General features: G+C 42.3%; 1 protein-coding gene and 1 non-coding gene across 2 annotated transcripts; both read left to right on the top strand.

Moving 5' to 3' along the window:
• Positions 1 to 47,571: 47,571 nt before the first annotated feature.
• Positions 47,572 to 47,678, top strand: LOC113899832. The gene has a single exon (XR_003513013.1). It is a non-coding gene; the product is annotated as a U6 spliceosomal RNA (small nuclear RNA).
• Positions 47,679 to 60,914: 13,236 nt separating this feature from the next.
• DRD3 (dopamine receptor D3) lies at positions 60,915 to 120,232 on the top strand. Its single transcript, XM_027524427.1, has 8 exons — positions 60,915 to 61,324; positions 72,643 to 72,946; positions 84,069 to 84,181; positions 97,935 to 98,077; positions 111,156 to 111,352; positions 112,416 to 112,493; positions 117,288 to 117,633; positions 119,311 to 120,232. Exons 1-8 carry the CDS (start codon positions 61,263 to 61,265, stop codon positions 119,505 to 119,507), a joined length of 1,440 nt encoding a protein of 479 aa, XP_027380228.1. The 5' UTR covers positions 60,915 to 61,262; the 3' UTR covers positions 119,508 to 120,232.
• The last annotated feature ends 23,799 nt before the right edge of the window (positions 120,233 to 144,031 follow it).

Genomic DNA, 144,031 nt, shown 5'->3' with positions numbered 1-144,031 from the left:
AGCCTCCTGCTGCTGCTGCTGCTGCTAAGTCGCTTCAGTCGTGTCCGACTCTGCAACCTCGTAGACGGCAGCCCACCAGGTCCCCCATCCCTGGGATTCACCAGGCAAGAACACTGGAGTGGGTCGCCATTTCCTTCTCCAATGCAGGAAAGTGAAAAGTGAAAATAAAGTCGCCCAGTCGTGTCTGACTCTTTAGCGACCCCATGGACTGCAGCCCACCAGGCTCCTCCATCCATGGGATTTTCCAGGCAAGAGTGCTGGAGTGGGTTGCCATTGCCTTCTCCGGATGAAGCCTCCTAGGTCAGTAAATTGAGGAGAATTTTCTTTTAACAGCCCTCTCTCCTGGGCTTGCAGATGGCCACCTTGTGCATACATCTCTTGTCTTTCCTTCTGTGTGTGTCCTAAACTCTTCTTCCTACAAGGACATCAGTCATACTGGATTAGAGCCTGCTCATATAACCTCATTTTACCTTAATCACTTCTTTAAAGACCTTATGTTCAAATACAGTCACATTCTGAGGTACTGGGTGGGAGTAGGATTTCAACATATAAACTTTAAGGGAATACAATTCAGGCTGTTAGGTGAGTTTTTTGCTGATATCACACAGTGCATTCACTGGTATCACACAGTGGGACTTAGTTGTCAGCTGGGATGACCCGGAGGGTCCAAAGTGGCTTCAGTCAGCTGTCCAAGGTCTAGGTGGGGATGGCTGGAAGGCTGAGTTCAGTTTTGCGCCCATTGACTAGAGAGTCTTCACATAGCATCTTCTCCCTGGCCACCTTGGAGTAGTCAGATTTCTTTTTGAATATTTCTTTCTTTATGTATTTGGCTGTGCCAGGTCTTGGTTGCAGCACACAGGATCATCCATCTTTGTGGTAGCATGCAGGATCTTTTTTTGCATAGTTGCAGCACTCAGACACTCAGTTGTGGCACGTGGAATCTAGTTCCCTGACCAGAGATCGAACCCACGTCCCCTGTACTGGGAAAACAGAGTCTTAAACACTGGCCCACCAGGCAAGTCCCAGTCAGATAGTTCACATGGAGGCTGGGTACCTGCCTCTGGAGAACCAGGCATGAGCCTTGTTGACCTAGCCTTGAAAGGCACGAAGCCTCAGCCATGCTCTGTTGTTCAAAACACAAACCCACCCAGAGGAGGGGACGTGGACACTCCCTCTCAATGAAAAAGTCTCAAAGAATCTGGGACCTTTCTTAAAATTTCTCCAAGCTGTTTATGGTTCAACCACATCATCCACATTTTCTACCCCTCAGTCATCCAGACACAGATGAAAAGAGCTTGATAAACCCCCCTAGAGTTACTCTAAACCCTCTGGGTTCCTTTCTGCTTCTTGAGGCCTGGTGGAGATGGCACAATTCTTTAAGAACAAAATGGTCCCTTTTAGTCCGTCTGACCTCATCAATCCTTCAGATCCTTTCCTAAGGGCCCAAACATGCAAACTTGGGCTTCTATGCCTGGTCATAAGGAGAAGGCAATGGCACCCCACTCCAGTACTCTTGCCTGGAAAATCCCATGGATGGAGGAGCCTGGTAGGCTGCAGTCCATGGGGTTGTGAAGAGTCAGACACAACTGAGCGACTTCACTTTCATTTTTCACTTTCATACATTGGAGAAGGAAATGGCAACCCACTCCAGTATTCTTGCCTGGAGAATCTCAGGGACGGCGGAACCTGGTGGGCTGCTGTCTATGGGGTCCCACAGAGTGGGACACGACTGAAGCGACTTAGCAGCCTGGTCATAGGAAATCCAGACTTTTCTCTGTCTTCATTCCCACCCCGTCTCTTTATCATTGTGTTTGGAAGGCATTTTGTGATACCATCTGTTTTCTTTTTTAACAGTTTTCCTGGGATCAGACTCCTTAATCCTCTACTTCAGAGCTACAATTTTATACCTTGCATGCTACTTGCCCTGCTCCAATCTCAGGTCCTTCTTTTTATTATAAAAATTGGAACCTGGATACATCTGACCCAGATGGGACAGGCCTGCCAGGAACCTATTTTCTGGGAGACTGACTGGAAAGCCCAGGAGACAAAAGACAGCACAAGACACTGACGTCTGACTTAGGAACAAAGCCTCAGCTCTCAGAATCGCTATGATTGTCAGATCCTGAATGGCAGGTGTCACTTGGATCCATCCAAGCTCCTGGCCTTTAGACACAGTCTCGATCCTGAATTCTAGTGAGAGATAAGAAATGAAGAGGAAAGAGCTATTCCTGTCCCTACTTTATAACTGAGTTTATCACAAAGGAAGGAGCGGTGTTCTTCCACTTTTCCATGAAGGGGGCTTCCCAGGAGATCCTGTGAGATGCCTGTTTTCACGGGCAAAGAGTCCATGTGACTCCCCTCCCCAGAGTGGGGCCTTCAAGAAATCATTAGGGGAACATGTTCCAGGGCAAGAAGTCTACTTCAACAGGCACAAGGGAGTGGGATTTGAATTATTAAGTTAATCAGCCCCTACTCGTGCCTAAAGAGAGGTCTGGGAAACCCAGGTGAAAAGAGAAAGATGAGGCCTTGCTCCTTCCCTTGCTTTGTTCTCCTCTTCCACACCCAGAGGCCAGGGGCAAGGCACCTCTGCCTCAGCTGTGTATACTTGCATGTTACCAGCAAGCCATTTCCATAAGACATAGTCAAGGAGGTGTAACTTCTTGCACAGACCCTGCCACTCTTACATCTTGTGACCTCATGCACTAGGAATTAGCTGAACAAAGCTTCTTCATCCTTAAATTGTGAGTTATACCATTCATTAACCTCACAGGGCCATTTTAGGAACCAAAATGTTTAAATGAACTTAAAATGAAGAGTAAATCACTACCTAAATATAGGTATTCTGACTATCTTATGTCTTTGAATATTTTCTTTGTGACTTCAAGGAGCATGAAGCGATTTTAACAGCATCTTCTGGACTACACTCCCATCTGTGTTCATCTCTCTTCCTCCACATTGTAGACCTTTTGCATGTAGCGACAGTGACTTGCACATCCTCATATTCTCTAATACACCAACCACAGAGCTTAGCAAACGAATGGGGCTTAACACATCAATAGCCAACTTCATTTTAAAACTTCCCCACCCTATTCTCTCTTACTAGGAGATATCGCTTAGATTCATAACCAACCACCTTACCTCTTTTCAGGATTAAGTCATAGCATTAATGTTTAATTAATGAAATTTTAGGGGCTTCCCAGGTGGCACAGTGGTAAAGATCCACTTGACAACGCAGGAGACCCAAGAGACGAGGGCTTGATCCCCGGGTCAGGAAGCTCCCCTGGAGTAGGAAACGGCAACCCACTGCAATACTCTTGCCTGGAGAATTCCACAGACAGAGGAGCCTGGCGATCTACAGTCCATGAGTAGATGTCCACAGAGTCAGACATGACTGAGCTACTGAACACAATGAAATTTTAGCATCACCTCTGTGTGACTGTGGAGCCTGAGGTTGTGATCTCCTTTCCCAGGGACTGCCTTTACTATCTGGGGTTGTAGGTGTGTCTCATACCTTCCCTGCTCCTGCACACAAAGGAGTTTCTGCCCGGCTTGGTAGCAGAGCTCCTGAGTCCTTCATCTGATGTCTGCTGATCTATGGATCTGGATGCTGCTGGCTGCCATCTGCCAAGGGGCCTGGTGATCCAAGTCAGTTCAAGATTGCCTGGGCCATCAGAAAAAGGCATATGGTCCAGGCTGTTTTTGGCCATCATAGCTCCTTCTGGAGGCAAAAGTTCCCTTCTTCCCTCAGCTCAACTAGTGTCCTTTCCAGCTCTCACATAAGATGTCTACTGTTGCAGCATTGATTCATTCTTTCTCTCTCCCACCAGATACTGAGGGGAATTTGGGGGCAAGTGAGGTTCTCCCATTTCGATGGTCTTAAAAATCCTTACCTCTGTTCACAGGTGTCAACTCAAGACAGGAGCCCCTGAGAGTTTAATTTAATTAAATGTACTACATAGATACTGGCTTCCCAGGTCTAAAAAAGAAAAGAAATCAGGGCTCTTTCTTAGATGTGTAGCACCATGTTAAGAAAATGACTGAAAGGCCCTGGTTGAACAAAATAACTCTGTGCTCCAGGGGAAAATTATGGGTGAGTCATGACCAAATGCCCCAGACTCATTTGCATAGGACTGGAAGCCCCAGGGTGTCAGCGACATGCTAACTGGGGTCTAATCTACTTCTTCCCCCTAGACAGCTCCCTTCAGACCTGGACAGCTGATAATGTGGGGGGAATTCTCTACCTGGGGAATCCACAGGCACCTCAAACTCACCATATTCATAGGAGAAGTTAACACCTCCGCCTCCAAATAAGGCTCTTCACCGAGCTCTCAGTTGATGACATGCCATGTACACAGCACTCAGTTAGAAACCTACAACTCATTATTTGTGTGTTTGGTGGAGAAGGCAATGGCACCCCACTCCAGTACTCTTGCCTGGAAAATCCCATGAGCAGAGGAGCCTGGTAGGCTGCAGTCCATGGGGTCACTAAGAGTTGGACACGACTGAGCAACTTCACTTTCCGTTTTCACTTTCATGCATTGGAGAAGGAAATGGCAACTCACTCCAGTGTTCTTGCCTGGAGAATCCCAGGGATGGGGGAGCCTGGTGGGCTTCCGTCTATGGGGTAGCACAGAGTAGGATACGACTGAAGTGACTTAGCAGCAGTAGCAGCAGCAGCATCATGTGTTTGGAATTGCCCACTTTATTTTTGACTAGAGGATAATTGCTTTATTAGTATAACAATATTGTGTTGGTTTTTGCTATATATCAACATGAATCAGCCACAGGTAAACGTATGCCCCCTCCCTCTGAACCACCTTCCTTCCTCCCACCCCATCCTGTCCCTCTAGGTTAACACAGAGGCTCGGATTTGAGCTCCACTGAAACATATACATTACCATGTGTAAAATTAGATAGCCAGTGGAAATTCACTGTTGACATAGAAGTCATTCTTGACACCTAGGTTTCTCTTTTCACCATTACCCTTAACATCAGTTCCCAAATGATTGAATTTTCAGAATCTTTCTTCACCTCCACATTTCCAATGCCCCCTGCCCAAATGGAAGCCTCCCTCATCTTTCACTTGGAGTTAGCCCTTGGAATGATCCACTTAAAACTCCGTCTACACCTGTTATTTCCTTAAGTCACATCTGTAGTGCCTCTAAATCTACAAGATAAAGTCCAGAGATTTTTGTTAAGATGCTTCATCCAGTGTTCAAGGTCCTCCATGGATGTATGCCCTGCTTACATCTTCAGTTTTCTCTCTCTCCATTCACTCTTGTACTTTATAATTCTGTCACTACATATTGATCATTGTTTTTCCTAGTATATTGGCTGTTTGGCTGGAATGAGCCGGGTATATCAAAAAGACATTCTGCTCTATTAGGCTGCTCTTTTCCTGGTCTTTTGAACAAAGAGAGAATAATCTTGAACCTTTTTTGTCTTTGCTTGTTAGGAGTTCCGGGTGGAAGTTTTCTCCAGCACCCTGCAGTTTGAGATATATTGGAGGAAAGCCCAGGGAACTCACCATTGTGTCTTTCTTCAAGTCCTAAAATTGGAAACAGTATACATTCCCCTTCCATCTTTCAGAGTCTCCCTGTGTATATTGTATTATGTCTGGGATTTTTTTTTTAGTTGTAAGAGGGAAGACTAATGAAAAATGGAGCTATTCCATCTTGGGCAGAATGAGAGTCTGTTAATTAAGCCTTAATGAAAAAGTCGAAGAGGCTATTTAAGCAATATTTAGGGACCAGATCAGTTGAGTGTTTTAAAGAATGTATTCTCCTCTATTATGGAGAATGTTGAAGAGGGTTCCCCAGGGAAGACTTGGTCCAGGGTTCTGGGATGTACTCAGAATGTCAGAACGAAGAAGAGCTATTCTCTACCAACTTCTAGAGAAGAATTTCAATCTGTGGGCACAATAAAAACCCATAAAACTGAGCAGCACTTTTTGATGAGTCTGGAGTAAGAGACTGGGCTGGAATAATTGGGCTTTCTTCTATATGCTTAGTTCCCGAGAGTAGCAATCAGTCCTAATCTACCAAAGATCAAAAAAGTCCTATCACATCCCCAAATGAGCTCCGTTTACCCACCTTATGGAAGGGAAGCCAAAAAATTTTTTCAGAGGGACAGTTGAAATTCTCAAATAGTAACAGCCACATCTTTCCAGCCACTAATTGAAGAGACTTTAATTGGCAACTTCAGGCAACAGTATAGAGCAGCCTTAATTTGGACAAGAAAACAAGAAGAAACTAGGGCATGGCAACCCACTCCGATATTCTTACCAGGAGAATCCCATGGACAGAGGAGTCTGGTGGGCTTTGGTCCATGGGGTTGCAAAGAGTTGGACATGACTGAAGTGACTAAGCACATCAACAACATGAGCAAAGGCTAGCATAGCCCAAGATGGGAAGGCACTATTTAGGGATCCTCTACTAGACTTTAGCATGGATTATATTCAGGTCCCTCCTTCCTCACCTTAGCCCACATCCTGTGGCTGGGAGTGGCTTGTTGGGAAAAATGGGAATGGAAGAAGTTAAAGAGTTCTTAGGGATAGTATGATCATCCATCCAGATGCTTAGAGACTGCCAAGACTGGACCAGACTTTTTGGCAAAGGATTTTGAGAGTTTTGGCATGGGAAACCATGAGATATATTGAATTAAAAGGGAACATGGTGGTCCATCTGGAGTTACAAACATAATTATGGTTCTATTAATTCACGAGTTCTGCTTCTGACATTTTCAATATTCCCTTTCTAGTATGGGTGTGTGTGTGAGTGTGAGTGTGTGTGTGTGTGTGTGTGTGTGTGTGTGTGTGTCAGTTGCTCAATCATGTACGACTCTTTGTGACCCCTTGAGCTGTAACCCACCAGGCTCCTCTGTCCATAGGATTCTCCAGGCAAGAATACTAGAGTAGGTTGCTATTCCCTTCTCCAGAGGATCTTTCCGATCCAGGGATTGAACCCAAGTCTCCCACATTGACCCACGTCCTACAGTCTCACTGAAAACCAACTGAGGTAGCCTGAATGTGGTGAGGGGAAAAATTCACAGATCAGAATAATCTAGTCTAATCCACTCTTTTCTGTGAAGAAACCGACAAATCTGGGTCTCACCACATTGATTTGTCAAACCCTCCTAGACCTAGAAGCAATGAAGCTTTCTCTGTTTCCAATTTCTGAATCTTTTTAGTGGGATGTGATAGAGTGAGACTTTGACATCTTATAACAACCTCTGAAGGATTTGCTGTTTGTGTGGTAATGGGAAATATGCCAATAAACAAATATTTATTTCATTACTTACTTACTTATTTATTTATATGAAAAACTGAGGAGTCAAGCACCCTGTCGGCAAATGACAGACAAGTGGAACAGACAAGAAGCACAAGGGAAACCTCCAGTCAGAAAGAATATCTTCTGAGGAAAACAGAAACTCATCTTTCCCTACAGCAACCACTGTGGGGAAGAACTTCCAAATCTACTGGGCGTCCAAGAGGCAGGTGTGGAGCTCCTGAAGCAGCCCCAGTTGCCCAGAGGCAACTCCCACATGCAGAAAAAGGAAGAGGAGCTGGTCCCACGCTGTGGCAGGAGGAACGCTTTGCTTCTGCCTGAGAAGTGGACCAGCTCCCTTGCGACGAAGAAAGAGAGAAGTTGGCTCCTCAAACAGATAACCAATGGATACACTTTACTGACTTTGACATTTCAGGGTTTTTGTTGATTGTTTGTTAGGCTTTATATTGTTCGAGGGCTTCCCTGCTGGCTTAGGTGGTAAAGAATCCACCTGCAATGCGGGAGACAGGGGTTCACTCCCTGGGTTGGGATCATCTTCTGGAGAAGGGAACGGCTACCCACTCCAGGATTCTGGCCTGGAGAATTCAATGGACAGAGGAGCCTGGTGGGGGCTATAGTTCACAGGGTTGCAAAGAGTCAGACAGGACTGAGCGACTAAACAACAACAATAAAAGAAATTAACTTGGACGGGATACATATTTGCACATGGCCCCCATGCAAGGCAGTGTTTCTTACTCCAGGAGATATAAAGGTGAATTTATAGGAATCCTGCTCCTGTGAGCTGTGGGGAAAGTGAGGCTGTGCACACAATCAGTCTCATCGCCAGGCAGACAAGAAGGGTAATGATGTGAGATTAAGGACAAAGAACTAGGGAAACACAAAGAGAGTCTATTCCTAGCCTGGAGTATCAAGGAGAATCCGCATTTGGGGGTAAAAGGACACTGTCATTGGGCCTGGGACATTTAGAGAGGGAATGAAAACATTCCAGGTTGGGGCAAGGCACAGACAAGGAGGTGCAGGCAGGCGCTTTTGAGTTTAGAAAGGATGAGCACTTCAGGAGGCCTGATTCACAGGAGAAAGAGGTAACTGAGTTAATCACTTTCCAGAACCTGGCCGACCACCAGAAGTGCCTAAGGTGATTTACTTGTTTCTTTGTTTCCTTTTGCTTTAAATACTGTCCTAAGCTTGGACTTCCTTTCTCCATAAACTGGGATCAGGGAAAGAAGCAATCAAAAGACCATCAGCACTTGAAGCTATTTTATCTCACCTCTAAAAATACCACCGAGTGAAATAAGTCAGAAAGGGAAAAACAAATACCGTATATTACACATATATATGTAATTGTTAGGGCTTCCCCAGTGCCTCAACGTTAAAGTATCCACCTCCAATGAAGCAGCCACAGGAGATGTGGGTTCGATCCCCGGCTTGGGAGGATCCCCTGGAGGAGGGCATGGCAACCCACTCCAGTATTCTTGCCTTGAGGATCCCATGCACAGAGGAGCCTGGTGGGCTGCTGTCCACAGGTTCGCAAAGAGTCGGACAAGACTGAAGCTACTTAGAACAGGTGCATGTGGAATCTAGAAAAAAAAAAATGGTACAGATGAGCTTATTTGCAAAGCAGAAGTGGCAACAGAAACATAGAGAACAAACCTATGGATACCAGGGAGGGAAAGGGTGGGTGGGATGAGTTGGGAGATTAGATTTGACATAAACACACTACCATATGTAAAATAGATAGCTAGTGGGAACCTGCTGTATAGCACAGGGAGTTCAGTTTGGTGCTCTGTGATGACCTTCTAGAAGGGTGGGATTGGAGGAGAGGTGGTAGCAGGAAAGTTCAAGAGGGAGGGGATATATGTACATGTATATGTGATAAAACACAGCTGATTCACACTGGTGTACACAGAAACTAACACAACACTGTAAAACAATTACGCTCCAGTTTAAAAAAATAAAAGAGATAACTAATGAGAACCCACTGTATAGCATACGGTGCATGCTTGCAAGCTCAGGCATGTATAGCTCTGTTTGACCCCATGGAGTGCAGCCCACCAGGCTCCTCTGTCCATGGATTTTCCAGGCAAGAACACTGGAGTGAGTTGCCATTTCCTACTCCAGAGGATCTTCCAGACCCAGGGATCAAACCTGAGGCAGGTGGATTCTTTACCTGCACCACCTGAGGAGGCCCATAGCACAGGGAACTCTACTCAGTGTTCCGTAGTGACCTAAATGGAAAGGAAATCCAAAAAAGAGGGGATATATGTATATGTATAGCTAATTCACTTCGCTGTACAGCAGAAACTGACACAACATTGTAAAGCTACTCCAATACTCCAAGAAAAAATAATTTTTAATAGCAAAAAAAATTTCAAGACATTTCCTTTTTATTAGACTTTTTTTTTCTTTCTTCTGAAGGCAGAAAATGTGTCAGAATCAAAATATATCACCCATGTCACTCTCTTCAAAAGTTACTATTTTGACTTTAATTTTCCTGCCTAACAGTCAGGGGACCCTGTTGCTAAGAGCCCAGGGCCCATCCACACTCTTGTTTCTCTTCCACAGTCTCCTTACTGAAGCTTTTCAAGGGCCGGCTTCGCAGACCTGCTCTGCTGGAAGGAGTGGCACTTGGCTGCATTCAGGACACCTGTTGGATGTGACTGCGGGCAGGAGCAGTGGCCCCACAGGCCAAAGGAGAGTATCTCCACAGGTCTGGGTACCACCTAGTCCTCCTCCATTTCCCAGACCTGCCCTTGACCCCTCCACTCCCCTCCTCTCTCCCAGCACCCAGCAAAGGGAGAGGAGGGCTCAGTTCCACAGCTCAGCCCTGGATGTGCTCATACTGTTAAGTTCCTATTCCTCCCCGCCTCTGCGCTTTAAAATGCCAAGTCTGGTAGACATGGCTTCCCTGATAGCTCAGTTGGTAAAGAATCTGCCTGCAATGCAGGAGACACCGGTTCGATTTCTGGCTCAGGAAGATCTGCTGGAGAAAGGTTAGGCTACCACTCCAGTATTCTTGAGCTTCCCCTGTGGCTCAGCTGGTAAAGAATTCACCTGCAACGCGGGAGACCTGAGTTCAATCCCAGAGTTGGGAAGATCCCCTGGAGAAGGGAAAGGCTACCCACTCCAGTATTCTGGCCTGAAGAATGGGGTCTCTAAGAGTCAGACACAACTGAGCGACTTTCACTTTGGTAGACATTTCTGACACAGTGAGAGAGGAGCTCTCTGACTGGGAATGTTTGAAGAGGATAAATTTGCAGAGCCCTAGGCCTATCAGTGCAGATAGACCCATGAAGGACCTAGCACCAGGTGGGAAAGAAGTCCAAGGGCCCGGCTCAGGGACATCCCAGGTGGAAAATACCTGCTGTGGGTCTTCTCAGTGCCAGAACTGGGATCTTTACTGCTAGAGCTGGACTCAGGGACCAGAAGAAGTGATGATGGAAGTTTTCTGTTTCTTCTAACTGGCAACTGAACAGATCTAGAAAATAAAAAGCATACTTTTCTAGAATACAGGGAACACAGAGCTCACCAGTGGAACACTAACCATATTGAAACACCTCTTTAAAGAACTGGATACCATGGAAAAGTAGAGGCAATGGAGCAGCTGCCATTCAAGAAGCTAATTCCTGTCTTACCCTGGAGCGTGTAGGCAGAAATATCCTCTCCTCTCTTTGGGCTTCTGGAAAAAGATATCCACAAGGTTTGTGGAAATCCAGCCTGAATTACACTGCGGATATCCTATAAAAGGTATTGCTTAAAACTGAATAGCCTAACCTTCAGAAAAGTTAAAAATAAAAGGGGTTATATATGAATATCAGTATTATATAAAGTTAATGAATACATACATGCTTTTATATATATACATAAATACAAATGTAGCAAAAGGATAAAAAAAACTCAAGAAATGACAACAAATGATAAATATCAAATTCACCTTTAGCAAACAACCTAGTTACTTCTAGAGGTAGTGTGAGGTTAATTGAATCAATCTGTAGGATTTTCTTTATTAAGCTGTGTGGTAAGTAAATGAGTGGTCAATATATTATTATCTCTATGCCTGAAATGAAATATTCTTTGAACACTTGAATATGGTTCTCATGTAAAAACAAAAATCTTATTGAGAACTATGGTTCACATAACATAGTTCAGTTCAGTTCAGTTGCTCAGTCGTGTCCAACTCTTTGCGACCCCATGAATCACAGCACGCCAGGCCTCCCTGTCCATCACCAACTCCCGGAGTTCATTCAGACTCATGTCCATCGAGTCAGTGATGCCATCCAGCCATCTCATCCTCTGTCGTCCCCTTCTCCTCCTGCCCCCAATCCCTCCCAGCATCAGAGTCTTTTCCAATGAGTCAACTCTTCGCATGAGGTGGCCAAAGTACTAGAGTTTCAGCTTTAGCATCATTCCCTCCAAAGAACACCCAGAGCTGATCTACTTTAGAATGGACAGTTTTCATTCCAATCCCAAAGAAAGGCAATGCCAAAGAATGCTCAAACTACCACACAATTGCACTCATCTTACATGCTAGTAAAGTAATGCTCAAAATTCACATACATAAAATTTACCCAAAGTACACAATTCAATGGATTTTAGTATATTCACAGAGTTATCCAACTATCACAATATAATTTTAGAAGATATTTCTCACCCTTCCCCCAGAAAACCCCATACCCCTTCACAGTCAATCCTTATCCCTTCCTCCCACCCTCACTCTAGTTTTTGTTTCTATAAATGTACTTATTCTAGACAACTCATATAGATGGAATCATATAGTATGTGTTCTTCTGTGGGTTAATTCTTTCACATAGCATAATGGTTTTAAAATTTAGTGATATTGTAGCATCTACCAGTGACTCTTTGTGACTGAGTCATATTCCACCATACACATAAAGCACCGTTTGCTTATCCACTCATCAGTTGATTGACATTTGGATTGTTTCCACTTTTTTGCTGTTATGTATCATGCTTCTATTAACATTTACATACAGATTTTTATATAAACATATTTTTTTCATTTCTCTTAGGTATATACCTAGGAGTAAAATTTTGGGGTCCTGTGGTAGCTTTCTTTTTGTGGAACTACAGGCTGCTTCCCGAAATGGCTGCACCATTTTACATTCCCACCAGTGACGTATAAGGTTTCCAATTTCTGCTTATTTCATCAAAACTCATTCCTGTGTTCTCAATTTTAGTCATCCTGGTAGGTGTGAAGTGGTTTTCTCATTGTGGGTTTGATTTTCACTTCCGTGATGCCTAAAGATGCTAGTGCATCTTCTCATGTACTATTTGCTATTTGCTTATCCTTTATGGAGAAAGAGCTCTTCTAATCCTTTGCTCATTTTAATTAAGCTTCTGTCTCTTGATTAATTTAGTTGTAAGAGTTATTTATATATTTTGGATACAAACCCCTCATCAAAAAAGCAATTAGCAAATGTTTTCTCCTAGTCTGTGGGCTGTCTTTTTACTTTATCAGTGGTGTCCTTTGAAGCAGAAAGGTTTTTAATTTTGATGAAGACAAACTCAATTGTCCTTTTGTTACTCATGTTTGCTGTACCATGTCTAAGAAACCATTACCTAACCCAAGATCACAGAAATTCACGACCCAGAGGGATGGTATGGGGAGGGAGGAGGGAGGAGGGTTCAGGATGGGGAAAAAAAAAAGATAAGATGAACAATGAAGAAAAGAAAATTCATGTAAGGAAAAAAATGTCCAATAAACATAAAAATTAAAAAAAAAAAAAAAGAAATTCACTCCTATGTTTTCTTCTAGGAGTTTTATAGTTTTAGTTCTTAAAATTGACCATAATGGGTTCATGTCAACAACCATCAAATGTCTTTCCACTGCATGTCAAAACCGTCAAATTTGCATCTCCTTCTCTAGTTCCAAGAAGAACCAGCTCCAGCATGAGCAGGGGAGGGCAGTGGGTCAAGGTGAAACTGCTCAAACTGCTGTCACCATCCTCCACATGACAGATAGTCTCCCCTCCTCACCAGTGCTAGAAGGGCTTGGCACTGATGGGATCTTAGGTTTTTTGAAGATTCTGCAACATAATTTGGTCCCCCACCACAGTAGCAGACTAGCTGCTAAATAATGTTCCGTTCCTGAGAGAAGTCCTCTATCCATCCCCTTTCCTGGACTCTCTCCAGGTGCCTGCTACGGTGAACCTTCTGATACATGTCTCCTGGGCCCTGTGTGGGAAAGCTTTTCTTTGAAAAGGCCTTTAGGAGGTGAGGCCAAAACTTTTCAATGTGGTTTTACTCATGACAGAACCATCAGCAACGTAGAAGAGGTCCTGAGTGTTCAGCCTTTTCCAACTACGTAGTTGATTTGAACTGAATTTAACACCCATCCCCTGAATATGGTTTGATGTGTGTCAGCAGATAAACTAAAGCAGTAAGTAGGGTTCTTTCTTTCCCTACACCCGGCTGGACCAAAGTCTTTGCATCCGTGTTTGCAGTTTCTCCCTGCCACAACTGGCAGGGATGAACTTCCAACCATACTCGTGAACTTCCTTCCAGAGTAACTGAAAATTCATCGCCCAGAGGAGCCTCTGGGACTCAGAGCCCCACGCCCTACCCTGCTGAGCACATGGCTCCCTGGTATCTGTAGCTGGAGGTGTGCTGTGCACAGAGAGAAGCCCTACATGGGAGAAAGCCCTACAAGGGACAAGCCCTACACGGGAGAGGCCCTACAAGTACTGCAACTGTGGAAAGACCTTCACCTACTACTTGGTTTTTTCCCACATGGCATGACCCAAATTACACCGTGAGGGTAGAGACTGTGGAAACGGTTTTGACTACAGCTGTTCCCTCACCCACACTATGGGAGTCACAGCGGAGAGAAGCCCTACAAGCACAGGGAATGGGGAAAGGCCTTTGCCCAACACTCTGCTTTTGTCAGGTGTAATAAAAAGACCCACACTAGAGAAGAAGACCTCTGAGTGCAAGTAATGTGGGAAACCTTTTGTGACAGCTTTTCTCTCCCTTGACATTTGCATGAGTACTCAGTCACTCAGTCATGTGTAACTCGTAGCCCACCAGGCTCCTCTGTCCGTGGGATTCTCGGGCAAGGATACTGGAGTGGGTTGCCGTGCCCTTCTCCAAGGGGATCTTCCCAACCCAGGGATTGAACCAGCGTCTCTTAAGTTTCCAGCATTGGCAGGTGGGTTCTTTACCACTAATGCCACCTGGGAAGCCCAGCTAAGTCTTGAGCTACTGTTATATCCTGTCAACTAGGAACCAAGAGTTTTGGTTCCAGGAGCTGAAATACATATATGTATATATATATATGTATTCATATCTATCTAGTGACCGGAGAGTTGGGCAGTTGAAGGCAGCTGTATAAAGATGTGTTGAAAGCACTTTTTGTCCTAAAACAGTATCTCTAGTCTTAAGGAGCACAAGTCTTTGTGAGAAATAGAGCTTAAGTCTCGACATACTTGAAACTTTGAAGTATAGAATTCCCATGTTTATTAGTAAGAAATTAGAATGTTAAAATACTGCCACATTTAATTATTTTATGTTTAAGAAGATAAGTATCCACGTATGAATGGGCACATTTTACTGCATCATTCAAGACTAGTGACATCCTTAAAGGACTTTTTAAAATTTCTTTCTTCTTGCGGTTTTGAACACTCAGCACTTTCATTTTTCTTTTGACTTCCGTACACTTGATGTGCTTTCTCAGGGATGTGGGGCTGCTCATGGAGCTGTGTGTCTTTCCCAGGCGAGCCCTAAATCTTTACTCTATAGTTTCCCAGCTTCTTTAGTCCTCTGTAAAGGGGCTTCTCCAAACCATGTCAGCAGTTGTCTAGAGGTTAACCTAAAGCCACAACAAACTTAATAAAATCCAGCTAACTTTTAAGTAACAGGAAACTCAGAAAAAAAATTTTTAATTAAAAAAAATGCATACAATGCATTAAGATGTAAAACATGTAGACCCTTTGACATTTAATTCAATTTCTAAAAATCTAGCCTAGAGAACTATTCTCACAAATGTGCAGATATGTGTGCAAAAAAATAATTACTGTGATTCTGATTTTATATATGAAACACATTTTATACGGTTTTATTTTGAATATATTGAAAATGTCTTATATTGAGAAAAATATAAATGTCCATCAATAGGGTAATTATGGTACATCTGGTCTATGAAATAGTAAAGTGTCTCTGTATGTAGCGATGTTTAAACATCTCCCAGATCCAGAGTGAGAAGAGCAAGTTGCAGGAAAGTTAGATCTGGAAAGATGAGCATAACATGGTTAACAGTGACTGTCTGTTGGGAATGAGATGAACCAGGCTTCTAGGGAGCTTTCAGTTTTTACTTTATATACTTCAGTATTGTTTTAATCTTTAAAAATAAAGAACAAATATTTTTCAATAAATATTTTAAGTATTTTAATAAAAATGACACCTTAGAATAAAAGTGACTCCTATTATTTCTTATAAAACATAAATTTTATTACAGAAATTTTTTAAGTCCGTGTTATTTCCTTAAAAGAATAAAAACAACTTAGATCAAGGATTCAGAGCAGCTTGGCCACACTTAATAAATAAAGTAGTCTAAAAATAGAGTCAACATACAATAATACATGTAAAAAATGAGGGTTCAGCTTAGGAACTCTTCAAGGAACATTCATTTCCTTTAAAATCTTGGAGGTTATAAATGCCTTTTAGCAAGTAGTTAGGTTTAAGGTATTAGGTTTTTATCTCCTTGGAACTGATCATAAGGAAAGTACTTTGCTTGGGGTTACTGTATGTTGTGTACACACACATACACGAACAGGATTGCTGGTATTGATTGATTTCTAAATGTTTCTTGCTGAATGAATGTGGTTTGGTGATACTGGGTTTACTTTCAGACTTTGGATGTATGTTAGTGTTCTGAATGAAAAGAAGCCTAGCTGCTTTTTTCCAACATAATGCAAAGTGATCAGATATATTTTGAATGTACATCTCTTATTTTCATTGATGCTGTTGAGAAGTCAGCTATCAGCTTATCATCATTCCTTTATAGGTTATTTTTCTTTTTCCTGTAGCTGGTTCCAAGGTCCGTTTATCTTTGATATTCTATAATAGGATTAAATAAGATTAAAGTATCTAGGTGTGGGTTTCTAATTTATCAGGCTTGGTATTCATAAGGATTTCTGAATCTGAAGATTCCCATATTTCATCAGTTCTGGAAACTTTTCCTTCATTATAACCTGGGATATGCCTTTCTGACATTATATCTATTATTATTACCATAATTCCAATTAGACACATAGTCTACCTTCTCACATATCTTCTCTTTCTCTTTAACTTACCTCCCGTATTTTCAGTCTCTTTGTTCCTCCCTGGTTTCAAAGTAATCTGAAAATATCTATCCTCACATTCATTATCTCTCTTTTCACATGTGTAAAAGAAACTTCTAAATGCCAGTGGTTGTATTTTTCATTGATCAAATTCTAATTGATTCTTTTCAATAAATATTCTTGATAATTTCTTGTCTTTTCGAGACTTCTATTTACACATTATATTTATTGCTAATACCTGAAGTTTTCAAAGCTCTGATTCTGCTTCTTGATGTTTCTTTCGGTTTCTTCTCCTGACATCTTATTTCCTCATTTATTTAGTGATTTGCAAATTTTGAGCCAACCTTAATCAGAATCATAACTTTCAGGCCTGAAATCAAACTGCATGCCTTCAGAGAACATTTGTGTTTGCTCCCATCTGGCACCTACAGGCACTACCCAACTCAGATTATTTTGAATTCTCAGTTTGGGAGTCTTCAGCTCATATTAATGATAAGATTTTTAAACTTAAATCCAATGAGAGTGACTCATGGTTATGAAGTTCTCAGAAGAAATTTACCCTTTCTCAAATCCCAGGGGTGAGTCAGGCAGTTGTATTTACTGGGCCTCATTGAGGGGGGACTTCTTTTTTCCTAGTTTGTCTTTCCACCAAGGATGTCATCTTTGGGGAACACTAGCTTTAGGCAACAGTATTTGATCCTATTTTCCACCTCACTAACACCTTGAGATTTATTTCTTCTCTCCCAAATGTAGTTTTCTCCAATTTCTGCTTTCTTGTCATTTTTGGCCTCTAGGAATTTTCCTTTCTTGCCAATACAACTATGCATTTTTTAAAATATATAATTTTTCCAATTTTACATTCTTTTTTAGGTACTCTGCACCAGAAGGATTTTTTTAATATCTAGTATTCCATATTGCCAGAAACAGAACTTCTATTTTTCATTTAGTTAGCTATATCAGGTTTCCTCAGCCTTTTGAATTTACCAAACTAAATTTTAACAAAAAAAGAATTGACAGGCATAGACTGGCCAACTTTTTATTTTGTAAAGTAACATTTTAAAACAAACAAACAAACAAAAACCTAACTACCTCCTACTAACACGATCATTTCATAGTGGAAATTTGGGCAGACAGATTATGAAAGAGACAGCATTTAACTTAACTTTATTTTGCATTTTGCTGAGATTGGTGACAACTCTGCCATACACCATCACTGGCCCATGGACTAGCATTTGGGAACTACTAAGCTATGTCACATTCCTTAAAGATGAGTATCTGAAAGTATAAAATTTATTAGCCAGAAGTTCCAACCACCAGCATCAAGTCAATGGCCAACCGAACTAATGCCACTAAATGTATTTGCATTTGAGCAAATAACTCCCAATTTATAAAAGAAGGAAATAAAGCAAGGGATGTGAAGTTTAAATCTTGAGTCCCACCTAAACTGGAAAATCAGTTAACCTCTTAGCCTCAGGTTCTTCGTCTGTGACAATAATTCATTATGTATTTGGATATTCTGACGACTAATAGGAGAAGGGGTTATTGACTTTTCTGTTATTCCTCTCTCTTACAAAATACAAAATGAATTCCCCCAAGAGGAGGAACTCCAAATTCCACTCAACACAACTCTCTTTTCAGTATGGATCTAGAATAGGCAATGTTTTCCATGGGTTCCTTTCATTCCTATCATGGAGGAAGAAGTCTGGGCCAGCTAAGACTCTCAGGAGAATAAAATATGTTAATAAGAGAGAACGCAAGCAAAATGTAAGCCCCACAGAAGCTGGGCCTTTGTTTATGGCTATTTTTCCAGTACCTATAACAATGCCTGGCATGTTGCAATTGTTCACTAAATGAATGGGGAATAAGAAAACAAACCAGAGCCCTATTAAAAAAAAAAAAATGAGCCATAATAAAACTACTGCTAAGATGGGCCAACAGAAACAGAAGACCTATGTTCCACTTCGTAGTCTTGCCTTCCATCAACTCTCTTGCCCCTTCTCTTCCCTATCCGTCCCACCAGGCAGTGCTTCTCCAAAGAGTTCTGCACAGGATCAGAGGCAGAACCTGACTTGAGAGAAAACAGGCAGAATTAGATTCAATATGTTGAACCACCTTTTCAGAGTCCTTGCAATCTGTGCATAAGTCTGTCATACAATAACTGTTGGTACTATGCTCAGCGCTGGCTCTGAAGGCCTGCAAGAGCATCCATCAACTGCATTATGGATGGTCAGCTAAAAGCTATGAATAATAATACTAGTTAACATTCATTCAGCAATTTCATTATGCCAGGCTCCATACTAATAGCCTTGTATGAATTATCTCATTTAATTCTCAGAGCAACCCATCAAGTTAGGCACTATTTTTCCCCTGTTTTATAGATGATGAATCTAAAGCTTAGAAAGGTGCAATAGCTCACCTGGGGTCACATAGCTAATACTCTGTCTGTGAAACCCATGCTCTTCACTATGGGCCTAAAAAAATACAGATTTTTATACCACTTCTGAGTCTTGGTTATGGGTCCTATGTAAGCATATCCATATTGTGATGTAAGTTATTAAATAAATCTATTTCATTTGATTTTTCTTACACTAGGATATAAGATAAAATAAATATGAAAACAAAACCAAGTCAAAAGTGAAAACAGAGTTTGAAGTGACTAGAGTAGAAAGAACAAAACTGCTCTTCTTTCTTATACTTTCATCTTCCTCCTCTAAATAGCTCTTTCTCATCTCTTTCTCTTCTCTTCTTTGTCACTATTACCCTCTGCTGCTGCTGCTGCTAAGTCGCTTTAGTCGTGTCCGACTCTGTGCGACCCCATAGACGGCAGCCCACCAGGCTCCCCCATCCCTGGGATTCTCCAGGCAAGAACACTGGAGTGGGTTGCCATTTCCTTCTCCAATGCATGAAAGTGAAAAGTGAAAGTGAAGTCGCTCAGTTGCGTCTGACTCCTAGCGAACCCATGGACTGCAGCCCACCAGGCCCCTCCATCCATGGGATTTTCCAGGCAAGAGTACTGGAGTGGGTTGCCATTGCCTTCTCTGTTACCCTCTGATTTATTACCCTCTGATTTATTATCAATCTTTTAAAACCTTGACTGGATAACTTCTTAGCCCTGCAAGTTTTATTTATTTATTTGGCAGTGTCAAGTCCTAGTTGAAGAACGCAGGATCTTTCATTGTGTCTCGTGGGCCCTCTAGTTGTGGCAGTGCAGGCTTATTTGCCCCAGGGGAAGTGGCATCTTAGTTCTAAGGCCAGAGAGCAGACTTGCGTTCCCTGCATTGCAAGGCAGATTCTTAATCACTGAACCACCACGGAAGTCCCTATTATTATTTTTAAACTTCATTATCACTGCAAAGTCTTCCTACCTGCTTTTGCCCCTTCCCATTCTATCGAGAAAGAAAGAATACATGAGATTGTTAAAAAACAAAAACAAAAACATAATCTGATCGTGTCCATCCTCCCACCTTAAACCCTTTTCAGTGGCTTCCTTTTACCCTTAGGAGAAGGCAAAACTCCCTAATGGGGCCTGGAAGACCCCACCATCCCTCATGCTACCTCTCATTATTCCCACTTCCATCACATCTCCACCTAGGGGCATCTGACTCACCTTCCAGGCTTCTTGCCAGTATATCACCATGCAGAGCACACACATGCCTACTGCATGACAGAGTCTGAACAGGTGTGGTTACATGAGAGAATAAAGGAATGGATCTAGGATGGTTCACACGCCAGGTCTGTTGGCACCAAGTTTTCATTTTGAATCCTCCTGAATGATGAGTCTGGAGGTCTTAACCTCCTGTCTCTACCATGATTGTCTTAGGATCCAGGTCAGACTGAGCCTCCAGGTGAGGGCTCATAACCCAGTCTCACCAGGGGAGATAAAGGTAAGGACTGGTCAGTGAGGTAATCAAAGTGAGTGATATGTCTCTCGGGAAATCTTGAGGCTAAAATCAATGAACGAGCAGTCAGGAAGCTGGGAAGACACTGGATGGCATGTGCTGAGTTCAGCAATGGCTCAACATCACGACTTCTAGCAGATTAATGAAAATAACCAGTTGGCCATTCCTGGCTTCCTGCTCTTGAAATCTCAACAGCTTTGTCTTCTGCTGTGACTCTGCTCCCTCTCTGAATTCTGTACACTTGTTACCCATTTCACATCTCCCTAATACTCTGTTGGCTGTACCTGGCCCTTCCCAGCACATCCTCATCAACTCCAGCTCCTTAAGCCTCCCCCACATCCTTGACCCTTCAGGGCCAGAAGGATCCAATGTCCCATCCCCACATCCCTCATCTTATTAATTAACACAGTGAGAGTTGGGTATGTTCTTTGGGCTTTCCGTCTCCTCATAGCACCTGGTTAGCCCTAGGAGAGATATTTTCCTGCAGCAGATACTAGAATTAGCTTGCTCCAGATTTATTCTAAGCTCTTCTGAGTATGTCTTCCTGTGCTGAAGAGTCCAGAAAGCCAAAAACTACATTTCCAGATTCTCTTGCAGCTAGGATTCTGGGGAGACTCAAGTCTCACTGAAGAAACTTGAAAGGAGGGAGACAGAGCATCCATCCATTTGCTGGCATGGATTAAGAAAGGGGTAGCATATTCTGGCGGAGAAGGCAATGGCAACCCACTCCAGTACTCTTGCCTGGAAAATCCCATGGACAGAGGAGCCTGGTAGGCTGCAGTCCATGGGGTCGCTAGGAGTCGGACACGACTGAGCGACTTCACTTTCACTTTCCACTTCCATGCATTGGAGAAGGAAATGGCAACCCACTCCAGTGTTCATGCCTGGAGAATCCCAGGGACGGGGGATCCTGGTGGGCTGCCGTCTATGGGGTCGCACAGAGTTGGACACGACTGAAGCGACTTAGCAGCAGCAGCAGCAGCAGCAGCAGCAGCAGCTGGGGAACTAGGATCCCACATTCACAAGGAGGCTGGGCCCATGTGCCACAACTACTGAATCTGCACACACAGACTAGAGAGTAGCCCTCAGGCAACTAGAGAAAGCCCGCATACAGTAACAAAGACTCAGCACAGACAAAAATATATATTTTTAATAAAAAGGAAACAAACAAAAAAAAAGAGAACAAATTGTAAGCCTCTGGGGAACTAGGCAGAGACATGTTCTATCAATCTGGAGGCTTTGTTCCAGGCTCAGGCCATTTCACATCTGCGACCATTAGTCCCTGGCAGCATCCTTGAGACACCACATAACACATCACCCTGTGCCCAGGTTTTAGAAACTGAAGGATCATTCCCAGGAATGCTCACCCACAGGCAGTTCTTACACTGTTGCTTCTAACTGCCTTTTTGCTACCCTTGACAACCAGCTTTGCACTTCCTCTCTTGTCTGCCCTATGAGTCAGCTCAAGGACTCTCCCAAAGAATTCCTCATTTCCCCTACTTCTGAGCCATGAAATAGTCTTAGCCACTTTTACCCATCACTTCGAATGTGAACAGAGACTCCTCTTCTGTGCCCCATAGCACTCTGCACGCACTGTACACACTTTGCCACATTGGCTTATATTGCCTGTTGACTTTTCTATAACTCCCACTACACTGTATCTGCATGAGACTGAGGTCAGGGCCTGTTTTGCACAGTGTTGACTCCCAGTACTGACACTTGCTTTCCATCTAGTAGGTGCTCAACAAGGGCTTCCCAGGTGGCTCAGTGGTAAAGAACCCACCTGCCAACACATGAGATGCGGGTTCGATCCCTGGGTTGGGAAGATCCCCTGGAGAAGGAAATGGCAATCCGTTTTAGTATTCTTGTCTGGAGAATCCCATGGACAGAGGTGCCTGGCAGGCTATAGTCCATGGGGTGGCAAAAGAGTTGGACATGACTTAGCAGCTAAACAACAACAACAAAATCAGAGGTGCTCAACAAACAGTTCTATAATTTGTTAACAAATACATAAATGTCTGGTTAAATGTGATTGTTCCTTGCTAAATCCCAGGGTCTTTTCCTAACTCCTCTGACTAAATCCTCAGCCAGACAACAAAGCACTGCTACAGGGAGAGAAAAAACTGCCAAAAGTTCACTGCTTAGGCAAACAGACTATTCTGAAATTGATCAATCATATAAAAATTGCATAATTTCCCTTTTCCTCTGGGGAATGTCAAAATTCTATAAAGGTAAGTTATTTGTAATGCTTGTAAAGCCTTTTTCCCAAGTTATGATTTTCTTGGGCTTGGAATTGAATATATCTCAATATTGTCTATTCAGGTATAATTATAGTGAGATTTCTGAAATGCAAAATAAAATTCTTTGACCACATCAAAATCTTCCCTGGCAGCTCCTTGTCTTAAAGATTGGCATTCACAGATCTCCAGTTGCGCCCATGTTCCTGCTCATAGCAAGAAACACACAAATGAATAGCAAATGGTGTCAGAAAAACAATCCTGAACACCTGTGTGTGTTTGTTTGCTTTTGGCATTTCATTCAACTGCTAGCTATAAATTAATTATCCCAGTCAAAATTAATTTCTCCCTCTTCTGTTGTCCAATAGTACTTTCTTTATGCTGCAATTATAGCACCTAGCAAATTTCTCCATGTCTTACAGAATTGAGTTCCTCAGTATACCTATTAGGGAACTACTACACCATTTACTCAAAGACTGGAAGAGGAAAACAAACATCTGGAAGAGAACAACAAACCATCATTGAGACGAGGGTCTTAGATGGTTAGTTAGTTTCACTCACTAGTTAATGATTAGTTCTCACATACCAGGCTCAAAACACTTGAATTCAAATTTATACTACAGCAGTATTATAAATGATATTTATTATCCCGATGGCTCAGCAGGTAAAGAATCTACCTGCAATGCAGGAGATAGAAGAGACATGGGTTTGATCCCTGCATCAGGAAGATCCCTGGAGAAAGAAAATGGCAACTCACTCTGGTTTTCTTACCTGAAAAATCCCATAGACAGAGGAGCCTGTAGGGCTACAGTCCAAAGGGTCACAAAGAGTCGAACATGACTGAGCAATTAAGCACAGCACAGCACATTCATATAAGCTGTAACTTTACCACACTGTTACCCAAAGAGTGTGTCTCTAGCCACTTGAGTCAGAATCAAGTGGGGTTAAAATTAATTAACATATGCAGATTCCCAGGCTCCATGGTCAAGGTACCTAATCAGAAGTCCCATCTGGGAGAGAGGACAGGATATCCTAAGACACATGCTGGGTCCCATCTACCTGACAGGCCACTATTTTTTCAGTCCTAGGCCTGTACATCATAGTTGTTCAGTAGATTGTTTCTAATGCTCCTTCTTTTAAATCCTTTTGCCCACTGATGTTTGAGGACTGCTGATTAACTATATAACACACCACAATAAGATAAGTAAGTGTAGGTAATAAAATCATATAACAAATAAGTAAACAAAATATTAATAAAGCTAAAAAAGAAAATAAGAGAGACAAGTATGAACACAGTGTTAGGGAACACCAAAGTGGAGACAATCAATTTTGCAATCGAAGGTTCTAGAAAGACATCATAAAACAGATTATAGTTGAATTGGTTGCACCAGAAGTAGTCAATCAGAGAAGCAACACAAAAACACTGTGGGTGGAAGCGCATGAGCTGGCTTTGAGAGGGAAATGTGTCTTGGGTGTCAGAGAGCAGCTGGTCTCATGATAGTCTGGAAGGCAGGGGGCGGAGTGCTAGGGAGGGAAACTGGTAGGAGGTGAGGCTGTCATGACTGGGTCCACACCGCGAGGCGTCTGGGCCATGTGCGCCTTCCTCTGTGTTCTCAGAGCTGTAAGGGATCTCAAGAGGCAAACTGGCACAGCTACAGTCTAAGCCAGTGAGAGGCAGAGCTGCCCTCAGACCCAGAGCTGCCACATGCTAGGTTGTTCCTCGATGTGTAGTTGTCCCTGGACAGCACCCAGGTGACCGTTTTCAGTAATTTGGAGGCCTTTTGTTACATTATCCAGTCAAAGCATGGACTTGTCTGGCTTATGACTTATCTGAAAAGGAATCCCAAAAGGGGCCATGAATTGCTTTCAGTGTCCACAGCTTTAGAACCCAACGGGAAATTCTGAGAAGCCAATTTCCACCATGGGCAGAATTCAGCTCCTGGTATCTGATCATTTGTTCAAGCTTCAGAATGAAGAAAGTTGAGGGAAGACTGGCCACATTTGCTAAACAGATGGCAGATCTTAGGGAAAGGGTAGACTCTTCTTTGTCCCTCTCTCCCGGTGGAGTAGGGTAAGGGCCCCTCCTCTTCAGAAACATTCAGACTTCATTTGCAAAAAATCAGGCAGGAGTGAAGCCTGCAGGAGGAAGGAAAAACCTTGCTGGACCACAAGAAAGGTGGGAAAGAACCCAGAGGAAAGGGTTCCTCTGGACCTTTTCCCTGTGGCTTTACTGAGTGAGGAAAGCACGATGATCATTCATCATCATCAGTGCATCATCAGTGCATCATCAGTGCATCAGTGCATCATTCAGCACCAGTACATTCATCTTCTCATCAGAAAGTTTCTGCCTCCAGCTGGGTCCTATCCTTCCAATATCAAATAAAACAGCAAAGCATAGCCCTTTGCTCAACATCAGCCCTGAGCTTGATCTTTCCTGTAGAGAGGTCCCCACTCAAACCGTCCAAACCAACACTTGCCCAATCCTGACCACACTCCTTACACAAAGGGTCTCACTTAGTCCTCCCAACAGTCTCATAGGGTTCACACTCTTGTTATCTTCACATTACAAATGAGGAAGCTATGTCCCAGAGAGGTGATGTCATCCACCATGGTTATCACACATGGCAGAGCAGCAGAGCTGGGGTGTGAACCCAGGTAATCTGACTCCAGACTTATATGCGTAGCTTCTACAACACGCAGGTAGAAATGAAGCTTGATCATAAAAGCAACACAGGGTCACTACAGGAAATTTGGAAAAACAGAAAAATCACAAAAAGGAAAGAAAAATCACCCACTATCCTAAAATGTCTGCCTTTGAGGAAAAGGGATAAAGTAAAAACCAAAAATTTCCTTCTTATTTCTGACTTCAGCTCTGAAAGCTATCCACTGTCCTTCCAGACTTTTTTCTTTAACATTTACAGAAATATGTGTAGCCATAAACATCCACGTACAGTGGTTTTTTAAATAATAAGACTGTGTTTGCATGTGGCACATAATTATTTTGCATATTGCTTTTTTTACTAAATATAAAATCTATTCAAACCTTTTAAAATAATTACATGATTATCTACTGTCTGCTGAACCATAATTTATTCAACCAGCGCTGTAATAAATATCTCTGTCCATATAGCTTTATGGGTCAGGGCTAGTATTCCATAAGACACATTGCAACAAGTGGCTCAGAGAGTGTGTGTATTTTTCAACACTAATTGTCAAATAACCCAGTGGATCTTTAGGATGACAAAAAAAAAGGGGTTGTTGATAATAAATCTACATTATGTAATGAAAAGTGCATGTGGCTTATTTAAGCATAATTGTGTACAACACTGAGTAAATGACTTAAAGGGGTTTATACATTTCAAAGTCTTCCCCACTAAGAAACTGAAGAAATACCTTTGCTTGTTGTGGGTAAGAAAATGTGTCCCTTTTTGGGTTCTCTGGAATTCTCCTCTCAGTTGAGCATTGCTTTTGTCCCACTATCTTTCTTGTGTATATGTCTTGTTCACTGTTTCCCAAAAATGTACATTCTTGATACCCTCATGTGTTCAACGTGTACTCCAAACACCAAGTCTTTACCGACAACTCTCCTCAAACAGCTGTTCCCTCCAACACCCTTGCAAGATGCCGGTTGCTGGTTTTCCTGTTTGCCTGGCCTGCCCCTCTGCTCCAGAGTTGGCCAGGCTGATGGCTTCATGCATTCTGGTCAGCACAAGGGAGTGGGTTGCCATGCCCTCCTCCAAGGGATCTTCCTGACCCAAGGATCAAACCTGTGTCTCCTTCCTCTCCTGCATTGACAGGTGGATTCTTTACCACTGAGCCACGGGGGAAGCCCCCAAATGAGAGCAACATCATATAAAATGTTAGATTTCAAACCTGGGGATTTTACCGAGCGCCTTTCATATATCAAGGGCTCCAGCCTTGGAGTCCGTCCTCCCTCTGCTGGTGGCAGGTGACCAAGTGGGACACTTAAGCATGGCTGGAGGTAATGTGACTAACACAGCTGTTCAGAGTCACATCCCCAGGGAGGAGACAGTCAGCATTTGCATTCTTTAAATACTTGTTCAACCAAGAGAACTCATGCTGCCAGCTACTGCTGTTTGAGAACCAGGAACAGGAAGGGGCCCCATTGAGGTCAGGTGGCTGGTGTGCAGGTTGATTTGAAGGGAGGACATTCTAGGCATGTTGCTGCTCATACTGGGGAGCCAAGACTGGGGAGGTTAAGATGTGTGGGGGTTTTTTCAGTCACTCTAGCACCTGTGACGTGAGAGGCTCTCCTGACAGTAGTGGGTGGATCCACAGGCACCATATACCCTGCATTGCTTGAGTTGTGCCACCCAGAGAAGACTACCCTTCCCAAAATGCCAATAACACTTCTTTTGAGAACCATCTGTAGGCTTTAGACATCAAAAAGCCTTTACTATTGTTTCCCAACCTGGTAAAGTAGGCTTTGTCCCTTTGGCCTGGAGGCTGGATTGCAATGATAGGCGTTGCTCTCTGGGCCCTCCTTGCCTGGGCACGACATCACTCTTACTTGGCTGCCAGTGTAGAGGGGGCAAAAGACAAGTGCATACTCTCTGATCTATAAAGCACTGACCTCAAACCCCTATGTGGAACCCTTGCTGTTAACTGGCATTTGGCATCTTGCCTACAAGTGGATGCCGAAGAAAAGCCCACTCAAGTAAAAACTCCTTGGGCTTCCCAAGGGAAATACAACCCACTAGCTTCGAGGCCCAATAATGCCATTGTCCCTCTCCCAACTGTTTCCACATCCCCAGCGCTTGGAGAATGCCAAGTGTGGAAGGCCCCTAAGTCTTGTCAGAAAAAACCCAAGAAAATAAAATTAATGAGTCAACACTTTCTGTGTTCTTGCTATGTGCTAGGCTCTGTGCTAAGCATTGGACATACCTTATCTCACTTCGTGCCAAGTGATGTAAAATAAAGGTCACCTTAGAAAAAGGCAAAGCAGTCATGCTAATCACACCCCTCAGTCTTTGTGGGTGAGTCTCTGTTAGACTGAAGCTCCCAGAATCCCTCAGGTCTCAGCGGCTGGGGAGGCAACGTGGCTAAATTCACATTTAGTCCAGGGCCCACAGAGGGATGACTTCTCTCTCACGTGTCTTCTGCCATTAACAGAGATAAATCCAGGGATTGTCATTACAGTAATGGCCTCTGTGTCTAAGAGGAGTTAAATAGAAAGTCAGCGAATGTCAAATATCTTGAAAAATCTATTCACCATGAAGTCACCTTCTAATGTGTTCCGAGGAAACAATAACATCCATTTTCACTCCAGACACTACTCTCCATGGTAAATAATATCACGAGGTGACTCTATCCTATAAGTCCTCAGAAATTGTTTCTAATTATTGTCAGAGGCACATCAATTACCAGTAGAGCCTCCAGGCAGCCCTCGTCATGGCTCTGATTAGAAACATGCTTTACTTCCATTTTTCCTGTCAAGCCTCTCAGCCCTCTACATATTTAATTGCTCCATCTTGGCAGTGGGCCTGCTTTCTTCACTCTCCCGTCTGAAGCTCTCATGGAGAAGTCGGCGTCTCGTCCAGTCCCAGCCTGCACCTCGCCCTGCTTGAGAAGTGCCTCGGCACCTGCCAAGAGCTCGTTCAGTCCTTTTAAAAACACTGGGCTCTGGTGACCCAGATAACTGATAAAACTGCTTCAATCATTAAAAACATACCACTCTGGGCCATGTACTGTATCTTAAACACATTTCATACATATTATCTCACTGAATCTTCAGAATGACCCTGTGAAAGAGATACGACGACTTGCTCCATTTTCCATTTGGGAAAACTGAGGCACAAAGAAGTTAAATAATTCTCCCAGAGTCACTTAACACACAAATAATGGAGGACCTGCAGCCACCATGATGGAGTCCGTCTGTCTGTCTTTGCTTCTGTTCTTCCAGAGGCCCTGTGTTGGGGGTGAGTTGGGCCTCCTCCTTATGTCCCCTCCTGATTGCTAACCTCTGCATCCCTCCCACTCACTCCTTGAAGATTTTAATTAGTCGGACTCTTTCCAAAGCTACTTCTTCATAATTCTTGGTGCCTTCCGCAACCAACTAGACTTCAGGGAGTTGGGCTCCAGAAGGCGCCACCTATGTAAACCACAACAGGAAGCAGAAGTACCCAAGGGGTAGCTGTCTGGTAGGGAGATGCTCCTCCCAAGGGCTGCCCCCAACCACGTTATTTCGGCTCCTCTCCTCCAGTGACTTTGCTGCTACCATCTTGGCCAGCCAGCCCATGTTCAGGCCCCTACCTGGACATCACCAGCTACAATGCAATGTACTCTCTATTCCAGCATCTCCCTCTGAGACCATTGCCTCCTCTCTTTCCAGCTTATCTTTTCTAGACTCCCAGCTCCAACAGTTCTTATACCACACCAGGACCAACAAACCATTGTTCCTGGCCTCTTATTATTTCCCCTCACCCTTTCCCTACCTCCTGCCCTCTTACCCAACTTAGATTCCATCACTGTGTTACTCCCTGTGTAGCTCAACAGCCTCACAACCTGCTCCTTCTTTGTTGCACCAGTTTAAGCCAACTGTCCCTTTACTCCATAGCTGCATCTGAGCAGTTGAGCATGACTGAAGGAAACAGCCTTGCTGACTGGTCTCGCTTTGGTCTTATCACAAGCCTCAAGTGGGCCCCAGTGCTGCCTGGCAGCCTGCTGTATTTCCCTCATCCACTCACTTTCCCAGAATCATTTCACCAGTTTGTCTTTCTCTTCAAACCTCCAGCACCCTCTCTTCCTCCTCCAGAATGCTCGGCTGATAACTTCACTTCCCATTTCACTCAGAGAAGATTTGAGCAACCAGAAGAATCTACACAAGCTTCTACTGTCACATCTACATCTTTCCACACTCATGTCCATGTTTTACCCTTAACCTTCCCATCTGCTGCTATGAACTGTCCATCTTCTTCCTAAAGCCAGGCTCTCCTCTTTGCACTATATCCCCTCTCCTCATGCCTGATCAATGACATTGCTTTTGTACCAATTTTTCTTCTCCACTGAATCCATATACAAACATGATGCTATTTCTCCAACCAGGAAACACAAACAACTCCCTTTGATCCCACATCTAAATCAAACTATGGCTCTATTTCTGTTCCCCTTCACAACAAAACTCCTTAAAGTCTCTTTACTCACTCTCTCCCATTCTTCTTTTCTGTCTTTTCTTGAACACATCACAAGTAGAGTTTTGTTCCCTCCATGCAACTAAAACAGCTCTCACTAAGGTCACCAATGACCACTCAGTCTTAAATGCAGTGGCAGATTCTAACTAGACCTTCCAGCATCAAATGACTCAGATGCTCACCCCTTCCTTCTTAAATGCTTGGTCCCCTTCCCTTCCAGAGCACCACCCTCTCACCACCTGGTCATCTCAGTCTCCTTGACTAGTACCTCCTCATCTCCCTCATCATTTAGATGTTGGACTCTCTTAGGGTTTTAGTCTTCAGGTCTTTTCCCTTCTCTGGCTACAACCACACCTCGGGTGACAGCTCCAGCCTATACCTCCCCTTTGACATCCAGACTCTTGTAGTCAACCAGCTTCCTCTCCGTTCCTGGAACATGCTGAGCATACCTGCCCCCTGGGTCCATGCCTGCTGCCCTCTCTGAGATTCTCTCCCCTAGATGATTTGTTCCTTTTGTCTCTACTAAAGACTCACTTCAGAAGTAAGCCCCTCACACCTAGCTGAGCTAACATGAAACTACCATCACCCTCCCCACCCATCCTCCCTGCCCACCACTCAAATGTATTTTTCTCCATAGCATCAATCTCTACCTGGAATATTACAGGCTCAGTTGTTTATTTACATGTGTCTCCCTTCCTTGGAAACTAAATTCCATGAGAACTCTTTCCTATAGTGTTATATTCATACCAGGCACTCCTTTAAAATGCACTTCTAAAAATAATTATTTATTTGACTGCTCCAGGTCTTAGTTGTGGCATGCAGGGTCTTACTCAGTTATGCCATGTAGGATCTAGTTCCCTGACCAGGGATCAAACCTGGGCCCCTTGCACTGGGAGTGTAGAGTCTTAGCCACTAGACCACCAATGTTAGTCTCAGCCATATCCGACTCTTTGCTACTCCATGTAGCCCACTAGGCTCCTCTGTCCATGGAATTCTCCAGGCAAATATACTGGAGTAGGTAGCCATTCCCTTCTCCAGGGGATCTTCCTAACCCAAGGATCAAACCTGGGTTTCCCGCATTGCAGACAGATACTTTACTGACTGAGCCACCAGGGAAGCCCCTTAAATGTACTTTGACTGAATGAATGAATTTGGCATTTGAACCCATATTGTCTGAATGTGGTGGCATTAGTCAGAACAGCAGAAGAGGGACATCCTTGTCATGGAGGACTCCAAAAACTATTTGAGAATTTGAAAGCTTGGAAGTCTCATCTAGTAAGGACAGAGCCAGAAAAGCAAAAGCTGTTTATTATAACTTTATTTTTGCTGCCTCTCCGGTGGCCTGAGAAGGCCGAGTTACACATCTGTGTCACTACAAGAGATGCAAAACACCCCTGAATCCTGAGAACGTGTGATATCATGTGACAACTGCACCCAGAGATCATATGGGCTTCTTATGAATCTTTTTTTTGTAAACTCACCAATTTCAACTGACATATGCTCACCCTACCTCCTACTCCTGCCCTGAAGTATTTTCCCCATCTGAACACACCTGTGCCCATCCATGAGCAAATCTGGGCCCATGCAGACAGCACCATCTTGCCCTGCTTTCCTGGGAAATGTGTCCGTAACACTATAATCACAACTGCCATCTGAGCAGAGCTAGATAGAATCAGAGCACTCATTGGTCTGTTACAGTAAGGATGGGTTTTTCAGCCCTGCTGCTCTCAAAAAAAAAAAAAAATAGAGCTAATCCTCTTTTTTTTTTTCCACTTTGCTTTGCATTCACCTAGATATTCGTGCCAGGACTTGCATGAGAAAAACACTTCTTTCTGACCCCTGTAGTGATCAACTGATGCCTTGAAGCAGGAAATTTGATTGCCCCCATCTCAGGCTGAGTCTCTGTTTTACCAATCACAGAATGACTCAACCCCTTTTTAAAAGCCAGCTGTGACCATTGACTCAGTGACCTCCTGTGGTGGTAAATTCCGTTTAAAAAATAATAATGAAGAAATCAGCAAGGTTATCGAAGCCATTAGGCTTCAATTCTCAACCCTTTGGGGGCTGGAGGAAATAAAGCAAGTTGGCCAGACCTGAGGAGTTGATGACAAACATCTCCCTCCTCCAGAAGCATCTTGTAACTCGTCCTACCCCCAGCAGTGACTTCCCAGGGCGGCTCTTCTCCCCGCTGCTCCCATCAGCAAGAACGTGCTGACACAGGCTGATGAGCGGCACCACAGCTCAGCCAGTGTGCCCTTCCAGCCTCGAACCCCACAGCTTGTCATCTCCTGTGGTCACGTGTCTCCTGCACATTCACTCACTGCTCACACGAATCGAAAAGATAATCAAAAGAAAACTCCTCTGACTCACCCCTGCCTAGACCAGCACGGGGAGTGGTCAAGTGTGCGTGTGAAATATTAGCAGATTCTAATCTATTCTTTGAACCTAGCTTGCGGGCTCGTGCACTCACCCTCTCTCTCTTTTCCTCTCTTTCATTTTTCAAAATAAATAAATAGATAAATGAATTTGGGGTTGGCTGAAGATTTCAGCTCAGTGACTGCTGTGCAGATGGATCCTGCTGAAGCTGGTGCTGGCTCTCTGGGGAGTAGCATGAAATGCTGGTTTTCAAAACCTGAGCAGCGTGTAAATGGCAGCTAAAAAGGAAATGCAGATTGGTGCTGAGTGTTAATTGTCTCTTCCTCTCTTCTTCACACACTTCAGAGGCTGTGTGCTGGCAGAAGACAGGAAAGCAGGCCTGCCCCCTCGTGGGGTGGGGTTTTTTTTTCTTTCAAGCTGGACTGAGAGAATAACACCTAGAATCCAAGTCAAAACATGGAACGGGTTTTTTTGTTTTGTTTTTTCTATTTTTTTTCAAGTTCTAATCTGATGAAAGTCAGAGAGGTGGCACCAAGCTCGTCATGAAAGTAAGATTCTGCTGAGAAGGAACCGATGAGATGTGACACAGAACGGGGAAGCAGGATGTCTTTGTTTTGAAATGACAGGCGATAAGCTACGGGGGTGCCTGGTGAGATTTTAGTCCATAACTAGGTAGCAACCTGTCAAATGCAGGCCCCTTAAAGGCATCACAAGAATTCTCACTTGAGATGATTTCAATTCCAGCTCTGCGTGTGTGAGTGTGTGAGCGCATGCACACACGCACAGCAAACATAATTGAATGCCCAAGCCCCAGATACGTCCTGTTAAGGGCACAGCAGTAACCACATTGGGGCCAGAGCTCTCATTCCCTCCTTCACCTTGCTCGCTTAGGCATTGACAGGTCAGCTTCAGGACCACAGCCCAGGTTCAGCACCACTTATTTTTATCCCTGAAGATTTCTGTAAGCTTTCTCCCAAGACTTTTACCAGGCAGAACCTTGATTATCTGTCTTTTCTAGATGAAGTGGGGTTATTTGAATCTATGCAGCTCCAAATAAAATGAGGGCAAGGGCTTCCCTGTGGCACAGCTGGTAAAGAATCCACCTGCAATGAGGGAGACCTGGGTTCAATCCCTGGGTTGAGAAGGGAACGGCTACTCACGCCAGTATTCTGGCCTGGAGAATTTCATGGTCTCTATAGTCCATGGAGTCACAAAGAGTTGGACACGACTGAGTGACTTTCACTTTCACTGCACTTTTCAACAGAGAAGCAATGGGGAAAATCAGTTAGCAAAGAGAAAAGAAGAATCTGGAACCTTTTCTTAAAAATCATAAAATCCCCAGGCCCCACCTGAGCCATGGTCCCTGTGTCTCCATGCATTAATGAAAAGGCTGTTTCTATGTGCAGCTGTTGCCAGAGTGCTAACCCCACTCTCGCTTGCCAGTTGGAGGCAAAGATAAGCAATCATGAGTGAAAACAAGTTATTATCTGTATCCATTGTCCCCTGCGTGACCAGGGATGTGCAGGTGAACTGCTCCCCACCCCTGCTCTTCACTGGCAGGACCAAGAAGAGCATGTAACAGGCAGTTTCCAAAGACAAAGGTCACTCCCGCTGCTGCCTTCAGCTTGGCTGGGCGGTGTGCTCCACACTCCAGCCTCTCCTAGCATCTTTCCTAACCAGGCAGAGAATGGTCTCCGCCGAGAATGGGAAAACCAAGAGACGGATCTCGCTCCAAGTACAAAGTGACCTCACTCAAGCTTCGTGTGTGAAGGAAGCAGATAAAGAATGTACTTTCAAGGAATTGGCAAGGACAATTCTTATACTGCTGCTGCTGCTGCTAAGTTGCTTCAGTCGTGTCTGACTCTGTGTGACCCCATAGACGGCCTCCCACCAGGCTCCCCCGTCCCTGGGATTCTCCAGGCAAGAACACTGGAGTGGGTTGCCATTTCCTTCTCCAAGTTCTTATACTAGCACCCCAGAAAGAGCTTCCCAGGCTAGAAATGGAGCTCAGGTATGGAACATAGGACTGGACCACCAGGCCTCTCTCCTTAGAAACACCTCTTAAGTCTGAGTCCAGTCAGTTACCTGCCATCTTCTGGGTAAAGTCCAATTTCCCAAACCTATTTCCCTCTCCAAAAGGGAATGGCCACCATATACAGGTCACCTGGACAGAATGACCACAGTCACCACTAATAAATGGGAGTAGTGATGGCTCGGAGAAGGCAATGGCACCCCACTCCAGTACCCTTGCCTGGAAAATCCTACGGATGGAGGAGCCTGGTAGGCTGCAGTCCATGGGGTCCCTAAGAGTCGGACACAACTGAGGTGACTTAGCAGCAGCAGCAGCAGCAGCAGCAGTGATGGCTGCCACTGTAGACCATGAAGGCTTTAGGCATGACTCAGTCTCCCCTGGGGGAAACTCTGTCCCTTGAAGGGGAGCCCCAGCATAGATGTCTATGAGCTTATACACTATCCCCAGAGTCGGGGCATAGAATGGGGTTGATGTTTCATTTTGTCCCAACGTTTTCTTGATTCCAGTGGTTTGTCATGTGCCAGCCAACAAGAGCCTCAGGCAAGGTCGGGAAGCTGCTTGAATGCCCCTTACTGCCTAGTGAATGCAGAACTGAGCTGTTGTCACAGAGACACTGCCTCTGATTAGTGACACATGCTGGCAGCTCCATGCATGTAGCCTGGTGCCAGGATGACCACGACAACCAAAAGAAGTGACATGGTCCCTGCTGCCAGTCCAGCTCCTCCCATAGGTGATCAAAACAGAACCATCTTAAAACAGTTTTCTGAAGCTATGGGACAAAAACCAAAACTGAGTATTTTTGGCAGGAAGACCTGCCTTTGGGGGGTGGGGGTTGATTGAAATGGGACATGAGTGATGGAGATGCTCTCCATCTTGATCCTATGTGGGTTACATGACTGTCTGTCTTTGTCAAAAGTGATCAAACTGGGACTTCCCTGGTGGCCCAGTGGTTAAGACTTTGCCTTCCAGTGCAGGGGATGCAGGTTTGATCCCTGATCGGGTAACTAAGATCCCACATGCCTCAAGGCCAAAAGCCCAAAACATAAAGCAGAAGCAATACTGTAATAGATTCAATAAAGTCTTTAAAAATGGTCCACGTCAAAAAAACAAAAAAATCTTTAAGGTGATCAAACTGTATATTCTGTTTGTTTCACTGTAAAGTGAAGTGCAGCGTTAGTTGCAAAGTCATGTCCAACTCTTTGTGACTCCATGGACTGTAGCCCACCGAGCTCCCCTGTCTATGGAAATCTCCAGGCAAGAATACTGGAGTAGGTTGCCATTCCCTTCCCCAGGGGATCTGCTCAACCTAAGGATCAAACCCAGGTCTCCTGCATTGCAGGCAGATTCTTTACAGTCTGAGCCTCTGAATATAAATTATAATTTTATTATAAAAAAGCTATTCTACTCCTAGAGGAGGCCACAAGTGGGGTAATTTTGATAGTCCCCAGCTTCAACCTACCTTTCTGGAACCAACTGGAAAAGGGCAGCCCAGAAGTTCCATTCCCGGCTCCCTGTGCCCTGCTCTGTGCAGTAGGTCACATCTAGGACTTGGAATCCAAAGCCCTCACCATGCCTGTGACTTCTGGATTGTCCCTCCATCTCTCTGAGGCTACATCTCTTCATCTTTATAATGGAAGGGAATGATTCCTGCCTATAATATTATTGAAGGAAACAAAAAATAGTGTTTCATAAACTGCGAAGAGCTATAGGAATACAGATTGTACTCCACCTCAAAAAGATCATCACTATTTAGACACGTGCCTAAAATGGACAAGCTCCTTGGTATAGTGTTAAAAACTCCAATTGGACAGTCTGCCGTGAAAACCTCTATAAACAAGATAACTAAATAATCAGAAGCAGTGTGGGAATATAAATGGTATTTCTGCCTTGGAAAAAAGTTTGTTCCTCAAAAAGTTAAACAGAATTATCATATGACCCAGCAATGCTACTACCGGGCATACACCAAAATAATTGAAATGAGAACTAAGACAAATACCAGTATGCGAATGTTCATAACAGCATTGTTCGCAATAGGCAGAAACAACCTAAGCATCCATCAACAGATGAATGGGTAAGCCAATTGTGATATACAGCATACATACAATGGAATATTACTCAGCCACAGAAAGGAATGAAGTTCTGAAACATACTACAATGTGGATGAACCTTGAACTTTAAGTAAAATGAGCTAGACATAAATAAAAAAATATTGTATAATGTCACTTACATGAACTATCTAGAATAGGTAAATTCATGGAGACAGAAAGTCATCAGAGGTTACCAGTGACTAGGGGAAGGGAGGAAGGACCAGTTGTTTAATGGATACAGAGTTTCTGAGATGATGAAAGGGTTTTAGAAATACATAGAAGAGCTGATTGAATAACACTGCAAATGTAAATAATGTCATTAAATCACACATTTTTAAATTATTAAAATGGAAAAGTTTATGTTATGCATATTTTACCATGACTTTTAAAATAATGAGTGTCTTATAGTATGGTAGGTACTCAACAAATTGTAATAGTAAATAACCATCAGTAGAGACTCATGTAGAAAACAACTTAAATGCCTTGGCCTATAGCCCTTTGGATCTGGGATGTAAAAAAGGTTATGGAGAGGGTGAGGCAGGTCAAATTTGCTTTTATCTACAGCTGCTTTCAAGACTGCCATTTCTGAGGCACTACATTATCCAAAAACTCATAGCGCTACAATCAGAGAAAGAATGTGGGAAGACATTAATCTATTCCCTATGATAGTTTGGGGGACATAAGCTCACGGTCTCAGGTAAAACTTACACAAAAGTACAATTTGCCTTTATTAGATCATCTTCTTTCATTTTAGTTCCCTTCAGGATGTGAAGTGTTCCCAAATCCCTCAGCTGTCTTTTGATAATGGCTACTTTCCCAAGACAATCTAGACCAGTGGTTAAGGGCTCAGGGCTTGAATCCAAGCACTCTGGAATTTGAATCCCAGCCCTGTCATTCCTTCAGTAAGTGTTCATGAGCTGGTTACTCAATCTCTCTAATGCTTCGACTTCTTCCTCTGTAAAGAGAGGAGAACAACGCCCAGCTCATGAGGTAGGGTAAGCTATAAATCCAAGAATGCACATAAAGGATTTAGGAAGGAGCCTGGCAAATATAAAAGAGTGCAATAAATGGAAGCTAATGCTATTCTAGAGCACTATTGCTCTCCTACCAAAGCTTATAAACACCTGTCTGTGTAACTTTAAATGAGGGAAGAATTATTTAACTTTAGTTTCCAGGTATCTGATGAATAAAATAGACCATTTATTTCTCCATTCAAACATTTAATGGACACTTGCTATGTGAATGCTGTTCTATTGTATGACTCTACAATCTTGCTTCATTCAGCTGTTGAAGTAGGGTAGAGAAAGGAGGTGTGAACTGGATAATAGTCAGGACTACAGTCACTGTAAGAATTAGATGAAGTTCCTCAAGCAATTAAAATCTTCCTGGTAGCTTCTAGTATCCAGGTCACCTTATGTCACAAACATTTTTGAAAAGTCAATATGACTGTGCCAAAATCTTTAAATAGAGCATAATTAAATGCTTCCTGGGTATGAGTAATTATGAAGACAAGTCTGTTCTAACCCTCTTGGTAGGAAATAAGACTTATTTTGGTACTGTTCATGATGATTATTCAACAGCTGGACCAGAAGGCAAAGGAACCATTGCGTGAGTGTTCAAATTGTGTAAAAGTCCAACCGACAGCTTTTCCTTCACGAATAGAAAGAAATAGCAAGAGAAAGCAACTACAGATCTTTCTCAGTTTGTGATGGGGTTACATCCCAATAAACTCATCATAAGTTGGAAAGTATCCCAAGTCAAAAATTCCTTTGACTACACCTAACCTACCAATCAGAGCTTCACAGGTGGCTCAGTGGTAAAAAATCTCCCTGCCAATGCAGGAGATGTAGGTTCGATCCCTGGGTCAGGAAGATCCCCTTAGAGAAGGAAATGGAAATCCATTCCAGTATTCTTGCCTGGGAAATCCCATGGACAGAGGAGCCTGGCAGGCTACAGTCCATGGGGTCTCAAAAGAGTTGGACGTGACTTAGTAACTAAACAGCAACAACAGCCTACCAAACATCACAGCTGAGCCTGCTGCTGCTGCTGCTGCTGCTAAGTCGCTTCAGTCGTGTCCGACTCTGTGCGACCCCATAGACGGCAACCCACCAGGCTCCCCCGTCCCTGAGATTCTCCAGGCAAGAACACTGGAGTGGGTTGCCATTTCCTTCTCCAATGCGTGAAAGTGAAAAGTGAAAGTGTAGTAGTTCAGTCTTGTCCGACTCTTAGCGACCCCATGGACTGTGGCCCACCAGGCTCCTCTGTCCACGGCCTGCCTTAAACCCACTCAAAACACGTTAGCCTACAGTTGGGCAAAATCATCTAATCCATAGCCTACTTTATAATAAAATGTTTAATATCTCATATAATTTTATTGCATGCTATACTGAAAGCTCCCCCTTGCCCAAGTTCAGGGGCGCAGCCGAGAGGAGCAACCCTACGTCCAAGGAGCAGCACCTGTGCAGGTGCAGGAGGGCTGAGAGGAGCTACTCCACGTGCAAGGTCAGGAGGGGCGGCCGTGAGGAGATACCCCTCGTCCAAGGTAAAAGAAACTCAAGTAAAATGGTAGGTGTTGTGAGAGGGCATCAGAGGACAGACACACTGAAACCATAATCACAGAAAACTAGTCAAACTGATCACACTAGGACTGCAGCCTTGTCTAACTCAATGAAACTAAGACATGCCATGTGGGGCCACCCAAGACAGATGGGTCATGGTGGAAAGGTCTGACAGAATGTGGCCCACTGGAGAAGGGAACGGAAAACCACTTCAGTAGTCTTGCCTTGAGAACCCCATGAACCATATGAAAAGGCAAAATGATAGGATACTGAAAGAGGAACTCCCCAGCTCAGTAGGTGCCCAATATGCTACTGGAGATCAGTGGAGAAATAACTCCAGAAAGAATGAAGGGATGGAGCCAAAGCAAAAACAATACCCAGTTGTGGATGTGACTGGTGATAGAAGCAAGGTCCGATGCTATAAAGAGCAATATTGCATAGGAACCTGGAATGTTAGGTCCATGAATCAAGGCAAATTGGAAGTGGTCAAACAGGAGATGGCAAGAGTGAACATCGACATTCTAGGAATCAGTGAACTAAAATGGACTGGAATGGGTGAATTTAACTCAGATGACCATTATATCTACTACTGTGGGCAGGAATCCCTTAGAAAAAATGGAGTAGCCATCATGGTCAACATAAGAGTCCAAAATGCAGTGAAACTGAAAGTGAAGTCGCTTAGTCGTGTCAGACTTTTTGCGATCCCATGGACAATAGCCTACCAGGCTCCGCTGTCCATGAGATTTTCCATGCAAGAATACTGGAGAGGGCTGCCATTTCCTTCTCCAGGGTTTCTTCCCAACCCAGGGATCAAACCCGGGTCTCCTGCATAGCAGACAGACGCTTTACCATCTGAGCCACCAGGGAAGACACGCAATACTTGGATGCAATCTCAAAAATGACAGAATGATCTCTGTTCGTTTCCAAGGCAAACCATTCAATATCACGGTAATTCAAGTCTATGTCCCAACCAGTAACGATGAAGAAGCTGAAGTTGAATGGTTCTATGAAGACCCACAAGACCTTTTAGAACTAACACCCAAAAAAGATGTTCTTTTCATTATAGGGGACTGGAAAGCAAAAGTAGGAAGTCAAGAAACACCTGGAGTAACAGGCAAATTTGGCCTTGGAGTATAGAATGAAGCAGGGCAAAGGCTAATAGAGTTTTGCCAGGAGAACACACTGGTCATAGCAACCACCCTCTTCCAACAACACAAGAGAAGACTCTACACATGGACATCGCCAGATGGTCAACACCAAAATCAGATTGATTATCTTCTTTGCAGCCAAAGATGGAGAAGCTCTATACAGTCAGCAAAAAAAAGACTGGCACTGACTGTTGCTTAGATCATGAACCCCTTATTGCCAAATTCAGACTTAAATTGAAGAAAGTAGGGAAAACCACTAAACCATTCCGGTACGACCTAAATCAAATCCCTTATGATTATACAGTGGAAGTGAGAAATAGATTTAAGGGACTAGATCTGACAGATAGAGTGCCTGATGAACTATGGATGGAGGTTCATGACATTGTACATGAGACAGGGATCAAGACCATCCCCATGGAAAAGAAATGCAAAAAAAGCAAAATGGCTGTCTGAGGAGGCCTTATAAATAGCTGTGAAAAGAAGAGAAGCAAAAAGCAAAGGAGAAAAGGAAAGATATACCCATTTGAATGCAGAATTCCAAAGAATAGCAAGGAGAGATAAGAAAGCCTTCCTCAGTGATCAATGCAAAGAAATAGAGGAAAACAACAGAATGGGAAAGACTAGAGATCTCTTCAAGAAAATTAGAGATACCAAGGGAACATTTCATGCAAAGATGGGCTCGATAAAGGACAGAAATGGTATAGACCTAACAGAAGCAGAAGATATTAAGAAGAGGTGGCAAGAATACACAGACGAGCTGTACAAAAAAGACCTTCACGACCCAGATAATCTCAATGGTGTGATCACTCACCTAGAGCCAGACATTCTGGAATGTGAAGTCAAGTGGGCCTTAGAAAGTATCACTACAAACAAAGCTAGTGGAGGTGGTGGAATTCCAGTTGAACTATTTTAAATCCTGAAAGATGATGCTGTGAAAGTGCTGCACTCAATATGCCAGCAAATTTGGAAAACTCAGCAGGGGCCACGGGACTGGAAAAGGTCAGTTTTCATTCCAATCCTGAAGAAAGGCAATGCCAAAGAATGTTCAAACTACCGCACAATTGCACTCATCTCATACGCTAGTAAAGTAATGCTCAAAATTCTCCAAGCCAGGCTTCAGCAGTATGTGAACCGTGAACTTCCAGATGTTCAAGCTGGTTTTAGAAAAGGCAGAGGAGCCAGAGATCAAATTGCCAACATCTGCTGGATCATGGAAAAAGCAAGACAGTTCCAGAAAAGCATCTATTTCTGCTTTATTGACTATGCCAAAGCCTTTGACTCTGTGGATCACAATAAACTGTGGAAAATTCTGAAAGAGATGGGAATACCAGACCACCTGACCTGCCCCTTGAGAAATTTGTATGCAGGTCAGGAAGCAACGGTTAGAACTGGACATGGAACAACAGACTGGTCCCAAATAGGAAAAGGAGTACCTCAAGGCTGTATTATTGGCACCCTGCTTATTTATCTTATACACAGAGCATATCATGAGAAACGCTGGACTGGAAGAAACACAAGCTGGAATCAAGATTGCCAGGAGAAACATCAATAACCTCAGATATGCAGATGACACCACCCTTATGGCAGAAAGTGAAGAGGAACTAAAGAGCCTCTTAATGCAAGTGAAAGAGGAGAGTGAAAAAGTTGGCTTAAAGCTCAACATTCAGAAAACTAAGATCGTGGCATCTGGTCCCATCACTTCACGGGAAATAGATGGGGAAACAGTGGAAGCAGTGTCAGACTTTATTTTTGGGGGCTCCAAAAATCACTGCAGATGGTGATTGCAGCCATGAAATTAAAAGACGCTTACTCCTTGGAAGGAAAGTTATGACCAACCTAGATAGCGTATTCAAAAGCAGAGACATTACTTTGCCAACATTATTTTGCCAACAAAGGTCTGTCTAGTTAAAGCTATGGTTTTTCCAGTGGTCATGTATGGATGTGAGAGTTGGAATGTGAAGAAAGCTGAGCGCCAAAGAATTGTTGCTTTTGAACTGTGGTGTTGGAAAAGACTCTTGCGAGTCTTGGACGGCAAGGAGATCCAACCAGTCCATTCTAAAGGAGATCAGTCCTGGGTGTTCTTTGGAAGGATTGATGCTAAAGCTGAAACTCCAATACTTTGGCCACCTGATGCGAAGAGTTGACTCATTGGAAAAGACTCTGATGCTGGGAGGGATTGGGGGCAGGAGGAGAAGGGGACGACAGAGGATGAGATGGCTGGATGGCATCACCGACTCCATAGACACGAGTTTGAGTGAACTCCGGGAGTTGGTGATGGACAGGGAGGCCTGGTGTGCTGTGATTCATGGGGTCACAAAGAGTCGGACACGACTGAGCGACTGAACTGAAGTGAACTGAACTAAAAGTAGAAAACAGAATGGTTATGTGGGTACATGTGGTTGCAAGTATACTGGTTGTTTACTCCCCTGATCACATGGGTGACTGAGAACAATGGCTCACTGCCACTGCCTCAGCATCACTAGAGAGAATCTTACCACATGTCACTACCCCAGGGAAAGATCAAAATGCAAAACTCCAAGTGTGGTTTTCACTAGATACTCTCACACCATTACAAAGTCAAAAAATATTAAGTCAAACCATTATAAGTCAAAGACTATTTGTAGAAAGAAACCTTATAAACTTCAGAAAATTATTTCTTCAAAACAAGAATTATTCCATCCAGAACAATTTTTTGAGGTATAAGAAAAACAAAGCAAAAACATTAAGAGGATTAGGTAATTGTGAGAGAGTTTTTAAAATGTTTCTCATTGGACATAACTGTTTTTAGAACTAATACTTCATCAACTGTCTCTTAAGCATCTAAAGATACCACTAAGGTTAAACAACAAGAACAAAACTATTTTTTAATTTAAAAGAAAGAACAAAGTTTGAAACTTTGGAGGAAATTAATAGGGACGGGATGCTCTGAAAGGAAGAAAAATTAGTTTCAAGAGAGGAAAACTAAATCCATCCCAGAAACAAAATTAAATCTAATAATTAGGAAAGCTCAAAGAAACAACACATGAATGCAAAACATTTTCACTTCATTTTCCTGAACTGTCTAATATTTTGCCTCATTATTTCAGAAAATGCTGCCTTTTCATTTCCATCTATTGTTCTAATCATGCAATGTCATTTACTTCATGTTTATAACATGACTTTATGATATGCACTTAGTTTTCTCTGAATTTCTAATTGCATTTCTCTGTAGTTGCTGCTCTTACTATTTTTCATTCATAGAGATTTTTCTCCTTCATCTTATCAATAGCATACTTTCCACTTTAAGGTTCTTAACAATCAATTCATAATATATAGGACTCGCTTTATAGACATTTTTCATGGATCTTCTGATATTATAATTTAGACTGTTTAATTTTAAGACTGCTAGTCAGATGTTAAATCAGGAGTTTTTAAAATCTTATTCAGGAGTTATTTCCAATAGCTATTAACGTTTCATAATGACAGGGAAAAAAATCAAACTGACCTAGACTAATACAGATATTAAATTTGGCAGAGGAGGGCATTAAAACCATTATTACAACTGTATTCTTTATATTCAAGAAATTAAGTATAGATATGCAAAAGAAAAGCAGGTAAATTGAATTTCTAGTAATGAAAACTACAATATGGGAGATGAAAACTTTATTGAATGAGATTAATGGCAGGTTAGACATCACAGAAGAAAATATTAGTGAACTTGAAATAAAAACAAACTATCAAAAATGAAACACAAGAAGAATTTTTAAATATACGTGTATTTACAGAAAGACAGACAGAGAGCCAGAAGGAGAGACACAGAGACAGGCAAAGGGGAAGAGCGAAATAAAAGTTAGCCAGATGGGAAAGAAATAAAACTGTCATTATTTTCAAATGACATAATTATCTCTGTATAAAATCCAAAAGAATCTACCAAAAAAAATACCCCAAAACAAAGAAAAAATACTAGAACAAATAAGTGCAAGGTTGAAGGATACAAGACCAACATGTAAAAAAAAAAAAAATTGTATTTCTATATGTTGCCAATAAATTATTGGAAATTGATATTATAAAACAATATCATTTACAAAAGAATTAAGAATATTAACTCTTTAGAAATACCTCTGGCAAAAGGAATGAAAGATCTATACACTAAATAAAATATTTTTGAGAAAAACTAAGTAAGACCTCAGAAATAAATGACAAAATACATCTTTGTTCATATGTGGAAAGATTCAACATTGATTTATATGGAAGACCCTAAATTCAACTATGAAATAAATGTAATCCCAATCTAAATCCCTACATACTTTTGAAGTAGAAAGTAACAAGATGATTTTAAAGTTTGTGTGGCAACGCAGAGTACCTAAAATGGCCAAACAACTTTGAGAAAGAAGAACAAAGTCAGATTGGTCTGACACCACCAGATTTCAAGATTTCAGTTCAGTTCAGTTCAGTCACTCAGTCATGTCCAACTCTTTGAGACCCCATGGACTGCAGCATGCCAGGCCTCCCTGCCCATCACCAACTTCCGGAGTTTACCCAAACTCACGTCCATTGAGTTGGTGATGCCATCCAGCCATCTCATCCTCTGTTGTCCCCTTCTCCTCCTGCTTTCAATCTTCCCCAGCATCAGGGTCTTTTCAAATGAGTCTGCTCTTCGTATCAGGTAGCCAAAGTATTGGAGTTTCAGCTTCAAGATCAGTCCTTCCAATGAACACTCAGGACTGATCTCCTTTAGGATGGACTGGTTTCAAGATTTAGCTAGAGTAATCAAGAGTGTGTAGTATTGGTAGAGAGAAGTAAGTCAGAAAGAGAAACACCAATACAGTATATTAATACATATATATGAAATTTAGAAAGATGGTAACAATGATCCTATATGCAAGGCAGCAAAAGAGACACAGATGTAAAGAACAGAATTTTGGACTATGTGGGAGAAGGTGAGGGTGGGATGATTTGAGAGAATAGCATTGAAACATGTATATTACCATATGCGAAATAGATGACCAGTGCAAATTCGTGCATTGAACTTGGGGAGGGAAGAAGGAGGTGTTCATTATGGGGGGACATGTATGCACCAACGGTTGATTCATGTCTATGTATGGCAAAAACCACCACAATATTGTAAAGTAATTATCCTCCAATTAAAATAAATTTTAGAAAAAGACTGTGTGGTATTGGTATCATGAAAGCTTTAATTGATAAACAGATCAATGGAAAGATAGAGGGAAGCCAGAAATATACCTATGCATACATGAACACTCATTTTTGACAAAGGAGTAAAGGCAATTCAGTGTTGAAAGAATACTCAACAGACAAAGCTATGAAAAAAGTAGACATTGTGTGTTCAGTTGCTCAGTCATGTTGGACTCTTCAACCTCATGGACTGTAGCCCACCAGGCTCCTCTGTCTATGGAATTTTTCAGGCAAGAATATTGGAGTGTGTTGCCATTTCCTACTCCAGGGAATCTTCCCAACCCAGGGACTGAATCCACGTCTCTTGGGTATCCTGCATCGACAGATTCTCTACCACTGAGCCATGTAGGAAGCCCTGCCTTATGTAAAAGTATGAACTTCAATCCATGCCTTGTGCTATAGACAAAAACTAACCCAAAATATAATGTAAAACCTAACACTATAAAACCTCTAGGGGAAAAAAAAGAATATCTCTGTGACCTTGGGTTAGGCAAAACCTCTTATGTAAGAAACCAAAACACACTCCATTTAAGAAGTGTTGATAAATTGGACTTCATCAGAATATTAAACTTTTAAATATTAAAACTAACCCTTCAAAAGACACTATTAAAAGAATGAAAAGACAGACATAGACTGGAAAGAATATATTTGCAAAGTTTATATCAGATAAAGAGCTTGTATCCAGAATGTATTATGAACTCTCAAAACTAAATAATAAGAAAATAAATGTCCAATACAAAATGGAAAAAAAGATTCGAATAGGCACTTCACCAACACAAAAATAGAGAGGTGGTAAATAAGCACATTAAAAAATATGCTCAACACCATTATTCACTAGGGAAACACAGCTTAAAACCACAAGAGCTATTACCTTGTATCTATGAGTATGACTAAAAAATTTTAAAGGCTGCACATACATTGTCAGTAAGGATGAGCAAGAACTGGAACTTTTACACAGCGTTGTGGGAACGTAAATAACAGCCACTTAGGTGGTACCGCTTTACACTTATCACATGATCCAACCAGTCCATTCCTAGGGATGTATCCAAAAGGAAAGCACACATCCATACAAAGACATGTACACATGTGTGCATAGCTGCCTTATTTCTAATACCCAAAAACTGGATATGGATAAACAGCAGAATAAGACTCAGCATTGAAAAGCAGTCAATTATTGCTACAAACAACACCATGAATGGATAGAAAATAACTATGCCAAGTGAAAGGCAAAAAAGAATGCGTACCGTATGATGCTATTTAAATAAAAATCCTTCACAATGTAAGCTAGTTTATATAGACTGAAAGAAGAGCAGCGGTCACCTAGGGAAGGAGGTTGGAAACAAGATAGCTGGGCAGAATTATAGACAGGCACAAGGAGACTTTGGGGGGTGATGAACACATTGACTATCTTGATCACAGTAAAGCGTGTAAAATTCACATTAAAATTTATCACATTGCATACCAATTTAAAAAACAAAACTCTAGGGGTGATCACGAAGCATAGTTAGCCTGAGAGAGAGAGTTAGCATTGGTTCACAGACACAACATGGCCATCCTGCTCAAATTATGCTCCTGTTCCACAGCAACACGGCAAAGGTTACAGGGACTGTCTGGGGGACAAAGGGAATATTCCCTCCATGGTTTTGTAGACTTTTGTTTATACTGCCTAAGCTTGCACAGTTTTGAAGTTTTGTGAATATTTCCTTTACTTTAATCAGACTGCTAAATCTTTTTAAACTTATAATCCAAACAATCATTTCCCCCAAAGACCATGAAGAAGTGTGAAGGTAGTGTTAGTCACTCAGTCATGTCCAACTCTCTGCGACCATAAGTTTTGTCAAGTCAGATCTCCCCATCCTTTGCTTTTAGATCAATTGATATATTACATGTGATGAGCAAGTTTTATAACTTTAAACTGTTTTATAGTGTTATAAATAGAAAAGCTTTCTATTTCAGCCTTCTGAATCCTAGTTGAACTATCCAACACTGCAATATACTAGCTATCCCTCCTCACCTTGAATTAACTTCAAACTTTCTAGATTTTCCAACCACAAGGTCAATAACTGTTAAAAGTCACTTGATGTCTTAAATCGTACCAATGCTTTCTTAAGTCAGTCTACCAAGGCAATAGAAACAAAAGCAAAAATAAACAAATGGAATCTAATCAAGCTTATAAACTTTTGCACAGCAAAGGGAACCATAAATAAAACGAAAAGACAACCTACAGACTAGAAAGGAAATATTTGCAAATGATGTAAACAACAAGGGCTTAATTTCAAAAATATGCAAACAGCTCATAGAAGTTAATAACAAAAAAAAACCCAACCCAGTGCTTGCTTCAGTGGCACATATACTAAAATTGGAATGATACGGGGAAGATTAGCAGGGCCCCTGCACAAGGATGACATGCAAATTTGTGAAGCATTCCGTATTTTTATTCATGTTGAGGTTTGACAGAAAACAACAAAATTCTGTAAAGCAATTATCCATCAATAAAAAAATAAATTAAAAAAAAGCAATCAAAAAAAGGGCAGAAGGCCTAAATAGATATTTCTCCAAAGAAGACATACAGATGGCTAATAGGCACATGAAAAGATGTTTAATATCACTAATTATTCAGTTCAGTTCAGTTCAGTTGCTCAGTCGTGTCCTACTCTTTGCAATACCATGAATCGCAGCACACCAGGTCTCCCTGTCCCTCTAATTATTAGAGAAAAACAAATCAAAATCAAAATGAGGCACCACCTCACACTTTTCAGAATGGCCATCAATTAAAGTCTACAAATAATGTATGCTGGAGAGGGTGTGGACAAGAGGGAGCCCTTCTACATTGGTGGGAGTATAAACTGATACAGCCGCTATGGAGAACAGTATGGAGTTTCTTTAAAAAACTAAAAATAGAGTTTCCATACAATCAGCAAACCCACTCCTAGGCATATATCTGGAAAAAAAAAAACTGTAACTCAAAAATATACATACATCACAATGTTCACAGAAGCACTATTTACAATAGCCAAGACATGGAAGCATCCTAAATGTCCACTGACAGAAGAATGGATAAAGAAGATGCAAATACCTATACACAACGGACTATTACTCAGCCAGAAAAAAGAATGAAATGAAGTCATTTGCAGCTATATGTATGGACCTAAATGTCATCATACTACGTGCAGTAAATCAGAAAGCAAAAGATAAATACCATGTCACTTATAGCGAAATCTAAAATATGACACAAATGAATTTATCTATGAGACAGAAACAGACTCACAGGTATAGAAAATAGACTTGTGGTTGCCAAGGGATGCAGGGGGTGGGGGAAATGACGGGATGGCAGGGGAGAGATGGATTGGGAGTTTGGGACTAGCAGATGCAAGTACTGTATATAGAATGGATAAACCATAAGGTTCTACTGTATGGCACAGGGAACAATATTCAATATCCTGTAATAGGCCATAATGGAAAAGAAAGTAAAGTCACTTGACGTCTTACTGTCTCTTACTGCCAGTGTTGGTTATTACACAAGTAATGAAGACTGCTATGGAGCTCACTTTGCTTAGTGAACTTAAAATTGAGGTATTTTCATAATGCTACACATTTTATTGACTATGTGATCACAGATATTTAAGCTCACCTCATTTCAGTGTTCACACTTTTGCTAGGGTTTGTCACCATCCTTGGATGTGTCTGGTGACCCAGCACAATGTCACCTGACACCCTTTAACTAGACTAGGACATACTGCTAACTAGGCCAGGACATACGGGCCTTTAATTCACAGAGGATTCTGAAAGTATCTCCCAGTTACTGCAAATAATGACAAAAGCAGCACAAAAGGACTATGCACAATAACATTCTCCCCCTAGTATTCAGGGAGTCATCCTCCAGAAGAGGGTTCCTGTTATTTAGGAGCAGATGCATCAGCTCCTTTATTGCCCCCCTTCCTCACCCACACTTCTTCCCTTCCTCCCTGCCCCCATAAGGACTAAGGCACTTGACAAGCCTCTGGCTCAGCCTCAAGTGGTTTCTTTTGAAAGAAAATCACTGATGAGTAGACTACAGCTGATTGGAGATACCTGCCTGAGGGAATTTCTTAAGAACTGAGCGCAGACAAGCCTCCCCCAAGTCTTAGGAAAGTTGTTACTTCTTCATTGTGGATGACTACATGAAGCAGATTTTGCTCTGAACATTAGTGATAAATGACTTGAAAGCAAGAGGAGACTTTCTTTTACTCGAGTGATTTCAAAAGGAAAAAAAAAATTCTTTACAATACACTCCAAGACTAAGTCTGTCTTTCCAGTGGAAGGAGGAAACATAGGAAGTGACTTTTCTGAAATAAGACAGCATGCCTCCCTTCAAAGGAACAGAGAAAACCAGGTAGTAAGTCCACATTCACAGAAAACTGATGACACGGTTTTATAAGATCAGAAATTTTGGCATTCTCAACAGGTCTGTAGAGATGTGAAGGGCAGAAAGAATAATGAATTCAGGATTCAGAGGGGACCTGGCAGGGAGTGTTTTCTGTAACACAGCTAGGTGTAAAACTACCAGTTAGATGGAAACAAAAAGAGGAAACTGAGTCTAACACACTGACTTGGAGATGGATAAAAGTCACATTGGCTGTGTCATTTGGGGATATCATTTAGGATATACTATCTCAGTCACTTGGATGAACAGGGACAGAAGCTTCTTGTTCCTCCTCACCCCCTCCACATTGCACCAAGCCATATAGGTTCTTACATGCAGTAGGGATGCTCTGTGTCAGCAGGGCTGGAGAGAGAGAGAAGTCCAGTGTAGGCCCAGTTAACTTGGGAACACCCCTCTGAGAGGTAGGAGCCTTCCAGGTGGAGAAGCAGCTCTTCTTCAGTGAGGTCTGCCACTGCCTCTGACCGCACATGTAAGCATTAACTGTCTGCTACCCTCTTCATTTCCCTTCTCATTCCAAGTATTCTAGAGCTGGCTGCTGCAAGAACTCCAGCACAGTGCTTCTCCAACTCTATGTTAAGAAAGTTCAGGGTTTTTCAGGGTTTCTTTTAAATTTCCAACCCATACCTTGAACTGGTGAAATGAAGAAAAAAAAAAAAAGGCTAAAATTAAAGTGTTAAGTTTAACAAATATAAAATTATTTTGTCAAATTGTTACAAAGGTTTCTGAATGCTTACTCTCAATTTCTGTATCTATCTCGTCTCAGACCAGTAAAGTTCACCAAGTGGCCCCACTTGGTAAACCACGCTTTGAGCCCTAGAGCATGTTCTTTTGACAATTAGAATAGACAGACATTAAAATGTCATTAGACAACCCTAGGTTAGAACTGGAACATCAGCTTATATCTGTCATAAAATAGTCACCCAAGAGAGGTGAGAGCCATATGAGACACTGAAGGAAAGCTTAATCTCTAGTAGAAAACTGATGTTGAAACAGAGAAATGATGAACAGGTGAAATAGATATGCAGGAGCATGGACAAAGAAATATACAGACATTGATGACCTGCTTCAAAAATAAAAATAAGTTTAATCAAGATACTGAAAGACTGAATATACAATCAGACTGTGGCCAGACCGTATATAAAAATAGAACTTTTTTTATATATGGAACTTGCCCACAAGTTCCATATATAAAAAACAGGCAGCAACCTGCCCACAAAATCAACAAGTTATTTACAATAAATAACCCCAGAAGACAGTTGGCTCTAAGTTAGACTTGTAGGAAGCCAGACTGCCATCTCTGGAGATAATCGAAGCTAAACAATAACTTAAATAACATTCAGTCAGGAACAGACAGGACTTGATTAATAACTGACAGATTCCCTAATTTTTGTCCCTTCTCCATCTCAGAATCAACCAGAAGGAGTCAGACATGCATCTCTAACTAATCACACAGGATGCCCTCTTCCCGGTAGCCCACTTATTGCTTCCCCAGGACAACAGCCACCAATCAGGGCATTCCAGGAGCCTTCCCTTTCTTCACTACAAAGCTGCCTGCTGGGTCTCAGCCTAACTTAGAGTCTCTACCAAAATGCAAATGTCAGTGGCTGACTCCCTTGCCATAGCATGCTCTGAACAGTCTTTGGTTTTCTCATTTAGTTGGTCTTCATTTATTTCCACAAAATGTTTATTTTTGTTTGGAGACCTCAGGCCTGTTCATAATGGATGACAGAGTTTCCATAAGCATTTTATAGAAATCTGCACATTCTTAATAATGAAGTCTAATTCTATTACTATCTTGGCAACTCCATTTCCCTCACACCCATATCCAATCTATAAGAAAGTCCTGTCAAGCCTGTTTCTAAAATGTAACCCAAATGGATTCACTACTCCCCTATCCCCAGTCCGACCACCGGAGTCCAAGAGACCAGCCATGTGCTTTGGATCGCCACAGTGGCCTCTTCCCTGCTCACCGCTTCCTCTCTTGCTCATAAAGCAGCCAGAGAGATCTGCAAATCCAGTATATCATTTCTCCTCTGCTTAAGCCTTCAAATGGCTTCTATCCCACTCAGAATAAAATTCAAACTCCTCTAACATATGGCATACTCCCTCTCCGGCCTCACCTTGTTCCACCCCTCCTGTCATCCGCTGCACTCCAGTTACACTGGCCTCCTCAAATGTGCCAAACGTGTACTCATCTCAGGGCTTCTGCGCCAGCTGTTCCCTCTGCAAGGAATACTCTTCCCCTTGACCTCAGCATGGCTGGCTGCTTTCTGTTTAGATCGGAGCTTAGCAGTCACCTTTTCAGAGAAGCAAAGAAAACACCGGCTCTACCATAGTCACCCAGCCACTGTCACATCACCTGATTCTACCTCTTTGTATAATGCTCACCACTACCTGAGACTTTGCTTTCTTAGCCTGTTTGATTCTCTGTTTCCCTCTACCAGAGCAGGAATCTACCTGTTATGATTATCCACTGTATCCCCAAGCCTAAAACAGGCCTAGAAGCAAACTGATGCTCAATAAGTATTTGTTGAACAAATAAATGAAGAAATTAAAAATTGAACTGCCTGAGACTTTGGACTCTGGAAGGTGAAACAAATTCTCCTTCATCACATCCCAGCTCAAATCTAACTCCCATTAACTGAAGCACCCAAATCAATTTCCAGCTTCTCTGGAAAGTCTTCCAATTCCACTCAAAGGCTGCGCTTTCTCTCTTCCTCACACATAGCTCTGTCTGAAAGGTTCGTTTGAATTTAATCACATCCACCTTGAAGCCTGCTGCCTAGTCCTGTTAAACTCTTCACTTGCTTCTTTTTTCAAAATTACTTGTTTATTTATTCATTATTTTGGCTGCCCTGGGTCTTTGTTGCTGGGTGCTGCTTTCTCTGCTTTCAGAGAGTGGGGCTTACTGCCTAGTTCTAACGTGCAGGCTTCTCTTGTTGTGGAGCATGGGCTTTAGGTCCATGGACTTCAGTAGCTGTGGCACACAGGCTTAGTTGCCCTGTGGCATGTGGGATCTTCCTGAACCAGGGATCGAACCCTGTTCATTGGTAGGTGGATTCTTAACCACTGGGCCACCAGGGAAGTCCCTTCCCTGCTTCTTACTGTAGCACATGAGCAAATCCTACTCACCAAACACACACTGCACTCCATAAAACAGTGCAGTGAACATAGTGAAAACTCAGTAACTAGCTGTTGAATAAATTTTCTCCGATGCATATCAGGTGAAATTAGGATAACATAAGGCTAAGTTGTAAAGGACAGAACCAATGATGAATGAGGTCAAAGCAGAGATCTCAGAACACTTTCTCAAATCCACATGGATTCCTTCTTGGGGGATAGCCTGTGTTACCCATTGCCTGTTCACTGGTTTGTTCTGTGCAAAGTTATCTCATCTCTTTTCCTAAGATGCATTCTGTGCTCCAAAGGCAATACCATGCATGGCTTGCTACTACTGCTAAGTCGCTTCAGTCGTGTCCAACTCTGTGCAACCCCAGATATGGCAGCCCACCAGGCTCCCCCATCCTTGGGATTCTCCAGGCAAGAACACTGGAGTGGGTTGCCACTTCCTTCTCCAACACAGGAAAGTGAAAAGTGAAAGTGAAGTCGCTCAGTCGTGTGCGACTCCTAGTGACCCCATGGACTGCAACCTACCAGGCTCCTCCATCCATGGGATTTTCCAGGCAAGAGTACTGGAGTGGGGCGCCATTGCCTTCTCCAATGCATGGCTTAGGATAACATTATTAAAGACAGGCTTATATGCCCAGTGGGCAGCCAGCCAGAAATTGCAGCTTGAATGACATTTTTTTTTTTTTTTGCTTGGCAAAGAAAGCATTGCTTCACCACCCTGGAGCTCAAACACCAGTTCACCCAGTTGGTGAAGGCTTCTTGCTATTTTATTGAAATTATATTCCTAAAAACTCATATAGTGGTTGCTCCCTTAGAGTCTGGTTTGTAATACCACTCTTTCTGAAGTATGTAAAAGAGCTAAAATAATGTTTTTAGGAGTGAATTTTCAAAAAAGATCAGCAATTCCACAGGTTACTCCGGCTTTTTTTCCCATCTGCTGTGACAGCAGGTGTGATTTCACAAGCCCACTCCCATCAATCATCCTCCCCAACCTGTCTCTGGTGCCTGACAAGGTGTTTATGTGCATAACATGGAAACCATCACTAGATCCTGCGAACGAGTAAGGCTGCCTTTCACAATCCTCTAAAGGGAGACTTCCATGGAAACCCCGGTGCTGGGTTCAGGTGGGTGATTTACTGAATCTCTACAGTGTCACCTCCTTCCAGGAGTTGCAAACTCAAAACCCTTCAGGGGCAAGTGGGTACTATGAAATTCGGAACCATCCGAGTATAAGACAACAGAGTTGAGAAAAAAGTGGCCAAAATGCATAGTGCGTGCTCCATCTTAAAAAAAAAAAAATCTCATTCACTTTACAGAAAGATGTGCTGGCTAAACCCAATTTTAATGTGGCCAGGCATGATGTGGCCACCAGTTTTCAATCTCTATGCTTCTATTAAGTCAGTATCCTAGCCTGAGGCCCAAGCACAGATGCTTTCCACAGAATTTGAGAATTCATAAAATTATGGACAATGGAAACTGAAAATTATCTTAGAATCTATTTATTTCAACTTCATCTTTTCAAGTAAGGGAACTGAAACCCAAAGGTTGATAAACCAATCAAAGTGTACATAGCAAGTATGTAGCAGTGTCAAGATAAAACTCTAGTCTCCAACTCCAAGTCTGATGATTTTTCAGCTACTTGCCATCACTTTTCCTATGTGTTAGTAACAACCTTAGGCTTCATGTTGGTATGCTTAAAATGAATATTACTTTAAAGCTATTATAACATTAATAACAGTAAAAGATTTCACTTTGAAGCTATAACAACAGTAATATTAATAACAGTGATAGTAACATCTGAATAGTAAAAGTTAGATGACAGAGGCTGGATTAAAATGTTATCACATCCCTAGTGGCTCAGATGGTAAAAAATCTGCCTGCAATGTGGGACACCTGGGTTCAGTCCCTGGGTCGGGAAGATCCTCTGGAGAAGGGAATGGCAACCCACTCCAGTATTCTTGCCTGGAGAATCCCATGGACAGAGAAGCCTGGTGGGATACAGTCCATGGGGATCACAAAGTGTCGGATACAACTGAGCAACGAACACTTTGGCTAATTTTGTCATTTAAGATAACAATAATGTTTAAGATGTGTTTCACAGTTATTTCACATGATAAACAATGACTACAAAATTAAAATTTCAACTGTGCAAAAGTATGTGTGCATGTGGACAAAGACAAGAATGAAATTTGCAAAATGGAATTAGAGTAGCATGATGATACCGTCATTCTTTTAAAAAACATTTTAATGTGTAGTGATATTCCTCATGGTGGTTTAGATTATTCTGTTTAATGTAAGAATTCACTTTAATCTCAAGGGTAGTCATTTACCACTTCCTATCTTCTTCCTTATTAGCAAAACCTCATATTTTGTTCAGCTATCTAGGCTTTTCCCTTGTGCCTAGGGAGAATGTCCTAATAAATCTGTCAATAGCAATGTTTCCATTCCCTTTGCTACTGATTGGCTGAAGCATGGACATATGATATAAATCTGGAAAGTGACACACAAAAAGAATTTGGTGTAGAACTACTTGGAATGGGTTTCCTCATCTTAGTAACAGGTCTCTTTCTCCACTTCTGGATGTTGTTTGAGAATATGAACACCTCTAGCTGCTGCAGCCATTTTGTGACCATGAGGCAAGCCAGACTAAGATCAAGACCTACATACTGGGGCTGGCAGAGCAGAAAGATAGAAATGACCCCTAAAGAGTTAGTATAAAGTCACCTACCTCTGTACATATTTTCTTGTAGTAATCAACTCCTTATCATTTAATTCAGTGGAAAAGGAAGTTTCCTGTTGTCTTCCAAAGCCCCAGCCAAAATAATAAGTTTAATTCTCTCCTTTGTATTTTGGGGAGTGTAGTGGGATGCCTTTGTGGAGAGTGGAGCATAGCTTATGTTTTCTTCTCCTTTCCTCTTGCTAAGGCATAGGCAGCATGACTACATTCAAATTCTCTGGTGCCTCATTTCAGGGGTGTGATCAAGAAGGACAGAAGCACAATTCTTGTGCCTGAGCTGTCAGTTATGGTTCTACTAAGCATCCCAATATGACCAGAACCTGATGACCATCAGCACTTTAATATGACATCTTTAAACCATAAGAGAGTTGAAACTAATGTGAAAGAGAAATCCTCTCTTAAGAGAAAATAAGATAGAAAAGAGGAGGAAATGAGCATTTCTAGGATAGGCATGCCACCCAATAAATCTGAAATTTTAAAAACTCCCCCAAGAGTTCTAGTGACACCAAATATCCTTGTTGGGATGCTTGTGTTCGTCCTATTTCAAACCAGCTAGTTTGCAATAATCTGTCATTTTTCTTTACTCTGAGAGTGACTGTATTTCAATCACAGAACTGCAGTAGGATATCTGGACATCAATGACAAGTTTGCAAAGGGGCTGTGGAGGGGACAAAAGCTACCACTGAATGCAAGATTATTGTTATTAACATACAAAGTTCTACAAGTCCTGTCTGCTGGGGAGAACTGAACTTTGGAGGATTAGAAAATGTAACCCACAGAGAACGAACTGCAGATACACTTTATACATGCTGAGAATCTTGAAAAATCAGATATGAAGATAAAGGAGCTCCTTTGTGCTCTAGGGCAGGGATCAAACTATTATAAAGGCACTTACCCAAGAAAGGCATGGTGTGTGAACACTCAAACCTCAATTTATGACAATAATAATAGTTTATTTCTAATGTGAGAGAACGTTTCCTCCTGGGAAATCCTAAAGGGTTTAAAACAATTTTTACAAAATAAACATATATTTTTCATAGGCATTTGCAAAAAAAAAAAAAAAGCACAACCTATCCTATAATAGAATATTATCAACTATGAAAAAGTTAAGGAACATCTATTAATCCTCCATCTTATTCCCCACAATGCCCTCCACCTCTTAATGTAAAACAGTTGAAACATGCCACACCCAGTGTAGAGCTTCTCGGCCCCTTCTGCTTTCTTAGGTATCTCTCCTTCTGTCATAACATTTCTCCTCCATCTCCCGCATCTCTACCCCCTACATACAGCCTCCTAATTTCCAGGAGAGTGGTAAAAACAAATGGAAAATAAATAATAAACTCTTCCTGTTGTATCTGTAACTTTTAGCAGGCTTGTTCTTTACATTAGTGCTTCTCAAACTTTAATGAATAACCTAAGAATCTTGTTAAGACAGTGATTCTAGATTCAGCAAGTCTGGGGTGGTACCCAAGATTCTCCATTTCTAACAACTTCCAAAGTAAAGTTACCATTGCTTCTCCTGGTCCATGGCCCATACGTTGAGTAACACAGTTTTATAAAATCAGTTACAAAAACAGCAGCTGAGACTCAAAAAAACCCACTCTAAATAATTAAATGGCAATTGCTTCAGAATGTGATGGGATTTGATAGAATTTGAAATGCGCTGTTCTGAACACTAAATATGACAAGTGCTATAAAGACTGAACTCAATGTATTACCTATTGCCATATAATAAAATTATTGGCTTAAAACAGTATCAGACATTTATAGTGCTCATGAGTCTGAAATTTGGGCAGAGCTTTGCAGAGATAGCTTGTCTCTGTTGTACATGGCATTTACTGGACCGCTCAACTGGAGATCAGAATAACCACTTAGAAAATGACTTACTCTTAGGGTTGACGAGTTGATGCTAGATTCCAGCTGGAAGCTCAGCCAGGGTTGTGGGGCAACTGTCTTTGGGTTGCCATTTCCTTCTCCAGATCTTCCTGACCCAGGGATCAAACTCACATCTCCTGCATTGGCAAGTGGACCCTTTACCACTGAGCCACCAGGGAAGCCCTCTTTGGAAGATACAATCTGCCATACTCATCAACCCAAATTCCTTTTAAAATAAATGATAAGTTAAGATAAGATAAATTTTTCTAATTCTATTCCATCCCCATTCCCATTTATATGTAATTTGGGGAAGAAGAAAAGAAATCAAATATTGGAGAATATGAGAAAAAGGTTAAAGAATGAAAGATTATCTGATGGAGATACGAAAAAAAAACAGGAAGAAAATATATAGAAAAGTGAAGACAGAAATACAAAAAGTAAGTAAGATGCAAGCAGACAAACCTATGCTTGCATGCAAAAACAAAGGAAAATATCACTTATTTACTTCCTACTTTTACTCTACTACCTGTAAAACAGTGGAATGGGTACTAATCTGATTAGCTGGGAAGCTTATATTGTAATTTGCTGCCATTCTCTGATAGGAAGGAAGAAAGACTGGAGCGCAGTACTAAACAATAATAAATTATTGAACTATTTTTCTCTTTTTCACACTTATGACAGTAGCAGAGTGAATTCAAACATAAAATCCAGGGCTTTCTCATTAATGGCAAGACCACTACATCATTGGTGAGGCATGGGAGCAGGGATTGGGACAATGCGACCATACTATCTGCACCACTTACTACGTTTGCCAGAGTACCTTTGCACTCTGCAACTGGAAGTCTGATTCCAGTTAAAAACATGCCAAAGGGCTATCCTTTGATGGTATTTATGCAATTTAAGATCATCATGACAATCAAATCTACCAGTTCACAGTGAAAAATCCTAGTAGTTACCTTGACCTTGACACAGAGAAACAAAATGTTCCTCTGTTTACACAGAGCCCTGAAAATTGACTCCCCACATTGCCTCATTTGGTCTCCACAGTGTCATGCTGAGTGTGAGCTCTGTGGCAGCTTAAAGTGATGTCAGAAAGTCATGTTGCACTCAGTGGTTGGTGCTGAAGGCAAGATTCCTGTAGAGAAACCGAAGAGTTGCCACCCTGGAGCCAAATTTCAAAGACTTGAAAGGAGTATTTCTACCACAAAATTCACACCAATTCCCTTTCAAACAAAACTCCTGAACATGTCCATGTATCAGAAACCTACCACCTTTTAACTCTTGCTCTAAATCTCCCAGTTCAGGTTCAAAAGATGAAGACTTCCTTGATGAAGCACTGTTGACTGGTACATGAGCTGTTCCAGTTATGCTATTGAGATGGGTTCCTGGAAGGAAAATGAGAATGATCTATATTTTTCTTGATTTCTGCCCAAGCATGTCTGTTCTGTAGGCGTCCTGGAGTCCTTCCCAGAAGGCAAATCTCAAAATCTTCAATGCCAATCATGAATAAGAGTTTCACTTACTTAAAAGAATGAAACTTGTTCAGTGTTGTATGAATGGAAAGTACCAGATAAAAGGAGCAATTGCTGACTGTCACCTACACTGAAGTTCTGACAAAAAGGACCCCTTCATTCATCCTCCCCTGCCCATTCCCTAAGGCAGTCATGGAATCTACTAGAGAGAAAGTTGAGTCAAGACTGAGTTGACTGCTTAGATGTGTGACTTTGGGCATGTCAGTTAATTTCTCTATCCGCTGCATTATCAGGCAGATTCTTTACCATGGAGCTACCTAGGAAGTCCTTGGATGGCTTCAACAGCATAAATTAATTTTCCCATAATTCTGGAGGCTAGAAATCCAAGATCAACTTGTTGGCAGGTCTGGCTTCTCCTAAAGGCTCTTCTTGGCTTGTAGCGGCTACCTTCTAGCTGTGTCTTCATGTGGCCTTTTCTCTGGGTCTCACTAGTGTCTCTCCCTCTTCTTATAAGAATACCCATCAGATTGGATTAGACACCCTATAATGGCCTCATTTTTACCTAATCACCTCCTTAAAGATCTTATTTTCAAATAGAGTCACATTACGAGATTATGAACTTGAAAAGGATACAATTCAATCCATAACAGTCTCTGTAAAAATGGGCATCATGAGGATTTATGTAAGATACAGATGGGAACATGAATTAGAGAATGCATTATAAATGATGTCACCATAATATTATATCATTGAATATCATCATTTTTGTCATCATAATTATCATTCTGTATGACATATTGGGGAAAGATCCCCTGGAAGAGGGCATGGCACCCTACTCCATTCTCACCTGGAGAATCCCATGGATAGAGGAGCCTGGTGGGCTACAGTACATAGCATCACAGAGTTGAACACGACTGAAGTGAATTAGTATGCATGCACACATGACATGTGTCAGTCTCCTGAGAAATCTAAATTTTCCACCTTTGAGACAACTGTAGCATAGCAGTTAAGAGAATATGCTCCAGAAATAGTTGATGGCAAGATCCAGATCCCAGCTCTACTACATGCTAGCTGTGTGATCTTCAGAAATTCTCTAAGTCTCAATTTCCCTATTTATAAATTAGGGATGTAAAAACATTACCTACCTTTTAGAGTTGTTGAAGGGATTAAAAGAGAGATAGCATTAAAATGACTGGCTACTAGTATGTGCTCAATAAATGATGGCTGCTGTTAATAGCCATACTTAGACCTTGCTGCTGCTGCCTTTCTTAGCCAGCAGAGATCTCTATCATATTCAAACTAGGACTAGCTTCCCCATGACAGTCCACACTGCAGCTGACAAACATATCCACTGCCAGCGGAGAAGGTAGTGAAACAGTTCCCACCCTTTCTGAAGGAAGGAAAAGAAATCAAAAACAAGAAAGTAGGGAATAGTTAGGATTCCATGGTTAAACATTATATGAACAGGTGACCATGAATTAAGATTGTCTAAATTTTAGGGCTGCTTCAGAAACTGACTTTCACTGACTGTCCTTCATTGCATCTCCCTTTAATCAGTTCTAAATTTTTTTTTTAATTACTCACATATACCTCAAAGGAGCCATAAGAATGAATTGGCAAATGTTATTGTAAAGTTCTCTGAAAACAAGTAGTGTCGCTAAATAAACATTTAAAATTTCTCATAGTATTAAGCTTATTTCATCTTTATCACCAGTTACATGCTTCGGTTTTGCTTCCTCTATAATATATTTCCTTTAACCTTCTTTTCCAAGACAGGCTTACACCTCCAAGTTCAATTATTCTGTCAGTTGTGTTTTAAATTGTACTGATTTCTATTAACCACTTGTGGTATCAATTTGTTGATCTGCTCATTCTTCTGAACCAATCATCTTTACACCCACCAAAAGCTGGAATGACAATTAAACTGAGAAAGGTGAGAATTATTCAAGATAAATTAAAGCCATAGAAGTAAAGACAGTGGGAAACTGAGATTCAAAAGAGCATTGAGGGGAAAATACACATGTACTAAAAAGCATAGCACAAAGCACATAGAGGCACAGAGGGAAAAGAGAAAAGCAAGGTAGAAAACGGGTTCTGCTTCTGCTTGCTACACTTCTCTTTCAGCACCAAGGACAGAGCTTCTGAAGGGCTGACCCAAGCGACACTCAGTTCAGGGTCCCTCCCAAATCCTCTAGAGAAAACGATGCATTCAAAAGCAGTCATGAAACATGCAGTAAGGTCTAATAGGGACGCTGGAAGAGCAGCACATAAATGATTTCACCTTAGAGGCAAAAATGGGTGATTTTATTTCTGTTCATTTCCACAGTTTCTGTGTCCTGAGAATGGCAAAGTTTGCTTTGCTTGGGCATGTCTGCTGTTCGTAAATGGTTATAGGAGCTGAAGTGCTAAACCCCACAGCCTCCAGAAATCAGAAGAAATTTTCAGGGTAAGTAATTTTATTTCATTTCTAATTTAATACACAGTGTTTTCCTAAGAGGTTATTTAAGCAGCTTGGGGTTCTGTGGTTCTCTGAGACTATACATTACAACTCTGTACCCTCTCTTAAAAACCTGAACCCCTGAGGAAACTGTTTTCATTTTCTCCTCATTTTTTGGACAGTAGAAATGTATTTTCTTTCTCGTTTTTCCCCTAAAATTAGATCTTCATGGGCTCTAGAAACTATATCAAGGCAGAATTTTAAAATGAAAAATAAAAAGCTGTTACTATTCCTGAGATTTGTATGGAAGTTGATTATTTTCTTCTTAAGGGTTTTACTTAATTGAAAGGGTCTGTTATTTTAAACTCCCCAATTCAGCACCCTGGTAATCCAGAGCTGAGGGTTTGGAGAGGCACTGTTTTCAATGGTCTATTTTAAGTTAGGCTGCTTCCAAGTCAGAATCCAATTATTCCCAACAGAGATATGCAGTACTTGAGATGATGATTGTGTATATTTTCTTTAATGATGGCAGATGATTTTGAGGATATTGTTGTTTAATTGTGGGACTTTCATTACTTACAGTAGCTTATTGGGTCAATGGAAGTTGTTGCAATTAGGCATTTGTTCCAGTCCATGCCTTCAGTTTAATCAAATACTATCAAAATGAATGCACAAATAATAATGCAGCAATAGCAAAGTGAAACTGAATCTAGACACGTTCTACATCCTGCTTGAACTTTATAGGTGAAGCCGTTTGCTTACTGACACGAAAAGGTCAGTATAATGCCTGTCCTTAGGTAAGAGTGAAGAATTGCTGCTTGATACTGCATTGGATTTCTTGTAACCAAAGAGAAGCAGATACAGTATGAGAAAGATTCTTACTCAGACACTGTTTATTTATAGTTGAACATTTTCAAGGGTCTGCTTGGCCAGCAGTGTGCAGAGGTGTTGAGCAGAGTAAATACTGACAGCATCAAAATGCATACCTGATATTAATGAATCTATACAGAAGGCTGCTTATTATGGAATGTGAATTAAAACAAATACCAAGTAGATTTTACCCAATACTAAATTCAATTTCTAATACGTTGAAGTTGTCATCAATCAATATTTGCTTGTTAATTGACTAATCCATTGAGTTCCCCATTTTACCTCTGACTAGAATGGTAGGATATTCAGATACCAGAATTTGTGATGGAAAGTGGGGATGCTCTGCTTTAATGGGCAAGTTTAATGAAGAAAAAACTATATTACCTTAGCTACTGGATCTCAGTAACCAGGTATGATTTTCCTCTGTATATTTGCCAACAACGTAAATGTGCCCAAATATATAAGTAAGCTATGAATTTCAATTCACTTAAGAATCTTCAGTAGGAAAATAAATTAGACACAATTTTCAAGAATAAAGTGCCATAGAAATGCTAAAGACTATCTCTAATAATAATGACAATGTAACTCCCACTGTTTCTATGTGCGGTGTGCACCTGCATTGACTTCTCTGAGCTTGGTCAGGTCATGTGCACAAGATACTCTGAAAAAGCGAGGTTTTAAAATTAGCCCCCATTTCTGGCTTGTCTCTCTCACCTGAATAATGGGGAAGTTAAGAACATGGGGCTCTGGAAACAGACAGCTCTTGGGTTGAATCAGCTCCATAATTACTGGTGTATGACCTCAGTGACATCCTTAACCTTTCTGTTACTTTCTTTCTTCATCTGCAAAAATGGGGATAATAATAGCACCTATTTCTTTCATCAAGTTGTTATGAGGTTTAAATAAAATAATGCTTGTAAATGAATAAATTAGTTATAATTATTAATTTTTTCAGGCAATACAGCAAGTCTGAATTGAATTCCCAAGCCAGAAAAGCCTTGGAGACTAGAGATCAGGATGTAACTGAGTGAAAGTTCAGAGCTGGCAAAAGACAGGGATCTGTGACACAAGGGATTGGTCTTGCAACCCTGTTGTCACCTGGAAATGATTGTCCGTAGTGACTTCCACCCCCAGCATGAAAGAAAGTGAAGTGAAGTCGCTCAGTCGTGTCCGGCTCTTTGCGACCCCATGGATGGTAGCCTACCAGGCTCCTCCATCCATGGGATTTTCTAGGCAAGAATACTGGAGTGGGTTGCCATTGCCTTCTCCAGGAGATCTTCCCAACCCAGGGATTGAACCCGGGTCTCCTGCATTATAGGGAGACGCTTTCCTGTCTGAGCCACCAGGGGAGTCATCATAGATACATTAAATAAGTCACAAATTTTGGATTTAGGAAGACACAAGATTAAAGTTGGGCTCAACTCAGACCCCTATATTGTGCAATCCTGGGGAAGTTACTGAAATTCTGTCTCAGTTTCTTAATCTATAAAAAGAAGATATCAATATCCACCTTCAGGGTTACTATAAATATTAAAATGAGGTGATATCTGTAAAGTACTAGTGCCTAGTACAGAGGAGCAGCCAGAAGTGGTAGTGATTCTTATCTTCAGAAGGAGGTTGAGAACTCAAGGTGTTTTTGTTTTTGTTGTGTTTTGCCTAACTCCATGTCCTCAAAGAAAGAAAACGAATAATTAAAACCTTATAAATCTTAATGAGTAACTTCCCAACAAACTCAAATGGGAGTCTTGTATGGAACCAGGAGCCCAAACAAGGCAATGTACAGATATTCCAGGCAGACTGTGGTTCCACACTGAGGGACAGAATATCATCAAAGCAGAATGCATGTCATAGCTCATGGGGGCCTGTCCACACTATGTCCCTCTGCTTTTTAAAGCAGATTAGACACTCACTCAAAGAGATGCTGTATAATCATAAGGGATTTGATTTTGGTCATACCTGAATGATCTAGTGGTTTTCCCTACTTTCTTCAAATTAAGTCTGAATTTGGCAATAAGGAGTTCATGATCTGAGCCACAGTCAGCTCCCAGTCTTGTTTTTGCTACTGTATAGAGCTTCTCCATCTTTGGCTACAAAGAATATAATCAATATGATTTTGGTGTTGACCATCTGGTGATGTCCATGTGTAGAGTCTTCTCTTGTGTTGTTGGAAGAGGGTATTTGCTATGACCAGTGTGTTCTCTTGGCAAAACTCTATTAGCTTTTGTCCTGCTTCATTCCGTACTCCAAGGCCAAATTTGCCTGTTACTCCAGGTGTTCCTTGACTTCCTACTTTTGCATTCCAGTCCCCTATAATGAAAAGGACATCTTTTTTGGGTGTCAGTTCTAAAAGGTCTTGTAGGTCTTCATAGAACCGTTCAACTTCAGCTTCTTCAGCATTACTGGTTGGGGCATAGACTTGGATTACTGTGATATTGAATAGTTTGCCTTGGAAATGAACAGAGATCATTCTGTCATTTTTGAGATTGCAACCAAGTCCTGCATTTTGGACTCTTTTGTTGACCATGATGGCTACTCCATTTCTTCTAAGGGATTCCTGCCTGCAGCAGTAGATATAATGGTCATCTGAGTTAAATTCACACATTACAGCCCATTTTAGTTTGCTGATTCCTAGAATGTCGATGTTCACTCTTGCCATCTCCTGTTTGACCACTTCCAATTTGCCTTGATTCATGGACCTAACATTCCAGGTTCCTATGCAATATTGCTCTTTACAGCATCAGACCATTGGTCATTCAGGTATGACCTAAATCAAATCCCTTATGACTATACAGTGGAAGTGAGAAATAGATTTAAAGGACTAGATCTGATAGAGTGCCTGATGAACTATGGACAGAGGTTTGCGACACTGTACAGGAGACAGGGATCAAGACCATCCCCATGGAAAAGAAATGAAAAAAGCAAAATGGTTGTCTGTGAAGGCCTTACAAATATCTGTGAAAGAAGAGAAGCGAAAAGCAAAGGAGAAAAGGAAAGATATACCCATTTGAATGCAGAGTTCCAAAGAGTAGCAAGGAGAAATAAGAAAGCCTTCCTCAGCGATCAATGCAAAGAAATAGAGGAAAACAACAGAATGGGAAAGACTAGAGATCTCTTCAAGAAAATTAGAGATACCATGGGAACATTTCATGCAAAGATGGGCTTGATAAAGGACAGAAATGGTATGGACCCAACAGAAGCAGAAGATATGAAGAGGTGGCAAGAATACACAGAAGAACTATACAAAAAAGATCTTCACAACCAAGATAATCACGATGGTGTGATCACTCACCTAGAGCCAGACATCCTGGAATGTGAAGTCAAGTGGGCCTTAGAAAGCATCACTACGAACAAAGCTAGTGGAGGTGATGGAATTCCAGTTGAGCTATTCCAAATCCTGAAAGATGATGCTGTGAAAGTGCTACACTCAATATGCCAGCAAATTTGGAAAACTCAGCAGTGGCCACAGGACTGGAAAAGGTCACTTTTCATTCCAGTCCCAAAGAAAGGCAATGACAAAGAATGTTCAAACTACCACACAGTTGTACTCATCTCACACGCTAGTAAAGTAATGCTCAAAATTCTCCAAGCCAGGCTTCAGCAATACATGAACCGTGAACTTCCAGATGTTCAAGCTGGTTTTAGAAAAGGCAGAGAAGCAGAGATCAAATTGCCAACATCTGCTGGATCATGGAAAAACCAAGAGAGTTCCAGAAAAAAATCTATTTCTGCTTTATTGACTATGCCAAAGCCTTTGACTGTGTAGATCACAATAAACTATGGAAAATTCTGAAAGATATGGGCATACCAGACCACATGACCTGCCTCTTGAGAAACCTAAATGCAGGTCAGGAAGCAACAGTTAGAACTGGACATGGAACAACAGACTGGTTCCAAATAGGGAAAGGAGTACGTCAAGGCTGTATACTGTAACCCTGCTTATTTAACTTATATGCAGAGTACATCATGAGAAACGCTGGGCTGGAAGAAGCACAAGCTGGAATCAAGATTGCCAGGAGAAATATCAATAACCTCAGATATGCAGATGACACCACCCTTATGGCAGAAAGTGAAGAGGAACTCAAAAGCCTCTTGATGAAAGTGAAAGAGGAGAGTGAAAAGGCTGGCTTAAAGCTCAACATTCAGAAAATGAAGATCGTGGCATCTGGTCCCATCACTTCATGGGAAATAGATGGGGAAACAGTGGAAACAGTGTGACTTTATTTTTTGGGCTCCAAAATCACTGCAGATGGTGACTGCAGCCATGAAATTAAAAGACGCTTACTCCTTGGAAGGAAAGTTATGATCAACCTAGATAGCGTATTCAAAAGCAGAGACATTACTTTGCCAACAAAGGTCCATCTAGTCAAGGCTATGGTTTTTCCTGTGGTCATGTATGGATGCAAGAGTTGGACTGTGAAGAAAGCTGAGCGCCAAAGAATTGCTGCTTTTGAACTGTGGTGTTGGAGAAGACTTTTGAGAGTCCCTTGGACTGCAAGGAGATCCAACCAGTCCATTCTAAAGGAGATCAGTCCTGGGTATTCTTTAGAAGGAATGATGCTAAAGCTGAAACTCCAGTACTTTGGCCACCTCATGTGAAGAGTTGACTCATTGGAAAAGACTCTGATGCTGGGAGGGATTGGGGGCAGGAGGAGAAGGGGACGACAGAGGATGAGATGGCTGGATGGCATCACCGACTCGATGGATGTGAGTTTGTGTGAACTCTGGGTGTTGGTGATGGACAGGGAGGCCTGGCGTGCTGCAATTCATGGGTTCGCAAAGAGCTGGACACGACTGAGTGACTGAACTGAACTGAACAAAGAGATGCTACAATAAACTCTAAATACTGTGTAAGAAATTAAAAAGCTCTTTAAAATTTGTAAGTAGTGTGATATGTAAAGATTCTTGAAAGAGTAAGACCAGCAATAATCTTCTAGTCCTTGCCTTTCCACTTTCTCACCTCCATCCACTTTTAACTAACACCCTTCACTGAGGTCAGCAGTAATCTCCTAATTTCCACGTCCATTAGACACTCTGCAATTGTAGTTTATTTGACTCCTTCACCTATTCCCACTTGCCCTTAAACAATAAAAGCTACAATATTTTAAGTGAAATGTGCCAGACATGATGTTAGAGCCATGATTCTCAATGGGGAGAGCAATTTTGCCCCACAAGGGACAGTGACAATGTCAGAGAGTTGTTTCACTGTAACATCTGGAGGGAGGGCCATGTTACTGGCATCTAGTGGGTAGATGTCAGGGATGTTGCTAAAAATCTTACAATATAGAAAACAGTACCCCCTCACCCCAACAAAGAATTTTCCAGCCCCAGTTGTCAACAGTGCCAAGACTTTGCATATTTAATTTTATTTGATCATTACAATAACCCTATAGAGTGGGTATGATTGTCCTTATTTTGCTGATGAGGAAATCAGACTATTGTTATGAATTACTTAGAGAGTCAAAGAATTGATGCTTTTGAACTGTGGTGTTGGAGAAGACTCTTGAGAATCCCTTGGACTGCAAGGAGATCCAACCAGTCCATCCTAAAGGAAATCAGTCTTGAATATTCATTGGAAAGACTGATGCTGAAACTGAAACTTTGACCACCTGATGCGAAGAATTCATTCATTTGAAAAGACCCTGATGCTGGGAAAGATTGAAGGCAGGAGGAGAAGAGGACAACAGAGGATGAGATGGTTGGATGGCCTCACCGACTCAATGAACATGAGTTTGAGTAAACTCCGGGAGTTGGCCATGGACAGGGAGGCCTGGCGTGCTGCAGTCCATGGGGTTGCAAAGAGTCAGACACAACTGAGTGACTGAACTGACTGACTTAGAGAGTGACTTTTTTTCCCAGCTGGGCTGGGTCTTCACTGCTGTGTGTGGGTTTTCTCTAGTTGCAGCAAGAGGGAGCTACTATTGCAGTGACTTCTCCTGTTGCAGAGCATGGGCTCTAGTGTGTGCAGCCTTCAGTATTGCAGCATACAGCTTCTAGAGTATGGGCTCAGTAGTTGTGGCACTCAGGCCTAGTTGCCCCATAGTATGTGGAATCTTCCCTGATCAGGGATTGAATACTTGTTCCCTACCTTGACAAGCAAATTCCTAACCAGTGGACCACCAGAGAAGTCCACTTAGAGAGTGAATATTAAGTTCACAAATTCTCTAGACTCTTTACTTCTCCTACCGGAGATCAGTAGTGTTATCTATCAAAAGAAGAAAGAAAAGAGAAAACCCAGCCCTGTTCTGTGTTATATAAGCAGTGCTGGTTAAAAAAAAAAAAAAATTCCTAAATAAAATCTAAGGAGGGAGGAAGTTGAAACAATTAGCTGAGAAATAGGGAGTAACCTAGCATCTCAGTCATTTTCTGCTTTCATCTCCCACATCCACAACCCATCAGGAACTGCCTAGGCAACCAAGGCTTACCCCACAGCTATGCTAAAGGATCTAAGACTAGAGATAGTGTAATGCAAAAAGTAATTAAGTCAGAAATTGCAATGGTGATTCCAACATCAGGCTCAGAATTGATTTTCAGAGTCAAGGGTTTCCCTTCATAGAATTAGTCACTGACACTCAGCTGTGCTATTTTTAAGTAGCTGCCAAACCTCAGCAAAAATGTCCAGCACAATGGTAACAAGTATCCCAAGGCTTTATGCTTCCGTCCTATCCAAAAGATGAGATAAGGCCAAGACATCACTACCCAACTGCAGACCCCAGGAAAATGTGATTCCTGGCCACTGATTTCCAACACGGCCCAGCTGCAGAAGCAAAAATGTTCCAGGCCTGAGCCTGTCTCAAAGGTGAAAATATCCTTGAACAATCAGAAAGCTTTGTATTTTTCCAAAAGCTCTTGGCAGTAACAGTGCTATCTCCGGGGTAGCGGCTGCCCTTCTCCGAATAATGAGAAAATTATAATTATTATCAAAAATTATTATTATGCTTTAAAATATATTTAGTGCAAACAGTGTGCCAAGATAAAGAACGTGTTGTTTTTTTTTTTAACAATCCTCTGAGTTCATTCCAAACCGCTCGCCCCTTACAATTAATTATTTGTTCACTTTAACACTTTCACATTCCAGGCTGAAACATTCAAAATGAGATACAAAATGACAGCCAGGAATAAGCCAATCTCCAAATCAAAGGAGAGCTGCAGTTAGCAGAATTGAGAACAAATGCTGGCCACAAAGGCAGGGCCTGGAGCAAGAATTCTCATGGGGGCCCATATACTCCATGTCTACATAGTTTAGTTATAACTAACAAACAGTATTGAAGGAAATGTTTACTCCTCCTGCCTTAATAAAGGTACCTTTTCAAAAATCTGGAAGGCCAGGTTTGAATTTAGGATTCCCAGGCCTTAAGAGTGCCATGCAAAATGTGAGAAGGCAGGAGAAACTACCCCACTCCCCATCCTGTCCCAGGAGCTCTGTCTTCTCTCCCCATCTCAGGCTACCTCCAAGCTATTCATCCAAACTCCCCCAAACAGATACCCCGGGAGCCCATGGGTCCCAAACATATGCCACAGTCTTCCTTCAGGGTGACAAATCCAAAATGAGGCCTGTGCTGCCCTAGAAATAGGGTCCAAGCAGTCTGGGCAGAGAATCCTGTGATCTTGATACCAAGAGTAGGGTCTAGAGGGCCTCCCTGGTGGTCCAATGGTAAAGCATCCTCCTGCCAATGCAGGAGGCACGGGTTCAGTCTCTGGTCTGGGAAGATCCCACATGCCCCGAGGCAATAAAGCCGGAGCACCAAAACTATCAGGCCTGTGCTCTAGAGCTCGGGAGAGGCAACTACTGAAGCCCACGTGCCCTACAGCCCATTCTCTACAAGAGAAGCCACTGCGACAAGAAGCCCGCAGACCACAACCACAGAGTAGTCCGTGCTTGCCACAACTAGAAAAAAGCTTGCACAGCAATGAAAACCCAGCACAGCCATAAATTAATAAATTCATTGAATTACATATTACACATACATATATATACACATATACACACAGATAGATAAAGAGTGTAGTCTAGAAAGGGAGTGTGGACTCTGGGTGGTTCTGCTCCTTGGTGCCATGGGAAGGCACAACTTCATCCTCTGGGGAGGTTATGACCAGATGGGGTCCAGAGTGAAGGCCTCAGAAGTACAGAGCCCCTGGGAAGCACTCTGCCTAGGTCTCAGGATCATGCTAAAGGCTACAAGCTTTGTGCTTCCCCAGCATGTGGCATGTGGGATCTTCCCGGACCAAAGGCACTGCTACCCTTGGCACAAAGGCATTTCCCTCTCGTCCCCATGGACACACACACAGCTGGCTTTGAGGGCCCAGAGTCCCTTCTGGCCCCAACAGGTTGGTGTCGTTGGCCAACTGATGGCCTCTGTTGCCTTTCCCACTCTACATCAAACATCCCCACAGTTGGAAGGTTGGCTTTTCCTAGTGGGTAGTAATATGACAGCTACTATGGCTTTCAGATGCCAAAGAAGAGCACTGGAAGGCCTGCATGCTGGTTCCCTAAGAAGCTGTATGACTTAAGATATGTTACTAATCTCTCTACGTCTCAATTTCCCTGTTTGAAAAGTGAGAGCATTGAACTAGGTCAGAGATCAAAAACTGGTGACATATGGTTCATTGACCCATGGATGTGGGAATTTTTTGGGGGGGATGGGAGACTTCATAAGGCTTAAATATTTTTTAAATTAGTAATAAGTCTTTAAAAATTAGGAAGTTTCAGGAATTCCCTGGTCATCTAGTGGTTAGGGGGCTTCCCCAGTTGCTCAACGGTAAAGAACCGGCCTGCAATGCTAGAGCTGCAGGAGACACAGTTTCAATCCCTGCATTGGGAAGATCCCCTGGAGGAGGGCATGGCAACCCACTTCAGTATTCTTGCCTGGAGAATCCCATGGACAGAGGAGCCTGGTGGGCTGCAGTCCATATGGTCACAATGAGTTTGACAGAAAGCAACTTGCAGGCACGTACCAGTGGTTAGGACCCGGCATTTTCACTGCCGTGGTGTGGGTTCACTTCCTGGTCTGGGAACTAAGATCCCAGAAGCGGCACAGGCAAAAATATAAAATGAAATCATTAGGAGGTTTCAAATAAAATTCCACACATGGATTTTTCCTAAATATAAAAACCACTATACTGCCTCTAAACCCCATTACTCTTCAGACTTTCTCCCATAATCCAGTCTCCAAAACCACCATGTCCTACTACCTAAGACCCAAGAGAAAGAATGGTAGACTGAAGGAAGTGAAGAGAAACAGAGGGAGGCAGGGGAGCTGGCAAATGCAGGCAATGGGAGGAGGGTAGAGTGGGAGGCGAATAAGGAAAGGGCAGTGGGAAGCTAAGAGAAAAGGACCAATCAGAGAAAAAAAGCTGACACATCACTTTCTAGGTGCTGGGCATGGCTATCAATGTCTTACATATATTATAACTCATTTAATCTTCACAAAATCCCTATTTGGACAAGTTCCATTATTTCCCCATTTCACAGAGGAGGGAAATGAAGCTCAGCAAGCCCAAGTCCCCAGAGTTAGGAAGTGGTAGACTTGGGGTTGTAATCCTGCAGTGGCTACCCAGCTCACTCAGAGCCCAAGTGAGGTTCTTTCAAGGGCCCTGCATGACCTCTCAACCACACCCTTCCACTCTGCCCCTGCCTCACCTGGCTCCAGGCACACTGGTCTCCCTGCAGCCCCTTCCATCCACCAGCCGCTGCCTTCTGTACCTGCTGTTCCTCCTGCTTGGCTCTGTGCAGTCGGCTTCCTCAGGTCCTCCAAGTCATGACTCAGTGGTCACCATCTCCCTGAGGGCTTCCTGATCACTCAAGTCAAAAACTGCATTCCGACCGCCTATTGGGTGTCTAGTGTGGGAAAGTCACAACATCCATCTAGATGTTGGTATAGGAGATGGACACTGTGACTTCCCCACACTAGCAGAGAATTGCACACACACACAATCCTCACCCTGTCCTCACCTCCTTCCCTAATTTATTGTTCTTCAAAATACATATCATCATTGAACACATTGTTGTCATTTTTTTTAGTCTCTAAGTTGTGTCTGACTCTTTTGTGACCCCATGAACTGTAGCCTATCAGGCTCCTCTGTCTGTGGAATTCTGCAGGCAAGAATACTGGAGTGGGCTGCCAGTTCCTTCTCCAGGGGAACTCCCCCGCTCAGAGACGGAACCTGCATCCCCTGCATTGGCAAGAGCCACCCCTGAGCCACCTGTGAAGACCTTCATCAAACATACCACATGTTTTATTTATCTTACTACTGTCTTCTCCTCTGGAATGGAGGCTTCACAAAGGCAGGAGGTTTTATCCCTTCTCTCGGTGCTGTATATCCAGGGCTTGGAATAGTGTCTGGCATATAGAAAGTGCTCAGTAAAATATCTGTTGAAGAAATAAATTGAAAAATGTACCCAAGCAAGTCAAACTCCAAAGAGTCTAACTTGACTGACATTGTTTTCTATCTCCTCCCAGGAAACTCGTGGGGGTTACCCGCTCCCTCGGGGCGATGGCACCTCTCAACCATCTGGGGGGCCACATCAACGCGACCTGTGCAGCAGAGAACTCCACAGGGGCCGGCCGGGCCCGCCCACACGCCTACTACGCCCTCTCCTACTGCGCACTCATCCTGGCCATCGTCTTCGGCAATGTTCTGGTGTGTGTGGCTGTGCTGAAGGAACGGGCCCTGCAGACCACCACCAACTACCTGGTGGTGAGCCTGGCCGTGGCGGACCTGCTGGTGGCCACCCTGGTGATGCCCTGGGTGGTGTACCTGGAGGTGAGTGGGTCGCGCGTGCAAGCTGCCCATGTGACCGTGCTTGTCTTTGTCGTCCCTGAGCATCTGGCGCCTGGGCTCTGAATGCTCCCAGCCGTGATCCAGGGTCTGGGAAGGAAGGAGAGTTCCTGTTACTCTCCCGTTCACGAGGGAACTGAAGGTCCTGAGAGCAGCATTTATTGCAGCATTACTTGCCCACATCAGAAACAGGGAGCTGGGAATGATTCTTCCCCGGGCCTCCAGCATCCAGGTGACTGGACTTGAGAAACGGGATTCATCCTAAAAACCGCACCAGGTTTGCTCCCCGTGTCAGTCACGCTGCAAAGACGTGGAGGGCTGGGGGAGGCAGTCCAGCGGCCTCCTCATAAGTGTTCAATATACTAATACGTAGGGGTGAGGGTGTGCGGCGAGGGCAGAGGAATTCTTTTTTAACGAAATCTTTTTTACTGAATGAGAGGAAACAGGAAAGCGGGGTGGGAAGGTAAGAGAAACAGAGCAGAGAAAATGAGAAAAAAAGAGAGAAAGAACAGTCTGCGAACGGATCAGACTTCTGATGGCTCAGTTGCCCTTAGACTCAGCACTTTCCTCCTGGGTACCAGTTCTCCACACTCTGCTTCCACAGGAAAAGACCAAATTTTTATTTTCGATGCCTCCATTAATAGTACAGAGCCCTCACCCATTAGATAATGCAGCAGACCCTGGAGAATTCTTCAAGAGAGAAACATTTCTTAAATTTGAAAGTATTTTCATTGGGAAGTGCAAAACAGAGTCAGGAGGTGATCAAGACAAAACATCCATTTGCTAACAAGGAAATCGGGGTGCCCACACCTGTTCAAGAAACAGACATTCCTACCAGGAAAACATGCAATTACTAAGGAGTTTTTAAAAAATACCTTAATACACTATTAATATTTCTCCTCTGCACTGCATATCATTCTAAAGAGGTATCCAATGAAGGCTCAAAATGATGCCATGATTAAGAGAAATTAAAATTCATCAAATTAATATCTCAGTTAATATTAATAGTGAAGATGACAGTTAATTAAGTATGACATATCACAGGAGAGCAAAAACCTCGAACACAGACTGCTTACCCGAGTAACCATACTAAAGAATGACTGGGAACTAAAATTAGACTTATGATCTCAACGGGGAGAGATAAAGGAACAAAATCAAGAAGACAGAAAAGGAAATTCAAGAATAAAAGCAACTAGGCTGACTGGGATAGATTTCAAGGCTAAGGGAATACTCAGAGTAAAAACTATGCATTTATTTTTCCATTAGGATGTTCCTGATGGTAAAGGATCTTGTGATTATCTTGACTTTTCCATCAACTCAATTGCTGTGCTTAGTCACTCAGTCGTGTCCAACTCTTTGTGACCCCATGGTCTGTAAGCCACCAGGCTCCTTTGTCCATGGGGATTCTCCAGGCAGGAATACTGGAGTGGGTTGCCATGCCCTCCTAACCCAATTAGAAACATTCTTGAAATTATAAACCATGCCTTTGTCTTTTTTCCCCATAGTCCAGATATACTACTTGGCACATAATATGTGCTAAATAAATACTTGATGTATGAATGGTTAAATGAATCTGCTCTTCACAGTATGCGTTAGATAGACCATTTCTGCTTACACCATCTGCAGCTACATCTATTGTTACAATGAACTATTTACTTTTACTTTTTAATAATGATACTGAAAAGGAGTTAGAAGCGTAAATTTCTATTCAAGAGAGAGGAAGACTTTAGTAGCCATAACCCAGTGTGGATGGATTAGTCAACACTTCAGAACATCCCCACACGCCACTGAAAAGTGTTTCTGTCTATCCCTATACACTATAAGGATTTCTCCAGTCTTTCAGAAGGACGAATGTCAGAAAAAATGCAGGAAGAGAACCTTCCCTCTGATAAGCATCTTAATTGCATCTGAAATAAAACCAGGCTTTTGGTGTCTGTGCACTTAGGCCTTCTTTAGCTGTCCATCTGTGATTGTTTCCAGGACTCTGGATGGATCATGGTTGGAGAATCTCTGTAGATACTGGTATAGGAGATGGACAGTTTGACTTTCCCACACTAGACACTCACTGTATCCCCTTCTGGCCCCAACCGCCAATATGGATGGTGCCCCCACTCTACTGCTGAGCATAGAGGAGCACCTGAGTCTGCAGAAGGCCAGCATGAATTCTCTCCAAAGGCCTTAGTGGACTCCCTGCAGGTTATATCTCTGGCTTTCTCCACTGGAGAAGCTCTTGTTTCTCCTCATCAAAACCAATACACCCTCTGTCCAACAGATTATTTACAACAAGCAGGCATTCAGTGGTCAAGAGGATGGTCACAAAAGTCTGAAATCAAACCAAAAAGATTTGGAGGAGCAAAGACATCTCTCCACTGGGAAATAGGCTTTGTGGCCTCTTTTTGGTCCTACCCATTTTCTTCAAGGCTGTAGTAAATGCAACTCAATAACTCTGCATCACTTTTTCCAACAGTCAACTAAGGGCCTGTCTCAACAAAAGACAAAATATGGCATTAAGTAACTATCATTAACAGACAACCAATTAAGATAACAGAAGATTCTATTCCAGAGGATCAGGTCTCCCTACCCTACCCCAGTCTGTATATTTTCCTTAGTCTTAAATGTCAGCTTCTTGTGGACTTCTGAAGCAGACTGGGTGGTTAAAGAGAAATAAGAGCACTTTGAGCTCTTAAAGGAATCATGAATATATAAATCCATGTGTCTCAGGGAAGAACAAACTGTTACTCCCACTAACTTGTCTTAATGACAATACAGTTTGAGTAGCTGGTCTAGTAATTACAAGATCATACCAAAGAGGAAAGAGGAGTAAAGGATGTGGTGTTGACCATAGAGACTACTGTGGGCCTGAGGGTCCCCAGGGGGACAGGATGAATATGAGAAGACACCATGAGAGTGCAAAATTAACTGTCAAATTCCCAGCTTCCTGTACTTTGATTTGAATGCACCATACTGTTTGAAGGGAATATTGGCTCACATTGGCCAGACCTCCTCCTTCAAAGGAAAATTGGCTCATCATGCCAGACACCAGTTTGTTTGAGTTATGAATGTTTTGGCTGTAAATATTGGAAAATTTGACTCACTGTGGCTTAAACAAATAGGAGTTACTTTTCTTAAATAATCCGAATTCTGGAGGAAGGGGTTGTGTGGGTATTGAGTCAGCTGCCTCAGGTGTCATCAAGGACCAGACTCTCCCATTCTTTCTGTTCACCATCCTTGGTAAACCGACTCACTTCCTCATGCTGCTCATAAGAGGGCTACTATTGCCCTCAGCATCATGGCCATATTCAAAAATAGGATGGGTGGGGACAGCAGGGAAAGAAAAAAAAAAAAATCCTTTCCTGGAGTAGCTTAAACATCTCTCTAAGGGACTTCATTTCAGTCTAATTGGCCAGAACCAGAATATAAGGCCAACTTTAGTTACAAGGAGGATAGAAAAGAAAAAGTGAAAATGTGGGTTTTATTAAAACAAGATGTGGGGGAGAGATAGGCAATAAAATGTCAGATAACTTTGTGCTTCCGCTGGAATTCACTGGGATGAATGTTATTTTGATACAGTCATGCTATGAGAATGACTCAGAATTGGGAGTCAGAAGGCATGGAGATACATGAATAAAATGAAAATGACAGCTACGCTTTCCCTAACTCAAAGGGTTGATTTAGGCTCAACTGTCATCAACTGAAAAAGTGCTCCGATAACTAAAGTGCGATCTATAAGTATCTTAGTTAATACACTTCAATTTGTAAGTAAAAGGAACCTTAACTCCAGTTGACTTAAACAATGAACATTGTTTGTCTTTCGATGCACTGGCTCTCCTGTCCTGTGGTAGGGTGGACTGCAGGCACAGTTTGAACAGGGTGCCAGTTCTATCTCTCTACAATTCTTTCAGCTTTGTCTTCTTCCATATACTGGCCTTATCCTTTGGCAAAGGGTAAGCTATAGACCTCACATTGCACACCATGCCATTCACAGCAAGAGAGAATATCTATATCCCAGAATTTCTATTAGAAGTATCCAGATGTACTTGGATTGGATTGGTTTATGGCACACGATTTTCTCTGAATTAATCACTGAAGAGAATAACCAGTTTGGCACAGGTTATGTGTACCTTCCATAGAACACATCAACTGCTCAGGAATCACAGGGATTCCCAGTAGACTCCAAGGGCAATTGGAAAGAAGAAGGAACACTGTCAGCAAGAATGCACCACAGTGGCTTTCATGGGTACCATTTTCATCATGAAGGCACACAAGAAGGCTGGGCTGGGACAATATATTAAAAGGGACTAGAGGCAGGAGGAGAAGGGGACGACAGAGGATGAGACGGCTGAATGGCATCAGCAACTCGATGCACATGAGTTTGAGTGAACTCCGGGAGTTGGTGATGGACAGGGAGGCCTGGCGTGCTGCGGTTCATGGGGTCGCAAAGAGTCAGACACGACCAAGCAACTGAACTGAACTGAACTGAGAGGGGGCCAGTCACTACCCTTCTTCAGATTTCTCTGTCCTCAGGCCTGGCAGAGAAGTTGAGGACAAAAATCACTCAGGTGACCTCAGAGTACATTATATTCCAGAGGGCCCTGGCCATCTCTTTAATTCAGTTTGCAGCATTTTTATGAAAACTCTTTTCAAATAGTTCTATCTCAGATTCCCTCTCAGGTTTTTAATTTCCTGCTTTAGAAGCCGCAGTCTGTTTAGAGCTCCTTCTCCAAGCACAAACATCCCATCTTGTTCCACTCGGTTAAGCACCTTTTGTGACGTTTAATGCACTTGTATCAGGGCAGAAAGGCAGCGTAAGCAGCCAGGGGAACATTGAGAATACTAACCAAAGAGTATTTGGGTCCCAGTGTGGACTGAAGGAAAGATTCGAGGATTAGGTAATATAAACAAGCAAAAAAGTACCGAGTGGGTTCAGGCAGGAGCACTCATCACAGAGAGAATGGTCCAGGCCAGAAGATGGTGACAGAAAAGAACAGCGCTATTCTGGGAGAGAGGTGCCGTTGGACCTTGTAATGATCCTGATTATTAAAAATAAAGACTTTTTAAAGGAAAATTTCACCATTGTCCAAAAACCCCAAATGACAGCTATTTAAGCTCTGGAAACAAAAACACCAGGAGTCTCTTCACCAAACTGTGGATTTTGATGGAAGTCATAGACTACAAAGCTGGAGGGACTTGGAGAGTGTTTCTACTGTCGTTTCTTTTTTTCTTTTAATATATATTTATTTATTTGGCTGTGCTAGGTCTTAGCTGTGGCATGTAGGATCTAGTTCCACCACCAGGGATCAAACTCAGGCCCCCTGCATTGGGAATGAGCAGTCTTAGCCACTGGATCACCAGGGAAGTCCCTCTGCTGTCATTTCTAAAGTGTCATCCAACCTCAAGAAATCTCTGGCAATATCCTAGTGACCAGGATTCTCTGTGGGAATGGGCCTCAGGGTTGAGCTAAACCTTCATGACAGGGAGCTGCTTGTTCAAAATACAGACTGATGGGTCTACCCTAAATGTACCAAACTGGACTGCGGCAAACAAAAATCGAGTGAAGAGGCTAATCAGAGAAGTAATTCCATATCTACCCCTTGGATATCTCCCCAAAACTAAAATTCCACCCTTAGAGCAGAAATTCTTAATCTGGGGAGTCCCTCAACTTGGATATAAACAAAATTACTTCTTTATTTTCACTAAACCAAAATTAAGCATTTCCTTCAATTATGAATGTCAGCATCAACCCACAGCAGAAGAAATCCTTTGTGTCACCAGGAGAAGTTACAGATATTTATATTTTCAAATCACATGACAGTTTTTACAGACACCAAAATAGCATTTACACTCATCAGTACTCTGAAACTATAGGAATTTGAGGCCTGTACCTAGGTCTTGTCATTTAATGCATTATTAAAGAATCACATATATTTTTAAAAAATTTGTAACTACAGTTTGATATAATTGATATCCTTTGTGATTCATTGTATTTTATTTTATGCATTTAAAACACTCTTCTGAGAAAGAACTATAAGGTCAAAGGCACCCAAGGGATAAAGGATGCTTCAGGAGCCCTAGGACAACCATTTCTTTTTCTTTTAATATTTTTTGTTTTATTAAAATACTGTTGATTTACAATGTTGTGTTAATTTTTGCCATATAGCAAATTGACTTCATTATACACACAAATATATTCATATATACACATATATTCTTTAGGGATGACCATTTCGGAAGATAAAGTCATGCCCCGCCCTCCCACAACATCCTGTGGACCAGTATTTCCCAAACCTCCAGACAGCATGAATCACTGGAGGTATTTATTATCCTGAATGCGGCCTAAAAATCATTTTAACAAGAGCCTCAGGTGATTTGGAAAATGCTGCCTTATCAGTGAATTTGGGAAATGCTGCCGTAGGCTGTGCCTGTTGAAAATCAATAGCCAACTTCTGTACCTGAAGACACTCTCCTGCTCCCCCTCCTTCTGTATTGCCAAAGGGAGTCAGTTATATTCATTAGCAAGTGAGAGTAACACCACCTGGCTGCTGTTTAATTCTGAAGTGAGTTATTCATTAAAATTTAGGGGAAAGGTAGAATCACATCTCTTAAAAAGCCTTAAATCAATCAGATTTCTTTTTTCTGCTTTTCTCCTGCTTTAATTTCAAAAATCACTTTACCTTCCATTTTCTCCCAACACTGTACTCATCTCACTGTCAGCACTTATCATAGATATTTTCTTAGTGTGCCTCTCCCGGGCCTTCAGTTCACCCCTTCCCAATCACACATGACTTCCCGCTCCCCCACCACCCCCTGCCATCCCCCACCTCCACACGCACTATATTCTGGCCTCACAATACAGTTTAATTCATCTCACAAGTTTAATTCATTTCAGTACACCCACCCCAGCAAAGCGTCAGCCCCATAATGGGCCCTCAATAAACACCGGACACGTGGGTGGATGGATGGACCAAGGCCAAGTCTTCCCCCTCCTGTGATATGCGAATGGAGTTACATTGTACATGTCTCAGAAGCAGCGTGGCAAGGTGCTGACCTCTGAGCGGCAAAAGAGAGTCATGGTTAACATTAAGGTTTGAAATTCCAGCTACTTTTACTAGCTATGCGTCCTTAGGCAAATTATTCAACCCCTCTCAGACTCCTATTTCTTTATCTATAAATTGGAAAGAATATTTACCTCATTGGGTTGCTGTGAGAGTTACTTAGCATGTTTTTGGCTGCTACTGATTGTTCACTATTATTTACTTGGTGTGGAGGACTCATTTTAAGAAAATAAAGGTATTTTCATTATACATACCACCAATTACAGACACATCTTGACGAGCAAGCGCCAGAGAAGGCCAGGTGATGGCACCTTAGCGGGAATTACTTAAATAGCTAATCAGGTTGTTTTCTTCTTGACACTGAGCTGAGATCAAGGGGAGAGTGAGTATTTTGCTGGCAGAGTTGGAGACGGGAGGAGAGGAGAGCCAGAATGGGGTAGCCCAGTGGAGGCCTGGAAGCCAGAGGACAGCTTGAGCGCTTTGGCCCTGAGGAGCTCAAGAAACCAGGGACCTGCCCGGTATATACTTCACTAGCTCCAAAGTCTGCGGGCCCCCACTGTTTTGCACTGTTTTTCTGCAACCCTGGGATGCAAGCAATCAGAAGGTCTCCCATTCCCTGGAAGCGGGGTGATGTGGTCTGTCCCACAAAATTCCCTGATGAGCACATGGTTTTCTCTTCCTCCTTGTGTCCACCCACTTCCATCCCTTTCCACAGGTGCCCCCTCCTCACCCGACACCCCCATACAGCGACGCGTAACCATCTACATTCCAGTGCCCAGTCTGTCTCTAGAGCCATGCCTTCCTGGGCCAAGGCGCTGCACCTCGTCAAATGTTAGTCTCTTTCTCAGCAATGAAGATAACAACAGTCCTCTCTCGCAGGACAATAACCAGCCACAGAGGCCATGTATGTAATTGTTAGTATTAACACAGATTATGTCAGAGACCCTTCATCCTGTCAGAGTGTATTTGCAGGCTGGGATTCCTCTCGGAGAGGGATGCAGCAGCAAACAAGAAAAACTCCTTGCTCCTATCAGATTGATTAAGTAGCAGTCATTTAATCTCCTATCAAATAAGTATATAATTTGTCCTCAAAAAGCTTTGAGAGCACATACAGTTAAAAAAAAACAACTCAGGGATCAAATTCCAAAGTTACAGAAATTTCTGCAATGGGTCATGTGGATTGGTGACCCACATAGACTGAGTTCTCAATAAATGTTAGCTTTTATTAATAATATTAGGATCTCATGATGATCTCTATTTTATTTAGAATGCCTTGCTTCTTCAGTACTCTACAAGGATGGGGCCTGAAGAACTCTTTTTAAAAAACACATAATATACCCTCCTCTAATGAACCAATAGGAGTTTTGCAGGTACTTGTGTTATGGATAAATGAATGAATAAACAGGACATCCAGCAAGCCTGGGGTTTGCTACTCTTCTAACGATCCTCTCTCACTTACACAGTCCCCCAACACACATAAACAGGCACTCACAATTTCACCCCCCAAAAAAATGGTTTCCCCCAATTTAAGTTACATAAAGAGATTAGCATACAAAGAGATGTTAAAAGAGATTTAGCATACAAATTTCCCTGGTGGCTCAGACAGTAAAGAATCTGCCTGCAATGCAGATTCTGCCTTCAGGTTTGATCCTGAAATTGGGAAGATCCCCTGGAAGAGGGAATGGCAATCCACTCCGGAATTCTTGCCTGGAGAATGCCATGGACAGATGAGCCTGGCGGGCTACAAACCACACAGTCACAGAGAGTCAGACACAACCGAGTGACTAACACACTGCCACATACAAATTTCACCTTTTGCAAGAAGCTTTTATAGCATAGAACTGTCCTATGGACTGAGCAAAACCCTCTTCTATTCTCCTGGCTGCCTTAAAAGGATGTCCCTTTAAAAAATGTTTCATTTTCAGAATTCGTATATATTCATTATTAGGCTTTTATTTACAAACACCTTTCGATATTGGTTTCTAACATAATTCCACAGTGATAAGAGAACAGATTCTGCGTGATTTCAATACCTTTAGACAATGAAGTTTTTGCAGCTCGTTTTATACTATGTCCCTGGATCTGTTCCAGTGTCTCCTGGTTCATAGTCTATGGGAACTTGAATGGAATTTGTATCCTGTTGTGTGAAAATTTTATAAATCTTAATTATGCTGAATTGGTTCATAGTGCTTTTCAGGTCTACTGTATCCTTCCACTTTTCTCTCTATCCATTCTATTAATTTTTGAGAGTTTGATATTGAAACTCCAACTAAAAATCTTAGTTTATCCACTTAAAAAACAATTGTAATATATAATGGAACTATATGTAAGTTTGTTCTGTATTTTCCAAGTCTCCTGTAAATGTATTATCATACTTTCATACTTTTAAAAAGAATAAAGAAAAAAGCATAAAAAAAAAAAAAGAAAGGCGCTAGAATATAACTTAAATCATCTAAATTCCTGACTTATTTATATACGTTACTCGGAAGAGTTATGGAGCTCGGAACACATGTGTACATGCGTGAGGTCAGAACCATCTTCTCTGATTCTGTGAGTAGTAAAGAGGATCTGGGCCCCTTTCCAATGCCCTGGACGCACCTTTCCCCTCCACGTCTTGGTGAGCAGGACAATGGTGATGAAGGCAGGAGCACTGGCACAGACTGATTTTACATAGTCTCTTACAGATGCTGTTAAATCTTCCAAGCTTTAAAACCAGAAGCCAGATAGACTTTTATTGTGGAGGGAGGTTTATGAAAAATGTGTTCTCGGTTTATTTCCTGAACAGGGTGAGCTCTCCACTGGGTGGAGGGCTTCGAAGAGGTAGTCTTGGCACAGCGCACACATCTGGCAGTCACCCAAGCTCTTTTACCATGAGCTGTGCGTCTATGGGCACATCACTTAACCACAATGAGCTCAACCTCAATTGTTTCTGACTCTTTGTGACCCCATGAATCACAGCACGCCAGGCCTCCCTGTCCATCACCAACTCCCGGAGTTTACTCAGACTCATGTCCATCGACTCATCGATGCCATCCAACCATCTCAACATCTGTTGTCTCCTTCTCCTCCTGCCTTCAATCTTTCCCAGAATCAGGGTCTTTTCCAATGAGTCAGTTCTTCACATCAGGTGGCCAAAGTATTGGAGTTTCAGCTTCAGCCTCAGTCCTCCCAATGTATATTCAGGACTGATTTCCTTTAGGATGGACTGGTTGGATCTCCTTGCAGTCCAAGGGACTCTCAAGAGTCTTCTCCAACACCACAGTTCAAAAGTATCAATTCTTTGGCACTCAGCTTTCTTCATAGTCCAACTCTCACATCCATACATGACACTGGAAAAACCATAGCCTTGACTAGATGGACCTTTGTTGGCAAAGTAATGTCTCTGCTTTTTAATATGCTATTCAGTTGGTCATAGCTTTTCTTCCAAGGAACAAGAGTCTTTTGATTTCATGGCTGCAGTCACCATCTACAGTGATTTTGGAGCCCTAAAAAATAAAGTCTGACACTGTTTCCACTGTTTCCCCATCTATTTCCCATGAAGTGATGGGACTAGTTGCCATGATCTTCATTTTTTCAATGTTGAGTTTTAAGCCAACTTTTTCACTCTCCTCTTTCACTTTCATCAAGAGACTCTAGTTGAAACAGATCAGTGATTCACAAACCTTGGTGTGATGGGTGGGGAGTGTTCATTTTAAAAAGATGATTCATGGGCCCTAGATCCAGACACTGTGACTCAGTTGGTCCAGGAAAGGGTTCAGAAATCTACGTCTTTAATGAGCACCCCACTGAGGACTGCACTTTGAGAAATGCTGGAATATTTGATTCAGAAGATCCATTTCAGTACTGACATTCCGCCAATTTGACCTTTCTCAGGCAAGCAATCTTAGGCACCCTGACATTCACTCAAGGTCTGCCTACCCTTGGTGATGAGGTGGTACCCACAGAGATGACATGTCTCCGTCTGTTCAGGACAGCCCAGGGAAGGCAGTAGAGTCGATTGGGTTGCTGTCCCTTTGTTGGGAGGAAACACTAACATCCTTGTCTCTGATGCCCAGGTGACAGGTGGGGTCTGGAATTTCAGCCGAGTTTGCTGCGATGTTTTCGTCACCCTGGATGTCATGATGTGCACAGCCAGCATCCTGAACCTCTGTGCCATCAGCATCGACAGGTAAGGCTGGGCTTTCCTTCCAGGCTTAGGAGAGAGGTGACTAGGTCAGGTGGTGAGGGACCCCACCTAGGGAAGCTGCCCTTGCTGTGTTGAAGGCACAGGCTCGGCATCTAGGGCACGGGGGTCATTGTGAGTGCAGCTTAACACTGGGACATTTTCTTTTCTCTCTTTTTCTTTCAAACGATGGTTTGTAGGTGAGATGAAACTCCTGTGATAGAAGAGAAATAACTATTCTGGAAGTTTTCCTTTACCGCAGATCCCCAAGGAGGATTCTGGTTTTACTTTTCCACCATCCTTGAGGCTTTCATGAATCTTAACTTTGTAGGGAGAAAGCAGAGAGATAGGGAGGTGAGATTAGGAGAAAATGTTCCTGCTGCTATTTTGTTTGTTTTTGGTAAAGGGAGGGAGACAACAGGGCCAGGGACAAAAGACAGAGAGGAGAGAGAAAAGTTTGGGAGTATCTGTGAGGACAGAGAGAGGAGTGGATGAAGGAGAAAGGTAACTGCAGAAACTGTGGCCATGACCTGTTTGTTAAATATTTATTTCCCTCATAGAGTTTAAGAAAAACAAGAATGATGTGTTTTAGAATTGTCTTTTGGTCGCTGGAGTGGACTTCTGTGATTTTGACTCGAGCCTGTGTGTATTCCATCAGAATGGCATCACTTTCTAGCCCTAAGCGTGTCCTGCCCCAGCTCTGGGGTGCTCTGCGCCTCTCTTCCCTTCTTTTCATGTTTCCTCTCCTCTGTCCCTTCCTCCATCCTGAGTCAGATTTGTCATGGCTCCCATGGACATCTCCAGAGCTGCGGAGCGCCCTGGGAAAAGGAGGTCGCTTTCCAGCCTGTGGCCTCTGTGGCCGGTCAAGCGCCTCCATCTCCCCTTTTCCTACTTCCCGTCTACCTCTTTTCTTCCTACACTCTTTCTCCCGGAATTTTATCCATCCACTCCATAACTTCAACACTTGACCCCAAATAAAATCTGCCTTCTACTGAGAATTTACCACATTGTGCTAAGGCATGTCAAAACCTTAACCCATTTTGTTTTCACAACAACCCTTCAGCCAGTCAGTTCAGCTGCTCAGTTGTGTCCGACTCTTTGCAACCCCGTAGACTGCAGCATGCCAGGCTTCCCTGTCCATCACCAACTCCCGGAGTTAACTCAAACTCATGTCCATTGAGGTGGTGATACAATAACCCTTAGGTAATATTATTAGCTTCATTTCCAGCTTCTTGGAATAATGAAGAAGTTTTCCCAAGTCACACAGCTAGTATGAAGCAGTGCCAGGATTTGAATTCATGTCTATCTGATTCCCAAGTTAATAATCACAGGCTTTGTGCTAAGCCTCCTCAAATCTCCAACCTCACCTCTAATCTGATATCCAGACCACATTGCTACCTGGATATACCACTGGCTCCTATGAGGCGAAATGTTAAAAACCAAACCATCAAAGCACCAAACCATCTTGACTTGATGATCTCTCATTGGCAACATCATTCTTCTGGAATCTTGGATTTTGTTCAGCTCCTTTCTCTTCCTCATCTCCTTGTTTACATACACCAATGTAGCTAAACAATCAGTGCTTATAGACTCTGTCTCTGAAATGTTTTCTAAATATGCCCCATCTTTCCTTTCTTACCTCACCTGCTTCTTTTAGGCTCCCATGACCTCCCACAGCTTCCTAATTGGCCCTTCAACCATGCTCAGAATTATTCCCCAAGAATTGGAGCCCAAATGTCCACTGCCCTACTCAAAACCCTTCAGTCACCTTGGCCTGAGGAATAAAAATGGAAGTTACCTTCACAGTCTAAGATTCAAAGGTTTCCACAACATGGCCTCACTCTACCTTTGCAATCTCATCTCTTTCTGGGTTGCCCTCTGGCCCTCTTATGCTCCAAGGCTGATCACACCAGTCCCCTTTTCTGCGAAGCCCTTCCAAGTTGTCTACAGCTTAATTCAGTCATCCCTGACCTCCCATGGTGCTTCCTCTGTAAACATGTTGTGGCCTCGCCAGGCTCCTTTTGCAGGAATCCTGATGCAGGCCCTCCTCACGGCCCAGGTGTGACATTCGCATGACCCACAGTTCTGCTGTAAAGTTCCCTGCATGTGTGTAACCAGTGAAAACCCAACCCTCTGAGGATACTGCAAACCAACCAGCCAGCTCAATGGTCTTGACTCTTATCATTTGATTGGCTATCACTTGACTTTTATTACTTGACTAGCTATGCTGAGAAGGAAAATCAAAGAATGTGTCTATAATGCTAAAACTAATACCATTAAAGAATGTGTTAAAAATAAAGGGGAACAGTTGTATAACTCTGTAAACATACCAAAAAAACCCAAATTAATTTTATACTTAGATGAATTGGGTGGTATGTGAATTATATCTTGATAAAAGCTGTTAAAAAGTAAAAGGATTGTTAGGGATTTTATAATATTTTTAGCTCTCTGAGAACAGAATTCCTCCCATAGCATCTATGCCTTTTGTGTGATTGCTGGACATTTAGTACATGTTTGCAGAAATGTATGATTTACAGAAATAATGGACTGTGTTTGGTTTGCTACATCACTACCTCCACCACCCAACGATTATACCATCCTAGCTCCTCATCACCCATGAATGTCAGTGCTGTACTTATTTCAGAGCCTTGAACAAGGAATATTAAACTGGATCCAGGGATCCCTGCCTGAGGATAGCCAATGCGTACACCACAAATATGCACCTTCAGAGTGGACATGAGAATGGAATCAGATCAGCCTTGGAGGAGTGAGGGAAGAGCTGCATAAAGAGAGCTTCTAGGACAGGCTCTGGGCCTCTAGCCTTCTAGTTCCAACCCTACCCTATCCCTCCCAGCCTTCTAGTTCCAACCCTACCCTCTCCGATCTTTGAGGGTGTGCCTATACACTCCTGGAATGTGAAGTCAAGTGGGCCTTAGGAAGCATCGCTATGAACAAAGCTAGGGAGGTGATGGAATTCCAGTTGAGCTAGTTCAAATCCTAAAAGATGATGTTGTGAAAGTGTTGCACTCAGTATGCTGGCAAATTTGGAAAACTCAGCAGTGACTGACTGGAAAAAGTCAGTTTTCATTCCAATCCCAAAGAAAGGCAATGCCAAAGAATGCTCAAACTACTGCACAATTGCACTCGTCTCACATGTTAGCAAAGTAATGCTCAAAATTCTCCAAGCCAGGCTTCAACAGTACATGAACTGTGAACTTCCAGATGTTCAAGCTGGATTTAGAAAAGTCAGAGGAACCAGAGATCAAATTGCCAACATCTGCTGGATCACTGAAAAAGCAAGAGAGTTCTAGAAAAACATCTACTTCTGCTTTTATTGACTACACCAAAGCCTTTGACTGTGTGGATCACAACAAACTATGGAAAATTCTGAAAGAGATGGGTATACCAGACCACCTGACCTACCTCCTGAGAAATCTGTATGCAGATCAAGAAGCAACAGATAGAACTGGACATGGAACAACAGACTGGTTCCAAATAGGAAAAGGAGTACATCAAGGCTGTATCTTGTCACCATGCTTATTTAACTTCTATGCAGAGTACATCATGAGAAGTGCTAGATTAGATGAAGCACAAGCTGGAATCAAGATTGCAGGGAGAAGTATCAATAACTTCAGATATGCAGATGACACTACTCTTATGGCAGAAAGTGAACAACTAAAGAGCCTCTTGATGAAAGATAAAGAGGAGAGTGAAAAAGTTAGCTTAAAACTCAACATTCAGAAAACTAAGATCATGACATCCAGTCCCATCACTTCATGGCAAATAGATGGGGAAACAATGGAAACAGTGCGAGACTTTATTTTCTTGGGCTCCAAAATCACTGCAGATGGTGACTGCAGCCATGAAATCAAAAGACTCTTGCTCCTTGGAAGAAAAGCTATGACCAACGTGAACAGCATATTTAAAAGCAGAGACGTTACTTTGCTAACAAAAGTCCATCTAGTCAAGGCTATGGTTTTTCCAGTAGTCATGTATGAATGTGAAATTTGGACTATAAAAAAAGCTGAGCACCAAAGAATTGATACTTTTGAACTGTGATGTTGGAGAAGACTCTTGAAAGTCCCTTGGATTGCAAGGAGATCCAACCAGTCCATCCTAAAGGAAATCAGTCCTGAATATTCACTGGAAGGACTGAGGCTGAAGCTGAAACCCCAATACTTTGGCCACCTGATATGGAGAACTGACTCATTTGAAAAGACCCTGATGCTGAGAAAGATTGAAGGCGGGAGCAGAAGGGGACAACAGAGGATGAGATGGTTGGATGGCACCACTGACTCGATGGACATGAGTTTGAGTAAGCTCTGGGAGTTGGTGATGGACAGGGAAGCCTGGCATGCTGCAGTCCGTGGAGTCACAAAGAGTCAGACACAACTGAGCAACTGAACTGAACTGAACTACACACTCCACCCACACACTCTTTCACACATGGGGCTGGCAGGTGAGGTTGTGCTGGTTGTGGCTGGAGTGTGGGAACTGAATTCAGCCAGGGCTTCATGCCCAAGCCTGGAGAAGACCAGAGAGGGTACTTTTTTACAACTCACCAGCCAGGAGAGAGTATCTTTTTGTAACTTGTACAAAAGCACCATTTTGCTGGCAGCAGCCATGCTTAACGCACACTTCTACTTGCACCACTTAAGACACAACCATCAAGAGCAAACTTTGAATTGGCTTCTGTCTCATACAGGAAGAATTCCCAGAATGCACAGCACTCACCTACCTGCAACCTGAGGGACAAGTTCCCATCTTAGACCCCAATGGACAAGGATGCTCCCCTCTTGGCTTGTAGGTCTAAAGGAACCAACCCTCACCAACCTTAAAATGTAGCCTCCTCCCTCTTCTAGGACTGAAAATAGGCCTTGGAAAAGCTGTCTCTATTATCCTTCACAGCAGTTTGCAGTACACAGCATTAAATTCTGTTCATGGGATGCCAAATAGCCGGTCAATTCATTAAAAATGCAATCATTCATGCAGACCTTTGGTCTTCACACAATGCTAGTCACCCATCTGACAAACTTGACCAAATGGATTCAGCATTTTTTGGTCATGAAGCCCTGATCTGTAATAACAGGGTAGTAGGAGATAGAGAAGAAAAGGAAATGATAAAAGGGTTTTTGAAAGCAAGTAATACCATTGTCATTAGATTCTCAGGCATCGCTCTGGATGCTGGCATTAATGCTGCCTTTTCTTTTCTAAAAAGCAGAGTGGGTGAACACCACCCCCAGAGCCCCCCTCCCTTGGCTCCTTGCCTCCCAGTGGGCCAACCCCTCCCGCCGCACCCTGGGTCAGAGCTAACTCGGGGAGAGGGCTGAGAAAGTGTCAAAGGAGGAGGACAAGATCCGAGCGAGCGGTGAGAATGCGGGTCCTCCGCAAGGATCCCGGGAATAATGCAACCAAATTCATTCACCAGGGAGTTCTTTAAGTGGCTCTCAAATGGCACCCATCACACAGGCAAGCCTCCGCGTCTTTGCAGCAAGCACAATAGGTACCGGATGAGTCACAGGCACCTTGGATTTTTTAGTTTGCATCTAAATAAGCACTTTATGTTTGCAACGGGCTTTCCAGTCATTTGCAAAAAGCTTTCTCCTTCAACAATTCCACGAGGGGAGTCCACAGAACTAAAGATTTATTGAGCCCCCTGTCTGACCAAATAAAAGGTGGTGAAAAGCAGCGCTCACAGAGCTCGGGGGCTCATTAAACCCAGGCGGGGAGTCAGACTCCGGCCCTCCCTCCCGGCCCAGCCTCCTGCCGTCCCCGCTGCAGCGTTCTCAGGACGCACCCTCCTCGGTTCCCACACACACACCTCCCACTGGTCAATAGGGCTCCAGGCCGAGGTCGAATTCTGTGAGGACCTGAGACCTTCAGTAAAGTGGCAACCCCACGAACCACAGTCACAGAATTGAAAGTCAGAGGGGCAGTAAGAGCTTAAATTGTTGGTGCAAGAATGAGCTAAACTCAACGCTCACCAGGGTCCCACAGCCTCTTAGTTCTGAGCCTAGAACCTGAACCTTCTGACTCACACATCACCCCTCTGTCTGTGCCAACGAGTGGCCCCTTCATTGTTGGAGGCGAGGACCGGGATCGGAGGGCAGGGGCCTCTGGCCAGGCCGGCACCCAGCTTTCTAGGTGCCATTTCCTGGGAGTAAATCAGGCACATCTCCTTTGTCTTCAGTGACCTGGCTACCGCTCTGCTGATCCTAACATGAGTGGATCTAAAACCAATAGCAATAGAAATACTGCATTGGCCAAAAAGTGCGTTCAGATTTTTCCATACCATCTTAAGGAAAAAATCACATGAACTTTTTGGCCAACCCAATAGCTACCGTTTCTTTAGCATGTACTATAGGCCAGGCACCAAGAGCTTGTCATTATGCTGACCCTCACAACACTCCAGCAAGGCAGGTGTATTACCTGCATTCTGCAAGTAAAGAGTCAAGGCTAGACTGTGCAGGTAAGCTTGCCCAGATCTCACAGCTGGTAGGTAAAGGAGGAAAGACCCAGGCAGCCTCTTTCTCCTCCAGCTCACTGCCTTTCTCAGAGGCTTAGCCACACTCTGGGCCCCCCAGCTCTGAGTCATGCTGCCTGGCTGGAAATCCTGGCTCTACCACTTCATAGGCTTCCCTGACGTGCAGGAGACCAGGGTTTGATCCCTTAGTTGGGAAGATCCTCTGGAGGAGGGCATGGCAACCCAACCCAGTTCTTGCCAGGAGAATCCAATGGACAGAGGAGCCTGGAGGGCTATGGTCACAAAGAGTCCAACATGACTAAGCAACTAACACTTTTACTTTTTTTACCAGTTCATAGCAATGTGACCTTGAATAAGTCAGTTAACCTCTCTGAGCCTCAGTGCCCTTCCATTTAGTGGGGATCATAGCAGAAGGGTTGTTATGAAGAACAAATGAGTTAATATTTGTAGAGCACTTCAAATCGTTGTTTGACTCGGAGAAAGTGCTGTATACTTGTTTGTTTGAGAAATAAATAAACTTAATGTTCCTTGATAATCAGGAATAAGGTGCAGACACCCACCTCCCAGAAAACTGATTGATATGAACAGTTACAGATCCCCTGGGCTAGCACAATAATAATGACAACAATAATAATACTGTTTTTCAAATGCTTAATAGGTACTGGGCATTGTGCTAAAAAACTTCACAGAGATCATCTCATTCAATACCCAAAACAGCCTTATCGGGCGGAAACATTATCCCCACTGTGCACATGAGGAAATTGGTCTCAACGAAGTCGTATCTCTGGTCCGTGGCCCCACAGTTCAGCCGCAGGCCAAGTGGGATTCAGTCGCTAATCAGCCTGTTTTCCAATGCCCATTGACTTACCACTGAGCACGCCGCCAGTGTTCCCGCCACGCCAGCAAGGACCCAGAAAGCTCAAGAGGTCAAAGGGAGGGGGCCTGGCCAGGCGCGCTGCAATCGAGACAGCGCACACTGCGCACTGGAACGCGCACACTTCCCCCTGGAAGCGCCGGGGGAGGGCAACGGGCCCACGCCCAGCCCTGCCTTGGCCTAAGGTCGGTCATGGGCCATCGATTCGGGGGCAGACCAGAGGCTAAGCAGTCTGCTTGAATGGGAATTCGGGGTCCCTGCAGGGCTGCAGGAACCAGGGGGGTCTCCCGAGCTTTCCCTCCCCACCTCCCCACGGTGCCTGGAGAGCCCCCAGGTGAGCCGTGAACTTCTCACCCCGCCGCGCTGGCGGAGCTCTTGCTGCATTCCGGCGCCCTCCGGTGGCCAATTCCGGAACAGCCTCTGGGTCTCAGCCCATTGTGGCAAGCTTCCTGGAGGAAAAGCCCTGGAAGCAAATTGGGGTGAGGGGTGGGGCGCCGCGGGGCGGAGGGGTGTCACTTATTCTAAAAGTTTAATCATGTTTTAAAATTAAGAAAAAATATTAATGTAACAGTGGCAAGACGTAGTCTCATCTCTCACTTCTAACCCAAGTTCACAGGAGTTTTTGACACAGAAATGTTCCCCAATGCAGACTTTCTCCAGCTTGTCTAATCAAAAGATACACTTGCTTGTTAAAAATATGCACTTCTGGAGTGAAACAAATATCCAAGGGTGTGGCCTTGAAATATGCATTTTAACAGGACCCGCAGGAAATTAATAGAATCAAGCTACTTGGGGAAACTCAGTTCCAGGCAGCTGGTTGCTCTCAAAGTACAAAGCACCCTTCAATACCATGTTTCCTGAAGAAGCCCTTGTCCCCACAAGGCCTCGTGCGTGCGTGCTCAGTCACTAAGACGTGTCCAACTTTTTGAAACCCCGTGGACTGAGGCTGCTAACTAGGCTCCACTGTCCATGGGATTTCCAGGCAAGTATACTGGAAGTATACTTCTCCAGGGGATCTTTCTGACACAGGGATTGAACCCGCATCTCCTGCTTGGCAGGCAGATTCTTTACCACTGCACCACCTGTGAGTCCCCACAAGGCCTCAGAGACTTGCAATGCCCTGAAGAAGCAGCGAGGCAGCCAGAAGAGACCTGGCCTCTGCCACCACTAGCTTTGGGAAGTTGTTTTCATCATGTAATCATTCAGTGATAGTGCTCCCTACGCTTACTGACTCATTGAATATATTGGGACCTCCAAGAAGTTGCTGAACATTAAAGCCTATTTAGGAAAATGAGCAACTATCAGTGGTGGGCTTGGAATCAGCTCATAATGGCCAGTGAGAGCTGATGGCAAAACTTTAGGAGCTTTTTGAGGCAGTTACTAAACCATTGGTGTAACTTGAAATGGACAATGGTGGGAGTACTTGTACCACATAAATTGACAAATGGTATAAATTAAGGCTCTTTTTCACCTGCAGAGCCAGTTATTAAGCATTTAGCAGCATATCACTGAATGAATGGGATGGTCAGTTCTTCTACATCAAAGGTAATTATGTAAATAAACGCCTGGGTCCAGCTGCAGGTCTGAAGGGCAGGAAGTACATCTTACCTTTCCTTCCTGACCCTCAGCAGGTGTTCAGCCAGGACAGCTACAGGACTCAAGGCTCAGGCTCTCCTCTGAGGTGCCTCAAGGGATCACTGCTAAGGGCCAGGCCCCGGTAGATGTATTTGACTTGAAGCCCCAGCAGAGTCTGAAGTCCTGAGCAGAGTGAGAGCCCGGAGGAGTGCCAGGCACTATTTGCCCACCCCTTCATCTCCAAGTTAGGGACTCAAGGTTAGTGTATGTGCATCAGGAGAAGGAAACTGAGCCATCATGGGCCGTCCTTGGAGTTAGTGGTAGGATCTAAATTTGACCTCACTGAATAAGGGCTCTGTTTCTCTTTCTTGAGAAAGAATCACCTCTGTCACATGCCAGGGTGCCAAGGCCGAGTTCTATCGAGTCTGCATCCATCTTCGCCCTTGGAGCTGACTTGCAAGGCTCTTTGGGGACACAAATGTTAACACGTGAACTCTAAGGCCAGATACACAAGAGGCAGATGAGTCAGGCAGCTGGAGCACTGAGGAGCACTGCACCCGCCCCCCCAGCTCAGGGTCTGTCCTTCCTCAGCCCCAAGCCTTGAGGTGCACAAGGGGGTTCCTGCTCTGCATCTGGCCTCCAGGTTCCCTGGATACTGAGAGGACAATGAAAATTTGAGCATATGTGCTATTTACAATAGCCTAGATAAGTGTCCATCAACAGATGAATGGATAAAGACGCTGTGGTACATACACATAGTGGAATGCTACCCAGTCATAAAAATGAATGAAACAATGCTATTTACAGCGACATAGATGGACCTAGAAATTATCATACTAAGTCAGACAGAGAAAGACAAATATCATATGATATCGCTTGTATGTGGAATCTAAAAAATGATACAAATGGACTTATTTACAAAACAGAAACAGACTCACAGACATAGAACACAAACAAGATTGCCAGAGGGGAAAGGTGGGCGGGAAAGATAAATTAGGAATTTGGGAGTAGCAAATACACACTGCTGCTGCTGCTAAGTCGCTTCAGTCGTGTCCGACTCTGTGCGACCCCATAGACGGCAGCCCACCAGGCTCCCCCGTCCCTGGGATTCTCCAGGCAAGAACACTGGAGTGGGTTGCCATTTCCTTCTCCAATGCATGAAAGTGAAAAGTGAAAGTGCAGTCGCTCAGTCATGTCTGACTGACTCTTCGTGACCCCATGGACTGCAGCCCACCAGGCCCCTCCGTCCATGGGATTTTCTAGGCAAGAGTACTGGAGTGGGGTGCCATTGCCTTCTCCAAATACACACTACTATATATAAAATAGATAAACCACAAGGACCTACTATGTAGCACAGGAACCTGTGCTCAACGTTTTATAATAACCTAATGGGAAAAGAATCTGAAAAAGTGTGTGTGTGTGTGTGCGCGCGTGCATGCTAAGTCACTTCAGTGGTGTCCAACAACTCTTTGCAACCCTATGGACTGTAGCCAGCCAGGCTCCTCTGTCCATGGAATTCTCCAGGCAAGTATACTGGAGTGGGTTGCCATGCCCTCCTCCAGAAGATCTTCCCAACCCAGGGATCAAATATGCATCTCTTAAGTCTCCTTCATTGGCAGGTGGGTTCTTTACCACTAGCGCCTCCTGGGAAGCCCATACACACACACACACACACACACACACACACACAGTCACACACACACAAATATATATATATATTTGTAAAAATCACTTTACTATACACCTGAAATTAACACATCATTGTAAATCAACCATACTTCAATAGTAAATAAATGTTCAGCATTTGTAGACTCAGCTATATATATTAGATCCCTTGAGCTGGGATAGAATTAGAATTGTCCTCTTTTGGGGTAGGACACCCACAGGATCCATGAGGCAATCAGCCTAACAGCTTCTTACTACTTGCCTTGTGCAAGGACCTATATGGAATACGATGAGCTGAGCCATTAAGTAGCTTAAATCATACGGAGTCTCTCTCTCCAGCCATGAGGTAAGTTCACTACTGAGGCAAGACACTGCCTGCAGAAGAGCAGTGTGACTGGCAGAAGAGTACTATGCATTTAGAGTTAGAGGTCTTCATAAAATGGAAGGACTGGGACGGTTACTGAGAGCTGATCTGAGATTAAAGGAGAGAAAATATGAGCTACCTGGGGAAGGAAAAGGGATAATGGAGTGAACAAAGACTATTGAAGATTACCCATCAGTAATACGGGTTACATGGCTAACGTGGCTGGAGTTATAAGTAAGTGTCAGGGACCAATGGGAAGTCAAATTGGCAAGACAAGTTGGGGTCATGCTGGGGAAGGCTTAGTATTGACACTGTATTTGTTTTCTGTTGCCATGTAACAAATTATCACAAATGTAGTGACTTTAACTATATCCATTTTTTATCTCACAGGTCAAAAGTCTGCACAGTGTAGGTAGGTTCTCTGCTCAGGGTCTCACGAGGCTGAAAATGGGTATAGGCTGACTTGTGTTTTCATCTTTCAAATGTATTCAGGTAGTCAGTAGAACTCAGTTGCTTGCAGTTATAAGATGGAGGTTCCCACTTTCTTAGTGGTTGTCAGCCAGGGGCTGTTCTCAGCTCCTGAAGACCTCATGCTGTTCCCCGCCAAATGATCTTTTCCCAAACGTGGCAAGTTGCCTCTTCAAGGCCAGGAGGATAATTTCTCATGCTTTGACTCTCTCTTATTCAGGAAGTCCTGAGTTCCTTTTAAGGGCTCACCTGATTAGGCCCAGCCACCCAGAATCATCTCCCTTTTGGTTGACGCAATCTGTTGATTTGTAGTCTAATCACAGGAGTTCTGCTCGTTCTACAGTGCGTGAACCTTGGGTGCCATCTTGGAATTCTGCCTATCTTAGACAGTTGTCAGCTGAGGGACCATGGGGTGGGGAAGACATAACGAAATCTATTTTGGAACCTGGCACAGGAAACCAGCCAGGAGGCTGTGGCCATCACAGAGAGAAGGTGGCAGAAGTGCATGGATAAATAGGGAAGTTACTACGGTGCATAAATTCACAGGACCTGCTGTCCTTCTGCCTAAAATGCTCTTCTCCTACCTTCCCTCAAGGCTGGCTCCCTCTCACCCCACTCATTTCCTCCCATCTTGTGTCAGCTTGCCCCTTCTTTACATCCTCCTCTACCCTTAAACCGGAGAAGGCAATGGCACCCCACTTCAGTACTCTTGCCTGGAAAATTCCATGGATGGAGGAGCCTGGTGGGCTGCAGTCCATGGGGTTGCAAAGAGTCGGACACGACTGAGCAACTTCACTTTCACTTTTCACTTTCATGCATTGGAGAAGGAAATGGCAACCCACTCTGGTGTGCTTGCCTGGAGAATCCCAGGGACGGGGGAGCCTGGTGGACTGTCGTCTATGGGGTCATACAGAGTTGGACACAACTGAAGTGACTTAGCAGCAGCAGCTACCCTTAAACATGTCACCCAGCTTAATTCTTTCATAATAGTTTTCATTTTATATTAACATTTTTTTCATCCATCCACTTCACTTACCTCCAAGCTCAATAAGGAAAGAGACCATTGTCCCATTTGCAATTCTTGGTATTTCCAGAATAAGGCCTGGATAATAGTAAAGAACCCAATAAATGCTGGATGAATGAAATGTTAAATGAATGGGTGAGCAAATGGTATGGAAAGGCCAAAGAAATGTCAAAAAGCCTGAATGTTGGGTGTGGATGTCTTGAAGAAAGGCAGGAAGTGGAGCCAGATTAAGAGATGTAGGAAAATAGAAAGATCTACTTCAGATAGCTTGAGTTTGGGACAACCATGGAACAATGGTGTAGGTAAGTCCAATAAGCAGCTGGAAATGTACGCGTGGATATACCACAGAAAAGACAATATCCAACAAGAATAAAAAATAGCTTTGACCATGTAAAAGTGTGTGCTGTAGACTGAATGTTTACATCCCCCACCCCCAAATTCATATATTAAAATCCTAACCTCCACTGTGATGGTACTAGGAAGTGGAACCTTTGAGTAGGAATCCACCCTCATTAATGGGATTTTCCCTTATAAAAGAGACTCCAGAGAGCTTGCTTCACCCCTCCCACAATGAGAGAACACAGCAAGAAGATGGCTGTCCACCAACCAAGTAGTGGGTTTAATACCAGATACCAAATCTACCAGCACATTAATCCTGGACTTCCCAATCTCCTGGACTGTGAAAAATAAATATTTATTGTTTAAGTCACCCAATGGTATTTTGGATAGAGCAGCCCAAAAAGACTAAGGCAGCATGAAAAGTTGATTTAAAATAAGCCTTCATTAGATATTACTCATCTCTATTTACAAAATCTCTGCTACTTGGAATAGTTGTCACTGCAAGGGTTAGAATTAATGTTAGGATACAAGCGGGGATAAACATCCTCTTTGGGCACAGTTCCATCATTATCTGAAAACTGTGGAAGAAAATAAAGGCCCACAAACCAGCACCTAGAGTCTTCAGGTTTAAGAGTGTCAGGGTATGTGAATACAAGGCTGGGCCAGCAGCCATTCCTGATACCCTCTTGGATATACCAGAAGCTCGCTGACAACCCAGGGTCACTATGCTATGCTTTTCACTCTTTCTCCCCGTCTCTGCTCACCTCCCTCAATGAGTTCTTCATCTGTCTTATCTCAATCTTTCTGCTGTGTTCACTCAAAGACCCTTTTCTCCCTTAAGTTTCTCCAACCAAAGTATTTTTCTCCTTCCGCGTGTATCAACCTGATTATTCATCTAGTAACCTTTTGCAACCTGTCTTTTGACACTTCTCATCCTACCTATTCTCTATCCCCTTCCCTTCACAGGTACACTGCTGTGGTCATGCCTGTTCACTACCAGCAAGGCACGGGACAGAGCTCCTGTCGACGCGTGGCCCTCATGATCACAGCTGTCTGGCTGCTGTCCTTTGCTGTGTCCTGCCCCCTCCTCTTTGGCTTCAACACCACAGGTAACAATGACAGTGTCACTTGCAACACCCAAGTGATTCATAGCACATCTGAATGGCTGTGAGTGCTGTTCATCCCTGAAATGTCTGACCTCAAAGGCAGTGTACTTTGGAATCAAATGAGGATCCTATAGCTTGCAAAGCAGTGGCCTCTATTGATTATAAATAAAACAGAAAGCAAAATCTCTTCACTTAATGGTGCAGGAGCCACACGCTGCCCCAATTAATGAAGTCTGGCTTACTCCTATTTTGAAAGAAATACCATTGTATTCATTTGAAGAAATATGCCAGTTAAAAAAACTATGCTATATGAATAATTCAGGTGAGATTTGTTAATGAAAAGATGATAATTTGTAATGAATTTACAACGCAAAGTAGCATATCATAAAAGCCCTTGAGCAGGGTATACATTTCTAGCTTTTTACTCAATAAGAATAATTTCTAGCATACATTGGGAACTAGGATACATTTGTGAATTATTGGAGGATGTATTTTATATTTTTAATACACAGAAATTTTTGGCCATGGTGCTCGGCACATGGTACATCTTCTATCAGATGGATGGATGGTTGGCAGGATGGATGGATGGATGGACAAATGGATAAAAAATGTGTTTATCTGACATGTCCAGGACTTTAAATACAATACTGATCCAAATCTATACCTCACGTGCTTCAGTACCTTCCATGTCTATTCTATGACCATCTTTCAGCCTCAGGAATTTCATGTCTTGAAAGAAAATTGTTAGCACATATAGTAAGGTTATAGGCACTGACAGTAAAGACTGAGTATTCACTAAGAGGTAACTACTTAACTCCTGTTCTAGTGTTCATCTGGATTTCTTACTTCATCCATTTGAATTGGTTCATTCAATTCCGACTATGTTCCACTTTTATGAATTTCTGGTATACATGTACAAGTCACATAGCTATGTACTTATGTGTACAGATATATGTAACATATTACATATAAATTCAGGTAAATCTTAACTTATAAATAGTCTTCAAAGAGTCATTTGCTGGTCAATTATTTAGAAGTCAGAATACATTTAGGAAGGCAGAGGCCCTGGAGTCAGAAAAACCTAGATGCAAACTTCAATTCTACTACTTAACAGCTGTGTCTGTTTGAACAAGTTACTTAACTTTTCTAAGTTAAGCTTCCCCATCGACAAATTTGGAGTAATAATATAGTAGAGCATAAACGAACAAAATCAAATATTTGGACTAGGTCTGTGTATTTAGTTAGGAAGTTTTCAGCATTTCTTTTTATATATGTCCTCCTGCAAATAAGTGCAGCAACTTTATCTCTAAAATTACATGTTATGTTGAACTCTTTATCAAAGATGACATATTCCTGCATGTGTCATATGTCTTTACTTATTACTGTTCAGGGTTGTAATCAAACCATGTATATTTTTATACGTGATTCAGGGTGAATTTTGACTCTATAATTTTCATTGACTCTAGAATCTAAGCCTACATATGCCATAACTTCACTCCACCTCCTTCACGGAGCTTTTTTTACAATTAAGTGAAGATTAAATTGGGATAACATACATAGACATGCCAAGCACATATCCCCTACTCAAGGTGAGGCTTGTTTCTCTGCCATATTAGAGGTTAAATTGAGAAGTTATCCAATGAACATGTGCCTGGTCAATTCAGGGTGCTCCTAAAATATGATGTTGTTATCATCTTTGCATTACTTTTTACTGTTTCCCATCACCACTTACCAGTGACACATTATATACACAAACGCGCGTGTGCACACACATACACCAAGGCAGCACTCTCTAACATAAAATAGAGGCTGACTCTGGCACCCAAATACCATTTCAATGAGTCTAAATGTGCTCTGGGTGTTAGTCTGATAACTAAGCCACCCTTTATATCCATGTTTCTATAAGAAAATGCATTCTGGACTTCCCTGGTGGTCCAATCGCTAAGACTGTGCTCTAATGCAGGAGCCTGGGTTCTATCCCTGGTCAGGGAACTAGATCCTACATGCCATAATTAAGAATTCTCATGCCACAACTAAGACCCAACACAGCCAAATAAATAAATAAACACTTTTTCAAAAGAGAAAATGCCTTCTAAGTTGGAATCTGCAAAATGAACCAGCAGCAAACCTCCAGCAACGTTTGCTGGGCAGAGTTATTCCTCTTACTCATTCTTGGAGGCTGGCAGGGGCAGTCTTACTCATGCTCACACACACACACACACACACACACACAGGTAACAGTCTCAAAATCTGACATTAGACAGGGTTCCCAGTTAATGTCAACATGTAAAGTGAAGAAGAATGACGAGCTAATTGCAGTCTTGTTGCCACCAGTGAGATCATAATTGTTCCAGAAATAAAACTTTCCAAAAGAATTTTCAAATATAGAATTGAGAAGGCAAAAAAGACTTGTGACTTAGCACGTATAGGCTCGCTTCTCTCTCATCTCTTTCTCTTTTACTTTTAAATGTATTCATTAGACTACAGTAAGTGAAAGTGAAAGTCACTCAGTCGTGTCTGACTCTTCGCAACCCCATGGACTACACAGTCCATGGAATTCTCCCGGCCAGAATACTGGAGTGAGTAGCTGTTCCCTTCTCCAGGGGATCTTCCCAACCCAGGGATGGAACCCAGGTCTCCCACATTGCAGGCAGATTCTTTACCAGCTGAGCCACCAGGGAAGTCCAGACTATAATAAGCTCTCCACTTATTCACATATTGTGTTAAAGTCTCTGGGCCATTATAAAAGCCCAATAGATATTAGCCAGTGTTATTGTTATTATTATGTATTAGAAAAAGTTCCTCTGCTTCAAAATATAACTATGCCCTGGCTCCAAGGGAAATCTAAACAGTGGTAGTCCTGCTGATGGTCAGAGAGGAGCCTAGTCGTCCCATTCTAGAACATCGGTTAGAGAATTTGTGAGCAGGACTCAAGGCAGAGAAGCCCAGCCGTCGTCTGCCTCGTCTAGCCTTCACAGCATAACTTCGCTATTGATATAGTGCTATATTGCGTCTATAAGGAAGTTCCCAAGTTATATTGAAACCCCAGTAGAAATGACTTCTCCGCCGTTTTTTCTTACTCCTCCTGCTGTGAGAAGCAGAGGAGAAAGGGGCAGTATACTGGCAGATAGTGGAAGTCACTGGACTTCTACTAAATGCAGCACAAAACACAACCCTCTGGCAGAGCTCTTCTTTTTTTTCAATTTCTTTTTTTCTTTTCCTAAATTAATTAATTTACATATTTGGCTGCATCGGGTCTTAGCTGCAGCACGAGGGATCTTTGCTACCTCCTGCGGGGTCTTTCATTGCAATGCCCAGACTCTCCAGATGTGGCTCAGGGGCTCCAGAGCCCATGGGCCTGCTTAGTTGCTCTGAAGTGTGTGGGGGATCTTAGTTCCCTGACCAAGGGTCAAACCCGCATCCCCTGAATTGCGAGGTGGATGCTTAACCCCTGGGCCACCAAGGAAGTCCCCAGAGCTCTTGTTTTAATGAAATGGGCTGCCATATAGGATTGTGAATGGTCAGAGAACATCTTCAGTTCAGTTCAGTTCAGTCACTCAGTCATGTCCGACTCTTTGCGACCCTAGGGACTGAGGTAGAACAAAGTTGAACTGCAGTTTCTTCCTTCCTGGAATCGCTCTTATTGCCTGGGAAGGGTGACATGCATTTCTGGATGCACACATAAGGCAGGACCGTGGGTTGCAGAGAGTTCCAAGGCTGTGGGGCCTGGTCGACCTGTGTTGCCTCGGGTCCCAGCAGAGATTTAGCAGTCAGGAGTCAAATATCACAGCATCCAGCCCCTACGGCAATGGAGGGTGGAGAGCTAGTGCTAGAGAAAACCCTAAAGATCCCCGATCCTTCCATTGCACAGGTCAGAAAAATAACTAGGATCTAAATTTTTGCTAAATCAGACAGCTATTGAGTTATTTAAAATTCCAGAATGGATAAACAATAGCCGGTGACCAGAATTTAAGAAACTTTCAAGTGCAAACAACTTTAAGAAAGTCCTACCAACTTACTTAATTTTCTTTTGAAACAAGGAAATAGAGGAGGGCTGTTTATAGTTTAGCAATAGAATCCACACTTTCACTACTAGAGGGTGGGTTCGCTGCCTGGTCAGGGAAGTGGGATCCCACGTGCCACACGTTATATGTGTGTGTTAGCCACTCAGTTGTGCATGACTTTGTGTGACCCATGGACTGTAGCCAACCAGCTTCTCTGTCCATGGAATTCTCCAGGCAAGAATACAGGAGTGATTGCCATTCCCTCCTCCAGGAGATCTTTCCAACCCAGGGATTGAACCCAGGTCTCCTGCATTGCAGGTGGACTCTTCTGAGCCACCAGGGAAACCCTCACAGTGTGGCTTTAAAAAAACACAACTCTAGATTTTAGCAATAGAATGCCTCACCTGGCTTTCAGAACACTGGATATGGGGCAGAGGGTGGTTGATTGAGAAGCACAAAGTTAAGAGAATACTAGGCTCATCTTCAATCAAATTCATCAGGATCTCCTGTCTTTGTAAACAAATTGAGGACAAATCCTCCAGTGAGTTGGAAATTCATGAATCTCTCAACTCAACTTGCTTTTGACTTTGCCATTCACATCACCATGGAACTTAAGTTCACAGCCTAGCCCACAAAAGATGTTGTTTACCACTGAGTGCAATGCCTTGAATACAGTGTGTCTGACTCTTTGCAACCCCATGGACTATACAGCCCCTGGAATTCTCCAGGCCAGAGTACTAGAATGGTACTCCATTCCAGAAGCCTTTCCCTTCTCCAGGGGATCTTCCCAACCCAGGGATCAAACTCAGGTCTCCCACATTGCAGGCAGATTCTCTACCAGCTGAGCCACCAGGGAAGCCCTTGAATACAGCAGGGGCTCCATAAACTTGTGTTGAATGAATCAGTGGGTGAGTCCTCACCATCATTCTTTGCCCCTTAGCTGTTGAAATCAGTTGGCTTAGTAACTTCCCAGCCTTCCCTATTAGGCTTTGGCTCATGACTGCTGATGTTCTTAGTGAAAATGCTCCTCTGTACATGTTGCTCATTGATTCATCATTCAATAACTCGTGCTGACAGCACAGTACTGTTTCAGTTAAATAATCAAGACAAGGCCCCGCGTCTCCTGGGGAAGCCTAGCTCTTGGGGGGCTCCCTGCTCTCACCACCTCCTTAGGACTCAGCAGAGAGAAGCTTGCAGAACTGCACCCCACTGTGCGAGGCGCTTCACTCCGCCCTGCCCACAGGACGCACTCCAAGGCCTGGCCTGGAGGAGGCTGAGGCAGGGCCCAGCTCACTGCCCATCCTTCTCCAATGTCACTCTGCCTGCTGACAGGCCTCACCAGCCACATAGTGTGGTGAAATTGTGGGACGAGCTTCAAAACTCTGTCTAAGCTCAGGCAGCAGGTTCTTAGGGAAGGAAGGACAGGATAACAAGGCAGGCTTAGGGGGTGTCTTCATTGCTCAGTGATCCCAAAATAACTATGTGCTTTCTCTGCTCTCTCTTCACTCTCTGTTTCTCATACATATGCTCTCAATATTTTGAACGGAAAACGCTTGCACATGGCAAAACATAAATGTAGTGATATATGTATATACACACACACGTATACTTACATGTAAAAGCATGTATGTCTCCCTTCTACCCTTGACTGTCAGCCCCCATCCCCTAGAAGCAAACACCAATCTTCTTAAACGATAAGACTTGAAACAAGTGCATACACACACACACCCATGCATGCATACATGAATGTATGTGTGTCCATTTTTACACAAACGGAAGCATGCTGTACCCACTTTTGCTCCTGGGTTTTTAAACGTTGTAGTTAATGTATAAAGTAGAGGTCAGCCTCCCAGAACCCAGGGGAAGGTAAAGAAGGGGAGAAGGTCTAGCTGGGGAGACCCATGGAGACCCAGCACACCAAGGATGGCAACCAGATGAAAAGGAGGAAAGTGACTCTGCCACCCTCTGACCCCCTCTCACTACAGACATGCCGAGGTGCCTCCTCATTAGAGGAGACATGTCAGTCACTGACACCAAGGGTGCTGATGGCAGGGGTGGGCAGGTCACTGCCAGCATGGCTCCTTATAGACTCAGAAAGACCACCAGGTGCCACCCTCTCCCTGCCCCCAACCCCATTTCCCCAGATTACCAGAAATGCCAATATGGTGATCACTGTTCAGAGTCTTATGATCCATTCCCTAAAGGATGAAGATACAGGCTTTGGTGAGAAGACATTAATTTTCCTTGAATTTTGCCCCCTCCTCAGAGAATCATAGAATTTGGAGTGGCTCATAAAGGGTCTGGTGGCAGTGTTGTCATTAAAATGCCTCACTGAGCACTAAACACGTTCAGTTTGGTTTGTCTTAATTCTTACCTGTTGCTCCCTTCTCTCCTCTACAAATTCTGTTCCATACAAGCCTCTCTTCAAATTTTCATTCCAAGTGATACCTTCCCTTTCAAGTTCAAAAAGCTCAGAAGAGGTATATAATAAATAATAGTAAATGATATTAATAATAATAATAGCTGCCATTTAGTCTCACAACCTCTACATGAGACAGGATTTTTGTCTTTCTTTCACAGATAATGAAACTGAGGGTTTGGCATGAAAGTGAAAGTGAACCCATAGACTATACAGTCCATGGAATTCTCCAGGCCAGAATACTGGACTGGGTAGCCCTTCCCTTCTCCAGGGGATCTTCCCAACCCAGGGATCAAACCCAGGTCTCCCGCATTGCAGGCGGATTCTTTATAAGCTGAGTCACAAGGGAAGCCCGAGGTTTGGCATCAGATCAGATCAGATCAGATCAGATCAGTCGCTCAGTCGTGTCCGACTGTTTGCAACCCCATGAATCGCAGCACGCCAGGCCTCCCTGTCCATCACCAACTCCCGGAGTTCACTGAGACTCACATCCATCGAGTCAGTGATGCCATCCAGCCATCTCATCCTCTGTCGTCCCCTTCTCCTCCTGTCCCCAATCCCTCCCAGCATCAGAGTCTCTTCCAATGAGTCAACTCCTCGCATGAGGTGGCCAAAGTACTGGAGTTTCAGCTTTAGCATCATTCCTTCCAAAGAAATCCCAGGGCTAATCTCCTTCAGAATGGACTGGTTGGATCTCCTTGCAGTCCAAGGGACTCTCAAGAGTCTTCTCCAACACCACAGTTCAGAAGCATCAATTCTTCAGCACTCAGCCTTCTTCACAGTCCGACTCTCATATCCATACATGACCACTGGAAAAACCATAGCCTTGACTAGACGAACCTTTGTTGGCAAAGTAATGTCTCTGCTTTTGAATATGCTATCTAGGTTGGTCATAACTTTCCTTCCAAGGAGTAAGCGCCTTTTAATTTCATGGCTGCAGTCACCATCTGCAGTGATTTTGGAGCCCAGAAAAATAAAGTCTGACACTGTTTCCACTGTTTCCCCATTTATTTCCCATGAAGTGATGGACCAGATGCCATGATCTTCGTTTTCTGAATGTTGAGCTTTAAGCCAACTTTTTCACTCTCCACTTTCACTTTCATCAAGAGGCTTTTTAGTTCCTCTTCACTTTCTGCCATAAGGGTGGTGTCATCTGCATATCTGAGGTTATTGATATTTCTCCCAGCAATCTTGATTCCAGCTTGTGTTTCTTCCAGTCCAGCATTTCTCATGATGTACTCTGCATATAAGTTAAATAAACAGGGTGACAATATACAGCCTTGACGTACTCCTTTTCCTCTTTGGAACCAGTCTATTGTTCCATGTCCAGTTCTAACTGTTGCTTCCTGACCTGCATACAAATTTCTCAAGAGGCAGATCAGGTGGTCTGGTATTCCCATCTCTTGAAGAAATTTCCACAGTTTCTTGTGATCCACACAGTCAAAGGCTTTGGCATAGTCAATAAAGCAGAAATAGATGCTTTTCTGGAACTCTCTTGCTTTTTCCATGATCCAGCAGATGTTGGCAATTTGATCTCTGGTTCCTCTGCCTTTTCTAAAACCAGCTTGAACATCAGGAAGTTCACGGTTCACATTAAGTAATAAACCCAAGGTCAGATAGTAAGTGGAGACCTGGGTCTCCCACCTCAAGCTGCCTGGGCTCTGCCTACATCCAAAGACCAGGAAGCAGAATGGGGTCCAAGGCCCTCTCTCATCAGTTCACACCCGAGGCTACATTTTCTGAGGCCAGATTGTGGACTGGAGAATCCTCACCCCTTCATTAAGATTGACTGGATGTGCCAACACCTGTTGATGATGGGACAAAGTGCAAGTTTGTTGTGTGCCAGTGGTAGAGGGAAGTGGAGAGTTAAAATCCTAGAAAGAACATTGGCTTTGGGATCAGAATGACTGGAGGAATCTGGGCTCCACCCCTTTCAGACTATGTGATGTTGGGCCACTTACTGAATCTCTCTGAGCCTTCGTCAGCTCATCTGAGAATAGAGATAGCAATGACACCTGCTTACATCATTTTGTCACAATGATTAGGTAAGACAATGTGTATAAAGCCCTCGGAATCACCCAGAAGATATTAGTTTTCTTTCCTTTTCTTTTCCAAGGTGACGCAAGTATCAGGTCTCACTCTGGCTATTGGAGGAATCTCAACATCTCTAATGAAGACAAAGTTGCAGGGCCCTCCTAGAGAGGAGGCCCAGGAGCATTTCAGGACGTAAAGCGAGGATAAGGACATGCCTCAGTTCACATTGTCCATGATGGCAATATGTTTACTGGCTCTTTTGCCATTGTACCTTTGAGCAGAACAGGGATTCCCTGAAAAATAAACTTGCCTGTATTCAGCCACCACCTGCCCCACACTTGATTCAAACATGGAGACCTGGCGTTCTCAGCATGGAGGCCTTCCTCCTTTCTCTCATTGCATTCAGTGCTCCTTTGATGGCCTCCACACCAGCAGGCCTTTTTGCAGGGGCTGCATCCCTCCTGGGAGCCTCTGTTCTGTTACTCTGTGACACTCCACCCAGCCTCCCAGGCCACGTCCCTCTGTGACACTTAGCACAGCATACAGAAAGGATTTTCTGTCTGTCTAGACTGTGAGCTCCTTCAAGGGTAGACACTGAGTCTTACTCATCTTTGTAGCCCCAGTGTAGAGTGGTGTCTGGCATGTAATCATCAGTAAATTTTCTTTTTAAGTGAACTGTGAGCAACACAAAGATGAATTAGATTTGCATTTCTCCAATATTTAGTGATGTTGAACATCTTTTCATGTGTTTATTGGCCATCTGTGTAAATTGATACAGCCACTATGGAGAACAGTATGGAGATTCCTTAAAAAACTAGGAATAAAACTACCATAAAAATGAAACATTAGTCACTCGTTTGTGTCCGATTCTTTGTGATCCCACGGACTGTAGCCTGGCAGGCGCCTCTGTTCATGGAATTATTCAGGGAAGAATACTGGAGTGGGTAGCTGTTCCCTTCTCCAGGAGATCTTCCCACCCAGGGATTAAACTTGAGTCTCCTGAACTGCAGGCAGATTCTTTACCACCCAAGCTACCTGGGAAGTGAACTACCCCAACAATCCCACTACTGGGCATATACCCTGAGAAAATCATAATTGAAAAAGACACATGTACCCCAATGTTCATAGCACCAATATTTACAATAGCTAGCACATGGAAGCAACCTAGATGTCCATCAGCAGACGAACAGATAAAGATGTAGTACATCTACACAATGGAATATTACTCAGCCACGAAAAAGAACAAATTTGAGTCAGTTCTATGAGGTGGATGAACCTAGAAACTGTTATACAGAGTGAACTCTATCAGAAAGAGAGGAACATATATTGTATATTAACACATTCAATATCACAGTAATCCAAGTCTATGCCCCAACCAGTAACGCTGAAGAAGCTGAAGTTGAACAGTTCTATGAAGACCTACAAGACCTTTTAGAACTGACACCCAAAAAAGATGTCCTTTTCATTATAGGGGACTGGAATGCAAAAGTAGGAAGTCAAGAAACACCTGGAGTAACAGGCAAATTTGGCCTTGGAGTATAGAATGAAGCAGGGCAAAGGCTAATAGAGTTCTGCCAAGAGAATGCACTGGTCATAACAAACACCCTCTTTCAACAACACAAGAGAAGACTCTACACATGGACATTACCAGATGGTCAACACCAAAATCAGATTGATTATATTCTTTGCAGCCAAAGATGGAGAAGCTCTATACAGTCAGCAAAAACAAGACCAGGAGCTGTCTGTGGCTCAGATCATGAACTCCTTATTGCCAAATTCAGACTGAAATTGAAGAAAGTAGGGAAAACCACTAGATCATTCAGGTATGACCTAAATCAAATCCCTTATGACTATACAGTGGAAGTGAGAAATAGATTTAAGGGACTAGATCTGACAGACAGAATGCTTGATGAACTATGGACGGAGGTTCATAACATTGTACAGGAGACAGGAATCAAGACCATCCCCAAGAAAAAGAAATGCAAAAAAGCAAAATGGCTGTCTGAGGAGGCCTTACAAATACCTGTGAAAAGAAGGGAACCAAAAAGCAAAGGAGAAAAGGAAAGATATACCCATTTGAATGCAGAGTTCCAAAGAATAGCAAGGAGAGATAAGAAAGACTTCCTCAGTGATCAATGCAAAGAAATAGGGGGAAACAATAGAATGGAAAAGACTAGAGATCTCTTCAAGATAATTAGAGATACAAAGGGAACATTTCATGCAAAGATGGGCTCAATAAAGGACAGAAATGGTAGGGACCTAACAGAAGCAAAAGATATTAAGAAGAGGTGGCAAGAATACACAGAAGAACTATACAGAAAAGATCTTCACAACCCAGATAAACTTGATGAGTGTGATCACTCACCTAGAGCCAGACATCCTGGAATCTGAAGTCAAGTGGGCCTTAGGAAGCATCACTACGAACAAAGCTAGTGGAAGTGATGGAATTCCAGTTGAGCTATTTCAAATCCTAAAAGATGATGCTGTGAAAGTGCTGCACTCAATATGCCAGCAAATTTGGAAAACTCAGCAGTGGCCACAGGACGGGAAAAGGTTACTTTTCATTTCGATCACAAAGAAAGACAATGCCAAAGAATGTTCAAACTACCACACAATTGCACTCATTTCACACGCTAGTAAAGTAATGCTCAAAATTCTCCAAGCCAGGCTTCAGCAATATGTGAACCGTGAACTTCCAGATGTTCAAGCTGGTTTTAGAAAAGGCAGAGGAACCAGAGATCAAATTGCCAACATCCATTGGACCATTGTAAAAGCAAGAGAGTTCCAGAAAAACATCTATTTCTGCTTTATTGACTATGCCAAAGCCTTTGACTGTGTGGATCACAATAAACTGTGGAAAATTCTGAAAGAGATGGGAATACCAGACCACCTGACCAGCCTCTTGAGAAACCTGTATGCAGGTCAGGAAGCAACAGTTAGAATTGGACATGGAACAACAGACTGCTTCCAAATAGGAAAAGGAGTACGTCAAGGCTGTATATTGTCACCCTGCTTATTTAACTTATATGCAGAGTACATCATGAGAAATGCTGGGCTGGATGAAACACAAGCTGGAATCCAGATTGCCGGGAGAAATATCAATAACCTCAGATATGCAGATGACACCACCCTTATGGCAGAAAGTGAAGAGGAACTAAAAAGCCTCTTGATGAAAGTGAAATAGGAGAGTGAAAAAGTTAGCTTAAAGCTCAACATTCAGAAACCTAAGATCATGGCATCTGGTCCCATCACTTTATGGCAAATAGATGGGGAAATAGTGGAAACAGTGGCAGACTTTATTTTTCTGGGCTCCAAAATCACTGCAGATGGTGATTGCAGCCATGAAATTAAAAGACGCTTACTCCTTGGAAGGAAAGTTATGACCAACGTAGAAAGCATATTAAAAAGCGGAGACGTTACTTTGTCAACAAAGGTCTGTCTAGTCAAGGCTATGATTTTTCCAGTGGTCATGTATGGATGTGAGAGTTGGACTATAAAGAAAGCTGAGTGCTGAAGAATTGATGGTTTTGAACTGTGGTGTTGGAAAAGACTCTTGAGAGTCCCTTGAACTGCAAGGAGATCCAACCAGTCCATCCTAAGGGAGATCATTCCTGGGTGTTCATTGGTAGGACTGATGCTAAAGCTGAAACTCCAATACTTTGGCCACCTGATGCGAAGAGCTGACTCATTGGAAAAGACCCTGATGCTTGGAAAGATTGAGGGCAGGAGGAGAAGGGGATGATGGAGGATGAGATGGTTGAATGGCATCACCGAATCGATGTACATTGGTTTGGGTGGACTCCGGGAGTTGGTGATGGACAGGAAGGCCTGGTGTGCTGCAGTTCACAGGGTCGAAGAGTCGGACACGACTAAACGACTGAACTGAACTGAACTTAACACATGTCTATGGAATCTAGAAAAATGGTATCGATGGGCCTATTTGCAGGGAAGGAATGGAGACAGATATGTAGAAGAGACTTGTGGACACAGTTGGGGAAGGAAAGAGTAGGATGAACAGAGAAAGTAGTATCGACATATATACACTACCAAGTGTAAAACAGATAGCTGGTGAGAAGCTGGTATATAACACAGGGAGCAGAGGGGTGTAATGGGGGCATGGGAGGTAGGCTTAAGAGGAAGGGGATACTTGTATTAATATAATCACGGCTGATTTGCGTTGCTGTACAGCAGAAACCAACACAGCATTGTCAAGCAATTTCCCTCCAATTAAAAAATAAATATATGAAAAAAAGATGAATTAGACCTCCTATGGAGGACAAGTGGACAATGTGGGTGTCTGGGATGGCACAGCCTCCCCCACAGCTTAACAATCAGGCCATGAGTGCTAATTACACAAGAGTGATGACAATAAAAGACTGGGGCGCAAAGGAAGGAAGGGTTGCTTCTGACTGAGAAACCCGAGGCAGGCGGCCTTCTCAGAGGAGGCAGCATGTAAACTGGGACATGCGGAGGAGGAGACAGGACCAGCTCCCGGCACTTCTCAGACGTCCATTGTGGACGTGATGGTGGAGACACCACACGTGATGTGGGGCCTATTCTGTGCTCGCCACTGAATCCCATACTTGGCCAACGACTTTGCTTTCTCCACTTCTCTCACTCACAGGAGACCCCAGCATCTGCTCCATCTCCAACCCTGACTTTGTCCTCTACTCTTCAGTGGTGTCCTTCTACCTGCCCTTTGGAGTGACTGTCCTCGTCTATGCCAGGATCTACGTGGTGTTGAGACAGAGGAGACGGAAGCGGATCCTCACTCGACAGAACAGTCAGTGCCTCAGTGTCAGACCCAGCTTCCCCCAACAGGTGAGCATCCTGAAGCGGCAGAAGGAAGACACGGCCTCCTACCCTTGTGTCCAGCAGTGCATGCTTTTGCCTGTTCGCCCATCAAGGACACACATCTGCCACCTTTTAACCTGCAGATATTGGCTAGGTCTTGGAGGAAATCCAATCTCAACAGTGCATTGATAGTCTTCCCTAGAGCACCCTTTCTGGGCTTGTTCTGTTTCCTTTCAAAGTCTCTCATTGCCCTCATTGAGAGGGCTGTTCAGATATCACACAGGTGTGAAGTTTCAGTGTAGCAGCTTTACCATTCACTGCTGCTGGGTTTCCAGGAATGACTTTTTGGCCAGACCATTCACATCAAGAATCACTAGGGGTCTGTTGAAATTTATTTTCCTTTCTAGATCTGCCTCTGTGTCAAGGCACTAACCAGCTGGTGGAATGGGATGCTGATGGCACATTTTATTAGGTCTTTTGAGGCTCTGAAAAGGAAGTTTATTGAAATATTCCAATTGCTTGGGTTGTAAATTCTGCTTATTCCAGTGCCTAGTACATGATTCAAGTGTATTCATTTGAAGCATGAATGGATACATACCTATCACTTGTAACTGCTAAGCAAGAGACAGCAGGGATATTCTACAGCCTCTACCTTCATGGAGTTTAAAACCTTAGATAAGCAAATAAAACACACCTACACTCAAAATTAATCAGCAGCCCAAAACTGAATGGAATGTTTGCCAAAGTGAGATGAAGACAACTAAGCACATAAATATTAAATGCTGGAGAGGTTATGAGAAGATAAAGTCAATATGCTCAGGAAAGGGCTTCATAGAGTAAGAACTGAGTGTGATCTTGAAGGTAGGTCCAAACTGGACATCTAGATCAAGCTGTAATGACTTGAGTGAGAATCATAATCTCAAACTGAAAGTCCGAAAGCTTGGGTGGAACAAGAATATTAGCCCCCATGAAATAGGAGGTCAGGACCCCAGACTGAGGATATCAACACATTGTATTCATATAGCGTCACCTATATGACCCAACTATATAGAGCTTAACACACAACTGTTTCTCCTTCAACCCACCCTAGTCTTCCTGTCTACGGTTGCATCCCATTCGGCAGTTTTCAATAAGGGCCAGATTTCCATCAGATGCCACAGGGAAAATGGTAAGTAAGCCAAGCCTATGCTTGTAGTAAAAGAATAAGAGACCCTTTCTCAAGACAATGGCTTGACTCGATTCCACTTCCATCCCAAAATGAATTTGGCCCCAGTTTCCTACTTGGATTTATAATAAATAATGAACCTGAGAACCTATCTAATTTGAGCTTCAGAATAGGCATTATCAAGTGATATTCCAGAAGCATGTGACTCTTGGGATAGATCCCAATGACTGGAGCCAGTGACTCTTGGATGTGTTGTGGAGTTTACTATCCAGAACCACCTGCATTAGAGGGAAAGGACACCACTGAAACAGACATGGGCAGAGCCAAGAAAAGTAGAAAAAGGAGGCTAATGGGAGAATTTCGTGTGCCCAATTGCCATCAAATATGGGGAAAGCCAAGACATTTTCATAGTTGCCCTAATTCTTATCCTTCCCATTCAAACCAGCCCTGACTCCCCAAGCAAGCCAAGTGCCAAATGGAGCCTAAAAGTGTTAGATAAAAGACCAGTATCCCTCTCCCTGAACTCTACAGCTAAGTAAATATTAGGAATAAAGCTTCAAAAGCCCATCATGATGAATGACAGAGCCTTGTTTAATTTCTGTATAGTTCAGTCTCTCAGTCGTGTCCAACTCTTTGCAACCCCATGAACCAACTGCAGCATGCCAGGCTTCCCTGTCCATCACCAACTCTCGGACTTTACTCAAACTCATGTCCATTGAGTCAGTGATGTCATCCAACCATCTCGTCCTCTGTTGTCTCCTTATCCTCCCACCTTCAATCTTTCCCAGCATCAAGGTCTTTTCAAATGAGTCAGTTCTTTGCACTGGGTGGCCAAAGTATTGGAGTTTCAGTTTCAACATCAGTCCTTCCAATGAATATTCAGGACTGATTTCCTTTAAGATGGACTGGTTGGATCTCCTTTGCAGTCCAAGCATTCTCAAGAGTCTTCTCCAACACACAGTTCAAAAGCATCAATTCTTCAGCATTCAGCTTTTTTTTTATAGTCATGTATAGTCACATCCATACATGACTGCTGGAAAAACCATAGCCTTGACTAGATGGATGTTTGTTGGCAAAGTAATGTCTCTGTTTTTTAATATGCTTTCTATGTTGGTCATAACTTTTCTTCCAAGGAGCAAGTCTTTTAATTTCATGGCTGCAGTCACCATCTGTAGTGATTTTGGAGCCCAAAAAAATAAAGTCTCTCACCGTTTACACTGTTTCCCCATCTATTTGCCATGAAGTGATGGGACCAGATGCAATGATCTTAGTTTTCTGAATGTTGAGTTTTAAGCCAACTTTTTCACTATCCTCTTTCACTTTCATCAAGAGTCTCTTTAGTTCTTCTTCACTTTCTGCCATAAGAGTAGTGTCATCTGTATATCTGAGGTTATTGATATTTCTCCTGGCAATCTTTATTCCAGCTTGTGCTTCATCCAGTCCAGCGTTTCTCATGATGTACTCTGCATATAAGTTAAATAAGCAGGGTGACAATATACAGCTTTGACGTACTCCTTTTCCTATTTGGAACCAGTCTGTTGTTCCATGTCCAGTTCTAACTGTTGCTTCTTGACCTGCATACAGATTTCTCAGGAGGCATGTCAGGTGGTCTGGTATTCCCATCTCTTTCAGAATTTTCCACAGTTTATTGTGATCCACACAGTCAAAGGCTTTGGTGTAGTCAATAAAGCAGAAATAGACGTTTTTCTGGAACTCTCTTGCTTTTTCGATGGTCCAATGGATGTTGGCAATTTGATCTCTGGTTCCTCTGCCTTTTCTAAATCCAGCTTGAACATCTGGAAGTTCTAGGTTCATATACTGTTGAAGCCTGGCTTGGAGAATTTTGAGCACTACCTTGCTAGCATGTGAGATGAGTGCAATTGTGCAGTAGTTTGAACATTCTTTGGCATTGCCTTTCTTTGGGATTGGAATGAAAACTGACCTTTTCCAGTCCTGTGGCCACTGCTGTGTTTACCAAATTTGCTGGAATATGAGTGCAGCACTTTCACAGCATCATCTTTTAGGATTTGAAATAACTCAACTGGAATTCCATCACTTCCACTAGCTTTGTTCATAGTGATGCTGCCTAAGACCCACCTGACTTCACATTCCCACCAGACTTTGTCTGGCTCTAGGTGAGTGATCATACCATCATGATTATCTGGATCATGAAGATCTTTTCTGTATAGTTCTTCTGTGTATTCTTGCCACTTTTCTTAATATCTGTATAGTTAACTAACCATTTTTACCTGGGCCTCATATAGCAGTTACAGACCTTTGCTGCAAATGATTTTTTTTTTTTAGTAGATAGGAGGTTTAAAGTTACCTACAACAAATCCAAGGTCTGAGAAGGCTCCAAGGGCAAATGAAGGAAAAGTAGTGACTACGTAGGAGAGATTGGAGAATCAAGAAGCTGGCATTGTCTGGAGTGTGGAGAATTAGATTCTGTCCTGCCATCTGGGAATGGAGGGCTACGCCAGCCAGATCTCAAGGAGTCCAGTGTTTCTTCATGTCAGCCAGAGAGGTAGTGATAAAAGTTTGTAGAGAGAGTTGAAAAATACACTCACTAATGTGAGAACAGGAAGAATCACTTTCCTTCTGTAGGACTGAATTTCCAAATCTGTGGAAGGGAGACAAGCTGCATTAGATCAGTGTTCTCCAATGTGAGATTTCATAAGCACTCTCAGAAATTTGTCCCTGGCCCTTTAGTTTCAGAAATAATGCACCTTTTAGAAGATCACTAGATGTCAGCTCAGCCATCAATATAATCTTACAAATGGTCAGCCAGATAAATCACAATATACTTACATTAATTATTAGAAAATTCTACCAAAATGAAAACCAAATTTTTAAAAAACATATTATGATAGAATCCTTACAAACACATCTGTGAACAGTTTATAAAACACTAAATTATCTTGAAGGCCACGTGCATTCATTCATTCAACAATGTTTCTGAGTGTGTGCAGTATACTGCCCCTGAGTATTTGGAAGACTGTGATTCCTTGAACTAAGGAGAGACTAGTGAAAGTTCTTGGTTGTTGACACTGACTAACATGTAAAAAAGGAATTTGCTGGAAGGATGTCAAGGAGCTCAAGCTTAACAAGAAGGCTAAAGAACAGCTTCAGAAGATGCTGTTCATGCCTGAGGAAGAATCTGGGTAGAATAGTGAGGACACTGGACACTGTCACCACTGCTGGATGAATTCTGAAGTCTTGCTTCATGAGCAAGTTCAAGGCTGTAGGTGCAAATCTCCAATTGGCTGGGCTTGGTTCATGTGTTCATGAGCCAGAGTTCTAGCTGCCCTGTGGGGAGGTCAGGGAGAGTGAATATCTGATTTTCATGGCTTCAGTACAGGTGTTGGGGAGTCTTTCTTCTACTCAAGATTAACACAGTATCTGAGTTTTCAAACATGGGAAGAAATGCTGTTGTTGAGCACACACACATCCTCCAAAATACCCAAAACATCTGCATCTGAGTCTGCTCACCCCAAGCCTATTTCTTTTTCTTTTTTTTTTTTCTGTTTTATAAGTGAGGTTCAGTTCAGTTCAGTTCAGTTCAGTTGCTCAGTCGTGTCCGACTCTTTGTGACCCCATGAATCGCAGCACGCCAGGCCTCCCTGTCCATCACCAACTCCCGGAGTTCACTCAGACTCACGTTCATCGAGTCAGTGATGCCATCCAGCCATCTCATCCTCTGCTGTCCCCTTCTCCTCCTGCCCTGAATCCCTCTCAGCATCAGAGTCTTTTCCAATGAGTCAACTCCTCACATGAGGTGCCCAAAATACTGAAGTTTCAGCTTCAGCATCAGAGACATTTAATTAACTTACCCAAGGATGCATCTAAGTAGTAGGAAGCTGAGATGAAAATCCTGAGTTTTTTAACTTTTTGTTATTACAAATTTCAAAAGTAAAAAAGTAGAAAGACAAATATAACTAAGCCTTCAGTAGCCATCAGCCAAGCTCAGCAATTATCAGCTCGTGGCCCTGTCTTCTTTCAACTACATGCCCACCTACATTCATACACCCCACTGGATTGTTGCGAAGCAGATCTCAAACATAATAACATTTCAACCAAAAATATGCTATAAGACTCTCTAAAGGATATGGGCTCTTTTATAAAACATATAACCAGAATACCACATCACACTAACAAATTTAATAATAATTCCTCCCTGGTGGCTCATATGGTTAAGAATCTGCCTGCAATGTAGGAGATCCGGGTTCAATCCCTAGGTCGGGAAGATCCCCTGGAGAAGGGAATGGCTACCTATTCCAGTATGAGGAATCTGGTGGGCTACAGTACATGGGGTCACAAAGAGTCAGACACAACTGAGCAACTAACACACACACAATGTTAAATATTCATTCAAAATTTCCTCAAATGTCAGGTAAATTTTTATAGATGGTTTATTTGCATCAAAATTCAAGTAAGACCCATACTCCGCACCTAGTAGGTGTTGTTTTTGTCATTGCAATTTATTTGTTGAAGCAACTGAGTCATTTGTCTTATAGTTTCCAATATTCCAGATTTTTCTCCTTACATCCTAATGGTGTCATTTAACATATCCAGGTCATTCTACCTCAGAAAGTCCAGGCTATAATTCTGTGCTCCCCTCCTCAAGGGATTATTGTGATTCTCAGATGTTCTACATGTGGTAGGTGCTTTTGGTTGTAAAGCCACAAGCAGATTTTGTTTACCATAACTTCCCATGAGCCCACCACTCTCAGAGACACCCTCTGTAGGTTTCACAGGATGATGGTTTCTTTCTTCTTCATTGCTCTGTTTCCTTTTCAGGAACATTCAGAAGATAAACAATATCCCCAGAAATGTCAGGATCCACTCTTGTTACATCTACAGCCCCTCTCCCCTGGCCAGACGCACATGGAGCTGAAACGCTACTACAGTATCTGCCAAGACACTGCCTTGGGAACACCAGGCTTCCAAGAAGGAGAGGGAGACTTGAAAAGGGAAGGGAGGACTCGGAACTCCCTCAGCCCTACCATGGCACCGAAACTCAGCCTAGAGGTTCGAAAACTCAGCAATGGCAGGTTATCGACATCCCTGAGGCTGGGGCCCCTGCAACCTCGGGCAGTGCCACTGCGGGAGAAGAAGGCAACCCAGATGCTGGTCATTGTGCTTGGTGAGTTTGAGTGATGTTAAGCTGGGATAGGTTGGATTACGTTGAGTTAGGCTGAATTCAGTGGATCTGGTGGAGGATACTTGGGTAACCATATTTAACAGAAATTGGAAATCCGACAACTTTAATACTTGTAAATGTTAATATTTATAAATGTTTAGAATGTAAAGAGTTTGTGAATACATCTTAATGCTGATGGAAATTCAAAAACTTAGACTGAAATTTATGAAACCAAACAAGTCACCTAATTGAGCTGTGTTTTGTGTCTATCACTTGGAATTATAATGGATAAACCAAATAATAAATAAGACAGCAATTCAATAAAACCATCTGGCACATATTGGATATTTACTAAATGCTTACCTATTTTAAAATATTGAGGGGGAAAATGAGGATGCAAAAAGACTACTGTCATATGATATTATAACATCTAGATTAAACATAGAGAAAAAAAGACTGAAAATTAATTCACTCAGATGTCAAAAGTGATTGAATGTATGCTGCTGCTGCTAAGTCACGTCAGTCGTGTCCGACTCTTAGCGATCCCATGGATTGCAGCCTACCAGGCTCCTCCGTCCATGGGAGTTTCCAGGCAACAGTACTAGAGTGAGTCGCCAGTGCCTTCTCCAATAGTGGCTGATTATTTCACTTTTTTTACTTTTCCATATTTACCAAGTTTTCCATAGTGTATAAAACCAGAACTAGTTTTTATAGTAGAAAAATGTAAACTTTATTTAAATAAAGAAATTAAAAATTGATAAGTTGCAGATACGATATAGAGTTAGTTAAGGTAACTGTATCCTGTTCCAATGAGTCAGTTCTTTGCATCAGGTGGCCAAAGTATTGAAGTTTCGGGTAACCATATTTAACAGAAATTGGAAATCCAGCAACTTTAATACTTGTAAATGTTAATATTTATAAATGTTTAGAATGTAAAGAGTTTGTAAATATATCTTAATGCTGATGGAAATTCAGAACTGACTCATTGGGAAAGATCTTGATGCTGGGAAAGACTGAAGGTGGGAGGAGAAGGGGATGACAGAGTATGAGATGGTTGGATGGCATCATCAACTCAATGGACATGAGTTTGAGTAAGCTCTGGGAATTGATGATGGACAGGGAAACCTGGTGTGCTGGAATCCTTGGGGTTGCAAAGAGTCACACATGACTGAGTGACTGATCTGAACTGTATCCTGTTCACTGTCAGAAACAAGCCCCAAACTTGTCATATCTTAGGGACTTCTCATATCCAGGGAATCTCTATGTTAATATCCTTAACAGCCTTAATTATATCAATTGCATCTTCAAGGTCTTCCCCTATCAATGCCACGAATCATATCTTGCATGGATAGACATAAAATAAACATGTGAATTGAACTGAGAAGTAGACAAGGCTAATGAACAATTATCTAAAGATCAAACTAGAAAACTGATTTTAGGAGCAGAGGTCTAGGATGAATCAAAGATGTAAGCATCTAGTTTTCTCATCTAAAAAAAAGAAAGAAAATGACTAATCATACCTGTTTCATAGGTTTGGTGTAAAAATTAGAAGTTTAAAATTAAAATTAAACTTGCAGCATATTGGCTGCCATTGAGTAGACAAGTGGGATTCATTTTCATGCTGCAACAAAGGAAGTAAACAAATCCCTGACCCAGTTTTTCTTTCCCTTTGCAACCTAGGGACCTTCATTGTCTGCTGGCTGCCCTTCTTCTTGACCCATGTTCTCAATACCCACTGCAGAGCATGCCACGTGTCCCCACAGCTCTACAGTGCCACCACATGGCTGGGCTATGTGAATAGTGCCCTCAACCCCGTGATCTATACCACCTTCAATATCGAGTTCCGGAAAGCCTTCCTCAAGATATTGTCCTGCTGAAGGAGGATAGAAGAGAAGACTCCCTGTGCCCACCTTTAGCTGCCAGGCCACGGTGCTGCTGGCCAAGGCCTGCTCAGAATGATGGTGCAATGTTTTCTGAACGGGGAAGGAAGGAGATCCCTGGAGCAAGGATGTCCCTGTGTGGCAGGTGTCACCAACTACTTCCTCCAGAACAGCATGTTCTACCTCCCCAGCTAAAATCTGACTTCAGTCTGGCAATCTTGAAGTGGTTTAGGGCCCCTGAATGATAAGCAATAATTCAGAGAGAAGCTGATAGAACATGATTCCACACACAAACACAATTGTCATCAGAGGCATGATTCATTACAGTGAAGGAAAAAATGAGCAGAGCTCATAATTTTCAACTTGCCAGGGGTCCTTGAAATCTCAGCCAGTAAACCATCTTGCAGACAGCCAGTCTCTCTTCCTTCAAATTTCTAATTAACTGTCAGGCTAACCTTGTACTTTCATGGGCCCACTTTCTCTGGTCATTCCTTTCATTCACTGCATCCTAAAATATAACAGCAAGGCCAGTGCTTCCACCTCTCCATAGACTCTGACTGGCTACATTTAGTTTGGGAAATTCCTCACCCTGAGAGAGATATGGTCTCACACTGGGACCTGAGATTCATTTTAAACCTTGTTACCCCTGTATTTTGGGCTTCCCTGGTGGTAAAGAATCCACCTGCCAAGCAGGAGACATGGGTTCGATCCCTGGGTCAGGAAGATCCCCTGAAGAAATAAATGGCTACCCACTTCATTATTCTTGCCTGGGAAATCCCATGGACGGAGAAGCATGGTGCGCTACGGTCCATGGGGTCACAAAAGAGTCAGATATGACTGAGTGACTAAACAACAACCTCTGTATTTTAGCTCTAGCTAAGAAGCCCCTTTGATTCCATTCCCTTACTTTCAGAGTGTCGGCTTCAGAGTAATTCAAGGTGCGAGTGGAGTGACAAAGGAAGGACAATTCTCTCTATAGAATCTCTATTGAAACTTATGCTTCAGAACAAGCTTTAGATGTGCTTTTCATAACCAAGGTTTTCCTACACAGACATCTCCATCTCCTGCTTAACAGAGATCCAATACTTTCAGACCCGGAAACCCATTGAGTAATAAGTGTCTACAAGGCACCATTCATCTCCCAGATTCTGGATGTATGACAATGAATAATACAGCTCCTGCCCTCAAGGAGCTCACCACCTGCTCCAGTGTTTGACTGTTCACTTGTCTAAGGGTGGTAGGGACTCACCTAAGCTACCAGAGGACCCCAGAACTGAGACCAAGTAGCTGTTCAAAGTCATCATAAGGACAGTCTTTGAAAAGTCCTAATGCAGATGCTAAACATTATCCTCCAACAATTCAGATTAAAGGTATAATAGAAGCAATGTGTAAATGTCATTCAAAATTGCATTTAGAAGAAACTTGAATATTCTCACATTTACCTTTTCACCCACAGAAGCTCTTTCTTATTGATTACAGGATCAATAAAATCTGTGGATAATTTATGAAACATTATCATCCTGAGCTTCAATAAATTTACTGTTAAGATTGGTTAAGTGCATAGGCATGACAGATATTTGCTGCAACGCTGTTAAAACCTCAAAATGCACAGGAACTCTATATGGAATCCAAGGCTTCCTTTGCCCCTTCTTATTCCTTTAACCCGTAAGTGTATATAAGGAGGAGATACACACCCCCGGCCCCAGTGAATCAGTTACTGTTACTCCTGAATGGTTTAATTGCAAATATTTTAAAATATTACTGTCCATAACAATGCTGTCTGCCCACTAGTTCTTGTACCTGACGCCATCTGGCATAATAGGTTTATGGAACAAGTAGAACTAGGGACTGAGACAATTAAATATCAGAAGAGGTCAAAGTACATAAGTCCTAAGCTTTTCTATACAAAACAAACAGCAACATAGGTGGGACAGTAGGGTGAAAGATAGAATTTCATATCAAAATCAGAGTCCTAAAAGGGGAAATATAAATAGCATCAGTACTCAAAACATTTGTGAAGAACAGTGATAGCAAATATTTTGTACCATTTATTTACATCAGGTCATCCAACCATTATGATAACTTTAGAAAGATAAACATCATTTTGTACATGAGGAAACTGGGGCAGAGGGAGGTTAAGAGGTTTGCCTCAGGTCACACAGTCAGTAAGTGGCAGAGCCAGGATACAAGGGTCCGTCTGCCTGATTCCTAAACTCATGCAATTAACCACCAAGAGTGGTAAAGGAGTGGGGAGAAAAAGATGGAACAAAGATCCCCAGAAGAGTCTTATCCTGCCCCACCCACCTCCACCTTGGACTCTCTTGAAAGTCCAAGGCATTACTCTCACCCTCCTTTCGTGTTCAACCTCTGAACCAGTCACATGGGACATTCATAATCTGTTTTTGCAGAATCATGGAACAGACCTGAGGGAGTATGGGTTCTATCCTCTCCTTCATTCACAGAAAAGGAAACTGAGGCCCAGAATTGTTGTCCCACCATTGGTTAATGACAGACAAGTGCTCGAATCTGCTAAATCCTAGTTCAGTACTCTTTCTACCTTACCACACTGCCTGCAAGCCCCATAAAAATCGTAAACTCCATACAGATACAAGGACAAAGTCCTACTGTCGCCATCATTAAGCTGAGGCACTTTTCCCCTCCATGGTGTCTATTAGGGAACAACATCTCCTTTCCAGAATTTCCTTCTGAGCCAGGAAGAGCCTCCTAGGGGAATCCCAAACACACCTTCCAAGCACTCACTTCAGCCTCTTCATCCTGAGGTTCTGCATTCTGCCTCCTCCACCTCTCCATTCCCAACACGAATCAGCACACTCAACCTCAAAGCTCGCTACTTCCAGAACCAGCATGATCAAATATCTCAGGAGAGATGCTGGCCTGAATAAAGTAGAGCAGAGTTCTTGGGGCAAACCAGGTCTGGAATCCAAAGACACCTAAGAGCAGACCATACTGTTTGGGTGAAATGTAAACATTGTGGGTATCCAGACAGATGACAACCAACATTCAACTTTAGATCTGAAGTAAATATTTTCTTCTTCTACAACACCATCCTAAAAAAATTCCATTCATTACTCATTTACTAAATCAACCCCTTATTCAATAAATATTGATTGGTTACTTTCTATGGGCTAAGCATGGTGCTTGGTGCTGGGAAATAGGAGCCAGGAAGCCAGAGTCCTTGTTTTCAGCAGCTTGTGGTCCAGTGGGGAGGTAGAATGCCTGTGCACAGTGCTGACCTGCTTGTCATCTATTTTAAAGGGAATTCATGGTGTCTGGAAATCCCATATTCAACCTTGAGAAGGCTTTGCAGACATGCAGGGTTGAGACATAATTAAAAAGTAGAAAGAGTGTTCTGGACAGAGAAAACCTCTGAAAAAATAAGAGAACAAACAAGGAACATGCAAGGTACCTCAAATAATTCCATCTGGCTAGAGAGAAGAGACCCTAGAGATAAGACAGGAAAGGGCCTCGTTGATGGTGACACCCTCCAGCTCTGCAAAAATGGCTGCTGAGCTGGTGGTGACATCTCTCACAGAAACTCTCAAGATTTTGTCTCTGCTTTCCTCCACGTGGGCAATGCACATCACAGCACACTTACCGCTGACTAATCTAACTACTTCTCTCTGAATTATGATGAATTTCAATAAAAGCAGAATTCAATTTGAATTTCTGCTCTTTTCTTTACAAGAAGAGGAATGACTAGTTTGGCGGCTGTACAGTCAAAGATGGCTAAAATTAAGAGAGTTTAGGTCAGAAATCAAGGGAGGTCAGACAAAGAGATTTGTTTTCCTGAATGCTCAGGTCAGAATTAAAGAGGCAGAAAGGTTAAGGCATTCGCTAAGAATGGGCTCTTTCTTGGAGATCCTGACTCCCAGGCCTGTGCTCTGATCGTCTGGTATCTGCTGACATCAGAAAACTGAAAAAGCTTAATTTGAATCAACACACAGAGAGCAGCAAGGGGATGACAGGCAATTAATTTGATTCCTCCTTTCTACCTAATTCTCTCCTCATCAGCTCAGAAAGGGAGTGAGTTTCCATGACTACCTTCTGACACACGGAGACTCGGTTGAGGGTGATGCCAGTGTCAGCTCTGCTTTGTAACACACACTGGTGAGGACAGACCCGAAGTCTGTGCCAAGCACAAGACCTGGAACCTCTTGCTCCACCTGCCCTCACCTCAATTAATCACCTAGCCTCTACCATTGTGCATCAAGTCCCTGCTTTGTGCAGTCTGCTAGATACCAGGAGGAGAGGATACATGGCCGTGGGCCACCAAGGATGGATATGTGCCAGAGAGGGAGCTGGGCTGAACCCCAGGTGTCTCTGACCAGCTTATGGGGAAAACAATGGACAGAAACGAGAGAAAGACTGGAGGACTAGCATGGACAAGTGACCTTAGGCAACTGTTTCACCTCTATGAACACCAACTTCTTCATTAGTAAAATGGTGACCTGAAGACCGAGCCTTCCTCATAGGCCATTTAAAGATCAAATAGCTAATCTTAGAAGTGCTTGGTCGACTACAAAGCTCTAACGAATGTAAGAGATTATTATTATTATTGATATTATTGTTACTATTATTATCACTTCCCCCCTAGGCAGCTATTTCTACCCTATGTGATTCACAGTGCACCTTCCTCTCTCCTTGCTGATTCTCTAATTGTCTCAAGTTATTAGGCACAGTCTGTTCAGCCTCCCACATGAAACTGATTTTTCTCTTGTCTTTTATTCCCCAAATGTGCCCAGGATACTTGGCTGAATCTGTAGTCAGATTGTTAGGCAACTGGATAGTTCCCTTTCACTGTTCACACAGCCAAGTGCACAAGTGTAGCATGATCTAACACCAGACGGACAGCAGATGCTTGCTTGCTAAAGTGACCTTGGGGCTCTGTCCCTCTCCTGGCCAAGAACAGAGCGCCGAACACATCTATTCCTCAGGACTTTCCAGCTTTGTTCTTCATGATGTCTGAGGCTAACACACTTTCCTCTTCCTCCATCTATTTCTTCCTGACTGAGACGAGTGCTTTGGTTTCCTGGAACTACTAATTACCACAAACTGAGTGGCTTGAAACAACAGAAGTTTGTGCTTTCATGATTCTGGGAGCTGGAGTCCAAAGTCAACGTGTTGGCAGGACCATGCTGTCTCTGAAGGCTGTAAGGGAAGAGGCTTCTTTGCCTCTTCTAGTGTCTGGTGGCTGCCAGCAATCCTTGGTATTCGTGGCAGCACAACTCCAATCTCTGCTTCCATCTCCGTATGGCATTCTCTTCTGTGTGTCCGTGTCCAAGCTTCACTCTTTTTAGAAGTCATTGAATTAGGTCCCACCCTAATTTGATATAACCCCATTTTAATTCGATTACATCTCCAAAGACCCTATTTCCAAATCAGATCACATTTACAGATTCTGGGGAATTAGGACATATCTTTTTGTGGGAAGACAACTTAACCCATAAAATATGGTGAGAGTGATCTGAAAGGAAGGAGGACTTAGAACCTGGAAGACTTGGGGAAGTGTATAAATGCTCTGTTATTCAGTATTGCCTGTTGCTGCTCAGTCATGTTTGACTCTTTGCGACACTTTGGACTAGCCCTCCAGGCTCCTCTGTCCATGGGATGCCATTTGCTCCTCCAGGGGGATCCTCCCAACCCAGGGATTGAACCCGCATCTTCTGTGTCTCCTGAATTGCAGGTGGATTCTTTACCCATCATTCAGTATAAGAGGTCTGATTTCAGCCTTGGCATATGGTCCTTTTAGTGACCCAAGTTGAGTCTGCAGACTTCCTGGAGCTCAACTTTATTATCAGTGAAAGTGATGTCTGAATTCTTAACCTATGATGAGACAACTTAAAATAATTCTAGAGGGATATAAATTATCTTCTGAGTCCTAAAAGCCTATGCATATGCTTATTAATAAAAGTCAAAACTGTTCAAAAACAATTCTAAGCTGCTTCTCTGTGTCTTAAGGGGAAAAAAGGAGTTCAACAGCAAACTCACTGGGGCTGAGGAGGAAAGCTGATGGAATATCACATAAGTTTCCTATTCCATGTAGCACCACTTCAGACTGACTAAGGTGGAAGACGGTACTTTTCCCTTTAAGAAAAACTGACATAATTGAGTCTTGCATTATGGTTTGAGCAGACTCCATAAAACTCCATAGTAAAGACTCTTAGAAAGCATGCAATTCATCACAGTGTATAATTATGGGATTTGAGAGTTGGAGGGGACTTTAGTCCAATCTCCTAGTTATTGTAGAAATTCTCTCCAACATCGCTGATCCATTATCACCCAATTGTATTAAGGAACTGGCTCACTTCTTTCCAAGACATATAACAAGCTATCCTTTAGAAAATCCCTCCCTCTTTTAAGACAAAATTTGCCTTCTTATAAAATCCACCTTTCAGTCCCTATTCTCTCCCTATTACATCTTCCCGATGATCTTTGCACATTTTGACAGTTCTCCAAAGTTTCAATGCCTATATCTCTACTTGTGTTACATTTTCTTACACTCTCCATCTTGGTTGCTTTCCTCTGGGTCTAGCCATGTTGTTAGTGTTTCTCTTAAAATGCTGCTGCTGCTGCTTAGTCGCTTCAGTTGTGTCCGACTCTGTGCGACCCTACGAACTGCAGCCTGCCAGGCTCCTCGGTCCATGGGGATTCTCCAGGCAAGAATACTGGAGTGGGTTACCATACCCTCCTCCAAGGTTCTTCCCGACCCAGGGATCGAACCTGGGTCTTCTCCTGCATTGCAGGCAGATTCTTTACTGCTGAGCTGATTCTTTACTACTTCCCTTTACCAGGGAAGACCTTCTCTTAAAATATGAGGCCCCAAATAGAATACAATCTTCTAAATGTTGTTTAACCAGTTCAGAGTACCATGGACTCATTATTCCACATGATTGGAATATTCAGTTTTTAATGATCCAACGCAAATTACATAGACTATTAGGGCTCATATTGAAACTCTTTAAGAAGGAAATTTGCATCTTGAATGGATCGGTTTAATGGATGTGCCTTAGGGAACAACACCTATACTTGAAGGAGGAGTGGAACTGTGGTGCAGTCACACATAAAAACTTAGATGATCCTATAGGGACTTCTGGAGGGGCAGGGTCTTTATGGCCCTTGCCATTAATTGGATGCAGGCTACCTCTGGGGAGGGAGGCATGACTAGGCAAGGATGCTCTCTTCAGTTGAAGGGTTTCAGCTGTCAACACTCCTAACAACTAGGGGAACAATTCCTCAGTCCTGAAGAGGGATCTGGGTAGCAAACCATGGGATTCACTACAATTTATCCTTTATGCCATTCGGCTTCACTTTTCTTCATATGATAAATTCTAGAAGCAGCTTCCTCAGGAATCTAGTTGGTTTCCTCCTATGGAAAGTTAATCGGATAGACTATAATCTCTGACACAGCAACTGGTTTCAAAAACAAAGTAATTCTCATCATTTCCCTTTCTACTATCTATTCTAGATTCCCCTCACTTTTGATTATCACTATAGTGGTCTAGGTAACTTACCTGGTAGAATGTCCTGAGGGACATGGCAACTTTCTTAGGCCATGGCTGCTACACTTATCCATTACCATCAAAATAAATGAGAGGATACAAAGAAATACCTCAGTGGATCATCCAGGTAGCAGATATATCCTCCCCTGTCCCCATTGTGTAACAATCTCCCTAACTTTTCCTAATGATCAGGATTCAGTTATCCTTGCCAGAATGCTCCATCACTTGCCTGTTGGTCTTCTGGCACAAAGAATTCCAAATGACTAGGTGGAAACTGTAACTTAAAAACTAAATGGGATCCTCATCCCTAATGAAAGTGTTCCTCCTTTAAAAACAAGGACCTTTACCTCAAAAAGGTAGACATAGCATTGCTACATGATCCAGCAATTCCACTCCTATGTATATACCCCGCAAAGTGAAAAGTTCAAACAAATATGTACATAGAAATGCTTATAGGAGCATTATTCATAACAGCTAAAAGTACAGAAAGAACACAGATGTACAGCAACAGATGAATGGATAAACAAATTGTGGTATATATAGTACAATTACATAATAAGAATGGAATATTATTCAGCCATAAAGACAAAGTACTGATACTTGTTATAATGCAGGTGAACCTGGAAAAAGTTATGCTAAATGGAAGAAGTCAGACACAAAAAGATCACAAATTGTATGATATCATTTATGTGAAATATCCAGAATAGGTAAGTCCATAGTGACAAGGGCGGAAGGAGAAGGAATGCTGCTTCTCTGTTTAACGGGTACATGGTTTTCTTTGGGGTTTTCTTTCATGGTTTTCTTTGATGAAAATGTTTTGGAATTAAATACAGGTAGTGTTTGCACAGTAGATAGAGGTACTAAATGCCACTAAATTCTTTGCTTCAAAATGGTTAATTTTATGTGATGTGAATTTCACCTCAATATTTGTTTTTAATTTTAAAAGGAAATAAAAATGAGACTCAATATTGTTGCATTGGCAATTCTCTCCAAATTGATCTATATAACTCATGCAATCCAGTTCAAAGTCCAGCAGACCTTCTTTCTTTTCCAGAAACTCACAAGCAGATTGCAAAATTTACATGGAAATGCAAAAGACTCAGAATAGGCAAAATAATTTTTGAAAAGAAGAATAAAATAGGAGGATATTTCCTTCCCAATTTCAAAACTCACTATGAAGCTACAGTTATCAAGATAATATGGTATTGACATAATAGATATGTAGATCAATTGAACAAAAAAGTCTAGAAAGAAATCCTTACATTTATGGTTAATTGATTTTCAACAAAGGCAATCTGTTGGGGAAAGGAGAATCTTTTAAACAAATGGTGTTAGGACAGGTGGATATTCATATGCATAAACATGAATTTAGGCCCATACCTCATGCCATCCCCCAAAATTAATTCAATATGGATCATAAAATTAAATGCAAGAGCTAAACAAAAAAACTTTGAAAACTTTGAAAGAAAACGTAGGTAGAAATCTTTGAACCTTAGGATAGGTGAAGATTTCTTAGCCAAAACACTATGCTGCTGAGTCACTTCAGTTGTGTCCGACTTTGTGCGACCCCATAGACAGCAGCCCACCAGGCTCCCCTGAAAACTATAAGCACCATAAAAAAGAAAAAAAGTGATAAACTGACCTTATGACAATTTAAAATTTTGCACTTCTGAAGATACCGTTTAGAAACAACAGACTAGCTTGCAAAATATTTGCAAAACAAATATCTAATAAGGGATTTGTATCCAGAATATATAAAGAACTATTACAACTCAGTAATAAGAAAAATAACTCAATCCAAAAATGGCAAAAATATTTTAATGGATATTTTACTAAAAAAGAAAAATTGCTTATAGACACATGAAAAAGATGCTCAAAAAAAAAAAGATGCTAATCATTATCATTAGACAATGATTAAAATTTTTTTAAAAGACAAACAATAACAAAATTTAGAGAGGAGGTAGAGAAATAGGGAACCTCCTACATTGCTCGTTGGAATGTAAAATGTGGTATATCTGTACAACACTTTGGAAAACAGCTTGAAAGTTGCTCAGCTGTGTCTGACTCTTTGTGACCCCATGGTCTGTCCTTGGAATTCTCCAGGCAAGAGTACTGGAGTGGGTTGCCATCTCCTCCTCCAGGGGATCTTCCCGACCCAGGGATCAAACCATGTCTTCAGCATCTCCTGCATTGGCAGGAGGATTCTCTACCACTGAGCCACCTGGGAAGCTTCCTAGGTGCACCCCAAAAGTAATAATAATTTTTTTATTTAAAAAGTTAAATATAAATTTACCATATTATCATTCAGTGATTCTGCTCCTGGGCATCTACTCAAGAGAAATCAAAACAAATATCCGCACAAAGACTTGCACATAATATTCTTTTCAGCACTATTCATAATAGTCAAAAGTTAAAAACAACCCAAATGTCCATCAATCACTGAATGTATAGACAAAATGTGGTATATCCGTACAACAACGTATTATTCAACATTGGAAAGTAATCAACTAGTGGTACACGCTATGACACGAAACATGTCAGGAACTTTTACTAAGGGAAAGAGGCAATCCACAAGACACTATATATTTTATGATTCCATTTATATGAAATGTCCAAAGAGGCAAGTTTATAGAGAAAGAGAGCAAATTAGTAGTTGCCTGGGGCAGGGGAATGTAATGCACATGAGAATCTTAATGGAAGCATACAAATGTTTTAAAACTGATTTATGGTGATAGTTGTACAACTTGGTAAACTTACTAACAATCATTGAATTATACACTTGAAGTATGTGAATTATACACTATGTAAGGTATACCTCAATAAAATAATTTTTTTGAAAAGGACCTTAAATGTTCAGAGTCCAGAATAGCAGGGATAGGAAGTGCAAAATTCCTCAAGTGGTTCAGAAACAGTAATGTTAAGCAGGGGTGCTTGTACTTCTACTTCTTGTTTCCCAGATCCATGTATTCTACTGATCTTTGATTTAGAGTATATACTCTATCTGAACTCTGGTGCCCCATCATCTGAAGGTATCATCTCCAAGCTGATGCCTCTACTGTGGATCCAAAAAGCTGTTGCACACGCATTAAACTAGTAGCTTTTGGGAAGCGTAATATATGATAGAAAGAGTGGATCACACGTTCACGTGCATACGGCCATCCCTTCATCCAGATAAGCAATTTCTTTGGTCTGATACAATATTTGGCAGGATTCTCTTCCAGTGGATCAAATGCTTCATAAGCACTGTTTGGCTGAGATTCTATGAGTAGGAAAGGTAAATCCACACTGGGATATGTGTTAGTTCAGTCAATTTTTATCAGGAGGAATCACAATTTGGAAGGACCTATTGTAATAAACTTGCCGTTAAGGAGCTGATGGGTCTCTTCAAGAGTTGGATTCATATTGCGAGTTCAATGCTGAGATTTTTTGCTGGTAGGCTGCATCTTCAACAGCGGCAATAATTAGGTCAGACTTGGATAGCTGGAGCCCATGTTTTGGGCCATGTGTAACCTCCATCCTTGCTAGCATTTCATAGAATGATTGTTGTGCTTGTTCACGCAACTGGGCAACTGAGTATTCTTTTTTTTTTTTTGGTCTCCATAATGTTGTTGTTGAGTCGCTAAGTCATATATGACTCTTTGCAACCCCATGGCCTGCAGCATGCCAGGCTTCCCTGTCCTTCACTATCTCCCGGAGTTTGCTCAAACTTGTGTCCACTGAGTCAGTGATGCCATCCAACCATCTTATCCTCTGTCACCTCCTTCTTCTCCCCTCAATCTTTCCCAGCATCAGGGTCTTTTTCAGGTGGCCAAAATATTGGAGCTTCAGCTTCAGCATCTGTCTCCATCACATAAAGCACAGAACTATCTTCTCTTGGTGATAAAGGTCAGTTAGCCTTGCCAGGATGGTGATTCCATTTCTTACCTACTAGTGCATTAATGTGCCTTTTGTGCCAGCATTGATAGAAGGTGACTGACATCAACTAAGACATTCTGTTCTGTAGGTTGTAAAACATCACCTGGACAAGTCATTCACTCTGCCCATGAGATATATTCTTACCTCAAAGCACTTCACTTCACAGGCATACTACCTGAGGCTTTATTCTTAAAAAGAATTCCCCTTCTTCCCTGGATTAAGTCTGTAGCATTCTAAAATCCATCCTGGCAAGGGGAGTGGAATATCATGATTGGTTTAGTCTTAAACCAATCATTTGCAATGGAATGGATTTCAGGGCTCCCTGATCTGTAGTTGGTAGAATATAATCTGTTCCTCTGTGTGCAGAACCTTCAGCCTTCAGGCACCTCTCCACCCCCAGTGGATTGTTGATAGAGGCTCTGGGAACCCCTCCGCACTATACCTTATTTCAGTTTTCTGGCATTTAATTCATCCAGCTCTAGAAACTTAAATCCACTTAGAGAGGGCCCATGTTTTCTTAATTTCTCACTTATGTGGGACTTCAATCCTCCCTGTATCTTCCTTTCAAAATTGAATATGGTATATCCTGGTGTGGCCTTTCTCTGGCTCCTGCATTTAAAAGTCGACTTTTATTTCCCCAGCACCCCTAGGGAACCTAGCTGAGTTCCATCCTCTGTTTCCATAAGAAATCCACTCGCACTAAGCAATTAACAAACTCAGAGGTTAAAGCGTCTGTCTATAATGCGGGATCCCTGGGTTCCATCCCTGGGTTGGGAAGATCCCCTGGAGAAGGGGATTCTCTTGCCTGGAGAATCCCATGAAGAGCCTGGCAGGCTACAGTCCACGGGGTCGCAAAGAGTCAGGCACGACTGAGCTACTTCACTTTCACTTTCACCCAAGATCTGAGCCCGGTGGGGAAGAGAAGAGGCAGATCACCATTTCCTTACTTGGTCTTTCTCCTGTATCTTCTCAAAACCTTTCTCCCAAATTTGGCCTCAGGGCTCTCGAGTCTTCTCTTGTCCCTGATGCCCAAACTTGGAATCTTCATTCCTTTTCAAAGTGGGATAATATCAATATCTTCCTTCCACATTAAGAGAATTATAATTTTTCCCATCTTTTTGCACATTGGTGAAAACAGAAGCAAAGCAAACAATAGAAAAAAGTAAAAACTACTTAACTTGGGTTAACATTATACCACCTCACTTACTGAAAGAGCAAGCTGCTCCATATTTGGGCTTCCCCTCACTCTGACAAAGCTTTTAGGGTTCTTAGAGCAGCTGTTAGCACTTTTTGTAAGGGGAGGTTTATTCCCAACTTCAGCTTCCTTTATTCTGTTTTTGAAGGTTCATGACAATCTTTTGTGTTCAAGCTCATCTATAATCCCCTTTCCCTGTCTTTTGTTCATGTCCTTTTAAAAGCCTGAGCTCTGCAGAGCTCCCTGCACAACCAGCTCCTTCTTCAGATGTCTCCCCTTTATCCCTGGATTATTTCCTATTATATTATAATCAGGATTTTATTATTTAAATCTCCCACCTCCCCCAAGTCATATTCCTTTTGTAAAAGCTCACATCACAGAATCGCACCTGTGGTAAATACTCTTTTGAAGTGAAGAATTAATTTGTAATGCAAATAATTATCTCTTTATTTATCTCATTTTCAAGTAGGAATTTTCATATATCAAATTTTCATAAAGACAAATTCAGGGCAAATGATTTCACACCTTTTTTCTTCTCCGTTGCTTCCTCTCCTTCCCCCTCCCACTTCCCTCCTGTCCTATTCCCCTCTGGGTTGTTTTCCTTCCTCCTTCCAGGATCTGTGCAAGGCCCTCGGGCTTCTCTCCCTGACGCTGCTTTTGTCAAACTGAAATACTTTCCGTTCAAGTGTTGGAGTGAGCCTTTGTTGCACCAGGCCGACTCAGCTCACACCTGCCTCTAAAAGAGCTCACAAGCAGAGCCAAGTGAAGAAAGCACTTGCATGGAGAATTGGTTGTCGGTCTGTAACCCCTGACAGCTGGGGATTTCCATTTCCTGACTGTTCTGTATCTATCAACTTCAATTAAAGTCCACCTTCTTCAACTGACAAACTCTGAGGAGTCAGTCTCTGCCTCAGCCTCCTCAGGGGTAAAATGAGGGCAATGATCTCTGTCCTGTCTACTTTACAGTGTTGTTGGGAAAAAAATCATGTGTAAGAAAATATAAACTGGAAAGCATGATCTAGCTATACAAGAATATCTACTGCTTGTGCTTAATATAGATTTGTTGCCTGAAAATATCAGGGATGGGAGTGTTGAGTCTGGAACTGGGTAGAAATGAATGATCTTTAGGGAGGGTTTTCAGCAAGGTACTCTGAGAACTGAGATTTTTTTAAAAATTTATTTTATTAAAGTATACTTGATTTACAATGTTGTGTTAATTTCTGCTGTACTGAAAAATGATTCAGTTATACATATAATACATTCTTTTCCATATTCTTTTCTGTTATTGCTTATTATAGGATATTGAATATAGTTCCCTGCATTATGGGCTTCATTCATAGCTCAGTTGGTAAAGAATCCGCCTGCAGTGTAGGAGACCCCGGTTCAAATCCTGGGTGGGGAAGACCTGCTGGAGAAGGGATAGCCTACCCACTCCAGTATTCTTGGGCTTCCCTTGTGACTCAGCTGGTAAAGAATCCACCCGCAATACGGGAGACCTGGGTTCAATCCCTGGGTTAGGAAGATCCCCTGGAGAAGGGAAAGGCTACCCACACCAGTATGCTGGCCTTGAGAATTACATGGACTATACAGTCCATGGGGTTGCAAAGAGTCAGACACAACTGAGCGACTTCTACTTTCACTTCCCTGCATTATATAGTAGGGCTTTGTTGTTTATCCATCCTGTATATAATAGTTTGCATCTGCTAAGCCCAAACTCCGAATCCATCCACCCCCAGCCCCACCTGGTAACCAAAAGTCTAAGAACTGAGTTTTTTTCATCAAAAATTGCCCTGTCCCTGCTCCTTCCCACAAGAGCGGCTCTGGATTTCTGAAAACCAGGGGCGGCCTGTCGTATTGGTGGTATCTGGTTCCAGTGCCCCTCTACATAACTGACCCCAGGTATATCATGTAAGAGGGGCAGACCAAAGACTGCAAGGATTGTTCAGGGTATGGAGAGGTGGAGTGTATGGTCAGGCCCCTCAAGATGGCTGTTCTCTTGGGCTGTGTACATCCCCTGCCCAACCAATGCCTGCCTCACCTGTATCTTACGCACATGACTGACCTTCCATCCCATATACCTGCCCCAGGCCCCAGCTAGTGATTGTTCTTATCAAAGGGACATGCCCCTCTACTGAGCTCCTGCTAATTAATGAGCCCACCTGATATCAACTGGTAATTCCTGCTCCCCTCCTGCTGCCATGTCCTGCCCATTGTCCACTGCACACAGTGGACTCCAGAACCTTGCTTCAGGTGTGTAAGTTCTGATCCATTAAACTACTGATGTCGCAAAAACAAAAAGAATCACCCTATCCCTACACATATGAAGATTAAAGGCTGAAGGCTTCATGAGATAACAATGTTACTGCCTCTGAGATGATTTATTTCATTTCTAGAAATATTATAAGGACAAAACTGTCCAGAAGACTGAGATACAGGGAGGGGAGTGGAGATAAGGGCAAGGCTTTCTCAGGATTTGCAAAGGGAGGTAAAGTGAAGGAGCAAAGATTCTCGAAGCTAAGGGAAGTTGTGCCATGTGGAGTAGACATTGAAAGGAAGTAGGAAAATAGCTTTATCAAGTGAAAATACCGTTTAGAAAAGAGAGAAGCTATGAGATATGTTAGTAAGAAATGGAGAATTGAGTGAAAAGTTAGAAAAAAGCTAAGAAAGCCAAGAGAAGTAATTCCTTTCAACGAAGAAAACAAAGTTTGCCTGGTAATGCCAATCTACCTGCATTCCTGCTTGCCCACCACCATCACCTTCAAACTTTTATCAGGTTTCACTCTGACGAACTATAGGAGAAACCTCAAAGTTTTGTTCATTTAATTACATCAATCCTGAGCAGCATCATGGGGGTAGAAATAGAACATGGGTTTTAACTCCTGTCAGGGGGCAAAAAAACATAGAGAACAAAGTGCTGGTTCTTGCTGTGTTTCCCTGATGGTTATGCAAACATGACCTCATACTAACTTCCTAAAGAAGAGACAAGGGAGCTCAGACAGGGGATTTGGAACATCATCTGGTAGAAACATTAAACTCAGCAACCCTGGGAGTGGTCCATGAGATTTAAAATGTTGTCTTCTAGGACTTACTGGGTGGTCAAGACTCTGTGCTTCCAATGCAGGGGGTGTGGGTTCTATCCTTGATCAGGGAATTAAGATCCTACAATGTGGTGTGGAGCCTGCCAAAAAAATAAATACGTAAAATAAAAATTTTTTAAATGCTGTCTTCTTGGATGATGTATTTCACTTTTGAAAATATTATAAGATGTATCAAACACTCAAAAAACTTTAGAGAATAATATTGCATCAAAGAAGGGCAATGCCAAAGAATGTTCACACTACCACCCAATTGCACTCATTTCACATACTGGCAAAATAATGTTCAAAATTCTCCAAACTAGGCTTCAACAGTACGTGAACCGAGAACTTCCAGATGTTCAAGCTAGATTTAGAAAAGGCAGAGGAACCAGAGATCAAATTGCCAACATTTGTTGGATCATTGAAAAAGCAAGAGAATTCCAGAACAACATCTACTTCTGATTCATTCACTATGCTAAAGCCTTTGACTGTGTGGATCACAATAAACTGTGGAAAATTCTTCAAGAGATGGGAATACCAGCCCGCTTTACCTGCCTCCTGAGAAATCTGTATGCAGGTCAAGACTAACAGTTAGAACCAGACATGGAACAATGAACTGGTTCCAAATTGGGAAAGGAGTATGTCAAGGCTGTATATCATCACCCTGCTTCTTTAACTTATATGCAGAATACGTCATACGAAATGCCAGGCTGGATGAAGCACAAGCTGGAATCAAGATTGCCAGGAGAAATATCAATAACCTCAGATATGCAGATGACACCACCCTTATGGCAGAAAGCAAAGAGGAACTAAAGAGCCTCTTGATGAGAGTGAAAGAGGAGAGTGAAAAAATTGGCTTAAAACTCAACATTCAGAAAACTAAGGTCACGGCATCCGGTCCCACCACTTCATGGCAAATAGATGAAGAAACAATGGAAATGGTGACAGACTTTATTTTCTTCGGCTCCAAAATTACTGCAGATGATGGTTGCAGCCATGAAAGTTAAAGATGCTTGCTCCTCAGAAGATGCTTGTCCTCAAATTTAGACAGCATATTAAAAAGTAGAGACATTACTTTGCTGACAAAGGTCCATCTAGTCAAAGCTATGGTTTTTCCAGTAGTCATGTATGGATGTGAGCGTTGAACCATAAAGAAGGCTGGCACCAAAGAACTGATGTTTTTGAACTGTGGTGTTGGAGAAGACTCGAGAGTCCCTTGGACTGCAAGGAGATCAAACCAGTCAATCCTAAAGGAAATCACTCCTAAATATTCATTGGAAGGACTCATGCTGACACTGAAGCCAATACTTTGGCTAACTGATGGGAAGAGCTAACTTACTAGCAAAGACCCTGAGTTGGGAAAGATTGAAGGCAGGAGAAGGGGATGACAGAGAACAAGATTGTTGGATGGCATCACTGACTCAATGGACATGAGTTTGAGGAAACTCCGGGAGATGGTATAGGACAGGGAAGCTTGGCATGCTGCAGTGCATGGGGTCACAAAGAGTGAGACACGACTAAGCTACTGAACAATAATTGCCCATAATAGCTATATCAGATGTTAACATTTTGCCATATTCATTTCAGATCTTTTAAAAGAAAGAATACGTTACAAATACACTTAATCATCCTTATTGCATTTTCCTCCTTCCATACTCAGAAGGAATCAATATTGGCATTAAATATTTATCATTTTCACCATGTTTTATGCCTTGCTATGTACACATATATCCATATTGCATTTTATTTTATGTTTTCAAAGTGTAAGTACAATTATAGTACTAATAGTATAAGTACTATTCTCTGAAAATCTTTCTTCATATAAATTGATAAATGTAGGTTTAGTTCATCATTCATTTTAACTCTATATAAACATTCCATTCTCCTGTTGATAGTCATTTAATCTGTTCTCAAACCTTTATTGTTTTTAAAAGCTATAATGAATATTTTTATACATATATCCCTGAGCATATGTGCTGAATTTTTTCTAGGATATAAACCTAAAAGAGAAATTATTAGTAGAAAGATCTGCACATCTTCTACTTTAGTAGATATTATCAAATTATATTATATATTATATCCTAATGAGTATCTGATTTTTTTAAAGCTTTTATTGGAGTATGATTGATTTACAATGTTGTGTTAGTTTCAGGTGTACAGGAAAGTGAGTCAAGTATACATATACATATAGCCACTCTTTTTTAGATTCTTTTTTTCCCACATAGGTCATTACAGAATGTTGAGTAGAGTTCCCTGTGCTAGTCAGTAGGTCTTTATTAGTTATCTATTTTATATATAGTAGTGTGTATGTGTCCATATTATAAATAGTGCTACAATGAATATTGGGGTGCATATATCTTTTGAATTAGTGTTTTTATTTTGGGAGAATATATACCAAGTTTCTGTATACCAACAACATGAATTGGGGTGAGAGGCACAAAATTCAGTCTACAGCAGCCCCTAATGAAATAGTGGATCTGGGAAGTGATCATTAGTGACTGTCATGACCATTAGAAGAAAAGCTGATGGGTAAGTCTGCAGTATCAGGACCACTAATCAATCTTAATGGCACAAGAAGTGAATGAACCATTATGTGCCTCCTCATGGAAGAACACACCACCATCCTCAAAATAGCCTTGCCAGAAAAATCAAATCTGAACCTGATCTCGCCTCTAAATCAGCACTATTCAACAGAATATAATGTAAATCACATATGTAATTAAAAATTTTCTACTAGCCATATTAAAAATTAAAAATAAATAAGTAAAATTAATTTTAATAATATATTTTATTTATCCCAATGAATTAAAATATTATTTACCATCAAGATGTTAACAATGTAAAAATAATTATTTGCATCTTTTTTATGTGCTAAACTTTTGAAATCTCTTCCATATTTTACCCTTTAAGCATATCACAGTTCAGACTAGCCACATTTCAAGCACTTTATTGCTATACAGATGCTGATTCAAATAAACCAACTCTAAAAAAATATGAGATGATGGAGTAAATTTGAATACTGTCTAGGCATTTGGTTATAGTAAGGTGTTATTCATTTTAAGTGGAATAAAAGTACTTTGTTTACTTATTTATTTGTTTATTGACCACAGTAAAATTTTTGTTGAGCCACTTTCAAAGATTTTTCAGTAAAAATCACTAGCTTAATCTTTAATCAATAATATGATAAAATGGCATAGTGTCTAATGAAGGAAAATCTGAAGTGGTTGGCTACTTCACACGTGTATTTTAGAGTTTCTTGGTTGTTTTTTGGAATTATTTATTATTATTAATTTTTAAAGAGCCCTTATTTTTTTAAATATATATGTTGAAATGTTTACAAATAATATTAATATCATAAATTGTCTGTAATTTGCTTCAAAATAATCCAGATAGCACTGAGAAGAGTAGATAAGAATGTAGAAAAAGCAAGATTGGCCCTGAGCTGATGGTTGACACTAAGAACATGGTACCAGCTTGTTGTTCAGAGTTTCTGTTGAAGAATAGCGGTGTCTTGTTTATTGAACACAGTAAGTTAGGATTAATCTATTACATCATTCACTTTTGACTCCAGGAGAGGTTATAACAGTGGCCAGAATTTCTCCCCTGGCTTTGAAGCAGATATCCAATCTTGGGCAATGTTTCCCCATGTTCCCTCTGATTCCCTACATTACCCCAAATGTTAAAATTAAAAAAAAAAAAAAAAAAAAGATTGTGGAGCTGAAGATTTAGATCAACTATGTGAAAAAAATGAAGAAATTTCAACTGCTGTCAGGGAAGAAAAGTAATGTTTCAAATCCAGCTTGAGCTAGTATTCCTCCAGGAGATGTTCAGTTGATGGAGACAGGGCTAACTCGAATATGAAACATCCAAAGAGAAGTCAAATCTCAGAGGGAGAACATGGAGCTGCTGGAGTCAGTTAACCACCTCCTCGTGGAATACCATCCTCCTTCCAGCACTAAACCTTGAGGATTCCGAGTTCCATTTTATCAGAGGAGACGGCAGTCCTTTCTTTTGTATCCCCTGCATAGACTGCCTAGTCAGTCAGCAAACGTGTTGAGTGAGAGAGTGAGGGATGGATAACGGAGGGTAATCAGAGGCAACATGGCATCATGGAAGGAACGCAGGCAAGTCTGGGAAGAATTCCTGGACCACTTTGTTAGTGGCCTGGAATTGTCTTCCCTTGGTAAAACTCTACACATCCTTTCTTAAATTACCAAGTTAACTGTTTTCCCTGTTGTCCCCATAAGCAGATTCACATTCATCCAACTGCATGTTTTTTTTGTTCAAAAAATATGACGAGAAAAACTTCTCTACCATGTCACTTCATATATCCCACAGCAGTGTGGTTACTGTGCTATTTTGCATGGTTATAAATGTGTTTATTCTCTCCACTAAGCTGTGATTTCAAAAGCAAAACCTCTGACATTTTCATGTTTTAATCCCCACCATGCGGCAAATGTGGGACATATAAGCAGGCAGTACATGTTGAATGAGTAGATCATCCATCGACAAACATTACTGGGCATCCAAACAGGTTAACAGCATGAAGTGGCAACTTCCTTAACTTTTTATTTTCTAGATGAACACTTCAAACATGGCTTTCTAGCTAGGACCTTGTTACTGACTTCAAAAGTCACACAAGAAAACCAGTAGAAGACTACTTTGCAGTTACTCTGACTCATATACCCATACCCTTTAAAAAACAATCATAACCAGAATTACTCAGCTTGACCTTCTCTTGAGACATGGATTAGAATGACCTTTGGTATTTTCTAAAATGTAAAGCACATATATATTGCTGTTATTAAGGACACTCAACTGAGTGTGCTTTCTAGTCTGTACCCGTTTCCCAAATTCTATATCCAATTGTTGCTCCATAAAGGTTTTGAATAATTGCTGGATCATTAGAAAAAGTCTCTACTCCTATGATTATCTTTAAGATTAGATCATTTCTTTCAAAATTCTGTTCAAAAAAATCAGCGACACATCTCTGTAGAAACTTGTTAAGAGAAGATAGACTATATACCTATTTCAGAGCCTTACCCTGGACCTCAGGTGCCTGTGAATGAGAAGGGGGTAAGCCTGGAATTATAGCATAGGCTATAGCACCAGATGTTCCTGGAATCAAAGTACATATTGTAAGTAGTTATTTGATTGTTCCAGCCCTGTTTTCTCAAATATAAGTGGAAACAATTATACTTTTTTAGAGGGACTGTACATTTGTTGGGAGCCTTAAAATGAAGGCCACTCAAACTGAATTAATGTCAGCCAATCCAGGCAAACCCAGCTCACTAATCTGGCCTGTAGTTCTATTTCTTCAATAACAAATATTAAAAACAAAACCAAAAAACTCTTTAATATTTGCATTTTCTTTATCATAGGAATTGTCATCTAGTGATTTTTTACATTCTCTCATTTCTTAGGGGAGTTCCCTAGTCTTCTTTGTGGTTAGGATATGACTTAGGTTATTGAGCAAAGTGAAGTTTTCTAATTATATGGAATGTATGTAATTCTGAGTTTACTCCTGGTCTGCAAATTCCAAGAAGGTAGGTGCTCTCTGTGGGGTGTTTGTCATTGAATTCCAGTGTAGAGAATGACTGACACTTCGTTGGAAATCAATGAGCTTTTCTTGACTAACTGACTGAATGCTAGATATTGGAATGAATCAGGTTGGTGAGGATATATTTATGACTGAACAATATCCCCAATGACAAATTATGGGGAAGTCCCTCAGTGAGATTTGTTTTTATGTACTGATTAGCTGGACCAAAGTCCATAGATAATCAAGAACCTGTGAGAAAAAAGATATGATCACTCGATGAGGCCCTGGATGATGAACACCACTGCTCACTCCTTTCCTTTCTCCTGACACAAACCAGCAGCTCAAAAAAACCGTGGAGCCCTTTACAATTATGGGAGGGGCATAGAACAGAGAAAGGATTATACATGGCAGATTACATTGGAATGACTTGGTCTATATGATCTTTCTGAACTAGGCTTGAGACATCTTTGCCAACTCGTATGGTGCCCACAGTTACAGTAAGGTCAATGCAGACTTTAAAAAGTGTATCTATAAACAGAATGATCTCTGCGTTCAAGAATCACTATTATTCCAGAAGCTGAGGAGGCTCACAGCCATGGCCAGAATGGTAAAATCATGCCTGTCAGAGTTCTCCAGAGAAACAGAACCAATAGGAGATGATAGATGGACAGATACAGACAAATAGGAGAGATTTATTATAGGAATTGGCTCACATGATTATGTAAACCAAGAAGTCCCACAATCTGATCTGCCGTCTGCAAGCTGGTGGCCCAGAGAAGCTGTGGGTGTAAGTCCAGTCCAAACCCCTGAGAACCATGGGAGCAAGTGGTGTAAGTTCCAATCTGAGTCCAAAGGGCCAAGAATCAGGAGCATCGATATCCAGGAGAACAGGAGAAGACAGATGTCCCAGCTCAAGTAAGAGACTTATTCGTCCTTCTTACACTTTTTTGTTCTACTCAGACTTTTGAGAAATTGGATGGTGCCCACCACATTGATGAGCGAGATCTTCTTTACTCAGTCTACGAATTCAAATGTTAATCTTTCCTGAAACAGCCTTACAGACATACTCAGCAATAATATTTTACCAGCTATTTGGGCATCCCTTCCACAGTCAAATTGACATGTAAAATTAACCATCACAAGTGCCCAGTACATGATGTAGGAGCTGCTTAAGAGTACTGAGGCTGTATGGAGGCAGAACAAGAACTAGGGACCAGGACAAAGGCTGGGAAAGGAAACCTAGACGCTTGTACCAGCCCTTCCTCTCACTTCCTGTTAGACCTTGGGTTAGTCACATTCTATCTGGGCCTCGGTTCCACCTCTGTTTATAAAATGAAGGAGCTGATAAATGATTATATTTTCTGTGTCACCAAAGAATCCTGTTTTTGACAAGGAGAAAAACTAAGCTAATTTCCCCTCCCCATCCCTTTCTACAATTTAAATGTCCTTTTGTTTTTCATTTATATGTAAATATGTGAGACTTTGACCAAAACAAAATTACCATCTCTGGGTGACTCCTCAGCCTTCTCCTCATTAAAACCGCAGCTGCAGATTTCTAGAACCAAAAAGGGAAAAGAGAGCTCTTGTTCTGCCTCCATACAGCCTCAATACTCTTAAGCAGCTCCTATATCATGTACTGGGGACTTGTGATGGTTAATTTTATATGTCATTTTGACTGTGGAAGGGATGCCCAAATAGCTGGTAAAACATTATTTCTGAGTGTGTCTGTAAGGCTGTTTTGGAGAAGATTAACATTTATGGGGATAAAATATCTTATCCCCATTCCTTTTATGAATTATATCATTCATCCAAGGAGTAAGTTTCCCAGCTGGATTGACTAGAAGACAAGTGCCATTGACAAAGGCAAGGAAGTTGAAGCTTGACTTTGACTTTAGTTTGCCTGAAAGAAGAAAGATAATAAACCTGGTTTCTGATGTGTCAGATTTCTGGTAATAGCTGAACGTTCAAGTAGAAAAGTGAAGTTGAACTGACTTTTTTAATATGAATGGAAGTGACTTTTCTACTCAAACAACATGGAATTGGGGTCTAACCAAAATCAGATACATGGTAAAAAAAGAAAAAATGAATGTGCTCTGTCATTCTCTTCTCTTTTGATGTGTAATTACTATGTGGGGGACTGGATATATTTTCATAGTTTGTGTTTTCTTCAGCTGGCATCATGGGAAATGATAAATGCAACTGTGATGAAAACGTTAAATAAGTTTGTTAAACAAAAATAAAAGTAAGTGAGTTGGGAATGGAAAATTGGAGGTGTGATTATTATTATCTATTATGTCACTGAATTCTATGAAAGGACCTATGACCAACATAAATCATTCTGGGATGGTTTTAAGTACTATTTTAACTGTTTGGAAGGAAATCAGATCCTCTGAGGGGAGACCATCTTCTCATTCCATCCATACAAATTCAAGTGAAACTTCACCAGACCCCTGGGTTTGTAATGTTCAGTCTTGAGGGCTAATCTTGCCTAATTTCTTCATGAAAGAAGCATCCTGAAGATGCTTGCCTTATTTCTCAGTTACTGGGGGTTCCCTCAGCCCCCCTCACCTTTCGGTTTCTTGTCTCTTACCTCCTGTCTCACATCCCTTACTAATAGCAACTGTAAAGCAGTAGTTACTAAATGGTTATGAAACTCTGATTTGAAACCAAGATGATTATGTTGTTTGGGAGGGAAGGGAAAATGGACTAAATAAAAGGAAGTGACTCTGAGCTGTTAAGAAGAAGACCATTAATAGCCACATCTTGATTCTGTTCCAAAGCCATCAAAAAGAGTCAGGGAACAAGGTGATAATAAGAGCAAATGCGTTCCTCAGACAAAGGAGCAGACAGCAGGGGACAGCAGTTCAGGGAAAGAGGCAAGCATTAGGGAGAGCGTGCAGAAGATGCACTAATCCTTCTGAATCATACTGGCAGGAGCACAGGCCGTTTGAACTCCTTGGCAACTTCAGCTTGGACTCAAAGTGGATTGTGAGGAACGAGAACAAAAGAAAAGTTCACTCTGAGTTCCTCTTGTCAGAGCAGGGGAAACTGCTTTGAGGCCAGCGCTAGAAGATGCTAATGGCAGAAGGCAGAACTGAGTCAAAGAAGAAAATAAAAATGTGTCAGGTCACTGGGAGCTTGCCTAATGTAAAGTGAGATAAAATCACCACTGACAAGACATTCAGCCTAGGTCCCACCGCGTACTGCTGTGTCAGCTCAGCGGGCAAAAATCTGAAGATAATGCCTCAACTGCTCGGAGAATACGCCTTCCC

The sequence above is a fragment of the Bos indicus x Bos taurus genome, chromosome 1, assembly GCF_003369695.1.
Source record: "Bos indicus x Bos taurus breed Angus x Brahman F1 hybrid chromosome 1, Bos_hybrid_MaternalHap_v2.0, whole genome shotgun sequence".
Taxonomy (NCBI): domain Eukaryota; kingdom Metazoa; phylum Chordata; class Mammalia; order Artiodactyla; family Bovidae; genus Bos; species Bos indicus x Bos taurus.
This window is presented reverse-complemented; position numbering and strand designations above follow the sequence as displayed.

Coding starts and splice junctions, on each gene's coding strand:
- DRD3 (XM_027524427.1), top strand. CDS start 61,263: ATGGTTATAGGAGCTGAAGTGCTAAACCCCACAGCCTCCAGAAATCAG. Junction 72,947..84,068: donor CCTGGGTGGTGTACCTGGAG/GTGAGTGGGTCG, acceptor TCTGATGCCCAG/GTGACAGGTGGGGTCTGGAA. Junction 112,494..117,287: donor CAGATGCCACAGGGAAAATG/GTAAGTAAGCCA, acceptor TTTCCTTTTCAG/GAACATTCAGAAGATAAACA.